We start from the raw sequence: 144179 nt of genomic DNA on the forward strand, positions 1-144179 counted from the left end.
GGGTGCCTGTGGTCTGCTGGGGACTGTCCCCAGCAGACCACAGGCACCGGGACCCAAGCGGCAGCAGCGGGCGGTTCCTGCGCTTCTGAGGCTTTGCCAGAGCAAAGCCTCAGAAGCGCGGGAACCCCCGCTCCTGCCGCATGAGACCCGGTGCCTGTGGTCTGCTGGGGACGGTCCCCAGCAGACCACAGGCACCCTGACTGAAGCCGCAGCCGCGGGGGGGTCCCGCGCCTCTGAGGCTTTGCCAGCGCAAAGCCTCAGAGGCGCGGGGAACCGCCGCTGCTGCCGCTCCAGTCTGGATGCCTGTGGTCTGCTGGGGACCGTCCCCAGCAGACCACAGGCACCCGGACTGAAGCCGCAGCCGCGGGGGGGGTCCCGCGCCTCTGAGGCTTTGCCAGCGCAAAGCCTCAGAGGCGCGGGGAACCGCCGCTGCTGCCGCTTTGACTGAAGTGGCAGCAGCGGCGGTTCCCCGCGCCTCTGAGGCTTTGCGCTGGCAAAGCCTCAGAGGCGCGGGACCCCCCCGCGGCTGCGGCTTCAGTCCGGGTGCCTGTGGTCTGCTGGGGACCGTCCCCAGCAGACCACAGGCACCGGGTCTCATGCGGCAGCAGCGGGGGTTCCCGCGCTTCTGAGGCTTTGCTCTGGCAAAGCCTCAGAAGCGCAGGAACCCGCCCGCTGCTGCCGCTTGGGTCCCGGTGCCTGTGGTCTGCTGGGGACGGTCCCCAGCAGACCACAGGCATCGGCACCCAAGTGGCAGCAGCAGCGGTTCCCGCGCTTCTGAGGCTTTGCCCTGGCAAAGCCTCAGAAGCGCGGGAACCCGCCCGGTGCCCCTGGTCTGCTGGAGACGGTCTCCAGCAGACCAGGGGCACCGGAGCAGCTTACGAACGGGGCTTTCTCGCCCCGACTTCCGGGGCGAGAAAGCTCCGTTCGTAAGTGCGGATCCGACATAAGTCGGATCCGCGTAAGTCGGGGACTGCCTGTATTTTCACAACTCCCCTTTATTTTGTCAGGTGGGACCATTCACAATGGATAAATTCTGGCCTAATCTCTTTTACTAAATCTGAAAAGTATTTCAGCCTTAGAATAGAACCTCAGCAAAAGTAACAATATTACCCAAACTAAGCTTGTCAATAATTAAAACGAGGGAGGCCAAGAAATCCAAAAAGTTCCAAATAAAATAAGGGAAATGGTTCTTTGGCTAGATCAGTTTGGCATTTTTCAGCACTATTTTTTCAGCTCATTTTTAAAAGCATTGTTGATGCAAGATTGTTATGGATAGGAGGAGTGCCAACCAGGAGGAGTGCTGACTAAAGGGTTTTCTTAGTTGCTCTATAAAACCTAACAATCAAGTATGCTTTATCTTTTTATTTTGTTAATAAAATCCCCCTTTTTAAGGTGATGATTTGATTCTTGGGTCCTGTAAGGTAACTGGAGGTTTATGTGTGTGTGTGTGTGTGTCTGCCTATCCTAGGAGATCAGCTAACAAAGACACAGTTTGTTTTCTGTAGCAAAATGCAGGACTATGTAGCACTTTAAAGACTAACAAGATGGTTAGTCTTTAAAGTGCTACATAGTCCTGCATTTTGCTTCAGCTACAGCAGACTAACACGGCTACATTTCTATTACTATTTGTTTTCTGTGTTTTCTTTTGTTTCTTTTTTCAAGCATTCTTGTGGCAGAAGAACTTGGGGTACCTCTGGGGAAGAAATTCAAGTATTTCTTCCTGTTTTTTCAGGTTTTAAATCACTTGATGGTGACAGACTATCTTCCAGAGTCTGTGCATCTGTGACTCTGATCAAACCTTCGGATCGCTACCCCTTCCTGCTTCTCCAATAGGAACTAGTGATATGGCCAAGAATGATCTTGAGCGATCACTGCAGATTATGTAGCACTAGGAAGAAGGTTCAAGGAATTTGAAGTGCAAATGGTGTTCTCATCCATCCTCCATGTTAAAGGAAAAGGTCCAGATAGGGATCGTTGAATTGAGGAAGTAAATGTGTGGTTGAACAAGTGGTGTCAGAGGGAGGGCTTTGGTTTATTCAACCATGGGACTCTGTTCCGGGCACAAGGATTATTGGGAAGAGATGGGATCCACCTAACAAAAAGAGGAAAGAGCATCTTCACAAGCAGGCATGTAAACCTAGTGAGGAGGGCTTTAAACTAGGTTCGCTGGGGGATGGTGACCAAAGCCCTGAGGAAAGTGGAGAAGTCAGATACCGGGAAGAAACATAAGGAGGAACGAGCAACAAAGGAAGACCCCTGATTCAAATGAAGAAGGTAGGGCAATCAAATGGATATCTACAGTGTTTCTACACAAATGCAAGAAGCCTGGGAAACAAACAGAAAGAATTACAAGCCCTGGCACAGTCAAAGAACAATAATTTGATTGGAATAATGGAAACTTGGTGGGATAACTCACATGACTGGAGCACTGTCATACAAGGATATAAACTGTTCAGGAAGAACAGGCGGGAGGGAAAAGGAGAAGGAGTTGCATTGTATGTAAGAGAGCAGTATGATTGCTCAGGGCTCCAGTATATAGAGGAAAGAAAGCCTGTTGAGAGTCTATGGATTAAGCTTAGAGGTTGAAGCAACACAGCTGATGTTGTGATTGGTGTCTACTATAGACCACCGGATCAATAGTAGACGATGTTAGACGATGTGTTAGACGATGCTTTCTTCAGACAACTGAGAGAAGCTTCCAGATCACAGGCCTGGTTTTCATGGGGGACTTTAATCACCCTGGCATCTGTTGGGAGACCAATACAGCAGTACACAGACAATCCGGGAAGTTTTTGGAGAATGCTGGGGATAACTTCTTGGTACAAATGGTGAAGGAACTGACCAGGGGCCATGCATAGCCTGACCTGCTGCTCACAAACAGGGAGGAACTAGTAGGGGAAGTAGAAGTGGGTGACAACCTGGGAAGCAGTGATCATGATATGGTAGATTTCAGGATCCGGAAGAAAGGAGAGTATAACAATACACACCCTGGACTTCAGAAGAGTGGACTTTGACTCTCTCAGAGACCTGATGGGCAGGATTCCCTGGGATTTTAACATGATTGGCAAGGAGTTCAGGACAGCTGGCTGTATTTTAAAGAAGCCTTATTGAAGGCACAGGAACAAACCATCCTGATGCACAGTAAGAAAAGCAAATATGGTAGGTGACCAGATTGGCTTACCGGAGAAATCCTTGGTGAGCTTAAACACAAAAAGGAAGCTTACAAGAAGTGGGAACTTGGACAAATGACTAGGGAGGAGTATAAATATATTGCTCGAGAATGCAGGGGAGTTATCAGGAAGGCAAAAGCACAATTGGAATAGCAGCTAGTAAGGCACGTGAAGGGTAACAAGAAAGGTTTCTACAGGCATGTTAGCTATAAGAGGGTGATCAGAGAGTGTGTGGGGCCCTTACTGGATGAGGGAGGTAACCTAGTGACAGATGATGTGGAAAAAGCTGAAGTACTCAATGATTTCTTTGCCTCTGTCTTCACAGACAACGTCAGCTCCCAGACTAATGCACTGGGCAATGCAGTTTGGGAATGAGGTGGACAGCCCTTGATGGGGAAAGAACAAGTTAGGAACTATTTAGAAAAACTAAACATACACAAATCCAGGGGTCCAGATTTAATGCATCCAAGGGTACTGAGGGAGTTGGCAAATGTCACTGCAGAGCCTTTGGCCATTATCTTTGAAAACTCGTGGAGATCAGGAGAGATCCCGGATGACTGGAAAAAGGCAAATGCAGTGTCCATCTTTAAAAAAAGGGAAGAAGGATAATCCAGGGAACTACAGACCAGTCAGCCTTACCTCAGTCCCCAAAAATACCATGTAGGGGATCCTCAATGAATCCATATTGAAGCACTTGGAAGAGGGGAAAGTGATCAGGAATTGTCAACATGGATTCACCACGGGCAAGTCATGCCTGATAAATCTGATTAGCTTCTATGATGAGGTAACTGGCTCTGTGAATATGGGAAAGTCAGTGGATGTGATATACCTTGACTTTAGCAAAGCTTTTGATACGATATCCCACAATATTCTTGCCAGCAAGTTAAGGGAGTATGGATTGGATAAATGGACTGTAAGATGGATAGAAAGCTGGCTAGACTGTTGGGCCCAACAGGTAGTGATCAATGGCTCAATGTCAGTTTGGTGGTTGATTTCTAGTGGTGTGCCCTGAGTATCTGTTCTAGGACTGGTTTTGTTCAACATCTTGATTAATGACCTGGATGAGGGATTGGACTGCACCCTTAGCAAGTTTGCAGATGACACTAAGTTAAGGGGAGAGGTAGATAAACTGAAGGGCAGAGATCGGGTCCAGAGTGACTTAGATTAGAGGATTGGGTCAAAAGAAATGTGATGAGGTTCAACAAGGACAAGTATAGAGTCCTGCACTTGGGACAGAAGAATCCCAAGCATTGTTACAGGCTGGGGACTGAATGACTAAGTAGCAGTTCTGCAGAAAAGGACCTGGGGATTACAGTGGATGAGAAGCTGGATATGAGTCAACAGTGTGTCCTTATAGCCACGAACACTAATGGCACATTAGGTTGCATTAAGAGGAGCATTGCCAGCAAACCTAGAGAAGTGATAATTCCCCTTTACTCGGTTCTGGTGAGGCCACATCTGGAGTATTGTGTCCAGAGCTGGGCCTCCCACTATAGAAAGGATGTGGATGCATTGGAGAGGGTCCAGCAGAGGGCAACCAAAATGATTAGAGGGCTGGAACACATGACCTAAGAGGAGAGACTGAGGGATTTGGGTTTGTTTATTCTGCAGAAGAGAAGACTGAGGGGGGTCTGATAGCAGCCTTCAACTTCCTGAAGGGAGGTTCCAAAGAGATTGGAAAAAGGCTGTTCACAGTAGTGACGGATGGCAGAACAAGGAGCAATGGTCTCAAGTTACAGTGGGGGAGATCTAGGTTGGAAATTAGGAAAAACTATTTCACTAGGAGAGTGTTAAAGCACTGGAATGGGTTACCTAGGAAGGTGGTGGAATCTCCATCCCTAGAGATTTTTAAGTCTCGGCTTGAGAAAGCCCTGGCTGGGATGGTTTAGTTGGGATTGGTTCTATCTTTGGCAGGGGGCTGGACTTGATGACCTCCTGAGGTCTCTTTCAGCTCTATGAGTCTATGGTTTTTTTCTGTTATTTTTTTATTTTTATTTTGTAAGTAGAGGCAAGGTATTTAAGGTCTTTTGCGGACTCCCACCGGACGCCCACCTTCTGTATTTGGAGTGTTTTCAAAGATATACATTAAACCTCTCACATGTATGTAGAACAGAGGATCTCAAGAAAAGGAAAAAAATATTTAATGCTCCCACCCATTGCTTCTTTTGAGGCGTCTTCCAACCACAGTTAGATTTTTTTTTGACTGACTTCTTAGGGTGTCTACACAGAAGGGGTTAACTTGAAATAAGCTAGGCAAATTGAGCTATGTCAATTGTGAAGCTTATTTAGAAATAGCGAGAGAGTCTACACAGCACTTATTTTGAAATAGAGCACTCTTCCTCCAACTTCCCTTACTCCTCATACAATGAGGGTTACAGGAGTCGGAGTAAGAAGTCCTCCAGCTGGACAGTATTTCAACATTATTTCGACATAACTGCCTGCAGTGTAGATGCAGACTAAGTTATTTCCAAATAACTTTAGTTATTTTGAAATAATATTATTGCGTAGACATACTCTGAGAGAACTATTAATTTCAGCTTCTCTCTATTCATTCACAATAAGTAAATAATAAAAACTTCCATGCACCGTTAACATAAGTTACAAATATAATCACAAAGAATAAGGCATTTCCACTCAGTTCCAAACCAGAAAAACCCCCCATCCCAAACAGTAACATCTCTCATCCAGGGACTCCAACCATTTTCATGTCCTTGCCTCCCAGATGTCAAGTTAAATAGTTGGGCCTTTTTTTTTTTTGCCCTGAAATGCAACAAATTCATGCTAATTCACACCCATAAGGGGAGCAAATTCACTTACTGAATTTATCCAGCTGGTGTCTTTGAAACTGAGGAAACTCACTTCAAACATCCTTTTTGAAGGCAGCAATGGCTGTTTTATACTAGTGAAAGGGGTGGTCTATCAAGTAGATAGGCTCCAAACCATCTCAGATTTTATAGGTCAAAATCAAATTTATATCTACCCCAAAAAAATCAATTCAACCTATAAAACAGCTCCAATTTCGAGGTTGATTTAAGATGTAGAGTTAATTACTCTAGACAAGGGCTGAAGTGGCAAACACATGGTCAACTATAGGAAGGTCCCTACCTGCAAAAAAAAAAAAAATTAGACACTCCCAGCAAATAAAAGATTAAAACAAAAGAACTATTTGTTCATCTAGCATCCAAAAATGTCCCCTAACTATACCATCCTCCTAGCTGAAGAACAATTTTCATGGGAAGTAATTTCAGCTGGGGCAGAGGATGACTATGATAAGGAATGACTAGTTTATGTAAATGGTTGTCCAGAATATTTTTTTAGCTTTGTCTGTCCTGGGGAAATGCTTTGTTAGAAAACATCAACTCACACTACACTAAACAGGATATTGTCCTCATGATAGGTAAGAACAATCATGTCTACAAACATCTTAGCTGGTTGTGGTTAAGCCCAGGAATGATCAGAACAGTTGTCAAAAGGTGCTTGCCCCACCTACTTGAGGTGTTAACATGATGCTTTTCCCCACTGTAGATATCACTTCAAGGCTAGGAAATGGCTCTATTATTATACAGTTTCCAAGTCTCATTGCTAACCTTTGGCTCAAGAGCTGACCCTTTTTATGTTCACTGGCATATTTTTTTCCCCATAAATACAAGTAATTGGAGAAGTTGAAAGATGAACATATTCTCTGAGTTGTGGTAGTAAAAACAATATGGAAGTTTGACCTTTCCAGGATCCTGTATCACATTAGCCGTAGCCTAATAATTCACATGCATGGGATATATTTCAAGTTTATAATATTACTAGACTCATGGATGGTGGGTAAAGGTAGGGCTGGGGGAGGCAAACCCTCAACATCACCCCAACACAACCCCTTCTGTCTAGGCCCCGCTCCCAGCACCATGGGGAGGGAGGAGATATGTGGCCGCAGCCTCCCTGGCCCCGGAGCTGTGGAGAGGGAGGAGGGAGCATGGCCCCAGCCTCCCCACCCCTGTAGCACTAGGGAGGCTGAGTCCGTGCACCCTCCTCCCTCCTCTGCCCCAGAGACCAGGGAAGGAGGAGAGTGCATTGCCACAGCCTCCCTGGCCTTGGAGGATGGAGAGGAAAGGCACTGGGGGCAGCAACACTCACCCCCAGTATGCCTACAATAGGTGTTCTGGGGCCAGTATGGGCAGGGCCATGCCTGGCATTGTGGGAAGTCAGTGCCTTCCCCCACCTGATACCCACTGCCCCTGCTAGACTGATCAGGTGAGAGGTATTTCCTTGTTTGTTTATATATTTTTTTATATTTCCCCAAGTAAGACGGTTAGGTGATCTCTGCTTGTTAGTGATCTCTGCTTGTCATTTTAAAATCATCAGAGTGAATTTCAGTTCTGTTCTGGTCTTCAGCAATGATGAGAACCATCAATATCACAGACAACTGCATCCCAAGAGAGTGACACCACATGCCAATTGGAAGCAAGAAGGTGCCAACATATTTTTCCACTTTGGGACACATGGGCAGGAAAATGGATTGAAGCAGCAAAGTGAGGTCTCTCAACAAGGAACTGCTGAGAGGCATGTTCAAGTATTATCCTTTGCTCACACATTCTGCCTCTGTCTCAGCCTCCCTCACCCCAATCCCTGCTTGTTAGACTGATAAGAAAGAACTGGTCATTTGGAAGCTGCAGAGGGAATTTTGTTTTAATCACAGCCAAGTGGCTTCGAGCAAGCTCTAATATTATAGTAAGCCCAAGGACTTGTGATTTTTTTTTTGGTAGAAATACAATAATTCCGTAAATCCACGGTTGGAAGTATTCCCAGGTTTTTGACAGAAAGGAAACAAAAGTGAACATACATAGCTTCTTTTGAAGTGCCATCTCATTAAATTAAAATCTGGCCTCTTCCCCCTACCTCCCAACAAGTCAATTCTGAACTCTCTTCTCTCCAATTTATAACATTTAATCTAGAGGCCAAATTTAGGGCTGTGCCAGGGAGGCAGCTGTACTCTAAGCAGAAGGTGGGCAGTTTTCCACCACTACCATCGCTCTTTATACTTCAGAGGACAGCTTTAGTTAATCCAGGGGGTCCAGAGGCACTCTGCCATCTAAGGCTGAAGTGGCAATATGCTAAATAAACACATACCAGTTGCTTGGAACAAACCAGAGGCAGAGTTCCAAAGGCAGATGACTAAGGATTTGTCTGCATTTGAGTTGGGAGGTGTCATTATACCTCATGTATATATACTTGTGCTAGTACTTCTTGAGCTAGCATTGAAAAATAATAGCATATCCACAGCTGTGTACGTGGTGGGTGGCTTGGGCTAGCCTCCTGGGTAGGGGGCTGAAGTCTGGTGGAGTTGTACTTGTGTTACTCTTATAACAATTTTATACGACTGGGTTCACACTTGGGGCAGCTAGCCCAAGGTCATCACCCATATCTCTGTGGACACACACAGCTATTGTCAGCTGTTATCTCAGCCACAGCTAATGTAGGTGTGTCTAATGAGACCTATGTTACTACATAATTAAGCACTTCTGAAAATTGTACCTCATAAACTCAGTGCGGAAAGGGCACATTTTTCTGTGTCTCATGCACTTGTTTGCTATAAAGTATATGATATTGTAAAATGTAAAATATTAATGTTGAAGTTCTACAAATGGAAAAACATATACAATATATGACCTTGCACGGGGTTAGCAGGTGCTCAGCACCATCCAGGATTTTTCCCACTGAGAAAGGTGTTATAATTATAATGTGAGGAATACTAGGTAAGAAAATCTTTGCTCATCACTGACTTGAGCTAATCTTTTCATCCAGGGAGAAGCAGCCAGTAAAACCAGATTCTAATCTCACATGTTAACTCTCTCTCCAAAGTCCTGTAAAGCAATGAAATCGTAACTAGTGTGGGTAGCCTCTGGTTACCCAGAGAAGACATGGCAGGCATCTGGGATTAACTTCAAAATACATATTATGAGGGAAAACAGAGGAGGAGATATTTAAAGAATCATCTACAATCTTGAGCTAGACTGCTTCTGAGGCCAGGTCCTGCATTGAGGGTACTATTATGCTATATTGTCTCAAAGAGAGCACACAAAGAAGCAGAAAATCTCTTGCAACAGAGCTGTGCCTAGGGGAGTACTGAAAATGGCACTCTCTCTTTAAGAGATACAGCATACTTCCCCCTACACAGTGGGGGGAAGGCAGAACCTGCTTTTGAGTGCTCCTGGAAGAGTAACTGAGGAGTATTTCCCACGCTTCACTGCATGCAGGGATTGCAAATCTGTCTCAAATGTGTGCCACAAAGGGGGAAAATTCATCCCCTTTCCTACTCCATCCTGCATATGTGCAAAGTATGCTATCCTGAATGAAATCCATGGATAATTAAATCTGTAAAACAACAGTTGATTTTTCAAACCTTTACTATAACGTATTTCTATTAAAGCAAAGATCCTATATACATAATCTCTGTTTGAGCTACAGTGCTACTGCATGACCTGATAGAATGGAGCTATATTTTATTGTGGTTGGGGGGAGGAAGGGTAGAACCAAGACATAAAAATAACTTTGCAGGGAATGTGACAGATCTGCACCAGGCAGGAGAGCTTTCAGAACATGAAACATGCTGGCTAGTTAGATTCCTTCTTAACTCCCACATCACTCAGAAAGACACAGCTGCTTCTGCTTCAATCTACAGTTGACAATTGCTGGGAAGGCAAATCTCCGGCTTCTCCAGAGGACCAAAAAAGGGCTGTTGTCAGTGTTTTACTACCAATAATTTAAGCCTTCTGGGGAAATGCATCTTTCTAGTTGACTGTACATTTCTGTGAAACTCAAGCTGTGGTGAGATGTTGCTAAAGAAACAAATTGATATTTTAGCCTATATCCTTAGCTCGTGTAAATCAGTATAATTCCATTACCCACAGGTAAGGGAATTATAATTTACACCAGCAGAGCAATTGGCCTCATGATAAAATGAACTACAACTCAAATTTGGATCATGGTAAAATGATTTAGAAATGCCTGTGAGGCAAGCTGCTACTTAACAGGAATATGGAAGACGACTCAGGCCCAAAATGTATGTGTGTGTTTGGGGGGGGGGGGGGGGGGTGGGAGGGGAGGAGGGAAGAGGGGAAAACTGCTATGTAACAGGATCCCAATAAGGACAGTTGGAGCCAAGAATCAGAAAAGGGTTAAACCTGGAGCAGGGAGTAAGAGAGGAGTTAATATTCAGGTTCCAGGCCCGTGTTGATACTAAGGATCAGAATCTGAGTCAAGTTTCAGGTTTTGACTCAGGAAGCAAAGTTCAAATCAAGCCAAAATCAAAGCCAGGAATTCAGGAACAATCATGGCAATTACCATGCTGTTACCTACATGCCTCCCTGAGTGCATCGTGGGTTTAAATAGGGCAAGGAACTAATTAGGAACCACAAGGCTGTGGTTTCTCAAATCACTGAGACAGAATTGCTCATGATTGTGTCCAGGTTATGGGAAGAGGAGCACAAGATGGTTATAAGTTACTACTGAGTGGCAGGTAGAAGATGTTGCATAAAAAAGCCTCTGCCTGAGCTTACTTGATTTATATACATGGATTTTCTGAAACTACACCAAACTGTAGGGTCTAAGGTTTTAAACTGCAACTCATTGTGATCTTTGTCAAACTTTGTAATCTGTGTAACTCAGAAATTTACTGTAAACTGCCACTTTGTAAACTTTGTAACTCTCAGCCACCTTGCCTGTAACTTTCCCTAAGCTGCATTCTCCCCTGGGTGAATGGAAAGAGAGTGTGAGTGTGAGAGTGTGTTTGAAGAAGACTGGGAACAATGGAGCACATTTCAATGTGTCATCGCAGTATGGGCATGCTCTCTGCTGGATAAAGGGAAGTCTGGGCATGCTCTCTGCTGGATAAAGGGAAGTCTGGGCATGCTCCCTGATGAGGTGAAAGAGGCACAGGAGCCATTCAGACACTATATAAAGAGAAGGATCACACGTGAGACTCTCTTTTTCCTTCCCCTGATCTTGAGAACTCCTGATCTCCCCCTCCAGTGTCTCTCCTCCTGACCAGCTTCCCCAGCTATGATGAGCAGACAGACGCTCCAGGATCCACATGCCTTGGCTCCTTCTGCAACCCATATATCTGTAAAAGCGGCTAGGAGTCCTGTGGCACCTTATAGACTAACTGAAGTGTAGGAGCATAAGCTTTCATGGGCAAAGACCCACTTTTTTGACCATGAAAGTTTATGCTCCTACACTTCAGTTAGTCTATAAGGTGCCACAGGACTCCTCGCCGCTTTTGCAGATTCAGACTAACATGGCTACCCCTCTGATACTTGACACCATATATTTGTGTAAGTGTGTGAGTGCCTGAGGCAGGAATGAATGGGTGTGAATGAATGGAAGAGTGTGTGCCTGCTTTCTTGTCTGTGTGTGAGAGAGAGAGAGTTCTATCTTCTTTAGTTTAAACCTTTGGTGGCTGCTCTCTCCTCTTTAGTTTTACCTAGTGGAAATAAACCCATACTAGTGTAACCCTGGGTGGTCTCCAGTGAGAATATTTTTTGGGGGTAACAGAAGATGCCAGCTGCTTAATAGCTCTGCTGGCCTGGGTTCTCAGCTTATACCCATTTGAGAATCTGTACATAACATCTATGTCAGTTTTATGCCAAATCCTGCTGCTCCTTCTAAAAAGTCAACTGCAAAACTTTCTTTGAATCCAGTGAGAGCAAGTGTAAGACATTAGTTATTGATCCTATAATAAACAGACTTCAGAACTACTAGTGTTAGTAAAAATTTGCAGGATGAGGCCCTTTGTGAAAAATACTTATTGCTATACCAATGTCTTTCAGGAATTATATATATATTCTATGGCATTCATATATTATGTATTCATTCTCTATTCTGAGAATATATGAGGCAACATTTACAGTCTGAAAATCAAGAAACTAGATCATTGGTTTTCAACCACAGTTATGCATATCCCTGTGGTTTCACAGAGGTCTTCCAGGAGATCTCTCAATGTATCAAGCTATTTGCCCAATTTTACAACAGGCTACATAAAAAACACTAGCAAAGTTAGTACAAACTAAAATTTCATACAAACAAAATGAGGAAGTCAGCAATTTTTCCATAATAGTGTGGCTATGACACTTTTGTATTTTTATGTCTGATTTTATATGCAAGCGGATTCTAAGTGAAGTGAAACTTAGGGTTTACAAGACAAATCTGACTTCTGTAAAGGATACCATGGTCTGGAAAGATTGAGAACCACTGCACGAAATCACTAGCATTTTACGACTATTTCACTCACAATTTATCACCAACTCTATTTTGTAGGCAGCTAAGGATAAATGGAGAATATGGGCCTAACTTTTAAAGATGTCCTCCATAATGATTTAATGTTGTGCCTGAAAATAAACCAAAATGTGGGCACAAATAGTCATTAGAAAATCCACTGGCCATTTATAGAGGTAAAAATGGAAGCCACAGTGTGGCACATCTCATAAAGTGAGCATTTACATACAGTTTATTTACTTAAAGAGATTCTAAAAGTTATGCAGATGAACAGAGCTTTATATACTACAGTTTCATATTACCAATTGGACATGGTCCTGAGAGATGCTAAGCAGATATTGTTAACTCCAATTCCATTTGTAGTCAATGAAGATATTTGCTGTACAGGAATATAGGATTGGGCTGATTAAGTAAATGAGATGAAACAACTACACTTTGTTTAACTTTGCCATTAATGTGGTTAAACTTTTTAAAATTTATACTTACCTTTCTCCTTCTCCTTTTATTGAATTTGTAAATGTATGAACCCTAGGCCCTCTGCCTGATATCACATAAGAAATATCAAACGTGAGTTCCAATACCTTTATATGCTTCCACTGCAGAAATTATTGTTTCTAAATAAATTGTCATTTAACATCTGTTATTAATCTATATCCATATTTATTGTCTCATAACAATGTCATTGCAGATAAAAGCTGAGCAGATGAGCAGCATGAACTGTCAATTCTAAAAATGGGCAGTATTTATATAAATATTAGCTTCTCTAATTCTCTGTCCTTTTAATTGTGACTATTAACAGCCATCCCAGGTTAATGTAGACAAGATGTCTAACTTCTGGTCCCATATAACTTATACTACTTTTCATATGAAATAATATTTGTAATTCATACCAGTCTCATATTTCTGAAAGCGTTCAAGCTTGTGTCCAGACACAGGAGGAATTGTGTGCTAGTAACCTCAAGAAAAGGCTTCTTAGGCAAAACCAGGCAATCTATGGGGCCTACCCTTGTCCCAAAGCTACCATGACCCCGTGTCATTACCCTTACCTCCCTTAGGGTATGTCTACACTTGCCCCCTACTTTGAAGTAGGGAGGCAAATGAAGCATACTGAAGTTGCAAATCAAGCCCGGGATTTAAATATCCCACGCTTGATTTTCATGTTCCCGGCCGGTCGCCATTTTAGAAATTCACTAGCCCGGAATAAATGCCCGCGTCTACACACGGCAGTGAAACGGAAGTCCGATTTAAAGCCCTAACTCGAATTAGCTGGTATTCCTCCTGCAATGAGGTTTACCGATTAATTTGAATTAGGGGCATTAAATCAGACTCCTGTTTCACTGCCTCATGTAGATGCGGGCAGTTACTCCGGGCTAGTGAATTTCTAAAATGGCAACAGTCCGGGAACATGAAAATCAAGCGTGGGATATTTAAATCCCCGGCTTGATTTGCAACTTCAGTATGCTTCATTTGCCTGCCTACTTCAAAGTAGGGGGCAAGTGCAGACATACTCTTAGGTGTCAGTCTTCAGAGTTAAGATGAATGGGGCAGTTGGCACTTCTTGAAGTTATTGTTCAGGCTCCCTGCAGATTCAGGTAATCATGGGTTTAACTTAAATCACCTCTTCAAGCTTTTCTTTGCAATCATAAAGATTAGATACAATTTTTAAAAGTGAAAGCTGAAATTGTGGCTTGATCAGGAAATTCCACAATACCCATGTGAAGTAAATATTGTTAACCTAGTTATAATTATGAGGAAACTGAGGCACAGAAAGGTGATGGTCCTGTGCTGGCTAGAAGAGTGCTCCAAAAAAAAGAAGACTCTGCTTATAAGTTCATGAGTTGCAGTAGATTCTGTACACTCTCCTGACCATATCACAAACAATTCTTATCATATATTCAGAAATAATACTTGACTTGTCCAATTGACTTGACCAAGCAGCCCAACTTGATAAGAAAAAGAAATGTGAAAACTTAGAGCCAATGTTTTGTCATCATATGAACAGGGGAAAATCTTGTACACAATTTCATGGAAATTTGGAAAGATTGCTCCAAATCTGTAAATCTTTTACTCACATGAATGTAGGCAAATTCAGATGAAAACTGTAAGTCTGCATAAACACCACATTCTGCATTTTGCCCAGTGGTTTCTTTTTTTAATGGAGCAGTTGTATAAAATTAAGCATATTTTCCCATAACCAACCCTATAAATGTACTGATCAAACCAAAGCATAAATATAAGTTTCAGAGCACAAGTAGTATAAACAATCCAGACACCAGTGAAGATACTGCAGAAAGCTTGAAAGCTCATTGCCATTTGCCCATTAGTCTTAAGATAAAAAGCAAGCCAGAAAGCTGCTGAGAAACATATTACGCTGAGCCAGCCAGTGCTCTGTCAGCATGGAAACTAACAGATCTAATCCCTCCATTGCTGAAATGAGATAACATAGCGTTCAGAATGAGATCATTGTGTCAGTGTTGTTCTGTATATGATTTCCTTCATGTGCACAGAGAGAGGAGACAGAGTGTACAGATTGGGAGATAGTTAATTTAAATTACCTTTCTAATCAGCAAAATTGCTAAAAGTATCATATTATTTCCTACTGGGATGTCCTTTCCCAGCTTTTACTTAGAATTACTTTATATAAATCTGTTCTTCCAAGACAAGGGAAAAATTTGACTAAATACCCCAACAGAATAAAAACAGGAGCATGTCCTCCTGTATCTGTCTCGTCTCCCTGCTTCCAAGATTTTATAAATAAAACTGCTTTGTTTCTAGAGCAGTGCGAGGATGAAAAGCAGCAACACATATGTTTTGTTTTCAACTTAAGCTGTTTTAGGGGGAAGGAAGGTGTCTGGTTTTATCTTAAAGTGAGATCAGTTGGCTGGAAGGAGCAACTCTGATTTCAGAACAAAAGGAAAGCAGCACATTTAAGCATTTAATTTAGTTTGACCCTGAGCTACTTTTTCCTTGTATTTAGACTGTATGTCCCACCTCTTTGTAAATCTGCCTATTTCCATCTCTGGCGCACAACCAGAATTCATCCTTCCCTTGATCCTATCTTGGCTGAATCCTTAATCCCATTTTATTTTAACTTTGCAGTTCCCTCTTTTGTGGTCTTCTGATGTGATGCCTATTACCAGAGGGGACTTAAACAAAACCTGAGTAAATGGCCCCAAGGCCAGTGTACAGCAGTGCAGCCACTACAAATACATATCATTTCCATTCTCCTCTTAAATTGTCCTATTAGCCACTCTTTTTTCATGTTCCATGCATCCCTGCTTATGCGGCTCTAAAACCAGCCATTATTAAGGTCTGCTCCACAATGTACGTGGAAAACAGAGCATCCCAAAGTGGTTTCTCCACGACCTGTCTTGTTGCTGTGTGAAACTTCTGAAGTTCTTCTGCTTCCATGTATCTCCACACTTGGGATGGGGGGTCGGAGGCTCACAGGAGTTTGTTAAATTTTTAGGGAACTGGAATTCAGGAAATCTGTTCATATGCTCCCATAATTTGTTACTTTCACTGAGTTCCTTTCCATTTCTGAATCAAATCTACATACCCTTCCTATTTAAATTCTCTTTGACTTGCTGCTGCTGTGGCCACTCATTCTACTGGTGATTCTTCTAGTCTTGTATATGTCTCTGTGTACATTTTTTGGAATGAGAAGGAGTTCTCCCAATGGGTGAGAGTTCTCCCTTAAGGGTAAAACAGTATACACATACACATCAAATTGTAGAACATTGTTCTTCCTGCTTGGTGTTAATGAAGTTAGTTGAAGAGTGTCTCTGCACATGTATTTTCACATTGCTGCTTTCCACCAAGAAAATAGAAAATTATTATACTGACTCTCTGCTGTTTGGTGTCACTCATCACGATTCCAATGTTTTTTGACCTCACCAGTCATAGCCACCAATAAATTGTCTTCCTTCTCCAAACCTTACTGTAAAACCATCCTATTCACTTTATTGTATGGTTGCAATAAACCACACCATTCCCATCAGAACTTTTATTTGCACATTTACTCTTTTTAAATGTTAACTCTCTTAGTTTATGTTCTATCACTTCCCAGTACATTTCTCCTTTCTGCAGGTCTCTATGTGCAATGTTATAATGAGATATCTTTGTGTGATGAGGATTAACATGAACAAAATTGAATTAAAAAAGAAAAAGGAGAGAAAAATCAGCTAAGAAAAATGATAGTATATGTTTTTATAGAGTCTGTGTCTTACATAATGCTTGATTACTTCATACTTATTCCTTCTGAAGTTATTTTATAATAAATTGCAACTTCGGTAATAACTTATTTTATTTTTACTCAGAGATGTTTATGCTACATTTCTGTTCTATAATGCCTTGATTCTTACCACAGTTACCCACCCTGGAACTACATAAAGTAAGGTGGTACTCACCATGACCAACAATGGCATAAGCAGGCCATTTCTGATCTGGAAAATTGGCAAAGGCATGGCCTGCTTAAAAGAGTGGAGGAGCTTGTGGTATCAGGTCTGCACAGAGTAAGCTGATGCACATTGATAGGAAAATATTTTAGTAAATAAACATGATAAGCAGCACTCTGTCCTTCAACATTTAGTTATATATCAGTAAAAAACAATTTCATGGTTCAGTCCTGATTCCCACAATTCCTTCCCACTTTGCAAAAGGAAAGCAAGATTGGGCTCTAAATTATTATCTGTATTAAATGTACATATATTTAAGTGCTGAGTAATACACTTTATGATGGTTCTTTGACCGCTAGAAAGTGGCACTGGGCACCAGGGGATGGATCACTCAGTAAATTGCCCTGTTCTGGCCACTCCATCTGAAGCATATGGTACCAGCCACTGTCGGAAGACAGAATACTGGGCTAGATGGACCACTGGTCTCACCCACTATGTCCATTCTTATGTTATAATATATAAAATGTTAATATAATTATTTAAGCATATTTTATAGCATTTATAGGACCAAAGTTGAGTTATACATTTGAGATTGATCAAAACTGAAATACATGCCTCCAGCTGCTTCCTAGTAGTGCTGGTAGATTGGTTACCCAACCATGCAATTAACTGTACAAATCCACATCAAAATGTTTGGAGCTTGAATTAATTATCTGAACATGACTCACTGAGATTAGAACAAGTATTGTCTCTTCAACATTTAGTATGGCTGCCAGAGAATAAAGGAGTGAATTAAGAAAACATTAGAAGGAAAGGAATTAAAAGGAGAACTGACAGAAGAAGGGAAGAGGTACTTAATGATGCCGTGTACTTTCTCCTCTGTAATTGCCTGTTCTCGAGCTCTCACACCTTACTAAACTACTGGTATCTAGTGAGTTTTTCAAATGGGCCATAAATAGAACACACATGCAGTTTAAAATACTTGATACTTACACATTTCATTGTACTTTTTATTATTCAGCTTGTTAGCAGATGCCCTGTTTTCGGAAGATTGTTACAGTTTTTGTGGAGATAGAATAGAAATGGTGTCAGATTCTCTCTCACTGTCTTCTTGTTCAGACATCAGAGGTGTAAATTAGAGAAGTAGAGGTAAATAGTAGATGTACTAAGTACTTTCCACTTATTTTAACATCTACAGAGTATTTAAAAGTAGGTCTTCTGACATCAGAAATAGAAGCAAATCTGGCCCCACTGAAGTCAATTGTTTTGTTACAGACTTTAATTAGTTCTAAAATTTCACCCAATGAGGGCTAGGATAGGGATCCAAGTATCACAGTGGGTCCTTATTTCTATATACGACACTTAGGTTGAGTCTACACTACAGCAGAAGGTTGAATTAAGATATACAACTCCAGCTATGTTAATTACGTAGCTGGAGTTGATATATATTTGTGATGGATAGGAGGAATGCCGACAAGAACCCAGTGACTAAGTGGTTAAACTTAGGTAGCTAGCAAGGTTGTGGCACGGAGCCAGAAGAACCAATAGGGATAGTGTGTTGAAATTTGAATTGTACAAGTTACCTTGCCTGTTTTCTTTGTGTGGGAGAGTTAAGCCAGGACTGGAGAGACACAGGATGATTTAAACCCCAGCAGGACTACCATGTCTCCAAAGAATTCGGGGAATGAAAGTGGACTGAACCAGGAAAGGATCATGAGTAAATAAAGAGGAAAAGTGTATCTAGTCATGATCAGGGTATTTTCTTTATTTTTGTGGTTTGATTTGAACTGCTCTGTGTAAATCTATGCCTCCCCTCCCAATTCACTATCTAAGGCTATGTCTACACTAGCCCCCTACTTCGATATAGGGAGGCTAATGTAGGCATTTGAAGTTGCAAAAGAAGCCCAGGATTTAAATATCCCTGGGCTTTATTTGCATGTTCCCGTCCGGTCGTCAGCTGAGGAGTCCCCAGGTTCAGCAGAAATGCCACACAGAGACCAGGATCAAGCGGGGAGTCTCCAGCTGTCCTGGACTTTGCATGGCATTTCAAAGCAGCAGCACATCATGGACCCCAGGCTCCAGGAGGGCGCTTTCACTTTGAAATGCACAAGAGCTCCCCCTGGGGACTCAGCCTGGAGTCAGTGGAATTTCTCATTGGCCCCGGGCTGCATGTGGAGTTCCACATTCCTCCTTTGAAATGTACAAGAGCCCCAGAAATTCCATCAACTACTTGACTAATAAATTACTTAATATTTGACATTCTTACTCTGCACTTATCCTTATTGAACCTCATCAGATTTCTTTTGGCCCAATCCTCCAATTTGTCTAAGTCACTCTGGACCCTATCCCTATATTCCAGTATATCTACCTCTCCCCTGGCTTAGTGTCATGAATGAATTTTCTGAGTTTTCATCCCAGCTCATTTCTTCTTCCCTTTCTACTACTCATCTGATGCTATTTACATAGGCACATTGTTACCAAACTTTAACTTCTCTTGCAGGGTGGTTACTTGAAACATAAAGCAACATAAAATACATAATGGCATATTCCTCCAGTGGTTCCACGGTGAGAGTAAACGACAGAGAGATCTGTAAGAGTAGCTACCATTAAATGCTCACAGGGATAATGGCAGTTACTCTTGATGAAAACAACAGATTTCACAAGTAGCTCCCACAGAAGTGATGGCCTGAAAAAAGAGAGAGAGAGAGAGAGAGAGAGAATTTACTTTGTCTCTGTTTAGTAAAGAAACGATTTTAGAACCTCAGTTGACAATATGGATCCATCCAATAACCAACATCGTCATAACTCACTAAGCCTGAGATTAATTTTATAAAGACAGCCCTATCAGCTCCAGATCTATAGCCTCACATCCACTTTATTCTTACAATAGTTTTTTAAATGATTTTTTTCTGTGTGGCTCCTTAGATGATAAACTCTATTTACTGGACAGCATCTCATAAGTTATTTCAGATAATTTCAATATAAACCCAGGCTGAATGCCAATTTATGCTGCTTTAAAAGGCCATCCACTTTTATTCAAGTTCCATTTCCTATTCCTGCAGCATATCCTATCTCCCATCCATAAACAGATGCCTTAAAGGCATCCCAAATGCAACATGGTGAATGAGTTGAGCTGGAATTACACTCAGCAAACTGAATGATTCTTTTGCCCACATACTCATAAAAATCCATCAACAGAGAATTATATTTTCATCTTCTTGTTGGAGAAATTTCTACACCCAAAAGCAATTGTCGGCTACCCAGTCAAAGCATACACAATGTTCCATACTGAATGTTTCATGTCTCAAAATGGCTGTAATGAGTTAAGTATGTTCTGAGTTTCCAACACAGAACTGAACCCATTGATAGCTAAAGACATATTTCTAAATTTAAAAAATAAGAAACATCCTGGCTTTCTTCGCCTTTCCTAACCAGCCTCCTTAAGAAGTCAGGATTAAGGGGTGAGACCTAGGGACAATTTATTGTAACAGACAAAAAAAATCTTGACTAGGATTTAGTTGTACTGTCAAAGGTGAAATGTATTTAGCTAAGAGACTCTGACCTCAGGTCAGAGAGGGAAAGGACTATTAACCAGTTCACTCCTCTAGAAAGGTTTATTAATTACCATTATTCACCAAAGAATCACCAATCTGCAATTTCTCTTTTTTATAGGGATTTTATCATCAGATTTTCCAAATGAATAATACCCAATACTCATTTCAATACACCAAAATTGAAATAAAATTCAAATTAAATATACTCTTTTCCGCCAGCCATGTTTAAATTATAATTTAATTGTATGTATATACACATTGAAACAGAAATTATTTTAGTAATATACAAACTGAGAAGATCCCAAAGTGTTCAGACAATTGGCCTTAGGAGTCTGAAAGCCTACTGAATTGCCAATGATAACAGACCAAATAAATGGAAGAGTCTATGTCATAATGCTTCCTGAGAGGTTTCAAATAGACACTTTACTCTCTCTATCCTTTTAGCAATGTCCTGAAAAGTGTCTGGAACATTGTGTTTTGTCTTTGCTATATACAATAATAAAAAAACAGGGTGAGATTATGGCTTTTTAGCCAAGGTAAGGATGAGCCATTTCGGAGCAGTGTCTCTCTACCACTGTACCACTGTGGACTTCATATGCAGCTCTCTGTGTTATGTGGGCTGCATCCAAACAATAGATACACTACCTGTATGGCCCTGAGGATGTCACATAGGCCACAGCTTTGTGCTAATCAGGCTACAAGTGGCCCAGATCAGGCTATAAGTGGTCCATGGGCCACAGGTTGAAAACTACTGCCCCGGAGGAATTCTGAATTGGCCAAAAATTATCTTGTGGCCCCATCACCTCTGTCACTATTGGAAATTATGTGGAATGTGCTCCTTTTTGCACCCAGAGAGCTGCTTTGGCCAGTGTAGAATTAGGAGGCAGAATTTGGACCTTATTAAATTCTCCTCAGGTCCTTACTGAGTCCTTCAGAACACTAATGACAACTGTGCTAGCCCAGAGCACTGTCCACACTCACCAGGTAGCCTGTACCTCACTCCTGCACAGATGTACAAAGAAAGGCCTGGGTATATTGCAAAGGCCAAGACTATAACTGGGTTCAAAAAAGATAAATTCATGGAGTATAGGTCCATCAATTCTTATGTTTATGCACCTACACAAAGCCAGGAACTTCCAGCCCATTTTCCTGGTCCCTATCCAACTACACTTGCATGCAATGGGAGTCATCAGATATGATTGGTTGAGATTTGCATCCAGATTTAAATAAACAAATTCATTTTAAATATCATAAGTAGGTTTGAAGTAAGCATGGGATTTTAAATAAGACAGCAATATGGAAAAAAATGAGCTCTTTGTCAGTTAGGCACAGTAATCTTCAGACCAATGTTCAACAATGAAACAAATTTCTGCACTAGAACTATATTCTGTACACACTTTGATTTTGAATAAAACAATCTCCAGTGAACCATGAAAATCATGAAGTGGGTGGGAACTGGGTGAGCTCATTGCTCGTCAGCATTGCCTAAATGCCTACGTCAAACCATTTTGTCTTTTAGAGAAGTTATAGAAAGGTATTTTTCACCTGCTAAATATTAAATCTTGCAGATTTCATCCCAGCTTTTACTTGGCTGATGTTTGCAAATTAAAGAAAGATCATGAACTGCAGAATTAAAATGAAGGAAGCAGTCAAATTATGAGAGAGATCTATCAAAATATTGGGATGAGAATAACATCTACTATGTTTAAAATTGCCGTATACAGTCAGAATCTCAGCAAATAAGATTTTAGTTTTATGGAGCTATGCTGACTTCTCCTAGAGTATGTCTACACCACAGTGCTATTTCGGGATACTTCTGGTATCCCAAAATAGCATTTTCCAAGTCTTGACAGCGTGCCTGTTATTTTGAAATGTAATTGAAATAACGGACACGCTATTCCTATGTTCCGGAAACCTCATTCCACAAGGATTAAGGGACTTCTTGGAATAACACTCTATTTTGAAATAAACTTGAAATAAGGTATGCAATCTGCATAGTTCCTGACCAGCTGATCCCACACTATTGAGTTTGATCTCACCTGTCACACTTTTCAATCTCATTTTTAATATATGATTTGGCAGGTTTTTGACAATGAGTTGATTCAATGGCCTTTCAAAAGTGTAATCCTCCAGGGCATCATTTATAAAAAATGTATAAAGAGAACTAAAAACTTGTATTAAATGTCTTATATAGGGGCCACAGCATATTTTCATTGTTACTTAATACCTTTATACTTTTTCACTCAGTCTTAGAATCACTTATTTAAAATATTGCTGATTACATTCTGTTTTATTACAAAAATTAATCTGATGTTTTACTGAAACCATAACTCTACTCTGAAGGAAAGCTCGGAGTTTAAATAAATAATATTTATATTATGAATATAATTATATATTATAAATTAAATTTATATTATATTTGATAAATATAATAAGATTTAACCAGTCTTCTCGCAAGAAAGCATTTCCTAATCTTTTTCATTTATTGAATTTATATAGTTCACTTTTTATACTTGCTTTAAGAGAAAACTAGCCAACCTTTCTAAAGTAATTCTAATTCTGATCTCCCCTGGACAATTATAAATTAAGTGTTCTTCATTTTATACCATCTGTTGAGCAAATTGGGTTAATGAAGCTGTCCCTTCTGAATCTTCTGAATTTGAAAAAAAAAATGAATAGAATCTGCCGTTTTTGACCTCTTTATGCCTGATTGGCTGTGAAGTGCACAATAAGCAATCGCTGGGCAGTGTTATTTCCTACCCAGCTCAGTGCAAAAAGCTCTGATAAATAGCAACAATAAAGTCTTCAAGCATTACAATCAATATTTAATGGAATAATGTAAATCCAGCCCATGTATGACTTGGAATTGTGTTCTCTTGCAAAGAGCAAAGATTGATGCACAGTAGCTGAAGTGAGTCTTTTTTTTTTCTTCCTCTGAAGTCAGAGCTATAAGGAAGACACAATAATGTGCTAAAGTTGCTTTGCTTGTATTGTGGAGCTATTGCTTTTTTTTTTCCATCTCAGTTTGAAAGGAGCCAGAGAGACATTGTGGTTCCCAGGGCTCTGTAAAAAACAAGTTAATGGTATTCTCAGTCTTTAGACACATTTACACATTCTCCATCTGCTTGGGAGGAAAAAAAGCAGATTTCAATAACAAAAATTGTACAGATCTGCCTTGAGGCAACAGAAAATGCATGTGATAAGGGAATTGCCATGAAGCGCAAAGGAGTATTTAGGTCTTAGTGCTTATTGACTGGAGACTGTAAAGGAGATGTGAAGGATGTGTGAAAAATCCTAAATAAAGGAGTTAGAATAACATATAATATGGATAAGAAAATGTGGTTGAAAGGGCCACAACTGTCACACAAAAGAACACTGTGAATGGAGGAGGGGAAGAGGAGCTATGTATGACAAGAATGAAGATAAGCAATATTCTTTATCCAGACCCTGATTCAAGAGACATGCAGTACTCTGAGCTTCAATCATCTGAGTACATCAATTCAAACAAAGTTTAAAATGCACAAATCTTTCTTTCCTCTTCTCCTTTTTCTTAGAATCTCTCTCAATAGAGGTACCCTGTGATGAGGTCAGGCCCACAGTCAGTTTGAAATAGTGAAGAGCGGAAATATGCAGACTTCGGAACTGTGAAAACCAAAATACTGCAAATATGTCATGTTGTTAATATTCCAGGATCGTAACTGAATTGTAACCCTGTTTAATATTTGGTAATTGTTCACAAATATTGCATTAGGAGAGTACATGGTATTTAGTCGCAAACTAAAGCAATATTATAGCAGACAAGAAGAACACACATTTTAACTAAGGTTAACCACATTTTTCATTCCATGTAATTTTCTCAAGGCAAATTCTTTGCATCCAGAAATGTTCCATGACTGGTCTCAGACCAAAGCTTTCTGGAAAGTCTGAACACAATTAATCTTGCCATTTTTAATTATTCATTCCTCATGGGGAAAGGATGGGAATGAAACACTCTTTTTTACAAATAATCTTATTTTTATACACACTCGTTATTCAAACAAAATTAGAAACATCTCTTTTCTCTTGCTTTGTTAACCCAAACTTCAAGCCTAGCTTGAAAAATGAATTGGCCAGAAGTTTTAAAGTTATGAATATTTAAAGTTGCCAGGCTTGCATATATCTTTTTTCTTCTGTCTTTGTGGCACTTGTGTCAGAATTATCCCATTTCAGAAAACACTAATGGCATAAGCACCCAGAAACTTTAAAACTACTGGACCTATTTTCTTTGATTTTTAGGGGTAAACAACATGTACAAAAAGCCAAGTTTGAAGAAAAATGGTCCTTTGCCTGCAGCTCAAGAGTAAGAATGGCTGAAATCAGCACATGCATCCTGATCAGAGATAACCTTAACAAGTGATTCCTGGATTTCAGGTTAGCAAGGCTGGAACGTTACAGATGCCATCTTACCAACAGTTTAAAAAAAAACCTTCAGTCCTACTAAACACTTCCCCCATGAAATTCCCTTGTCTCTGTGTCCCTCCTTTATCTTTAGGAACAGTTTTAGGCCATATTTAGCAGGTTTTCTCCCACTGAAAAATCATAGACTCTGAGGTGAAAACTTTTTGAGCGAGCCCCCTTGTTAAACCTTTGGCTGTATGTCATTGCATGGCACATTCTGGCATCCTCAGATGGAAGATGGTACAAAATGATGGGGGGGGGTGACGTAGTGGGGGTACCTGGCTGGTTTCTATGCTGCTGGCTCTGGGGTAACCCCCACTGGCTGCCGTGGGTACCAGGACCCAGCAAAACAGGATGAGTCACTATGCAAACCAGTATGGCCAGACACCCCCCATGGAGAGGAACAAAGGAAGGTGGAATGCTGCCCTGGCTAGTTAGTTAGTGTGGCTGGCTGGAAGCATGGAGGAGACAGCCTAGGGAAAGGGGCTGGAGTTTAGGGGCCCAGTCTCCCCCATCTCAAGGGGGCCTGAGGCATCCTAGCCCAGCTCTGTGACCAGACTACATCTGTGCTGTGCTGTATCCTGGAGAGGCAATAAACTTCCTCTATTCCACCGGCTGGTGCAGACTGTTTGGGCCATTTCAGGGTGCAGGAGACGGGGGACCCCCAATGCGCCGTCACGGGGGGGGGGGGGGGAAGCAGTTTTGCTGCTTCCTAGCCCCATGTGGTTCTATGAACACATTTTAGTTATGACACCAGCCCTCAACATCACCTCTGCTATTCCAGTCCTTCAGTAGAACCTGGCTATGTCTATATCACAGAGCCTATGCAGGCACGGGTATGTTGGCATAGCCCTGCCTGCATAGCCCCCTAATGAGGATGCAGCCTACCCCAATAGAAGGCACTTTTATTTCAACATACGAACACCATCTCCGCAAACAAAGTAGTTGCACTGTTAGAAGCATTCTTCAGCTGATAAACATGTCTACACTCAGGATTTTGCTAGCAGAGCTACACCATTCAGAGGGTATGGAATTTTTGCATCTATGACTGGCATAACTATATCACCATAACTTTAAACTGTAGGCCAAGTCCCTCTCAATGAGGTCAAATGATGTTTAGACAAATGTAAGTTAAAATGGAACCACCAAACTCATTTTAATTCATGGCCAGTTTCTCTGGTAACAATTTAAGATTTGAATATAGATCCCCAATGTTTTCTAAGGCTCCGGCTCCTGGTATTTCATTTAAAAAAAGGAGTTACGAATGTAACAAAATTACCAATTTAGATATTCAGGATGCATCTTCAAAATGGCACAAGTAACTAATGCTGCATTCAAAAAGTATTAGTAGTTTTGTATCTGTACTGTAAAATAGCACTAGAAGATGCTTAATATGAAAAGCACGGGGTGGAATTCACACCACGTGGAGGATAACTTCAAGACCCTTGTTGCAATTTAAGCCCCACAGTGGAACTGCTTAGCAGTTCTGCCTCCTGAATAGAGGGAAATCTGAACATCTCCCCCCGGCACACAGCAGGAAGGGGCACCACACTCTCCCACACAGAAGAGAGTGCAGAAGGCTATGCTGGGGACAGACTAGGGTAGGGGAAGGTCAGAGGAGGGATCGCAGAACCAGGCTTGTGCAATACCCGTGAAATCCACCCCCACCCTGAGGTCAGTACTATATCCAACTGGCCCATAAGCGGAAATATCCTGGCCCTGATTTGGGGGTTGGATTTCAGCTCCTCAACTTCTCCACCACACCTCCTGAATAGCTGAGCTTTACACAGATAGAATGAATTTCACCCCAAAGTAGTAAAAGGCATTTTCAACCTACAGAAGTCTGATCTCTGCTTTGAGTCTGGTGTAAGAAAAATATGGCTCAACCAAAGTTGGGCAGGAAATAAAGTTCTTAACAGTAAACTCAAGCCAGACCCAGTCTATGGCTCAAAAATACCTTAACGTGCTATGTAGGGTCAATGTGACCACCACAAAGTAAAGCCAAAATATTTTCACCAGCTTGACTATTTCCTTCTTAAGAAAAATAATGAAAAAGGTCTCTTTCAAGCTGTTTTAATCCCACCGTATGATTCAACAAAAGGAGTTGACACATGGCATCCTCCAGTCTGACCTAATTTAACAAAGGGTCATCCCATGAGACAACCTTTTAGTGACTGAGGATGAGGCATGAGCAAGGGATGAGAACTGAAATTCAGCCATATGCTGTAACATATGTACAATCAGCTTACATCGCACTAAATTTATGTCAACATGGGCCCCTCCACTTTAAATATATCACTAGAAATCCTTCCCTTGGTTATACTCCTGCTAACTTCATTGGACTTCAAATAGAGATAGTTGAGGGAAGAATTTGGGCCATACAATCATCCCACATATAATCTGCAACATGTGCACCAAAAAAATGTATTTTGAATATACAGTCAGACCATTTCCTATTATAAATGACATATAGTATAATGTCATGTATTATAAATGTACCAGATTAAGTACCTTGAATTTTTCTTTTCATGTATAATATTAATTATCCACTTTATTATGATTGATCCATTGTATTATGGTACTGTCCAGATTTCAATTCAGGACTGCAGACATATTGTGCTAAATATTGTGCAAATGGTAGGATGGCACTGTCCCTGCCCTAAAGAATTTACAATAGAAGGTCTTGATCCTGCAAAGTCTTTTGCACAAGCTTAACTGTAAGCACAAGCAGGCCCATGACTTCATTGGGGGGTACTTATATGCTTAAAATTAAGTATGTAAGCCCCCAAGTTGTGTGTTTATCATTAATTGCCTTTCACATTTCTAAGCACATTTCTAAGCACAAATGAGGCATCTTTTCTTACATATTTAGAAATCAAAGGAAATTACACAGGTTATAGGAATCCTGTTTATTGGAACAGTTTCAGAAACCTCCTTTTACCTTTAAATAAGTCATACTCAGAACCATGTGAAGAGCAAATACATCGGGAATGACACCAAAAAAATGGATTCTGGAAACTTATTTTTAATCTATCCAGCCAAGTAGTAATTTCTAACATCAAATTCCATTCTGTGAGCCAGTCTCTGGTGTCGAGGAGATTATGTTCCAATAGAGAGGCAGGTTTAAATGAGTTTATTTTTCATACTTAGGAGGACCATTCCTCCTAATCACGAAAACAACCAATATGAAGGTGTCAGATGGAGATTGTGTGGGCTAGCAGAAAGCAGATGGCTGCTTTGAAACACCTTCTGAAACTCCCCTATTGGCTGCTTTCCTTGACAGCATCACACACTGCCGTCCTTGAGCACAGATTCTATTTTCAGTTATACCAATATCAATGTGGAATACTTTCACTGAAGTAAATCCTAGTGGTAGGGCACATATACACCCTCAGGAAAAAGAGCAAAATCTGACTCTCGTTGTGTAAATTACACCAACTCTCACTGATGTATTAAGGTACAGTTTACGTCTCTCTTTATGTCACACTGATTTTGGCACAGCACTTATAACAAAAAGGGAATATTATATGGGCTTTTGCCCTGCTCCTTTTGTAGCCCCCAGCCCTGGCAGATGCTCCTTCCAGAGCTGAAGCCTCAAGATGACTTCTCCTCCTGACTGGGCAGAAGTCCCATCCCATCACTCCAGTGCAAGGCACAAAGGTCCGGAGCTCCCCCCTCCATCTTACTGGGTATTTGGGAGGAGGTTCTGTGAGCCACACTTTAACAGCAGAAGAACCACACATGACGCATGGGCCATAGTTTACCACCCCTGTAATATTAACTATATATGTTCCTCATATTTGTGGACCTGCTCACAACTACATGTCTCTGTCAAGGAAAAAGCATGACAAAGATCACTGTAGATGCAGCTCACAAAAAGGTACAGAATTCAAAGTCCTCTACATGTAAAAGCTAATGGATGAGTAGCAGGGTAGTTTGAATAACTGAATATAAGATTGGGAGTCCTGTGTGTTAATCCTGATTTCATGTGGAGCTCCGAGGTTTTCCAAGGTCTCTGACTCAGCTTCCCCATTTTAAAAATAGGATTAATATTTCCTTGCCAATCCCACAGAGGTTTTGTGAGGTGCCATTTAAGTGCTAACTATTATTACTAAAGACTTAAGATAGGATACTGTAATATATTTGAATGGGAGGGTCATTACCTTCACATAAATTCAATGTAGCGTAAACTGACTGTCCGTATGCTATAGCATATGGCAGAATTCCAGTACCTCTATCTTATTTGCTGTCCTCCGAGTCAGCAAATGGCAGTTGCGCAGGGGGATGCTGTGTGAAATTAGGTCAGAGACTGGGTGACTCTGAGTCTGTTCCAATGCTGATTAATATGAGGCACAAATGACAAATCAAGATGGACTGAAATTTCCCTTTCATCCTCCAGGGGGGAAATTGCTACTATTTATACAATAGTCACACAGCACAATATATTTTCAATTAGGGCCAAATTTGTTACATTTGTGTTAAATGGACTCAGATAGAAGAAAAAGATCGCATTTTCTGGCTTTCGTGAAGCTAACAGAAATAAAAGGATTTTTCTCCAAAACTAATCATTAAGCAATGAAAACAATTGGGCCATTAACCTTAAAGCCTCTTATTTTATAGTTTTTGTTAAAATCCTTTCAGGAACTGGGGTGTTGATGGCACGTTTTTAAATCTTAGAACCAAAAATTTACTTCTTGATTACACAATATGTTTTGGTGAAAGAACCTTTGTATCTGGTTTGGCAATTCCTACAACATACCAAATCTGACTCTCGACCCATTTTAAAGAAAATCTGGAAGTACGTGATGTTTCCTATCCTGCACTTATGTACCACTGTATACTCTGCAATTACATAAATTTAGTAAAATTATTGCTATGTCATTAAGAAAAATATTTGAGACTGGAGATACTATGAGAATAAAGGAGAGTACATTTTAATTTTCTAGTGATGAATTATCTGCACGTTGTCACATCAGTATCATATACTTTCATACTTGTCATAAACAGTTAGTGATAAAATCTGGCTTGTATTTTTATACAAAGTGCGAGCGGTACTCTGAGAGACCTGAAGTACATTGAGAGACCTAACTTGGACAGCTTTGAGCCTTGATTTACACACAGTATGCAGCTTCAGACACACACACAAATACATTGCCATGGAAGCTGCAAATTCAATAGACTACTCTCTTGCCAGATGTCAGATCTATAATTGATGATGCATATTTCATGGAGAATAATGGAGGTTTGGTCAAAGTAATGATAGGATACAGATCCTTCAGAACAGGCAAACTACACAGTCCACAATTCAATGGATTTAGAGTGTGGAACAAAGGTGGTTTAAAGCTCACCTTTATACTCCTGATCAAAGTGCTGTACAGGCTAACCCTTTGCACTGAGGTACAGCAGTCAAGGGGCAGCAGAGAAATTTACACCAGATAGTAAAAGGCACAGCGAGTCACAAGCACAGCCAAAGATTGCCATAGCACAGAGCATTTTGATCAGACCTGTCTTCCTCTTATTTTCCCTGTTACACCTACATGAGCTTGATGGCACAAAAGGAATGATCTGGTTAAGCCAAAACAAAATACAGGACTATGTAGCACTTTAAAGACTAACAAGATGGTTTATTAGACGATGAGCTTTCGTGGGCCAGACCCACTTCCTCAGATCAAATAGTGGAAGAAAATAGTCACAGCCATATATACCAAAGGATACAATAAAAAAAAGTGAACACATATGAAAAGGACAAATCACATTTCAGAACAGAAGGGAGATGCGAGGGGAGGGGAGGGAAAGGTAAATGTCTGTGAGCTAAATGATATTAGAGGTGATAATTGGGGAAGCTATCTTTGTAATGGGTAAGATAGTTAGTGTTTTTGTTGAGACCAACTGTGACGGACCCAGTGGGGTCCGCACTGGGAGCAGGGGTGGCCCCCCCTCCCAAGCGGGAAGCGGCAGCCGCGGACGGCCGAAAGCCACTCGGCGCGGAGCCACCAGCCCCGCTGCAGCAGAAAGCGGGGGCGGGCACGCACCGGGGGAAGCGGGGGAAGCCCCGGGCAGCCACGAAACGCCCAGTTAGGGCGCCCCGGTTTGCGTCCCGGGGCGGAGCCACGGGCACGCTCCGGCGGGAGCCGGTCCGGAGAGCCCCGGAGGGGGCGGGGCTTGCGCCCCTGACGTCACCCGCCCGCGCCCATAACAGGGGCAGGGAGACGCTCCGAGGCGGGGGAGCGAGAGGGCAGCCATCCTGGCTTCCCGGCACCCCAAGCACCTGGCCTTCCGGGCTACGAGAGGAGACGACGCCGGCAGCTGGCGACTCGCCCTGGGACGGGCACGGTGGCTGCGACGGGGTAAGTGATTTACCCTCGCGCCGGCCCGGGGGGCCGGCGGCTGGGGAGTGGAAGGAGCCCGAGGCGGGACCATTTTGGCGCCCGTGGGCAGGCGAGTTTCAGGCGGCTGCCCCGCCTGCCGTGGGGGGATCGCTCTAAAAGCACCCACCCCACTTAGGGCCTCGGGCTGGGACCTGGTGGTGAGGGTCCCCCACTCCCCACACTCCGACCTCAGCGCAGGTCCTCAAGGCGGCAATAGCCGAACACTACCCAATCTCCCCCCGCCGAGAGGGACCGAGAGGAAGGGACCAGGACTAGAGGGACGGCTCCAGAGCCCCGGCCGGGCTCCGGCTGGGGGCCACCCGGGACGGTACCGGACCGGGTCCACCGAGCCCCCTCGTCCCCATACAGGGCGAGGGGTGATCGCACCCGGGACCAGACTCACTCACGGACCCCGTAGGATGGGATAACTGAACTCTCAAAGGCGGTGGGTTTGCGGAGCCCCACCCCACTCCGCCGGCCCCAGCCTGGGTCGCGAGCGGGAGCCATGGGGTGTGGAGCTCGCACCTTAAAACCCGCCACACCAACACGTAGAGTGTCGGATTTTAGCATGAATGACAGTTCAGAGGATTCCCTTTCAAGTGCAGATTTAAAAGGCTTCTGGAGCAGGATGCAGGTAATTAAGTCGTTGAGACAGTGTCCTTTCTGGTTGAAATGGCAAGAAACTGTTTTTTCTTTGTGATCCTGTCTAATATCTGTTTTGTGGGCATTGATCCTTTGGCAAAGTGTCTGAGACCTTTATCCAATGTACAAAGCAGACGGACACTTTTGGCACATGATAGCATAAATTTCTGGATGCGCAGGAATATGTGTTCTTGATCTTATAACTCACTTGGTTAGGCCCAATAATGGTATTAGCAGAGTGAATGTGGCCAAAGCTGGCAACGGGGTTTGTTGCAAGGGAAGGTACCAGGGTTGGTATTAGTGTGGTATGTCCTGTGGTTGTTGGTAAGAATCATCTTGAGGTTAGGTGGTTGTCTATAGGAGACTATGGGTCTGTCTCCCAGAGCCTCTTTGAGTATGGTATCCTGTTCCAGTATAGGCTGTAGTTTATTGATAATGTGTTGGACAGGTTTAAGTTGGGGGCTGTAGGTGATGACAAGTGGTGTTCTATTGTTGGTTTTCTTGGGTCTGTCTTGTAGTAGATGGTTTCTAGGTATTCGTCTGGCTCTTTCTATTTGCTTTTTTATTTCTCCGGGTGGGTAGGTTGAGATTTATAAATGCTTGGTAGAGATCCTGAAGTTTCTGGTCTCTGTCAGTGGGATTAGAGCAGATGCAGTTGTATCGAAGGGCTTGGCTATAGATGATGGATCGTATGGTGTGTGCTGGATGGGAGCTGGAAGCATGTAGGTAACTGTATGAGTCAGTGGGTTTTTTGTAGAGGGTGGTGTCTAATTTTCCATTGTTGATTTGTACTGTGGTGTCCAGGAAATGTATCTCTTGTGTAGAATGGTCCAGACTGAGGTTAATGGTGGGGTGTAGCAGGACATTACAAAGCATCCACAGTGAACCAGAAGAAATGGCTCATAAAGAACAAATCAAATAACAAAACTAACATTTGGTGGAAAAATGTGTCCAAACCACATCTCATATGCTTCAAAGAACTGTCCAGGAATTGATCAATTAAATACAACTCAGCTAGAAGCTCAAGAGACTATAAATAAAGGGATCACTATGATCTAGTCTAGAAACCACAAAACTTCACCCAGTAATTCCTCCATCAAACCCAATAACTTATGGCTGAACAACAACATGACTTCTAGAAAAAAAGATGTCCAGTCTTCATTTCAAACAATGATTTACCAATATTTGTTAAAATATGAAACAACTAGAATTTTTCTCCCAAAGTTTCCAGACATTGAAGCCAAGATAAACTTTTTTGAAATGCAGAATGTTTCATTGGCCCTTTTTCTTCATTTGTGTTTACATCACTACTTTTCAGCCAGAACCAGGACTGACGTATTGTGAAGAGGACTATCACCAGGCTGTTTTCAACTTGGAACCAATAGTTCAGTCTGGTGATGGGCTGCCACCATGGTTGGAGGTTTGTTAAGTTTCCATCCCAACTGTGTGAACCTCCTGGGTTTGCACAAATAAGCTGGAAAACTTGAGAGAACAATCTCCGGGTATGTCTAAGCTACATGGCTCCGTCGGTGAGCCATGTAGATTAGTGAACTCAAAAAAGGGAAATGAAGCAGCGATTTAAATAATCGCCCCTTCATTTACATCAAAATGGCTGCTGCACTGTGCCGATCAGCTGTTTGGTGGCACAGCGCGGTAGTCTGGACGCTCTGCGGTCGACAAGGGAAGCCCCGATAAACCTCATTCCACGAGGCATAACGGGGCGGTCACAGTGGGAATGAAACCTCATCTACATGGCTCCGTCGACCTTAATTTAAACGGGTGACTAAAAGGGGGAAAGGTGACCAGTGCTCTATCTAGAACACTCAAATCCTAAATGTTACAGAATCTAATGAGATAAAATGTTTTCTGATTGGCAACAGTCAGAAAGTGACATATGCAGACTGGCAGTTAGCTACCCAATGATTTCTTGTGTTCCATTTCCCAGAGAGCTTATTGAAAGCAGAACCATTGATTTTGGCTTTTTGTGCTGAATGTGCCAGAGTGAGCTTTAAAAAAGTGTGGGGTTAAGACAATAAGAATACGATTGTATAGCACAGTATTTAAATGCCACAAATAGTTGCCTCAACTGAGACAGAAATGATGCGGAAATGTCATGTCTGAAAGTCACCATGGGGAGTCTCTCTGGCTCTCTGTGTCTTTTTGATGTGATGGAAGCAGCAGGAAATATACTCTCTGATTTAGTGTTTGACAGTCTGGTGTCTCTGTCGATGGATCCAAGGCAGTAACTGGAGTTCTATTTCTGGAAAAAATGTAAGGTTTATTTGAAAAACAGCCAATATAAGCTGGGTCCAATTCTTCAGTTGATTCAGAAAATAGAGGGTAATAACTCTGAGGCTGAATTTTGATAACTACTCCTTTTTTGGTGCATGTATGTAGGAGTGGTAATCTAAATTCCTTTTGGCTACCCCACAGAGTCAGTGAACATCCAACTCAAAAGCAAACAATATAGGTGCTTCCTTTGCTAGGCTTCCATTAACACTCACAGCTAAGGTAAAAAAGAAATCTTTATTAGAACTGGCACAAAGGCCTTGAGCACAAAGGTACTTAGGCTCCTAAGACCCAGTTTTAGGCTTCATGGAAACCCATAAAACTCCCACTCAAGTGCTGCCTAAGCCTGTAGGCACCTACATTTTTGCTGTAAAAATTCTTTAGGTGTTCAACTTTTAGCTACTGGATATGCACAATGCTGCTCTACTCTGGACACCTCTCTCCTGTCTAAGCCTCAGCGCAATCCACAAACCATAGAAGATAAATATTTGTCCACAGAACTTGAGTGTGAGGCCTCAATCCTATGTGTGCGTTCAGTGGCCACCTACCCTAGAACTCCCATTCAAAATCTGTCCAGAGAAAGAGTAGGTAGTGGTAAAAGAGTAATTGGAGCAGGGAGTCTGGAGGTTGGATGACTCATCTCCAAGGTGCACTAACCAAAGTCATTCCTCTGCATATTGTCTCTCTAGCCCAATAACCCAAAGTATTTATATTTAGTGGAAATGTTTCAGCAGGAGAGGTTGCAGGAGCCCCAAATCAAAATATCGCATAACGCAGTGGTCAGAATTTCTCCTCAGTGGTGTGGGACATGCCTGTTCAAATCCTTCCCTCCTGCTCCCATCATGCAGAAAGCAGAATTGAACTTAGATCTCACACATCATGCACGAGTCTTCTAACCACTAGGGTAAAACATACACAGCAGACACCACTACCACCTCTAGCTGTTTTGTATGGAATGAGGCAAGAAACTAACTCATTTTCCTCACTCCAAGAGAGGGTTCCCAGCTTTAGATAACAAGGAAAGCCAGGCACCTTCCTGTGGACTGGTATTAGGAATCTCTCTATGTTAGGGGCCAGAGCTTCAGAAAGCCCCATCCTCAGCATCTCCCATTAGTTAGGCACTGTAATGTTCATTGGCACAGAATCTTGAAACTTTTGGTCCTTCAAATCCATTTCTCTTCTGACAACAAGCCTTCTTTGTCACACTTTGCAGAACCCCCACCCCAAAGTGATTGTCAGAATGTGGTTATGAGCAATGTTATTTTATATTCCACCACTGCACTATCCATTTGGCAGGGGGTTACACTAGTGTGGTAATCAATAGGAGAATGGCTCTTGTCAAAGCTGTGCAGCCAGAGAGCCCAGAAGAGTATTGTGAACAAGCCCACCCTGTGATCTGATGCTCCAGCACACTCACAACTGGACTGCCTCAGAATTGGTAATATTGCAAGCCTACAACACTACCTCCCTCCTAGGCAAACTCCTCCCAACTCAGGAAAGAACCAATTGGAAACTGCAAACTTCACCTCACAGAGTAAGTTAGGCCTCTAGCACCTCTTACAGGTTTCAGTGGGAATGTATAATGTTGCCCTTAATTTGGTTAATAGATTTGATCTTGAACGACATCAGAGATGAAAGTAAAGGGAATGTGCCCCAGTGTGCCACTCCAGCAAGAGCCAGTCTGGGGCAGGCTCTTTAAAAAGGCAGGCAGGGAGACAGCTGGCAGCAAGAGGGGCCGGCTGTTCCTGCCATGGTGAGGGTAGGAGGGGAGGTAGAATTGGCTTTGGGCAGCAGCTCAATCCCAGCCAGGTAAATTAATCCTATTCCAGGACCCTCACACCCTCTGTCCCCTACCTGCAGTGCCCTGCCCTGACTCCCCATCCCAGTTCCCTGCCCTGAGCCCCTCATACATCCCCCCCATCCCAATTCCCTGCCCTGAGCTCCTCATACATTCCAACCCCGACTCCTGTACCCTCCACATCTGCAGCCCCCTACACAGACTCCTGCACCCCCTCCAACACCCTAATCCTCCATTCTAAGCCCCCCGGACTCCATCCCACACTTAAATTTCTTTCAGGTACTGATGTATCACAACACTCCCTCCCACCCTGAGATGCCTCTCCATCCCCAAAGGAGGGGTGGCTTGTGATAGGACAGTACCTGTAAGAGATTTAAATTACTTTCACCCCTGCATGACACGAACCTAAGCTAGTAAACAAAATAATTTTAGTTATTGGATATAATAATATTCCCTTAGCGTATGGTAACTGCACAGTCTAGCTATATGCATCCTTTCATTCTGCAATGGCCATGAGTGCAACATTCTATAGTCCTGCCGGAAGAGAGACCAAAGAGGGATCTTGCTGTACGCCTCTTTACATATCAATAGCCGGAATGCTACTGCAGCTCAGAGTTACTTCACAGCAATTCTGGTGTCTGGGAAAATAAAAAGGTCTGGGTATGCTTGTCTGTAGACTGAGCTATTTACCACAAGCAATTGGCAACATATACTGAAGGATGTATTTAAGCACATGGATGGGTGTAGCTTATGATTCACTAGTCACACATCTCAGTTTCAAGTTTCTGGGTTGTTTGTCACCCACAACATATTTTCATGACTGATGCGTGGAAAGTATGCTCTTGCTCTGTATTTTAACATCAACCAGAATGTCATGCTGTCTTAATGAACTCTGGAGACCAGATCCTGCTTCCACTGACTCCCATGGTGCAGAACCAGACCTTTCATCTTTTAACTGATTTTCTGTCTTGTGCTATGTTCTCTTAATGTGTCTTTTATACAATCTGAAGATTCTTTGTTGTTGACATATCTACCCAAAGGAGGTTACTGACAGGACTAACTCCAGACCGTATTCTGTTATTTAATAGCTTAAAGGCTTTTCTTTAAATACCTTTCGGGTCTCTTCAGCTTTGGAGTCCCTCCTCACTGGCTGCCATGTTAAGAGCAGGAACCTCATTAGTCATTCTTTAAGCTGGCTGCAAAAAAAATCAAAATGTAGTTAATGATATTCAGTCTGTTAGAGGTGACTATTGTTTATTTCCTTCCTGGATCCCACTCTACAAACCCTGGATAGTCTCCCTCTCTAAACTGTGGCTACCTTATTCTGCCAAGATCTCTGTTTTTACCATTTGTCATTTTATATTTCCAGTGGGCCCTTCCTGTCTAGGTCAAGGCAAAACTATGGATGTTTGTTTAATTCTAAAGAGTTACTCTGGATTTTATTTTTCAATTAAAAAAGAAAATAATATGCTTCTTTTACAATTAAAAGTTTTAATTTTCTAGCTTTAAACTAGCAAGCAGTTTCCATGGCTAAAGGCTACTTTACTCCTTTGACGTTGGCTAGTGAGGATCCTTGGAACACAAATATAAGGAATGAGCCAATATTTTGCCTGCCTGTCTGCTTTTGAGGGTCTCTCAGTGCTGGCAAAACAGAAGGGTAATAGGAATTAGAAGGAAGGAAAAAACAGCAATAAATATATAAATCACAAAAGGAAGGAAATCTATTTGGTCCTTGGCTGAAAAGACTCCACTCAACTAATCCATGCTGAGTGTAATCCAATGCTCCTTTATATAATCCTGTACTCGTGCAAGAAAATTAAAGTTTAATGCAATAACAGCTGACATTTTTGTTGCCCAGAAACCGATTAAAGAATGGTTAGAATCATACTAATCCAATTTTTCTCTTTAAAAAAAATATTCTTTGACATTTTGATTATTTAATCCATAGCATCAGTTTTTGATTATTAAACATATATTACCAACATAAACAAGATTTTTTTGACGGGGTGGGAGAGGACAATGACCACCAAGAGATGATATATGTGGAAATGGTACATTTTGAAGCTCTTTCAAAGTCCATACATTTTTCATAAGCTCTTTGGCCATAATCAATCTGTGTCCCAGGGATTTTAAAAATAAGCATAAAGGCAAAAAGGCATAAAGGCACTATCATCAGTCATAACTGGTCTATTGCATCCCACCGGCTATTACGTCTGTTTGTTTCTGTGTAATATATTTGAGTTCTGCCAGCAATGGGACCAATTGGAGGTCTCTGTTAAAGACAAACAACACTGATAAACGGGAACATAGTTGTGGGTATTCTCCATCCCTATTATCCTACCCATAAAATAAAACCCTCTCAAATAAAAAAGAAAACCAAAACTGGTTTTCTTTGGCCCATATTCAAATAAATTAATATGGGAAGCATCCCCTAATAATTATACAACATGGTGGTACAACATGACTGCAGACTGAACAGGAGTTCATGCAGAAGCAATAATGGAAGTTGTGAAGTTATTGTTTCCTGTGGAGTCATAGGTACCAAAACACTAAGATGGGATGGTAGGTTTCTGAAGTGGCTTCTTAGGGTGCATAATTTTTGTCTCATTTTACCCTTCCTCCAGATTTTGCTGGAGTCCCTCAGCAGAGCTCGTTTTCATGCACATGCACATATTCCACATCTCAGTTTTACAGGGTCAGCATATTAACATAACCACAGGGTTCACCGAACCACGGCGAGCCCCGCTCGCCAGCCACGCTGTCCGGTGATCTGCGCATGTGCAGATCGCCTGAACCCGGCTCTTCCGGGTTGCAATCTACCCACCACGAGCGACTAGATTGCATTATTTGTCGAGCCCTGAACATAGGCATTGTCCTCCCAGGATGCGCAACCTGACCTAACCGAAGATTCCAAGGGTTGCAGCCTTCCTGGAGAGGCTGCCATGGAGAAGTGAGGAAGCCTAGATGCTTTGGATACAATGTGGGGACTCTCTATGAATAGCCTCATCTTTGGTACATATTCCAGGATCCTCACATTTGGGTATCCAAGAAACCTGTTTGTTCCACAGAGTTAATTCCACAGGAATAATTCAGAGGAAACCATATCAGAGAGACTTCACAGTTGCTTGTCAGGGAACGTGCTGAGGTAAAAAGAGGTGTATAGTCAGGGCTTCTCTGTGGCTCAGTGATATCAAGTTGCCTCATTGGATCCCCGTGACGGTTGGTAGCTGGTGTATGTTAGAAGGCTGATCTGCCATGTGTGAGAGCATTGGCCCAGTACACAGACCAGCATCAGTGAAGTAATAAGGTGGCTGATGGTCACTTTCATAGAAACACAGGGTTGGAAAAGACCTCAGGAGGTCATTGAGTCCAAACCCATGCTAAAAGCAGGACCAATCCCAAATAATCCTCCGAGCCAGGGCTCTGTCAAGCCCGTGCTTAAAAACCACTAGGGATGGAGATTCTACCATCTCCCTAAGTAACCCATTCCAGTGCTTCACCACCCTCGCAGTAAAACAGTTTTTTTCTTTTCATACCAATCCATTCTCCCACCCAGGGCCTGCTTTAGGAAGTGCGGGGCCCAATTCAAACAATTTCAACCGGGCCTCACAGCAATTTTGGTAGAGCAAAAAAAAAAAAAAAAAAACCACACCACACACACCACAGCACAAAAAAATCCCCTGCGCACACGCACACACACCTTGCACAAAACTCACACCGATGCACACCTCCTCCGAGGCCAGCAGATTTGTATAATTTTTGGTGGTGCCCCATTAGCAACACCCTCTGACCCCCATTAGCCAGGCCTCTGGAGGAAACACTCTCGGGGCAAGATGGACACATGACCAGAAGTAAAAGGTGTCATGTCACTCCTCTTGAAGGACTTTTCCCATCATCCTCCTACCAACAGGGATTAGTTTGGCCCCCACAAAACCCCCTCATGCAACTATCCTGCAGTTGCATTAACCCAATGTGTGTGACATTAACTCGGGGGCAGAGAGACTGGGGGAAGTGTTCCCTCTAAGGCTATGTCTACCCTCGCGGCTTCTTACACAAGTACAGCCATTCTTGTGCAAGAACCCACAGAGTAGCCACACTGCCTGCCTGCTCTTGCACAAGGAAATTTACAGTATGTACAGTGGTAAGAGAGGGTGTCTTAGAAAAGGGCATAGCTCTTGTGCAACAGATGTAAGCTCTCTTGCCCAAGAGGGCAGTGTGGATGCTCAGCAGGGATTTCTTGTGCAAGAAACCCCTATGGCTAAAATGGCCATTGGAGTTTTCTTGCACAAGCGAGCATCCACACTGCCGTGGATGCTCGTGCACAAAAGCACAGCTCACACGTGGCAGTGTGGACGTGTTCTTGCACAAGAAGCCATCAGTGTAGACATAGCCTAAGAGTTTCCTCCCATGAGCAGAATGGATTTTGTATTGTGCACCTGTACTGAGTTCATGTGGCTTGTTTGGATGTGCCACCAGAGGCGTAGCGAGGGTGTTATGCGCCATGGGGCAAAGGAAAAATGTGCACCCCCACACTCCCGCCGCCATGTGGCATGGCCCCAAACCTGGTGCACAGCTGAGGGGAACTTGTACCGCATCTCCTTCCCCACCCCCTACAGTTTGAGGCCAGGCTCCCACATGCACTAACCCTCCAATGGAGATGGAGGAGGGTCGGGCTTGGACCAGAGAGGCAGGGAGGAGGCTCCAGCTGCCAACTGCAGAAGGAGTAGGAGCATGTGAGCTGAAGGGATAACAGGGGAAGCAGAATGGGATTAAATTGGAGCCTCCCTAGTATGGTGCCCAGCGGCAACTGACCCTCCGGCCTCCTAATTATGCCACTGTCCCCCTCCTCCCCCCCCTCCCCCCGCAGATCTATCATCTTATGCATGTGCAAGATCTATGAGAGGAGTCCCATGAATCTGCTGTTAGTATCTGCCAGTTTCTGGGTGGTGTCTCAATGCTGCCACATTCACCTCCCAAGAGGGGGCTTCCCAAAGCAGGCCCTTGCTGCTGACCCCCAAGATATTCACAGGTCCAGTTTCCTTTCAATGGGCCCATTTCCCAGGGCTCATTGATCTTGGATCTGGCTTCCATCCCCTCTCCAACCTTTGCAACTGCCCAGAGGTGCTCACCTTCCGCCTTATACATTCCCACCTCATTCACCCCACAGGGACAGTCTCTGCCTCACTTGTCCTAGGGCAGGGGTGTCCAAACTTTTTTCAAAGAGGGCCAGATTTGATGAAGTGAACATGCGTGAGGGCCGACCATTTTGCCTGACATTCTTTGAACCATTAAAATTAAATGCAAATTAACTATTTTATGCAAAGTTTATTGCAAACGGCATACTTTTCATTTCGTCACATGGATGACAAATCTAAACAGGTGTTAAATCACTCTGCCTTTCATATCTGAAGGCCAGATGAAAAAAAAATCCAGGAAGCTGAAATATGTGTCAGGAACATTGTAAAGTACATTACATATTATTGGTAATAAAGGTTGTCTGTCAACTTTTAAGTTAAAAAAATATGAACAGGAACATAACACCAAGTATATATGTTGTGTCCAAATCTATTTATAACTGATTTAGACCAACTGACATTAACTGAGATTTTACAATGTATTCATCTCAATACATATGGATTCGTTGGGGGCCATAAAAGATAGATATTGCCAAATTACCTGTGGGGCCGTATTAAACCGGAACACGGGCCGCAATTGGCCCGCGGGCCGGACTTTGGACATGCCTGTCCTAGGGACTATTCTACCAAGAAGTAATACAAAATTTCCATGTAAAAGGACTCAATACAAAGCTAAAAACTTCAATGAAAGAATGATTAATACAAAGACATGTATTATCTGCTGCAGGGAGACACCTCTGCCTGCCTCCACCCCTCTCCTCCCAGAGTCTACAGCCCCATTGCAAGGCGGGGGAGGGGAAGAAAAGAGGCTGAGGCCCATCCAATGGGACTGAAGCAGTCATGAGCAAGCCATGCCCTGGACCCATTCTCCTGGCCATTGCTGGTGCTGTGTTGCTTCGGGCACACTGAAATGCAGTCACCTCTAGGGTGGGCTGGACAGCTGTTTAACACCTTTCATGTAGGGGCCAGTGCCGGCTGCCTTCCTGCAGAGCCCCCATCAGAACTACTGTGGCCTCCTGGTTTAGGAAAAGAATAAACAGGAGGATTAATGAGGCAGGGAATGAGCCATCTACATTAGGCCCAGGCTGGAGTATCATGTCCAGGTCTAGGTGCCACATTTCAGGAAACGTGGAGAAACTGGAGAAAGTCCAGAGAAGATCAACACAAATGATGAAAGGTCTAGAGAACATGAAGTATGAGGCAAGGCTGAAGGAATTGGCCTTGTTTACCTTGGAAAAGAGAAGACCGAAAAGGGAAACGAGAGCAGCTTTCAAGTATCTAAAAGAGTATTATAAAGAAGAGGAAGAAAAATTGTTCTGCTTAGCCTCTGAGGTTAGGATGAGAAGCAATGGGCTTACATTGCAGCAAGGGAGGCTTAGGTTGGACATTAGGAAAAATTTCCTGCCTATCAGGGTGGTTAAACACTGGAATAAATTGCCTAGGGAGATTGCGGATTCTCCATCATTGGATATATTTAAGACCAGGTTAGACAGACACCTATCAGGGATGAACTACGGCAACTCAACTTTAGAAGCCTCAGGGGCCACACTGATACTTACAGAACATGCTGAGGGCCTCAACTTAAGTGTGGTTGCATATGCAAGCAAATATTTACAAATAGCTTCTCTCACACTGACAGGCATGAATACAAAGATTAAGGCAAGACTACACAACACACAGGCCCCATTTAAGTCAGTTCTGCTGATATTAATAAAATTCAATATTTACCTGATTTCTACCCATGTGACAGCACTTTTCATGAGCAATGACAGTCTAAGAATTTAACTACTAAAACACATATCAACAGAAGATCATTACACTGACTACTTTTTTGTTTTGGTTCCCACTCACCGGCCACATGTTGATCCCCGCATAAACCCAAACTGCACCGCAGGGTGCAAACAAACTGGCAGTGGGCAGCATACCAAGTTATTAATAAATATTTTTAAACCTTTACCTTTTCTCTCTGCTGCCATGTCTCCTCTCCTTGCTCCATCATCTCCCCTGGTGCCTGCTGCCCCCCAACTCCTCACCCTCCTCTGCTGTCCTGACTCCGGCCCTTCTCACTCCCCTTAGCCCTCCTGCATCTTGCCCCCCCTCCATCAGCCCTTCACTCCCCCCTGTGCTCACTCCTCCAGTAGCCCAATTCTGATCAAGTGAGCTACCCCTCGTCATCCCCTCTTCCAACACCTCCCTCTACACACCTGCCCTGCCTCTCTCCTCTGGTGCTGGTCCTTCCCCTGCAGGTGTCTGCCCTTCTTCTTCACCCCCAGAATACCCTGGCACCTGAACCTTCCCTTAGCCCTGCACCCTCCTGGTGCCTCCCTCTTCCCTTACTGCCGATGCCCCCTTTTTCCCTGATGCCCACCCCCTCACCACTGTCTGCCCCGTTCCCCTCCTGCCCCTCTGTGCCCTCACACATGCCTTGCTCCATCCCCACCTTTCTTATGCCCACCCCTTCTTTCAAGCCTTCTTCCAGCACCTCCCCTTTCCCCTTTAGTCCCCAATGCCCTTCCCCTCTCCTCTTCTCTCTCCCAGCATCACCCTGTCTCCCCTCCCACTGACACCTTCCCTCCTGCCCTTTCCCTCATTGGCCCCCTGCCATTTGTCTCTCCTCCACCCTGTCTCTTGGTGCCTTCCCCTTTCTTCCTCCTCCCTCTCTGCACAAGCCCCTCCTCCACCTCCCTCCCCTTCCACACAAGTCCTTCCCCCTCAGCACAAGTCCTTTCCCTAACTTCTGCCTTCCACTTTGCGGGGCCGGAGTCTGCACTCAGGCCCCGGAGTCCGAACCCGGAGCCAGCCATGCCCCGCAATGTGGCTCCGAGAAGTTTTAAAATGCTGGGCCAAGACATCACGTCACACCCTGGTGTACTCCCCGCCCACCTGCAATGCCACACACGGTAGCAGCAGCCGGCGAGGGGGAGCCGCGCTGAGAGCCACGAACGGCAGGGATGCTCCAGGGCCGAGGGGGATGCTCTGGGGGCAGGGTAGGAGGATGCGCGGGGGGCGGGGCTTGCTCCAGGCAGAGCCGGGGGAGAGACCCAGCTCCACATATTGCTGGAGCAGGGCTCCTGGCTCTGAATAGTAACTCGCAGCCCATGGCCCAGCACACTTCCGGGTTCAGGGGTGCGGGGCCCCCTTAGGCGAGGGGCCCAGTTCGGCTGAATTGGTCTAATTGGCTTAAGACCGGCTCTGCTCCCACCTAAATTTCACAGTGCTTTTGAAGTTCTGAGCCTCCCTGTCTTCTTTGGTTTCTCACTGTCTGTTGCTTCTACCTTTTTTTCAACAGGGCACAGCTCTTTATTTCAGCATGTGACATATTGGTTCATATTATGGACTTGTTACAAACTGCCCACAGAGTATAAATGAAGTCACCAAGCCACTGTTATGAGGAAAGATCTATACTAATAATGTAATAGTTTGTTGCAATATATTTAAGAAATTGGACATTTCTTAAAAAAATCGGGATCTCACAGATTTATTTCCCCCCTTTCAGTCTCCTTGACCTTACCTAATCCATCAGAATACCATTCCACCAAGAGCTTTTTTTACCTTGTTTAAAAAACTGTAATCTGTTCTGATTATTTGGACTCTGCTAGCAATAGCAAGACTTAGTCATTTGAGTGCCACTGAATATGTAAGTTAGTTCATTACTGGTTGTGCTGGCTTCCTGTGAAAGCTGGAAAAAGTATTACATGTAGTTATAGAGGGTGGCCTGCTTATTTTTTTTAAAATCCCTTTGCAGTCTGCCAAGCTTAAACAGCAAATGTCATCACCATGAATGCAGTAGCTGAAACCAACAGGTGGGGGTAATAAACCCTGACATTTCCAGCAAGTTTAATTGTACTTGGTGTGATGGGATACCTTTCAGTATAAACATGGTTTTACTTGATGTCAGTAACAAGGCCATGGACCTAGTTTTCTACTATGTAGCCACATGTAGGTGAGAACTTTACACCATGGATCACTGTACTTTATGACCTTTCAGGGAATGAAACCTCTGATCTATATCATTCTTATCTTTGCTGGTTCAGCTGCTGGGTGGTGACAACTTGCTAGACTCCATGTCGGATCCAACAGTGATTTACTGTGTATTAGAATTAAAGCGTTTGCATGATATTCCTGTCCACCCAACCCTAAAGGGCTTTGGTAGTGGTATTAAGGCTCTCTGGAGGAAATTGCAACATCCAGGGATTTGTTATGAGCTTATTGCTGCCTAGTGCCAAGGCAGTTCATAAATCTAAGTACAACATGACAACAACATGACTGGCTTTGAGGTTTTTTCCTTTTGGCCCTTCCTTATAATGATTTCGTAAGCTGTCTTTCTGACTATCCCATTATGATGCACAAAAACCTCTGACAACAGGAAACAGCTCCAATTCTAGCTAGTCACTTAAAAAAACCACAAATATTATAGTTATACAAAATATAATTAAGAGAAATACTAAAACGAGACACAGGTTATTGGCCTGTTGCAAATACACAGAAAATATGGTTAGTTGTCTTATTCTACATCTATGCTAATGTAACTGTGAGCAAAATTTCATTCATATCATGTTTTTCTTTCCTCTTTTAAATAAAATACATGGTTCATCGTAAAATGAGAGCAGATCTAAGTGAGGGCAATCTTACTAGAACTGTTAAATAACTGTAGATTTGCTCTCTTGTACATAATTATTAACACCAGATTTAATTATTATTAAAAGGAAAATTCATTCTGAAATGATTTATAGATTCCAAGGCTAGCATTGTGATCATCCGGTCTGACCTCCTCTATAATACAGGTCACAGAACATCCCTCCAAATAATTCTTAGGGCATATCTTTTTGAACAGTGTCAGATCCTTGGCAAAATTGTTCCATTGGTTAATGGCTCTCACTATTACAAATGTATGCCTTCTTTCCTGTCTGATTTTGTCTAGCTTTAACTTCCACCCATTGGATCATGTTACACCTTTCTGCACGTAAAAACAATCAGGAGTCCTGTGGTAGCTGATGAAGGGACTTTTTACCCAGGAAAACTTATGCTCAAATAAATCTGTTAGGGTACGTGTACACTAGCCCCCTAGTTTGCTAGGGAGGCTAATGATGGCAACCGAAGTTGCTAATGAAGTGCGGGATTTAAATATCCCATGCTTGATTAGCATAATCCCAGCCGGTAGCCATTTTGGAAACTGACTAGCCCGAAGTAACTCCCCACATCTATACGTGGCAGAAAAGCGGGATTCCGAGATAAATCCCTTAGTTCGTATTAACTGTTAAACCTCATTCCACGAGGAGTGAGTAAACACTATAATCTTTATCAACTGTAAATAAGTTCTTGACACTTTAGGGGAAACACCAGTAAGGAATTACTTGTTTATAACTGAAGATAAGATGAACTCAGGAAACCCCACTATTTCCCAGATACATTTGCTTTTTCCCCTGTGCCACTCCAAGCAGCATTAGAGCAGAATGAAGAGGTACTGTGAGGTAGCAGAGGGTTAATTACATGCTCAGAAATAGATGTCAGTGTTACTGGCAAGGCTCCAAAAAGTCTTGTTTTCAACAGTAGCTTCCCTGGGACCAAACGTCTTAAGGAGAAAATACAAAGACTTTTGAGACAGATTCGCAACTGATGTAAACTTATCTAACTCAGGTGATTTCAATGGTATTATATCAGTTTATATCAGATGAGAATTTGCCCCTCTGAATTTGGCAGTTTCAGGTAACATGAATTTCTCTGCCTGTTCAGATTTGAGATATTGCCATAAGGAAGCTGTGTTTGTATTTCTTTTTTGCTCAGACTTGGTTGTCTCTGGAAACATTATTTGGATTTACCTTTTTATGTGTGCTTTATTTCACGATAAAGTTATAGATGTGTGTAGCTGATGAGAAGTTTGCAGCCAGCCCATAATTAATCAACTTATTAAATTCCCTCATGCTTATTACTTTTTTGCAACTTGGTTGATCAGGTGAAAGTCTCCTAAGTGGCTCACCTATGTACAATTAATGCCTCTTTTCTTCTAGCTTTAAATCTCCTGCCAAGATAGGAATGCAGCTCCTCCTAAAGTAAGATGACACACGATACCTTTCCCAGACCTATGGAAGAGCTCTGTTTGGCTCAAGAGCTCATCTCTCTCATCAGCAGAAGTTGATCCAATAAAATATATTACCTCACCCATCTTTTCTCTGTAATATCCTGGGTCCGACCCAACTACAACAACACAGCATAAGTCAGTTCGGGACATTCTGTTTAATGAATGCTCAACTAAACCATTAATTAATGTGAAGTTAGTCATTCTAACAGGGCTGGCCCACAACATTTTGGCACCTGAGGTGGGGAGCTCAAATGACGTTCCCATGTCCCCTCGCTTGGTCCAAAACTTGGAAAGGTCTCAATTCTCTGGGTTCTAGTGGCGCCCACCCACAGTCTGGTACCTGAGATGGCCGCCTCAGTTCGCCTCATGGTAAGGACAATCCTGCATTCTAATAAAAAACTAAAGGTGAAATTCTGACCCCTTTGATATGAATGGCAAAACTCCCATTGACTTCATTGGGGCCACCATTTCACCTTCAGTTTCTGAACCCTATAGTTGTGAAGAAAAAACCTTGAAAATGTGAACCAAGGGTAAACTGAGGCAGATGTTTTCCTGAGGCTATGTCTGCACTACAGAGAGTATAGTAGCATACCTACAGTGCCACAGCTACATCATTGTAAACACTTGGGCTGTGTCTAGACTGGCCAGTTTTTCCGGAAAATCAGCCGCTTTTCCGGAAAAACTTGCTAGCTGTCTACATTGGCCACCTGAATTTCCGCAAAAGCACTGACTTCCTACTGTAAGAAATCAGTGCTTCTTGCGGAAATACAATGCTGCTCCCATTCAGGCAAAAGTCCTGAAAAAGGGCCAGTGTAGACAGCTCAGATTTGTTTTCCGCAATAAAGCCCCGATCGTGAAAATGGCAATCGGGGCTTTTTTTACGAAAAAGCGAGTCTAGATTGGCACGGACGCTTTTCCACAAAAAGTGCTTTTGCGGAAGAGCGTCCGTGCCAATATAGACGCTCTTTTCCGCAAATTCTTTGAACGGAAAATCATGCCAGTCTAGACGTAGCCATAGCGTATATGTAGGCTATGGACAAAAGAGTTTTTTTGTCACTGGAGATGCACCATATCCTTATTCGACACCTCAGTAACGGTAGTTAGATTGATGGAAGCATTTTCCCTACACTCGGGGTTAGGTCATCATAGCTATAGTTCTCAGTGGGTTGGGTTTCCTGAACATTGTAGTTATGTCAACCTATATATTAAGTGGAAGTCAGGCCTGAGTCTAGAGGCAGTCTAAAACTATAGATCTGAGAGGTTTGAACAGCTCCCTTCATACCAGTGGGTAGCAACTGTGAATTTTATCAGTTTAATTGTCAACTAATTCAACTAGTGTGCTTATCCTACAATCCCAAAGTACTTCCCACAACTCTCCAGGTTCCAAAAACCTCAGCTATCTTCTACCGAGCTGTCAAAACTGCCAGCTTCCCACCTCTCCAACAATTTGGGATGTAATTTTGTGCTGTCATCTTAAAAATCTGCAGAGTATTAAAAACTGAAGATGGAATAGGGTGAGGAACATTGTTAAATGAACTTAATTTCCCATACAAATAAACAGGAGCTGCTGTAATTATTACTGGATTTATTTTTATATTTAATTCATTAAAATTAATGAGGAAGCATGTGTAATCAGGAGGATTTACTGCCACGGTGTCCTCACAGGTCTCTGGCTCTGTTGATGATAACCAGAAGGCTGCTTGCATGTGTGCTCAATGATGTGGGCCCAATGAGCATCGCAGACCCAAGAGATCCCACCAAAGATGACAAATCAGATAAGGATCGAAGGTGCCCAGACAGGTTTATTGTTAAGCGAAATACAGTAATAGTAGTCAGGAGACTCTACTGAACCACTACATACATGCACTTACAACAATGGCCTCAATTCAACCAGTGGGAAACTCCCACTGCCCCTCTGGATGGACAAAAACTGTCTCCCCTCCCCACAAGACACCACTTTATATACAGGTACTAACAAATTACACATCCCTGCTGACTTAGTCAGTTTACCACCCTCTGACCTTTCTTAGATAACACCCATCGCCCTGTACTTCATGGTTTGATTAGATCATTTCTATCCATCATGCTGTCATTTTAGAACTTCCTAAACCTGGGTCAATATCTGTGGGGAGTGGATACCAAGGTCTTTCATAATGAGCTAGTGGTACCATGTGTTTTCCACTTATGACCAGTACCAATTACTGTGCTACACCTGGGCTTATTACCAATTAGTGTTTTGCTCTCTCAGCCCTGTTTGTGTCAAGTTCTAGCCTGCCTCCTGCTCACATCTTAGCTTTGCTTTTTTGTTAACCATGTTTTGCCCATTGTTAGCTAGGCCTCAGGCCTCTAATCAGGCCTGTGCTACATGGGCTTATGTTTTAGGCCTTCATCTTACTACCGCATGAGCTAAAGGACAGGGCACCAGACTAGGAAGCGGGTGACCTATTTTCTATTCCCAATTCTATCACTGTAGTGTGATCTTGAGCAAGTCACTTCACCTCTCTGTTTCTGTTTTCTCTCCTTCCCTTTCTCCCCTTCCCCATTGGTCTGTTTTTGTCTATTTAAGTTATACACACTTTGAGGACAGGGACAATCTTGTGTTGCATGTTTATATAGTGCCCAGCATAGTTAGTTCATAACTTCTGTGAGGAGAGTAAGGTAATAGTGTAATCCTCATTAATAAAATATTCAATTCTGTAATTTAAATGAAGCTGGCACACCAAAATGTCATGGTCAGGATCCTCACCATAATACATTGGGTGTAGACTGTAGTAGATTCCATTAGCTGGAATTCTGTGTGGAAAACAAAAACTGACATGTTTCAAGTTTCTTGGCAGTACAAAATGTATTGGTATGGCCTACATTTTGCAACTGTACAGCAACAGGCACAATACAAGAGTATCCTTTCTCTTCTATTCAATATAGGTTCTTTAAACATCACTAATGACCATAAGCAAAATGCAGGACAATGTAGCACTTTAAAGACTAACAAGATGGTTTATTAGATGATGAGCTTTCGTGGGCCAGACCCACTTCCTCAGATCAAATAGTGGAAGAAAGTAGTCACAACCATATATACCAAAGGATACAATTTAAAAAAAATGAACAAATATGAAAAGGACAAATCACATTGCAGAACAGAAGGAGGATGCGGGGGGGGTGGGAAGGGGGAGGAAGGAAGGTAAGTGTCTGTGAATTGCTGATATTAAAGGTAGGGAGAGTGGGATGTTTGTGAGTTAATGGTATTACAGGTGATAATTGGGGAAACTGTCTTGATAATGGGTGAGAAAGTTCAAAGACTTGTTAAGTCCCTGGTGGTAAATGACCATAGTGATGGTTTCAGTGAATTGGGAGTGGAGTGGGTGGCTGATTTCATACCAAGGTTTGTACATTCCTGAAGGCAGTGCACCATATTTGTAGTGAACACAATGACCCACTCATCTGCCACTTTGAGGACCCTCCAACTTCCTAGTATGTCAAATGCCACAAAAGGGATTGTCTTTAGAGTAGTGGTTTCATTGCAACACAGGACACACACAATCCGTGCTATTAGAAATCCCAGGTGGTAAAACTGAAGCATAACATTTAACAGAAAATGACAGATTAAACTGCCACCCCTGTTCTCACAAGATGTTGCAGCTCTGAAAAATAAAAGCTTCAACCAGCCCTTCCAATCTGAGGCACACAATGGAACACACTGTTTGACACTGGAGACTACGAGAGCGTGGCAGCACCTGCTGTTCAGAACTACTCAAGCACTCTGTTAAATTGCCTGTTTCTCAACGGTATTTTTTTTTTCACCCACTAATCCCATGCCAGAAATTCATTTTAACTATCTAGAAGGTAAAATATTACCTGGCAAGGGACATGGAAAATAAATAGGAACATTGTTTTACATGCAGTATAGATGTAGCAGTGTCAGTCCCAGGATATGAGAGAGAGAGAGAAGATGGGTGAGGTAATATCTTTGACTGGACCAACTTCTGTTGGTGAGCTAGACATTGTTTTACATGTATTTTGTGCTGCATTCCATATACTCTAGTTGCATTGCACTCTCCTCTTTGATTTACAGTTATAATACCAACATTCCCAACTCATTCTGAAAATTCTACTCAGTTATTTCTTAGTGGTTACCTTGAATCTTTTTGTAGGATTATCCCTGTGTACTGGAATGGGTCTGATAATTCTATCATATATAGACATACACCAAATATTTTCACCCCTTATATCAAGAGTATTTTAAAGGAGGATAAGAGAATATATTAGTCTGGTGTATATTTTCACTAGGTCTAGATCAGACATACTAACACAGTCAAACCAATATGAATATCTGCCCTTTTAGATATTTAGCAATGTTATGAAAAGTGCGCTTTGAAAGATCTCCTACTAAACAATGCTTTTAAATTACATTGGCCTCCTTTTCCTCAGAGTTAAAGCATATGATCAGTTCCACTATTGGTGCAAAAGAGGTGTTCCCTTTGACATACATCCTCTATTTGATTGGGAAATTAAAAGGAATCGAAGGGTTCCCAATTCCCATTGAATTTTCATTGAATGGTTTCTTTGAAAATCCAAGTCTTTATCTACCAGTACATAGCAAAGGTAATGGCAAAATGAATTTCCCTACACACTTGGCTTAATAATACTCCTTAATCTTAAACTAGAGACACCATTTTTAAGAGTTAGAGGATTAGTTTAGGCCTGGTCTACACTCAGACTACTTTGACAGTATAGCTATACCTATATATTGGAAAACGTCCCTAGTGTAGATACAACCAATACCAACAAAACACTTTTTTTGGTCAGCATAGTTTATTCCAGTCCTCCTCACATCATCCCCCAACAAAATAATTAGTTTCTAGGCCAATTCAGCTCTTATTTTCTTTATTGAGATTGTCAACAGCCATGCCAGTTGAGATGAGGCTGATAATGATCCATTATAAACTGAACTAAAACCATTATAAGCCACCCACAAGCCATTGGATCAGTGTTTCTTAAACTTTTAAAGACCGAGAAACACCAAACAATAATTTTTTTTTATGGAGAACACCAAAGATTTTTATTGTCGAGAGAAAAAAAAAGCCCCCAGGGAAAAGTTGTTGATAAAAATAAAAGGAGGCTTGCCCCTTTAAAGGTGGCCATTTTGAAATCTGTTCTCTCCGCGGCACACCTCCGACTGCCTTGCAGCACATCAGTGTGCCACGGAACACACTTTAAGAAATGCTGCATTAGATGATGACAGCATTTGGTCTACTACCAATCTGGTACACGTACAGTGGGCGACTTAAAAATTAAAGAGTTTGCATCTTATTATCAGCCCACCGAATCTTCCAAATTCCTATGTTCACAGTTTATACATCAACCACTACATTTTGATCTATTCCAAAATATGGCAAAAGGTCAAATGCTTACAGGAAGGCTGAGCTCTGAATACAAAATATGTGTACAGTTACTGCAGTAGACACACACAAATAACTGAACTCACTCCAACCCTCTCCCACCAGTCTTATCTTACATTTACTTTTGACTTCTCTCTCTCTCTCTCTTTTTTTTTAAACCATTTACACACACATGTGCACTCTAATCACCCAAAAGTAAAAACCACAGGCCAATGGGGACAGTAATTTCCCCTCCAAACAAGAATTTGGCCCAAGGTACCTGAAAAATACTTGGTTTTGGTTAAAAAGAAACCCTGCTATGCTGGGGCAGAGCACCCTGAACCCCACAGAAAGAATATTCAAATCAAATGTAGTCAGTCCAGTTTAACCCAACATTGTGCATAGAAACCCTTGATCATTAGCTATAAATACAGGCAGTCCCCGGGTTACGTACAAGATAGGGACTGTAGGTTTGTTCTTAAGTTGAATCTGTATGTAAGTCGGAACTGGCATCCAGATTCAGCCGCTGCTGAAACTGATCAGTTTCAACAGCGGCTGAATCTGGACACCAGTTCCGACTTACATACAGATTCAACTTAAGAACCCCAGGCATCCCCAAGTCAGCTGCTGCTGAAACTGATCAGCAGCTGATTCCAGGAAGCCCAGGGCAGACCAACTCTGCCTCGGGCTTCCTGTAGTCAGCCGCTGGTCAGTTTCAGCAGCGGCTGACTTGGGGACGCCTGGGGCAGAGCAGCTCGGGTGCTGCTGGGTTGGTCCAGTAGCGCAGCCGCTCCTCAGCGCTACTGGACCAACCCAGCAGCACCCCAGCTGCTCTGCCCCAGGCATCCTGATTCAGCCGCTGCCGGGTTGGTCCAGTAGCGTCAAGGAGCGGTGCTGCGGGACCAACTGGCAGCGCCCCACCTGCTCTACCACAGGCCCCGGGCTTTGCTCCGCATCTCCCTGGTCTGCTGGGGGGCACTAGCTGCGTCCCCCCCCAGCAGACCAGGGAGATGCTGAGCAAAGCGGCGGAGGACCCGGGGCCGGACCCGCGGCGCTTCCAGATCAGCTGGAAGCGCCGTGGGTCTGGCCCCGGGTCCTCCGCCGCTTTGCTCCACGTCTCCCTGGTCTGCTGGCTCCCCCAGCAGACCAGGGAGACGGGGAGCAGCTTTTCTCGCCCCGGAGGAGGCAGGCGGCGGGACCAGGCGTCCCGCCGCTCCAATCCTCCGGGGCGAGAAAATCCCTGTTCGTAACTGCGGATCTGACATAAGTCGGATCCGCGTAACTCGGGGACTGCCTGTACTTATGTCAACTTTCCATATTGGTGTTAACAATTTGTTTATAGATCCTTTGAAATAAGTCCCCCTCCAGTTATGGGATTGTCATAAGACATTTTAAATTAAGGGCCTGATTCATGGAAATCACAAGGAGTTTTGTCATTGGGCCCAATGGAAACAGGATAGGACCCAAACCTGTTACAGTAATAGACATGTCTCTGCATTGGTTTCTTTGTGTGCAATATGCATTGTTATTAATGGCCCTTTTAAAGCCTGATTGATAGGTCAGAACATGCCTCGCTTGTTACCACATAAATGAGCCACAAAGCTGATAGAATTCCAAAGAAAACAATCTCTTATTGAAAATCTGCTTAACAGGGCACTATTTAGAACAGCTCTGTGTAGCAAGCCTCTCTTCACAGAAGCAAGGACAAAGAGACAAAGAAATTACAAGTCCATAGATCTCAGGCAAAAGCCATCACTAGCCCATCTCAAAGATGGACTCTGACCAGTAAGCAATAAGATGATAGAGTAAGCATGTTAACAGTATGTATGATGGGCATGAGAATAGAAGCTGAGTGCTATCATATCACTTAAAATGTATTATTAATCAAGGACATGTACCCTGCTTCACCTGGCAGCAGCATACTTCTAGAAAATGAAAAAATTACCCCAAAATTCTCTGAATCAACTAATAATAGCTTCATAGATTCCAAAGACAGAAGAGATCAGTGAGATCATCTAGTCCACCTTCCTTTATAACATAGCTTATAAAATTTCCCCACAATAATTACAAGAACATGTATTTCAGAAAAAACATCCAATCTTAATTTCAAAATGACCAGTGATGGCAAATCCACCTTGGTAAATTGTTCCAATGATTAATTACTCTGACCATTAAAAATGCATACCTTATTTCCACTCTGAAATTGTCTAACTTCAGCTCCCAGCTATTGAATCATGTCATATCTCTCTGCTGGATTGAAGAGCCCATTGTTAACTATTCAGTCACCATGCTTATAGTTAGCTCTTATATAGCACTTTCTATCAGTAGATCTCAAAGTGCTTTTACAAGAGAGGTCATTATCCTTATCTTTGCTTTACAGAGGAGGAGGCACTGAAAGCTGCTATTTTTTTGCCCATGATCATCAGACAGCCCACTTAGAAATAGAATCAGGTCTCCCAGTTCCCAGGATATTCCCTACACCATCCTGTCTCCCTTAGTCACACCCTTAATTATATTAATGCAATCCTGTAAATTTCACTGGTGCTGTATGGTTATCACTATTGGCCTACTATAACCCAGGACACAAAATTCATCTGTGTGAGGCAAAGAAAAGACACAGTGCAGTTACGTTATGAGTATGTATGGCTCAGTGTGATTTTGTACAAGTGCAGGTGAAACACTACAGCAATCAGTAATCAAGCTAGTTTATTATGGAAGGGAAAAAAAACGTGCTGCTGATTTAATAATGGAAACTGACAGCCCTGCTGCATTTCTAGGAATTTCTCACTTATTCTGTGCCTCCCTTACACATTTTATTTTGTAATAGTAGTGAAAAGCATATCACCACTTGGCTATTTTCAAAGTACTTTGGTAATCCTCACCCCACCACAGTCATCTGAGGAAATAATTTCTAACTATCATTTTAGGAATGCAGATATAGAGGCAGAGAGATTTAGCAATTTGCTCTTCTCTAGAAGGAGTTGCTGCCTGAGCTGGTATTAGAATTTAAGTATGGGATTCTCAAAAGCACTCGTCATTGACCTAATATGCTTCCACTGAAGTCTGGGTGAAACTCCTGCTGAAATCAGTAGAAGCAGTGTCAGGGCAATGCCAAGTACTTTTGAACAATCTCACTCCCAGGGTTGTTGGCTCAGAGTCCTGTTCTCCAACCACTAAAACACCTCTCAGCAATTCTAGTTAGCACCAGTATTCAATGAGTATCTAAGCCAGGGCAGAGAGAGAGTACAACAAAAGAAGAGTGGCTGGACAACACCCAAACATTCTTGGGCTTTGAATTCCCACAGATTTCCTAAACTCATAGCATACAATCAGAGCCATAAGATATTGAAAGGGCTTGTTAACTTATCTTATTGATCATCATGCCAATGTTTGCACTGTAGATTTTCAGATAATTTATTCAAGCCCAATAATAAATGACTGGACTAAAGGAATATGTCCCGGGGAGACTAATTCATAGTCTAATGAGCTATGATAGGAAAATATGCTTAAAAATTGAAGATATCATTAAATAATGGGTAAAAATGGGAAGGCTAGAGGCACGAGAGAATAAGATGATTCATAGGAAATACATGTTAGAATGTGTAAACGCATTTCAGATATAGGGAACAATCTGTCCTGTTGTTAATTCTGTTTAAGTTACTGGAATAAAGCTAAGTTTTTTCTAGGTTATGAATTCTCCATTGTAGTAGTTCTAAGAAGAACAAATTCTGGTTGTGACATAGCCTTAAGCTGCCTTCTGTCGTGAAATGCTGTATAATGCACGTAAATACTAACACACATTACACCAACAAATACAAGATGATTAAATCATGGGCAAAATCCTGTAGTTTTTATTTAGGCAAAACACTATTGAAATTAAACTGTACCTGAGTAAAGATTACAGGATTTGCCCCTCTCTTCAAAGAACAGTCAGAGCAAATAAGCTTGATGATATTTTCTTCACTCCAGTGGAAGTGCTTGTGTGAGAGCAGAATTATCCTAGGACCAAATACTATCATAGACATCCCACTAAGCAAAACGCAGTCAGATACTGCAAGCTCCTGAGATGGTTTTAGAAGATTTTTGGATTTATTGGCCCATTCCTATCCTCATGATAGTGAGAATGGAGCCCCAAAGATCTGCTGCTCAACAGTGCATGCAGTTACACATCCTCTCTGCAATGAGTCTTTGCCTTGTCCCAGTGTACAGCAGACTCCTACCTATTAAGCTCCCATTGTGGCCACATAGGAGTGGCAGGACCTTAGGGCTACATAGTTAATTCTAGACAAAGTAATAAGCATGCTATCAGTCTAGCACTGCATCCATTGTTCTCTGTATTAACATCAAACTGCGATGTTCTTTTAGAAAGATGGATATTATCATAAGTTCTCCAGATATAAAACTATCTAATCAAGTGGGAAATGTATTTAGCAGTTTATAAAAAGATAGCGTACTGTATAAGACACATAAGAGTTGAGATTTATTAAGTAATATTATTCTCATGATTATAATGCTGTATTATTCTTATATTGTCAGACAATCTGCAGAAATTTATTCTGCTTCAGGCAATTCTTACCCTTGCTATACAACTGTTGTTATGTACGTTTTTCTCATTATGATAAGTACTTTGATCTCTCAGCAAACATTCAGCATTTTATAAACTGCAACATAAAACTCACATAAAGTGATGACTAAAAAAGATCATAACAATCACAACTGCACTTCTCAGATAACCCTAAACTACACAATGGAAAAATAAGGCGGGTGGAGAGGGGAAAGAGAAAAATTCTTTTATTGTCAGTAGTGTTTTACAATCTTTTAAGTATCAGATTATTTTCTCCTTCAATAAAGTTCCTTTAAGATCAAATTTTGCAGACATCAGAAACTTGGGTCAACTAAGATAGCTCCTTTCATAATGAAAAGCACCTTGTTTAATTTAGAACTGCTCTTTCAAGGGGCATTAACTGTGATCCACTTTAATGAGAGTGTATTTAGCTAATTGTAGGATATGAATTTATAAAGCCTTTATTTTATATGCCTTTTACATAACAAAACTTATACACTGAAGAGGTTATCAGTTTAAAATACACAATTTATTGTGAGCTATAGGGTGGGTCTTTTCTATTAATACAGTAGATGTGTCTTTTCACAGATCAGAGTCCCACGTTGTGGCCAAGTCTTGGATGTGTGAGGTCCTTTAAATAATTAGAAAGCAGTCCAATAGTGCAGTCATTCATGCTTTCATTCATTTTCTTTCCCTTTCTGAGAAAGGGTAAAAGCATTATTTCCCATGGCAACATATGAAAATTAGATTTGCCTAGTTTAGGCAAGAATCCCAGAATTAAAGCAGTTTTCTAAAAAAAAAAATTAAACTTATGGCAAGGTGGACTATCATGCAAAAGACCCATGCTGGGAAAAATATGTGACCTCTCAGGATTTACAGGCTAGTGAGGGCTGGGCTTATTCAACTGCCACTAGAAATAAAGTGAATCACTATGGTGCCTCTGCAGACAGTAATTTATAAAGCCGGAAGGTCTCTCTTCTCACCCATGTAACTTCAGAAGAAGGCGATTTCTTTTCTATTTTGTTCTGTGATGTTTGGTATTTAAATTATGCCTTTTCCTGCCCCAGTTGGTGTTAGCAGCCTGCTTGTACCCAACTGCAGTGCAAAATAGGTGAAGTGATAAAACCCTTATAGTTCTTTGCTTTGAGAGGTGATTTTATCCCACCTTGGATATATTGATTTCTTTCCTGCCTGCTCTTTACCATTTTATATTATTCCCCCTCCACCTCCCACACACATTCTATACTGTTTCTCATTTATTGTCTTTCCCTGGGCCTTTGCATAGAAAAGCAATTCTGTCTGAACCACGGTGTAGTAATTTTACCTACAGAGGGCACTAATACTAGACAGAGGGTGGCAGAGAACATGTGTGACAATTTGCCTGGCATTGAGGTAACCAGATACCAAATAGAGCACTTATCACAAGAGATGAGTCTACACCACACCATTCAGACCAGAACTATCACATGGTTGAGAGGTGCTCAGGTCCGAAGTTTTTGGTTCCATCCCATATTTGCTGAATAAGGTCTATTACTTCAATCATTTCTCCCTAACTACAGAAGGTAAAGGAACAAGAGGAAAAAAGAGAAATGCCCATAGGGTGACTAAATAGCAAGTGTAAAAAACTGAGATGGGAGAATAGGTAGCCTATATAAGACAAAACCCCTAATATTGGGTCATATGGTCACCCTAAATGCCCATGACATCAAGACTTCTGGGCTAAACATGAGAGTGTGAAACACATTATGATAACATGTAAAACTGGCAGGTAAAGCACAAAATCTGCCCTGAAACTTATATTGATTTCAATGGGTATCTAAGAGCACATTCTCACCGTTAATATTTAAATATGGGCAGAAGAGGAAAAAAAAACATTGACTTGGCAACCTTCTGTCAAACCATTTAAAGACTTATTTAGGATAAACTGCCACATGCAGTGGTCAGCTCAAAAACATGCTGATTGCCTTATGTAAATGAATACAATTACCTCTGTATTTGTGGGTAACTCATTGTTTCTCTAAAAAAAACCAGTCAGGAGGATTGTATAAGGAATGTTGAAAATACTGAGAATCTTATTAATTTAACAAAGGACAAAACTTTGTTAGTTTTTTAAGGGCAAGTATTATAGAATAAGTAATTAAAAGTTAACGTTTGTCCAGTGTTACCACTCAGTATAGATCTCCTATCTCCTACAGAAACATTCTTTGGTAATCACAGGCTAGGTCTAGACTGCAAAGAAAAGTCAGAAAAAGATACGCAAATTGTGAATCACAATTTGCATATCTTTTTCTGCTTTTTGGGGGGGGGGGGGGGGAAGAAGAGGCTTTTCTGAAATTTGACCTGTCCACACGGGGCCATATTTCAGAAAAAGCTCATCTTTCAGAACATCCCTTCTTCCTCATACAAATGAGGATTACAGAGATGGCAAAAGAACACATCTCCTTTTTTGGAAATTGTTCTGAAAAAGCAGATGTATTCCTTGGATGTGGCATAGCTTTTCCGAGATACCTCCTGTATCCCAGAAAAGCTCTGCAGTGTAGACATAACCTCAGATGCCATTGTATGCTGTTCGCAAATGCTTACTTTTTAATGGCAACCACTGTAATACATTCTCTTAATAAATGCTGATGTGATATTTTCAGAGATTACATTCAATATATTTCCATTATATAAATACATAGGAATAGGATACGGCAGAGATAGATGAATAATATTCAGTGTGATGGATGTGATTCTATGTAGTGTGCTAAATCACAAGGTCTTTCCCCAGCTCCAGAATCTCTGTATATATTATCATAATCCTCTTACTGTACATGCCATTGATGTTATCTTCATTCTCTGTAATCTTTCAGAAGACCTGCTGTGACCTCAGTTATGTTGTTGGTTTAAGTAAGACTCTACTAAAAATGCTCCCATTTGTCACCTTTAAAAAGTCAGCTTTTGCCAACAGATACTAAAATTCTTTCTAACAACCGAGAAAAAATGTGAGATTTCAGATACCACTAACAATAGTTGGCAAATACTGATTTCCTACTGGCAACCATTCTGAATTATCTGATAGAAAGCTTGAGTTTTAATGATTGTTTATTAAGCACTTTAAGTATCTTGGATTGAAGGTACTATATATTCAGTAACCAGTTCTGTGATGTGTTTATATAATTGCTACACTTCAGTTGTAGATGCCTCCTCTCTAATAAGAGAGTGATTAAACTAAAAATGGACATAGTCAATTCAGGAAGCTTCAGGGTTTTCTAAAAATACCTGTGAATAAACAGGGTGGCTGTGTCTAGACTGGCCAGTTTTTCCGGAAAAACTTGCCAGGTGTCTACACCGGCCGCTTGAATTTCCGCAAAAGCACTGACTATCTCATGTAAGATTGTCAGTGTTCTTGCGGAAATACTATGCTGCTCCTGTTTGGGCAAAGGTCCTTTTGCGCAAAACTTTTGCGCAAAAGGGCCAGTGTAGACAGCCCAGATTTGTTTTCCGCAAAAAAGCCTCGATCGCAAAAATGGCGATCAGGGCTTTTTTTTGTGGAAAAGCGCGTCTAGATTGGCACGGATGCTTTTCCGCAAAAAGTGCTTTTGTGGAAAAGCATCCGTGCCAATCTAAACACTCTGTTCCGAAAATGCTTTTAACAGAAAACTTTTCCATTAAAAGCATTTCCGGAAAATCATGCCAGTCTAGACGTAGCCGGTATGTGTAAGTAACATTTATAATTAATTTAAGAAAAGCTTATTATATTGAACCTAGTGAAAATACACTTTCTATTTATTTATATGACACCAACAGCAGACAATAAGCACATGTTTATTCCCAGTGCCCTCTCCATATATTGCACTGAGATTTGGAAAGACCATCTCGTGACCCACTCATGAAAAGGGCCCATGGGTGTCATGAGCAGTCATGGTGGTTTTTGACAAAATAGCCCAATTCTAGTGGACAGAGGACCATCTCATTTAATGTAGTCTACAAACTAGATAGCAATACAGTAACATTGTATCACAGCTGGATGCAAATTGGTGCTTTAGAAGTGGAAAAAGTTGGAGTAATCAAGGAAGCAAGCTACATGCCACACACCAGTTTGGCACCATTTTCCCACAAGTCATTTCCCAAATTATCAATTCCTGAATGTAGTACTAGCAATAGCAATAGAGCCTCCATTTTCCCCTGACATCAGTCTGGCTTCAGAAGGGATACCAGAGAAAGTGAATATGGGCAGTCTAAGTCCTTGTCAGCACAGCTACAGCTTTCTGGCTCATCACATGCAAAGTAGTATAAAAGGAAAACATGAAACATCTTTCCTTAGATACATAATCCCTACTGCTTTATGCACTATTGTAGGACCACAGAACCTGCAGTAATGCTAAAGAAGGATGATGTCACCTATATCTATTTATATTTCTAGCTTATACTTGATAACCTCTACATTAGAGCCAGATCCTAGACTCCTTATCTGGCTGGTTAGCCCAAAGCAGTGAGAAAGTTGCCCTAAGAGTCTAGCTAATTATTTCATTAGCATAGGAAAATTTAAGTTGCAGAAAGTCAGGGTAACTAGTTTTGTACCATCCACTGCTAACGCCCCTTCTGTGGCATAGAGACATCTTGAGATCAGGCCAAAAATCAGAAGTCATGGCTCTTTACAGCTGTCTAATGTAATTTAGGACCCAAGAGTGGGGGGGATCAGTTGGTCCCAGTGTTGGGGAAAATCCCGTGATAATAAGAACAGTTTCATCAGACCAGCTGGTCTGGTCTGTAATTTGTAAATGCAATTGTGATGTGTAGAACCATCTCTGGACCTAAGCAGTCATTATTAGGCTCCTTGAGGGTTAAACAATAAAGGTGCACCATGTTCAACAACAATCTTGAAGTTAATTTCCTATGCTCCACTTCAGTAGAATTTGATCTTTGGTATGCAAATTTTAACTGTAGACAGACATATACATTGACATAAATCAGACTTCAGCACCTAAACTGGTAAGAATAACAGAACATAATATCAAACAGATTTAGACACTCCTGGGTAATCCTCCAGGCTTGTCCAAGCTGAAAAGCCATACCCAAACTATATCAGAAACAGCCACAAATATAGCAAACAAATTCTTGGGACTGAGTAGACATCAACCATTTTAATTCATGCAGGGGATGGGTATATGGTTAGGCCTCAGTAGGAGTATTTTGTCCAGTTCTGGGCACCCCATTTCAAGAAAGATGTGGAGAAATTGGAGAGGGTCCAGAGAAGAGCAACAAGAATGGTTAAAGGTCTAGAGAACATGACCTATGAAGGAAGGCTGAAAGAATTGGGTTTAATTTGGAAAAGAGAAGACTGAGGGGGGACATGATAGGAGTTTTCAGGTATCTAAAAGGGTGTCATAAGGAGGAGGGAGAAAACTTGTTCATCTTGGCCTCTGAGGATAGAACAAGAAGCAATGGGCTTAAACTGCAGCAAGGGAGGTTTAGGTTGGACATTGGGAAAAAGTTCCTAACTGTCAGGGTAGTCAAACACTGAAATAAAATTGCCCAGGGAGGTTGTGGAATCTCTCTACCTCTGGAGATATTTAAGAGTAGGTTAGATAAATGTCTATCAGGGATGGTCTAGACAGTACTTGGTCCTGCCGTGAGGGCAGGGGACTGGACTCGATGACCTCTCGAGGTCCCTTCCAGTCCTAGTATTCTATGATTTTGTTTTACAATCTATCTTCTCTAATAAGGTGGTATGTCCCTCCCCGCCACAGTAAAGTAATGGAAAATTGACATTTTAGGGTGATAAATTGCCCAGAGATATGACCCACAGACACAAACAATCAACAAATGCTGTCAGCATTGGCTTGCATTTGAAACTTGGTGGGGCTCCTCTCTGAACCCTGAATGGAAACATTATTTTTCCTCCAGTAGAAGCCATCATCACTCTTTCACCAAAAGGAAGGTCACACCATCTTTCACAAAAGATTTGCCTGCTTGTAATTACTGCCTGCAGTGTACAGACAAACACAATCTTTTAAAATGCTAACTGTGTTATACTTATACCCCAGGGACTGAATGGTACAAATGTAATGTGGCCTAACCAGTTTGTCTTAGCAAGACCTTACAGTGCTGATTTGAAACAGCTGAATTAAATCAACAGTTACCTTGAGCCAGAGGCCTTTGGAGAGCAATTAGAGTCAAAGCTTGGGTTTTGAACCCAATATGCTCTGTCAGTCTCAATGATTTGTGTTTGTTGTACTCAGCCTCATTTCCTGCATGAAATACGAGGCTGTATAAAGAGGAAAAATTCCCAAGATTAAAAAATATTTGACCTCAGTGCATTTGCAAGCATGAAAGTACACATGTCTAAATGACCATTTTGGTTTGTAGTACAAAGTTCTATTGATGTTGGCAGGCTGAGCTTCCCTGTCTCAAAGCCACATGAATGGTTTCAAGTTTCAGCCAAAAAATGTTTTCCACATGCTTTAGTGTGGGCCAATTTACACAGCAGATTTTGTGGAGACTGTGGCCAAGTGCTTCATAAAGAGCTGCCTTCTTTGGGATCAGGGAAACCACAACAGACACATTGCTAATACAATCTAATTATCTGCTTGAATATTTTTCCAGATGCATTCAATGTCTAAAAATACTGCAATAAAAAAGGTATTATTAGGCTTCTTGGACTAAAGCAGTGGCATAAAGAACCTGTTTGTCTAGAGAGAAAGTTATAACAATGTAGTTCTACAACTGTGCTTAAATCAAACAAAACAGAACACCCTGAGGGTAAGCTATTTGATGCTTCATGTTTGAATTATCCTCTGAACTGAAGACATGACTGAAAGGAGTGACTCCTTTCCATTGAAGAGATGCAGCTCATAATTGTAAGTTAACGTCCCTCATTTGCAGCCTATAATTTGATTTTGGGTTGGTCAATTTAATGTATAGTGAAGAAACTTACTTTATTTATCTGCTTATTTACTGGAACAAGTTGAAACATAGGCTACATCTACACTGAAGAGTTTTTTGCGCAAAAACTTGTTGAGTGTCCACACCAAGTGCATTCTTGCACAAGAAAAAGTACAGTAAATCGTAAGAACACAGGGCTTTTTGCACAAGAGTTATTCCTCTTTCTATGAGGAATAAGCCTTTTGAGCAAGAGCTCTTGCACAAGAAACCCCTATGGGTAAAATAGCCATCAGAGCTTTCTTGCGCAAGAGAGCATCCACACTACCATGGATGCTCTTGGGCAAAAGCACATCTCTTACGCAAAAAGCACATGGCAGTGTGGACACACTCTTGCACAAGAACTTACTGCGCAAGAACTCCTGTGCAAAAAGTTCTTGCAGAAGAAGCCTGCAGTGTAGATGTAGCCATAAGGTATCAGAGTTGCATACATGCTAGCTATATCTACAGAGCCCTCGTTTTGGGCAAAAAATATGCAAAGGAGGCAATGCATGGATTATTGCTGTGCCTCATTTGCATAATTAATCAGGCTCCATTTTTCCACATTTTTTTCTGGAAGAACGGCTCTTGCACAAGAGGAGGGTTTTGCACAAAAAGCCTCTTGTGCAAAAATGAGCCTAATTAATTATGCAAATGAGGTGTGGTGATATTCCACGCTTCACCTCATTTGCATGTTTCTGGTGCAAAACAGGTGCACTGTAGACATAGCTTTAATGTCTTGTGGTGTGAAAAGGTGTGGTGTGAGTCGAATTCCTTCGTATCACTGAAACAGATCGTTCATTGCCACAAATCCCAGGCCTATGTGCAAACAGGAAGTGATTGGTTTTCATGAAGTTTTCCTTGATTGCTTATTTTATTCCAGTGGGAACAGATTTTCCCCTCTTAGTTTGCATTTTTTTTTAAATCATCTAATTTGGGGTATTTTATTAATTTGGGATCTGGCCACTCTGTGGGACTTTGGGGCCTATTTTTTCATGTGGGTCAAGATATTCAAATGAAAAGATTGAACTAAAATCTATTGAAGCTGAGATTGCTAATGCTAGAGTTTTCCCATTATGCACTGCATAATTTACATTTCCATATAAATTCCTGATCTTGCTGATTGTTTTTAGAATCCTGTCTCTTAAAAGAAGATGCACATTTAAGGAGGGACGTACATAAGTGGACTTCAATGAAGGAGAATATCTGCCAGTATAAATATAACAAGAGGATTTTTAATTCCTAAAAGAGATTATAAAGATATAAATAAAATCAATGCTTTAAACTATTAAACTTTTCCTCGAGCACTAAGGATAAATATCTACAACATACTGGGGAAAAAAGTAAGTTAGAGCAGTGTCTTGCCATTGCTATTTTAGCTATTCTCAATCACAACCACAAAACCAATATGAATAATATTCCTCATTTCCATCCTGCACCGCTAGGGTGGGCAGTGGTGCCAAGGTAGCAGGGTTTCTAACAGGCTGGAGCTGAAGCTCTGGCTGCTGCAGCTGAAGCGAATAGGGGAAGAATGCTGAAAACATCATGAGAGATAATAACCAAGCAGGATCTCCAGGGATATTTTTGGCATTTTGGTGTCCCCACTGAATTATTGGAGTTATTTCCATACAAGGATGTTTGGTCAGAATAGGATTTATCTGAGCTTGTGGTTATACATGAAGTCTCAAAAACGTGTATTATAGACCACATATGCCAGTCTTGTGACTTGGCTTATGGAACAAGGAGTGGTAATTGTGGGATAGGGAGATCAGTCCAGAAATATAGCTGTATAGGCGATCCTAGTGGCTTAGATTTGGCTTTAGTTTTCTGTTTAAAATGAAAACAAACACCATCACACCACCAACCCTCTCTGACCACACCAATTCACCACAGCTCAATGTGCTTACCCTTAATTTTACAGAGCAAATTTATGGTTTTGCATAATGATTCCAGGAAGCTTTGGAAATAGTATAATATTATATCTACATTAGACTCTCAGATTTATGGTCAGAACAGACCATAATGATCATTTAGTCTGACCTCCTGCACATAGGCGCCGACTTTGTGGGTGCTCCGGGGCTAAAGCATCCACAGAGAAAAATTAGTGGATGCAGAGCACCCACTAGCACCAAGTTCCCCTCTATTCCTCCCCCCACGCCTCTCTCATGCCGGCAGCCCTACATTTACCAACTCCTCTTCTTCCTTCCCAGCACTTCCAGAGCATTACAAACAGCTGATGCACAGCAAGCTCTGGGAGGGGGAGACAGAGGGACGAGTGGGGAAAAGGCATATTCAGGGGAAGAGATGAGGAAGAGGCAGAGTGGCGGGGTTTGGGGGAAGGGATGAACTTGTGAAACAACATAAATCATGAGAGAAAATGGGAGGTACATGTGTGCCTGATGCAAGCCCAGTGAATTCTACAGGAGTCTTATCATCCATTTCAGCGGGCTTTGGAACAAGCCGAATTCAAAATGAGCCTGCAGAGAGTATTACCAATGACTGCAGTTAGCAGACCACCCACCCTGATAGTATATTTGGTCCACAAGTCCCTTTCTCTCCCTGTCCAGCAAAATTCCCACTGAGAAGTCACACTATTCACAAATCTCACAGTAGCTGATCAACAATAAGAGTAATGCTGACACCACACACCTATATGAATCATAGCCGTTTTCCTGCTGTATGCCTACAAGTACACTGAGAGTACTCTTTGCCTCTCTTTTGGCAATTGTAAATTCTATAGGGCAGGGACCATCTGTGTTGGATATCATGTAACACACCTATCCCATTCTTGGGAGTTTAATAATTGTGCCAAAAAACAGCAAAGACCATTGGCAGTATGTGAAACAGAGATCTTTCAAAATGGAAGATATTACAGCAGTTATTTCTAAAATACAGTCCATATAAAAGGGAGAAAGGGAATGATGACAGACTTTAAGGTGGGGAAGATCAAAAGTGATGCTGAGCTATGGAGCCAAACTAAACAACTTTGCTTGTCCCCTTGAAGGATTTAAGAAATTTGTTTCCACCGCTGAACAGAGCATGGGATTACCACTTCAAATCACAAGATCTGTGTTGAGAAGGCGACACTATATCAGAGATAATAAAACAAATAAAGTGGAAGAGGAACAAGAAAGCAAGAGTGAAAAAAATGCAAAGGGAAGCAATCCCTTTGCTGTCTCCCTCCCTCCCTCCCTCCCTCCCTCCCTCCCTCCCTCCCTCCCTCCCTCCCTCCCTCCCTCCCTCCCTCCCTCCCTCCCTCCCTCCCTCCCTCCCTCCCTCCCTCCCTCCCTCCCTCCCTCCCTCCCTTCCTTCCTTCCTTCCTTCCTTCCTTCCTCTTCCTTCCTTCCTTCCTTCCTTCCTTCCTTCCTTCCTTCCTTCCTTCCTTCCTTCCTTCCTTCCTTCCTTCCTTCCTTCCTTCCTTCCTTCCTTCCTTCCTTCCTTCCTTCCTTCCTTCCTTCCTTCCTTCCTTCCTTCCTTCCTTCCTTCCTTCCTTCCTTCCTTCCTTCCTTCCTTCCTTCCTTCCTTCCTTCCTTCCTTCCTTCCTTCCTTCCTTCCTTCCTTCCTTCCTTCCTTCCTTCCTTCCTTCCTTCCTTCCTTCCTTCCTTCCTTCCTTCCTTCCTCCTTCCTTCCTTCCTTCCTTCCTTCCTTCCTTCCTTCCTTCCTTCCTTCCTTCCTTCCTTCCTTCCTTCCTTCCTTCCTTCCTTCCTTCCTTCCTTCCTTCCTTCCTTCCTTCCTTCCTTCCTTCCTTCCTTCCTTCCTTCCTTCCTTCCTTCCTTCCTTCCTTCCTTCCTTCCTTCCTTCCTTCCTTCCTTCCTTCCTTCCTTCCTTCCTTCCTTCCTTCCTTCCTTCCTTCCTTCCTTCCTTCCTTCCTTCCTTCCTTCCTTCCTTCCTTCCTTCCTTCCTTCCTTCCTTCCTTCCTTCCTTCCTTCCTTCCTTCCTTCCTTCCTTCCTTCCTTCCTTCCTTCCTTCCTTCCTTCCTTCCTTCCTTCCTTCCTTCCTTCCTTCCTTCCTTCCTTCCTTCCTTCCTTCCTTCCTTCCTTCCTTCCTTCCTTCCTTCCTTCCTAGCACACCATCTCATTTCAAGGACAACACATGGGGGTTGGTGGTGAGAGAGAGAATTCACTTTTCTGTAAAGGTTCCATGAAGGTGACATCTTCCAAAAACAGAAGACGAGAGACAAACAGAAAAAGACCAGCCTGGATAGGCAAGGAACCATTTCGGTATCTCTTCTAGCTACAGTGTCCAAAGCAATTTAGGACCCAGTTCTGACTGCAGCCTTTAGATATCTTAATATAAATATTTACCATTATTAACAAATGACAGTAGATCCCTCTTGGTAGCTTGTCCTTTCTGTCTTCCTCACTATTCAACTTTTTCTTCCTTCCATTTTTACCTTCTCCACGTTATCTCTTTCCTCCCTGAGCTTTACCCTGATCTCTTCCATTCTCTTGTTCTTTGCCTTTTCTGTGTCTCCCTTCTGTTTTCCATTTTCAAACATTTCAGCTGTGACACAGGCCAATAACTTCCCACTCCATGGCATGGATTTAGGAGGGGAACAAGCTAATGCACAGTAGCAGAGGCCATGGCTATAAAGGAGTTTGATACTAAAGATATAGTACCACAATTGCATTTGTGCTAATTACCAGAAGAGGAAATACAATACAGCACACAGAAAATTGACTACAATTGGCAGTCTTCTAAGTGAATTCCAACTAATAGAATATGAGTCAAAATAACTTTTCCTATATCGACACCAAGAATATTCTGCTTAACTTCAGTTGTAATGATTTTTTGTTGTGTAATAATCTCAAATTTCTACTGAAACTGTAAAGTTCCCATGAAACACAATTCCAGGATGCAACAGTATGATTATGACAGTACTTCTGGGTATTATGTACAGCTGTGGGAATTTATTAGATTAGTGCTTTCCATAGAAAAAGGAACATATACACAAGAAATGTGTTAAAATAGATGTGTCATTTTTTTATTATTGATTTTTTGACCTGCAAAAAACAGCCTTTTGTATTTATGGAAAACAGAATAATTCAAGGTAATGAAAAATGTTTACCCCTCTCCAAAAACCCTGCAGATCTCTTAACTTTTCACACCAGTTTTTGCTAAGCAGTGGAAATGTTTCACTCTACATTGGTATCATTGTGGGTGCTGTTGCACACAATACCAAAGTCCACAATGGTACTTGAAGATCAATGGAAAAAACATAAGAACAAAGAACACCATTTAAAGAGATCCCCATGCTGGTATCTCTTAGAATTGCCTTTTAAACACTAGGATGTCAGCCTCTTTATAAAGAAGGTTTGACGTGATTCACACAACTCTTGCAAATTGTCAAAGAGGCGGACACGTACTTTAAATCACAACTGAGAAAAGGCAGAAAAGTCCTCAGATTCTTCAAGATTTTTCTGAGGCAGAACTTGCTGACCTGGGTACACAATTTCACACACATTATGCTTTATGGAGTGGATAATTCCAGTAATAACACATATTGCTACTTGGAATTCACACCCCCAAAAGGTAACAAATTGACAGTGTCTTCTTGAACCTCAGCAGAAAAGAGCTCTGTGTAAGCTTGTCTTTTACCTATCGAAGTTGGTCCAATAAAAAGATATTACCTCATCCACGTTCTCTCTCTCAATACATTCGTCATTTCACTCAAGAGCAGGCCTATGGGTAATCATTTAATCAAAACCACTGCTGTGATTGCTACTTGTTCAGAAAATTATAAAGCTGCAGCAGCTTCAAAGCTAGGATTACAAAGATTAAACGGGCACTGCTTTTTGCTAAGTGTTCGGTAAGAATGAATTACAGTATCCTTAAATTTGAAGGAAAATTATTCATTTGGCCAAACCAGCATTTCCTCTCCTCATACTTACAGTAAATTATGCAATTGAAAATTCATGGAAGACACACACACCAGAGACCATTTAATTATAATCCTAGTGTAGAAGATGCTTCAGCCTAGCTTTATGGCTTGGGCCTTTCTGTTTAAGATACAAAAGGCTAATTATAAAACGTTTCTTTTAAAAAATGAAAACATTCCCCAAAAAATCACCACCATGATTTCCCATAAAATAATCAACTAAAAATCTAGGTGATGATGATTCAGGAGACATTTTGAACAAAACATGGGGTTAAGGAGGCAATTGAATACAATTGCAATTACCATATGAAGCTGGTAGTGACCTTTTCTTTGCAGATATAGATACACAAAATTATGCTATTCTTATTGTCCTATTCTTATTGTCTAGATGCCTCTTTCACCCTCCCCAAAAGACTGACGTTTTGAAAACAACATGTCTAAAATTAGAGGTTATTAAAAGAGATGGGGTAGGTAGGAGCGCGCACACACACACACACACACACACACACACACACACGGAATGCCCTGTGAATTTAACAAGCACTGCCTGCAAAAAAAAAAGAAGGCGGAACTGGGCTCATGGCTCTCACGCATGCTAGGGAACAAAATAATAAAATTACAGAAAGTGCTGCAAGAAACTGATTTTATTTCAGTATCCTAGAGACAGTCTCTAAATTTAAATTTGATTGGAAATCCAGAACCCAACAGAATTTAGTAGGATTAATACTATACTTATTTATCCAAGTGAGGAGCCCTGAGAAATATCAAAGTGATGGTAAAGACTTTTTATTTGTATTATCTGTTTTAACATTCTATGTATTACCTAGAAACTCAATCATTAACAAGGTCACATCATGCCAGCAAGCTCCCATAGTCCTTCATAACGCTGTGTCTACACCTCCCATATATATTTAAACCGAAGTCCAGACAAAATATTAAAATAACACACATCATGAACAGCTCAAAAATGAAAGGGCTTTAGCAGCACTCCCACTGGACTCAAAGCTGTCTTTACTCACATGGCTCTGCAGTTCCCTCCTCTGGTACTATGTTGCCTTCTTCCAGAATCCTGCCCTGTGCCCTTAGCAAGCTAATCTTCCATTATGCATGGTTAACTGTAACTCTTTCCTTAAACTGGCTGATGCAGCTACTAAATGCATGCCTTGACACCCTTCTTCATTCAAAAAACTTCCCAACAACCCTCTCCTTCTATTCCTGTATTTTTTTTTTCAAATAAATCATTGAAGAAACAGCTTATCTTTCTATTATTTTTATGCTAAAACTAATTTTGACACCTTCCCCAAACTGTGTTATGCTAAGCAATGTTCATCAGTTAATATGGCTCATTTATCCTGCCCTTTCTCTACTTCTAATTATTGTCTAGTCTTTATTTTTGAGAGACTGATATTGCTAGATGATGGAAAACACTAAGGGTGGTCTACACCTCACCCATATTTCAAGATAACTAGCGTTATTTCAAAATAATGAAGCAAGCAACTACACAGCCATTCCATTATTTTGAAATAATTTTGAAATAACAGACAGCTTATTCCAAAATCTGTAAACCTCATTCTATGAGGAATAACACCTATTCTGAAATAGTGATTTCGAAATAAGGCACATGTAAACACTCCACTGCCGCTATTTCAAAATAGCCCCTCACCAGGGCCATTCTAGGTTATTCCTCCCCAGAGCCTCCAGGGGCTCTAAATCAAGATAGCATGTCTACATTAAGGAAACCTGCCTCGGACTAATTTTGAGACTTCTCTGCAGTGTAGCCATGCTATTTCAAAGTAAGCTATTCCGTAATAACTATTCAGGAACAGTTTATTTCGAAATAAGCGTGCAGTGTAGACGTACCCTAACAGAAAATGCAGTAGGATTGCAAGTGGTATTGTGTATGGAGCACTGCTGAGACAAAACTACAGATGCTACTATGTAGCAGAGACAGTTGAAGGAAGTTGAGTAAGGCCCACTGTATACTAGAAAAGGTTTGCTGTTACAACTATAGCTCTTGAATAGTATTTGTATTCAGTGTTTCTCAGAGTACTTATAATTTCTGCTGTATTTATCCTCAATGTCCCTGTGAGGTGGACAATACTATTATACACATTTTACAAATGGCCAACTGAGGCAAAGAAGCTAAATGACATGCTCACAGTAACACAAGAAATCTGTGGAAGAACAGAGAATTAAAACAGAGTCTCCCAAATCTTAGACTAGCCCTTGCCCATGGGCCATCCTTTCTCTACAGGAGACATAGTGGCAAATCCTCCTAGCATAAAGGTAGGTTATACCGGTAATAGTCTGTTTTTGTTGATATAGCTTGTACCATTTGGGTGACCAAAATAAGCTCTTCTACCAAGTGTACTTTAATGCCAGTATAAATGTGCCCTCTCTACAGTGTTTGTCTGAACCCTAATTATCATTGCTGTACAGCACAGGTTCCTAGAGTAGAACTAGGCTAACTTTATAAATTGGCTTGCAAAGATTTATAGCCTTCATTAATACGAACGCCACACTGTTTGCCCCATTAAGTTTCAATAAATCCCATCTTTCTTATGCCCATCCTATACATCCAGGTTTCAAGGACTGAAGTTCTAGTCCAAGATGACTATGAGTTGTAACACAATATACGTTTAGGTAAAGTATCCATGAATTTCAGAATATGACTCTTGCTTTAAATTCATGGTTACATTTTCTTGTAACACAAAAGTTCAAGTATAACTAGCTCAGGATTACAATACAGAGGGAAACTAGTGAATTTGCCTTTATCCTAAAAGCCCATAAGGAGGCTTCAACATCAAAAGAACTGCCTAAGTTGATCTGATGCTTGTCATCAACATTTCTCCAAAGGATCAAACTAATTTAAAGTGGGTAAAATAACACTGACCTCTAATACTTCTTAATCTCTTTGATTTTCCTCATACACATTAAGGAGTTTACATATAAAATAACATAAAAATATGCATGTTTTAAGCCCATTTCTATTCTTCATTTTTAATAGCTAGGGGGAAATGAAATATTATACTGTAAGCCACTAGCTAAAGATAAAAAAGTTTTTAAAATTCTATACTTGTTTCTACAGGAAATGAAGGGAGGAATGGATATCTGCAGCCAGAAATGTTTATGTGAAAATACACATTAAACATCACCCACAAAATTTGCTCTCATATGTAAAAGTGCAAAAGGTCTAAATGATCATTATATTAGTATTACTATAATTTTACCCCAATGTAATGTTGTTGATTTCAATGATACACTAGCTGCAAAAAATGCAATGGTGAGCAATATGTCCAGTTGCATTAATTTTCCAGCTAGTATCATGCACAAATAGCTGTTTGTACATGCAGATACCAGTATTGTGCATCTAACTGAACACACTGCATATGCACTTACTTGGGTACACATGCACACATCTGAACGAGTTCATCAGTACCAACTTTTCTATTACTTTCAATAACCAGTATATTCAATATGCCACATATTCATACAATACTGTGGACATGGTGGATAATTACCAAATAAAAAGAGCCCTAGTGTCATCTCTAAAAATTGGGAGTGAATAAATTATTGTCATTTAAAAATTGGAATAGAACAACACTTAAACAAGAAAGGCAATTTATTCTCTAGACTGTCTGATTTCAAGAGACCAATGTTAACTGAAATGGGAACATTTTTAGTGAAAAGTGCAAAAATTGGCCTTCCTCATTCAAGTGTCTGGAACTGGAATAGGTAATTCCCCAGCAATACTAAAGTGAGATGCATGAACATACTCCATGTATGACTAGGAAAAGAGACAAGTTTCCATAGCAAACAACTTTAATAACAAGATCATACTGGGCCAGGTATATCTTACTGCAGCTTTGTAACATGATTTACTATCCTGCTATTCAGTTTTAACTACCAGAAGTTTTCTCGGCTCCCCCTTTCTCCCCTCCCCTGTTCAAATTAAGACACCAATTAGCACTATCTTTAAGTAATTCTCCGACTGAGTAGAGTGGCAGCTGAAGAGGGCCAACTGCTACTCCCCCATCTCAGCTGTCCCCAGTGGAAGTTAAAGCAGCAGAAGCTGTCTCTAGCCTGTACCTTTGCTGTAATATCCATCCTGAACTATTATGGAGAGTCAGCTGTTTCACCACATTCCCTGATACCCTGCCCACAGAATGCCCTTCTCTCCACAGGCCATCTCCAGCTATTACAAAGCCACTTTGCATTGCTTATGTGGCACAATGTGTCTTTAGGAAACCAGAGAATTCAGTCCTAAAATGATATAGTCAGCTCCCAGTGCATCGATTCAGTTTCTCTAGTACATTGTAAGTGGGCCAGATGGAACACATCCCACCACACTGCACTTCTTAAAAAAAACAACTCTCACCTTGGCCAGCTCAGCAGCTCTTCCTCTTTCCTCTTGCCCCTGTCTCTCTGGAACCAAAGGTTCAAATCCAGTAGCATCCAATCAACCCTTGATCTTCTGACAGATTATAAATTGGATTTTAGGAAGTTTCCTCTGTGCTGTCCTTGGAAGAGAGTTTAAACACTGAGGTCTCACTTGCTCTGCAGGGCATTAAATTTCTCATGGCGCTTTTCCAAAAAGGAAGAGTGCTTACATTTCTTGTAAATGAATTACATTCTCTTTAACTACAACTTAACTTGGAAGAGAGATTATTTATATTCTGTTCTAAAACACTGTGTGGTGTTGCTGTGCTGTTAAAGATTTACCACATTTTCCTCCATTTTCCAAACCATTGCCTTTCATTGGTGGATGAAATTATCTCTGTGTGCACTCAATGTTTCAGTTTATAAGGTTTGTAAAGTGCTTTGGGATCTTTTATGATGAAAAGTTCATGTAAACGTAAGATCATTATCAAGGCCAAATCCATGTGAGTGGAATGCCAGAAGTATTTCAACAGCAAGCAAGCTCTTCCACTCCCTGTTGTCTTAACCATCACATAATGTTCTCTAATTTCAAGTATGAACACTTAGTTTCTTGCCAAGCATGAACACTCCTTTGACAACCCGTAGGCTATCTTTTATTGTAAGGGTATATGTTAATATGGATTTATATTTTTAAGTCTTTTTAGTCATTAAACACCATCAACTACTCTCAGAGTGTGTCCTGCAATCCTCACTCAGGCAAAACTTTCTCCAAAGTCCCAAAAACTTCCTCTAAAATTGGTACTGTTTCATATTGTCACTAGCAATCCTAACAAAAAGGCAATAAACTCTAGGCATATAGTAAGACCTACTCTCTGACCCCTCGGCACCATCCATTGCCATATATTCCTTGTATGGCAATGGATGAATAGAATAGAGAGATGCAACTAGCATATTAGACTTCTGTATTAGACATGGCCGGTCTGCAGACCTTCTCAGAAGGTATGTCTAGATTGCACCCCTCTGTCGGCAGAGGGATGCAAATTAGGCAGGTCCACACTGCAAATGAGGCAGGGATTTAAATATCCTGTGCCTAATCTGCATAACAATGGCCACCACGTTTTGCTGACTCAGCACTTTGTCAGCAAAAAGCGGCCGTTTAGAGGAGGATCGGTCAAGAAAGCAAGCCTTTTTCAACAGATCCTGTAAACCTCCTTGCAAGAGGTTTAAATCCTTGCCTCATTTGCAATGTCGACCTGCCTAATCTGCATCCCTCTGCCAACAGAGGGATGTAGTCTAGACATACCCAGAATGACACAACAGAGATAGGTTTCCAGATGGAAGTAAGGTTAGCTTAATTAGGATACACATACCACCACCTATTGGCTGAATAGTAAAACAATTCAGCGTTCTATTTCACCCATTTAGGTCATGTTTCAGGCTCACTGAGGGAGTGTTGGAATGAAGTCTGTGCTGCTCTACTGGTTTGTGGATAAAGAAATTCAGGCCTGGACTGCTGGGTCTGAATTGCTAGAGTACAACAGAAAGATAACTCCAGCACACTCTGGCTTTATCCCTTATCTCCTGGTCAGTTCAGGAAAGCCCCCCTGTGCCTAGTAGAAAGAATGGAGGGGGACGTAGAGCCAGCCGCAGAGTATTCTTCCATATTGCCAGTCTGCAGATTCCCACAGAATGGCACAAGGGGATGGACCCAGAGCCCAGATGCTGGCCCTCAGTCTTCAGAGTTATCACTTAAAGAAAGAAAATAGTTATCAAAGCCATCGGTGAAAGCCCTTATCATCCTTGCTTTTGCATCTATGGGGGAAATATACACTGACTTTCTAGTATGACCAATAATACAAGTATTTAGCACTTCATTTCCCAAGTCTCAACCTGTTCCCACTACTTAACCCAGCTGAAAATCATCAACACAAACTGATTCTTCAGATAAAGTGACCGTGCAGATTATTACTCTTTCAAAGGAAAAGTTGCAATTAATGAATAGCTATTTTCAAAATCATTTAATGGCATAACTCACGTTAGGAGAGAATTATGTCAATAGAAATATGCATTCTGTAACAAACATTAACTTTTGTTGACCGTAAAAGAGCACCAGTTTTTTTCAGTTACTTAGGTTTAATAACTTCTTTAGGAGCATATTGTACGCTAATTTAGCACTCAAAAGAAATGTAGTATACACACTCCTTATTGCCCAAAAGGCAAATCTTTATTAGTACGGTTCAATGGGTAGATTATTTACGTAATGAGTGCCAAATCAGTATCCGGCATGAAAACTATATTAAAACAGACTTCACTCTTCTATAAGAGAGAGCAGGAAACATAAAAGGCTTACCACTGGTGCAAGGCTGCAGCAGGAATCTCAAGTCTTGTCTCCAATGCAGCTACAACATCAGGCTGACTTACTTCCAATTGTCTGTATTGATAGCGTGTGTCCATCTGTTTTCTGGCCTTGAAGTTTTCTTCATACTTGCAGATGCCTCAATGGTTTCAAACATACAGGGCCAATTGGGCTGCTCCATCACGGGAGTACAGTTTGCACCTCCGAAAACCAGGTCTGTCAACATCCGTGGTCAGGGAGGACCACAAATGTCCCTGGACCAGAGATCCGTCAGAGCCTAGTGGTAGGAGGGCCAGCATCCAGAAGCAGCTCTGAGGCTGGATGCCGCAACAGCTCCTGGTACCCCATGGCAGCAGGGGTGGGGCCAGAGCTGGCAATAGGCCATGTCAGCCTGATGCAGCAGGGCCAGAACTGGCGGCAGCAGGGCTGGAGCCTTCAGCAACTTGCTGAAGCCTCTGGCAGCCCAAAACAGCATGGCTGGAGCCTAAAGCAGCCCAGCAGGAAGTGCAGCCAGGACAAGGGGCCGGTGGCAGTAGAGCTGGCAGCCCAGCTGAGGCCAATGGTAGTGGGGGCTAGAGGCAGGGGAACCAGTTGGGGCAATAGAGCCAGCAGCACTGAGGGGTGGCAGGCTCTGGGGCCAGTAACAGGAGACCTCCTCCAGTCTGGCAAATTCACTTTTTCAGGACTGGTCAGGTCCCAAGGGTGCCAAGACCAGGGAGTTCCAACCTGCACTGGATTGGAGGGAATGGGTACAGGAAGCCTACCCTATCCCAAGCCCACCATCACTCCATACATGAGTCAAAGACAATACTGGCATAGAGTTCCTTAGTTATTGGGCTGTGGAGTTACCAGGAGTGCCACACAGCACTACACACATCAAATGTCGTGTCCAGAACTCCTTACATACTCCAGTATCCATATTCACAGGTCAGCAGTTGTCAGACGAAGCACACACTACTCCTTCCAAAGGCAAGTGACGTTTTCAAATCATTTTGATCAGTTATTAAAGCTTTACATACCCAAATCCTCCATCATCAAGATGGCAATTTTGCCCCTAAAAACAAGTAAATTCATTGGAAAGTTGTACATTCTCCAAGTTGTATATTATTTACTATTGCATTTCCTTTTGACTTTAGTGGCGAATATGTTAATCCCGTTCAATGTTTTGAAACCATAAAGGTTAGAAGCAAACAAGACAAGAATGAGAAGCATCAGTCCTCTCTATGGCAAGAAACACATGTGGTTCATTAGAAAGACAGATGTGCAATTCATATTCAAGGGACTTCCCATTGATTAATCTGCCAGTCATTTACAGCATTATTAATGCCAGATGCCAATCATTACTGAATATGCACATCCCTAGGCTATTGGTGCATGGGTCAACAGAATGAGAAAATGAACAATTCTTTGAAAGGGGGAATAGATATTCCATGTTTGCATAATCTAATCTCCCCTTCTCTTCCTCCAGTGGAGACAGACAGAGGCAGATACCCCTTATGCCCAAACAAGAATCCAGATTCAGATGTTCAAACTCCAGGGGAGGGGAAAAGGGCACGAAAGTCACAAAATGCCAACTCCTGTTTTGTTTTTTAAAATGTATTACTGTATGGGGAGGGGGATGAGTGTTGGAGTAAAACCAAAAAAGCAAACATTAAGTTCTCTCTCACACAAATTTCTAGTAGTCATTTTTATAGGCTACAACTATGGTCATTATTGTTCCCCATCCATCTTATAATTTCATCTAAATCGAGCAATAAAAATTTTATAGTGCATCCCTAATTGTGCACCAGACTGGAACTGTTCATACAAATTCCAAGCAATTATCATGCTTTCTGGGAAACTTTGGCAGCAAACACTGGATTAAATGCTTGTAACAGCAAGCCAGATGGGAAACCTAGATAAAGAAAATCTTATGGAACTCAATTCCTTTCCCAAAACTATGGTATTATTTAAATTAACCTGGGATTGGAACACGTTCACAGCATATTCAAGGCAAGGTCATTTAGGTTCAATAATAGTCATAAGTATGCCAAATATTCCCTGCACACACAGAAAAAAAGTTATATATGGTATACAAAATGAACATAGATATAAATAGAAACACTTCCATGCACGAGTTTATAATAAAAATGTATAAGTTAATTAACGACAACTGCTATTAACCGCCTCCTCCCCTCGCCACCCTCCACCCCCAGTAAAAAATCCTGCCAGGAAAATGAAAAGTACTAGAGCAGAGGATTAATTTTTTAACTGTTTAATAAAAGAAAAATCGTCTCATGGACTTTCCTTGCTTCCTATCTCCTAATCATGCGTGATCCTCAATTATTACATTCTATACACCATCAGGAAAACTTTCTGCACAAATTACTGTCCCTGGTCTATTATACAAAGACCACTTTTTTAAGGCCATGATCCAGCAAATAACTTAAGCCCATCTCTATTCATCAGAGTTTGATTTCTATTGATGAAACCATGGAAGCAAGGAGACACACATTTCAGATTACAGTTAAAAGAGAGGCTCAAACTTTCAACTATTAACCAAATAAAACCATTCTCCAAACTACACAGCAGAGCCATTCCAGGTGGACATCAACTGCTGGAGATTCTAGTGATGGGTTCAAGGGCAATATATTTTATGGCTCTAGGCCTTCTGGGACTCTAGCAGGAAGCAATAATTCCAAACCCATTTTTCCCATCCTTACTGTAAATAGAAGAGAGGAGATGAGGGTAGTTCCAGACTGTGCAGGATATGGAGGCATTACCCCCATACAAAGTCATGCTCAGGGTTCCATGCTGAAGTACCCACTTTCTTAACCCACTACTTGCACTGGAAGGCACCACAGAGGATGGCAGTAGCAAACCTGAACATCTGTATCCCGCTGGAGATTCTTGTTGATCGATCCATGGAAATATACTTACAATTTTAATCGGAAGTCACTGTGCTCTTTTTGTGGTAATATACTTACTAATCTCCCATTTCACTGTCTTCCATACCTGGTCAATCTCATCTTTATAGCTCCTCTAATTATTAGAATAAATAGGCTAGTCAGCATGCTCTCAGCCATCTTACTGGCCAAACTTCTTAGGTCATCATTCCATCCTTTTATCCACCCACCCCCATTCAATGGTTGCTTGCTTTATCCTTTCAGGTACAGTGAATTGATGGGCAGAATGTTTGTCCCTCATTTTTATAGTTTCAATCCCTCTCTTGAAAAACATTTCTAGCTTGGTATCAGGAGACAAAACATCTCTGGGGAAGGATGTTCCCTGCACTTGTTTGAACGTCCTTTGTTTCCCCTCCTGCTTGATGACTGAAATGTAAAGTAAGCAGAGCACGCACTCCTTTGTTTGCCAACATCAGTTTGAAACATGTATTAATAACGCCATACCGTGGAAACTTAAAACTTCACATACAATGTTTCCACACACATTTTATTAGGACACCAATGAGTAGCAAATTATGAGTTTTCAAATGATACCTTACAAGACATATATTGGACAAAATTTATTACAATAGCATGTAAAGTGTGAATACAGAAGAGATGCATTCTGTCACAAATGGTTTTCTGGAATATACCTTGAGGCCCTTTAAATATGACCAGCAACAATCTGGTTCAAGCACTGGGGGATCCCACTGCCTATGCACTGAAAACAAAGCCTGCTAATCAACCTGCAATTCTCAATGACATCAGCCATAGGTGCACTATCTCAGCGTAACCGCCAGTTCACAGATGGGTGCCAGTCCATGAACCGCTAGCTGCCAGGCCATGGTGGCCCTGGGGGCTGGGGCTAATGTACACCAACCAATGCCTCCCCTTCTGCCGTGACTGTTGGGAGAGGCATGTCCTGCCCCACCTCTCAGCCAACCAGCAGGGGTGGGGTCTCCTCCTGGATGTGGAAGGGCAGTTCGCTGTGTGGCAGGAGGGCTGCACAGAACCTGGCACAGAAACCTTAGAGCAGCTGCGACTCAGGCAGCAGCACTCAGCTGGTGGCTGGCAGGCAGCACAGGGCTAGGTGAGGGGGACACAACAGGTACCGGGGGTGTCTGTGGGAGAGGGCTCTAAGAGTTGGGGGGCTGGCACTGGGAGGCTCTGGGAATGAAACTAATACTGTGGGGCTCTAGGGGCAGGGCTAGAACTGAGGAGCTCTAAGGTGTGAGGGACTCTAAGAGGCAGGGAGCTGACACTGGGCGGCAGTGGGGCATCTGTGGTGGGGAGCTGGCACTGGGGGCTCTGAGGACAGGAGGCTGGCACTGGGAGTATTGGGTGCAGGGAACTCTGAGGTCAGTTGCTGGCTCTGGGGGGGTAAGTGGAGGAGTGGGAGGCTCTAGGGGTTAGGGTTGGCACTGGGGAGTCCAGGGTTTACCCCAACCCCCAGAGTTGCCGCAAACGGCTGGCTTAAGCTGCAGTAGCCCTCTGCCACATGGCAATTGCCGCAGCTGAAGCCAGCTGTTCACAGAAGCTCTGGGGGCCGGGTCTTTTGGTAGACCAGTAACATTTTATTTGTATATTTGCATATTTATTATTTGAATAATAAATATGCAAATAAACTGTTGCCAGACTGCCAAAAGTTTGTGAATGGGTTTGCCAATCGGGGGTATAAAAAAGGTTGGAAACCACTGCACTAACTATACCACAAATTAAAGTGTGTGAGATTCTGGGAAAGGACATATGTGGGGTAGGCCCTGGTATACCTTGAAATCCATTAACTCTGAAAATCTGCTGTGGAAGTTCAGAACACATCTGGCACAAAAAAGTTTGCCATCAGTGCAAGTGTGGTCAATATCCAAGATTTTACATGTCTTGGAGCCTCACTGTTTGACTCTCTTTTGTTTTTTGATACACGTTCCTGTCATTGATCCACTTGTAAGCACCACAGTATGGATAACCTAAACTTTAGAGTCTGCTAATCAGGCAATCTGTACCACTACTGTGCAGTCACTCCAGTAGCAAATCTGCTCATTCTAGCACATTAGTATCCCAAATAGTTACCGCCACTAGAATACAGAAAAATCCCAGAAAAGTGATGTGTTTGGTAATGCCTTTTATGTTCCATTCCCACATCTCTGAGCACACAAACGCTGTCCTTGGAAGTATAAGCTGAATCCCAAGCCACTTGCCACTAAATGGACCTGCAACTCAGCATCCAACAAGATAACCCCTGATAGTCTCACAAGAATACGTTCCAAACCTTTAGATCCTCTCTCATCTCCCTACTCATCATAATGAAGTGAGGCCTAGAAGCACCTGTCATGACTTCTGCCAGAAATGCAATGAAGCACAACCAGGAGCCTCCATCCTGCAAACAAAATGTAGATGGCCTATGATGTCCTGTCATTGGTCTGAGACAAATTTTCTTGGCTACCATCACAGCAGAAAACACACTAAATTCTTCAAAAGAGGGACAAGAAACACCTACCAGTGTATCTCTAGCATACCAGTAATTAAGGTCCTCTGAAGGGACTCGCAGGTTACTGGTCATAATCTAAAATGTGGACATTTGTTTGTTCCTGCTTGCTCTACAAAAGGAAAGTCAACCAGAAAGCAGGTAACCCTGCAAAGTCCAGATTCCCTGATCACTGCCCATTCTAACATTGAACAAAATTTTTCAAAAGCCGCACAGAAGCTAAAGCATCCTTCATGGCACCTTTTTGTCAAAATAAAATTACCTTTGAATTGAAACCCAACAGGCTGAAGTTAGAGGCATGCGCAGGACACAATCTGAAGAGCAACTCTTGTGAAGATGAAAGCTCCTTTTCCACATTCCCTCAGGAAGAGGACTGGTCCCACTGTCTCTTTACCTTTTAATACTGCAAAAGTGGCGAGGAGTCCTGTGGCACCTTATAGACTAACCGGTGCCACGGGACTCCTCGACACTTTTGCAGTTTCAGACTAACACAGCTCCCCCTCTTTTAATAGTGGAGATGAACGTAGGAGATAGCTGTGTAGAGAGTCTCTGGGTTAAGCTAAAAGGGGTAAAAAACGAGGGTGATATCATGCTAGGAGTCTACTACAGGCCACCTAGCCAGGTGGAAGAGGTGGATGAGGCCTTTTTTAAACAATTAACAAAACTATCCAAAGCCCAAGATTTGGTGGTGATGGGGACTTCAACTATCCAGACATATGTTGGGAAACTAACACAGCGAGGCACAGGCTATCCAATAAGTTTCTGGACTGCATTGGAGACAACTTTCTGTTTCAGAAGGTTGAAAAAGCTACCAGAGGAGAAGCTGTTCTGGATTTGGTTTTAACAAATAGGGAGGAACTAGTTGAGAACTTGAAAGTGGAAGACAGTATAGGGGACAGTGATCACGAAATAATAGAGTTCATGATCTTAAGGAAAGGTAGAAGGGAGACCAGCACAATTGAGGTAATGGATTTCAGGAAGGCAGATTTTGATAAGCTCAGAGAACTTGTAGGTAAGGTCCCATGGGAAGCAAGACTGAAGGGAAAAACAACTGAGGAGAGTTGGAAGTATTTCAAAGGGACGTTGTTAAGGGCCCAAAAGCAAACAATTCCGCTGTGTAGGAAAGATAGAAAATATGGGAAAAGACCAGCTTGGCTTAACAAGGAGATCTTGCATGATCTCAAAATAAAAAAGGAGTCATATAAAAAATGGAAACTAGGACAACTAACAAAGGATGAATATAGGCAAGCAACACGGGAATGCAGGGGCAAGATTAGAAAGGCAAAGGCACAAAATGAGATCAAACTAGCTACAGGCATAAAGGGAAACAAGAAGACATTTTATAAATACATTAAAAGCAAGAGGAAGACCAAGGACAGGGTAGGCCCACTGCTTAGTGAGGAGGGAGAAGCAGTAACAGGGAACTTGGAAATGGCGGAGATGCTCAATGACTTCTTTGTTTCGGTCTTCACTGAGAAGTCTGGAGGTGTGCCTAACGTAGTGAATACAAGCAGAGAAAGGGTAAGTTTAGAAGATAGGATACACAAAGAACAAGTTAAAAATCACTTAGGAAAGTTAGATGTCAGCAAGTCACCAGGTCCTGATGAAATGCATCCCAGGATACTCAAGGAGCTGATAGAGGAGGTATCTGAGCCTTTAGCTATGATCTTTGAAAAATCATGGAAGACAGGGGAGATTCCAGAAGACTGGAAAAGGGCAAATATTGTGCCCATCTATAAAAAGGGGAATAAGAACAACCCAGGAAACTACAGACCGGTCAGTTTAACGTCTGTCCCAGGGAAGATAATGGAGCAGGTAATTAAGGAAATCATATGCAAACACTTGGAAGGTAATAAAGTGATAGGGAATAGCCAGCATGGGTTTGTGAAGAACAAGTCATGCCAAACTAATCTGATAGCTTTCTTTGATAAGATAACAAGCCTTGTGGATAAGGGAGAAGCGGTGGATGTCATATACCTAGACTTTAGTAAGGCATTTGATACGGTCTCGCATGATATTCTTATTGATAAACTAGGCAAATATAACTTAGATAGGGCCACGATAAGGTGGGTGCATAAGTGGCTGGATAACCGTAGTCAGAGAGTTCTTGTTAACGGTTCTAAATCCTGCTGGAAAGGGATAACAAGTGGAGTTCCTCAAGGGTCTGTTTTGGGACCCGTACTGTTCAATATCTTCATCAATGATGTAGATATTGGGATAGAGAGTACGCATATTAAGTTTGCAGATGATACCAAACTGGGTGGGGTTGCGACTTCTTTGGAGGATAGGGACATAATTCAAAATGACCTTAGCAAGTTAGAGAAATGGTCAGAGGTAAACAGGATGAGGTTTAATAAAGAGAAATGCAAAGTGCTCCACTTAGGAAGGAACAATAAGTTCCATACATACAAGATGGGAAGCGACTGTCTAGGAAGGAGCATGGCGGAAAGGGATCTAGGGGTCATAGTGGACCACAAGTTGAATATGAGTCAACAGTGTGATGCTGTTGCAAAAAAAGCAAATATGATTCTAGATTGTATCAACAGGTGTGTTGTAAGCAAAACTCGTGAAGTCATTCTGCCGCTCTACTCTGCACTAGTTAGGCCTCAGCTGGAGTACTGTGTCCAGTTCTGGGCACCACATTTCAAGAAAGATGTGGAGAAATTGGAAAGGGTACAGAGAAGAGCGACAAGAATGATTAAAGGTTTAGAGAACATGACCTATGAAGCCAGGCTTCATGAACTGGGCTTGTTTAGTTTGGAAAAAAGAAGATTAAGGGGGGACACGATAGCGGTTTTCAAATATCTAAAAGGGTGTCACAAGGAGGAAGGCGAAAATTTGTTCCTCTTGGTTTCTGAGGACAGGACAAGGAGTAATGGGCTTAAAGTGCAGCAGGGGAGGTTTAGATTGGACATTAGGAAAAAATTCCTACCTGTCAGGGTGGTCAAATATTGGAATAAATTGCCAAGGGAGGTGGTGGAATCTCCCTCTCTGGAGATATTTAAGAACAGGTTAGATAGACATGTGTCAGGGATGGTGTAGACGGAGCTTGATCCTGCCTTGAGGGCGGGGGGCTGGACTCGATGACCTCTCGAGGTCCCTTCCAGTCCTATTATTCTATGATTCTATGATACTCCCCTAGAACCTCCATTCCACTAAGTATTTAAGCATGTGCTTACGTCCGTCCCCAGTGCTTAATCCATGTCACGGCTGAGCCTCAGCACCTCTAGGTTTGGCAGTCCATAGCCCTGGCACCTCTGGACTTGCCACATCAATTGTGAATGTAAAAAAAATTGCTTGAGCTCCAGCATCTCTAGCACTGTCCATCCCTATTCAGCAAAGAATGTGCCTATGCATAAAAAGCCAATGGGACTGAAATATTTGGTTGACTAGGGCTGGACAGAAGCACCTGTTTAAAGTCAAGCATATCCTAAATGCTTTGCTAAATCATGCCTCCAGAAGAATCTAGGAAACCAGGAATTTGATGTAACTGTAAGAGCTACTGTAGACCTTTAAGAGGTCAAAAAGTTAGAGAGAAGACCTCACCTAGCTTTGTACAGAAAGCTACATTACTAGTGACAGGTAGAAGTCTGAAAGTCCAAACTGCAATCGCCACAAACTTTAAAAAGAAATATCCTTACTACACTGTCTTTCATGAGGATAACAGGGAAAATTACAATTAAAGAACATATTTGAGTGTATCTTTGAACTATACCTAGTGGTTGCAAATGCTAATGACGACCTCGGAAATTTCAGATAGCGGGCAAGCTGTCAGCAGAAATGTCTTTCTACCTTTGGCTTTTCATTTTAGGATTACACAGATTCAAAAGGCAGCTCACGCTCACTATACCCAGCTAAAAGGGTGGAATGAATTTGTTATCTGCAGAGCAGGATAGATAATAAATATCAGAATAACTTGGACATATTCATGTACATTGAAAAACATAGTGTCAAATTCTGCCCTGATTAGCACTAAACAATCTAATTGAACTTGGTGCTGGTTTATGTCAGCCAGAATGTAGCTACTAGTTAACAGAGATGTGTGAATTTCTCATTAAAATGTCACCATTTCACTGTACACAATTTCAACAATCATTTATGCAAAATGTAACTAAATGGCTATTTTTGAACTGACAACTTTCCAATTTAGAACTTTTCATTTTCTAGCCACCTTTTCCTTAAGAACATGCCCTGTTAATACCTTAGTCTGAGTTCAGTTACAATCATTAAATAAAAAAAACATTTATAAACCGAATTAGATGACCTTAAATGCTGAAGAAACCCCTATTTTGGCACCTCCAAGTGCCCTTTTCTTCTTTTGCACAGCATGATGCTTAACATCCCCTCTTTCTTTCCATCCCCACCAAACATGTATTTCATCCTTCAGAGAATCTGATTTTTTCAGTGCTGAATAAAAGTGTCAAGGGAAAAAATAAAGCAAAGGCCACTTTTGTGATCCAACATTCTTGGCATATGCTAATCCTGCATGACCCACACCAGCAAATGAGAGTTTCCTTACCAATTCTTTGTGAGGAACAAACTAGTGCATCTATCAGGTAGAGGAGTGAGTCCATCTGCCACAGTGGAAACAAGTTATTTTAATAGTGCTAATGTTGAACATTCAGAAGGTTTGGCTCAAGTTCAACAGGGGAGGGGGGGAGAAAGGACAATTACTTTATTGCTCTGTTTTACTTGTATGCAAAGGAAGTTGTTTCAGTATGAACAATTTATTTTTAATTTCAAATGACTAACTAAATATTTGAAGTCTGGTTTGATAGCATTTGTTTGTGTTTGCACAGGCAGTCATCTCATCAGGAAAAGCATATGCAATTTTTATCAAATTCAGTGCCACATATCGTTACTGCCATTGAGTTGCTATATCACTATTCTAATACTGCTATTTTAGATCTATCACTGCTATTACCCTAGTGCCTAAACCTAGTAAGTATTCTCCATATTAATGAATAAGATACTGATTTTTTCCTGGTGTCCTGTTATGTTCTCCTCTTTAGTACAATCAAATGGGAAATTTTACAAGTGCATTTATGTCATCGACTTTCCCACTGACTTATAAATACAAGATCTAATGTTGATTGGCGTGGGATACAGGCACAAATGTTCCCTCTCTATGCCTACAGCTAATGTTCTGATACTCTATTTCAGAACCAAAAAATTCTTAGAAGCAAAAAATAAAGTGATACATTTTGCCCAGCCCACACTGTTACTTGGTTTATAGATATATGCAAAGAGGTATTTCACAGCCAGAAGAACTTGGCATATTTTAGTCTTTCATATTAGGTCTTATATGACGTTTATTTCAGGTACAGTGACAATAAAGAACCATTTCCTCTTTGACTAACCTTCACACAATGATCTCAGCAAGATTAGAGAACAAGGTGTTCTCTGGCATTAGTTACCTTAATCCCTGTCTGACTCTCTCAATCCAGATTGATCTGACATTGAAACTACCACAGGAGATATCCAAAGAGAGTTTGCCTTTCAGCATCTGGCCCAGCCTCACTAAATTAGACTTGCTCTCTGGGTGTCAGCCCAGGCCAACCTACCTGATCTGGGCATGGCATTCCCTCTGTCCCTGCAATGCAGTGCTGCTCTCAAGTTTAGTCTTCCGCTCCCAGAGTTCTTTCATGGATATCCCAGAAGATTTCTTCAGCTGCTGCATTTCTTTCCTGTTGGAAAGCCAGTATTGATCTTCCCTTCTTTCAATGCTTTTTTTTTTTTTGCGCCAGCTTTGAAATGTAAAGTAATTGTGTATAAGAGCCTGAGCTACAGAGACCACTTCTCCCTATTGGACCTGCTTGTCTGCAGCACTTAACTAACTGCCCCAGAAGTGACGCTCCCTAAAGCTAGATCAAGGGTGTTCTGAGCCTTGCCTTTGGTAATCAAGCTACCATCTGGCCACATTCCGGAAGTGATGTAAAATGTACTTTTGCTCTTAATGACAAGAATTTTATCATCATCATGTAACTCAGTGGAGTTATAGATGCCTGGGTTTAATTTTGGGAAACATTATTGGTTGCATGCTAAGCATTGTAAAGTGAAGCAAATATCAGAGTCACGTTCTGTATAAACACTCTTAGTCAATTAAAAGTATAACACTACCACAATAAATTTATACAAGGTTGGAAAATGCTATATGTAGCTCCTAGACTAGAATAAAAACACTTAAGTACTTAAGGCGCTGCTCTTTTTACTGTGTCATGAGCATGTTGTTGATACATGACTTTTCCAAAGGCCACAGGGCAAAGGGCCATATCATTTTAAGTTGCAGAATTAGACTTTCAAGCGAGCTACAGATAAAGTTGCTGATTTACGAAAGCTTTTATCAGTCTCATGATGGATTTTACAGAAGTGGAACACTATATGACCCATGTGATTTGTTTTCATTTTCAAAGGTGGAAAGGCTTTAAATGTAAAAATGGAACTTTTTCTTCTCGTGCCAAATGTAAACAATTTAACATCCATTTCCCATCCAGAGACTTTACCAGTTCAAAAGACTTTATATGAATCTTATCTGTATTATATTTCCTGCTGATTGGCAGCGCTTCACGCTTCAGTTTAAAAGCCAAAAATGTGTTGGCTCTGAGTAGCAACAGGAAACGAATAACAAAGAATACTGGGAAATAAACGTAATGAGTAGTTATGAAGTGCTGAAAACTATACTTATTGTTCCTCATTTCTTTAGGGTTTGGGTGCTGCCATATTGAGTTATGTCTGGAAAGTATTTTATAGAAAAAGCATAACAAAAGCTTTAGACTATTTTGTCAACAAGAAAACAGTTTACATTATCTTCAAAGCTTTCATCTATTCCTGATTTGACTGGTTCCATACTCCTTAATGCTGGGAGCGAGCTTTGCTCTGGGTGAGGTTTACACTGAGTGTAGTAATTCACTATAAAAGATGATAAGCTCATAGAAGATCATGTATCTGCTATTCATGGCTGGCCAAGTGATTCAGCAGGAATCATGCCAAGTCCTCTAAAGACTAGTATGTGGTGGCTGTTAGGGTTGGATGCCAAGCTGATATACTTATTCACAACAGACAATGTGGGTGGGAAAAAAAAGAAACTTGCCCATTTCATGGAGCCATAATGAGATTTCTTTGAAGAATGGTCTCAAAGCCACAAGTGAGTCCAGACATTTAACAGGTCCGACTATTTTGAAGGCAGAAGAAAGGAACAAAAAAAGAAACTTGCATTGACATTATGAAAAGAGGGAGAAGCTGGTGAGTACTTAATTCCCAGTGCAGCACTTGGCACTGCAGCAGTTGTGGGAGGCAGGAGTTGCTCTGCAGTTCCCCCTTCAGGGGATATTTCAGCCATTGTCTGCCCTGCCTTAGTCTGCCTGTTTGGAGCAGGTTATAGCCTGTGCCATAAACTCTGCCTCTGATCAAGCAATAAAACAGCAACTCAGGACTCAGCTGCCTGTGCTTTTGCCTTTCAGACACAGGCACATAGTGTGAGGCCCTTACCTGGGAAAGCCCTGAGGCACTCTCCTACAGCACCACCCCAGTCAAAACCGGGCAAGCTTGCTTAACTGTCCACTAGTTCCTGACTGGTAAGTTTGTTTTCTCCTGCTCCTTCCATACCTATGGTTACCCAATCAGAATAGATTTTCCCTGGGTTAGAAGTGTCAAGCTGCTGATGCCTTCAGCAGGTAGCACAAAGATCTAATTATCCTCATCACAGTCCCCTACTGAGACAAGGCAGGTGAGGAAATATCTTCTATTGGTCCCACTTCTGCTGATGGAAGAAACAAGTTTCTGAGCTCCATGGAGCTCTTCTTCGGGTCAGAAAACTCATGGAAGAAGTAATAACCCAGACATAAAAAGTTAGGAGATTAGAACATGTTGCAAAACTGCTTCTAGGCTTATGTAGGCTGTGCCACAACTATACAGAGTGCTTTACAAAACAAAGAATAATAAAATGCAAAAGAGAGCAAACCCTGCTCCCCAAAAAACATACAAAGTAAAGGCAGAATGGATAAAATGCAGAGAACAAAGAAAGAACAGTATAGACTTTAAAGCTGGCATACTCTATGGATCAGTGCCCGGTGAAATTACGGATGTCTTTTGAACCCAAACCTGAGGACATGCACTTCTTTGTGTCTCGTAATCCCATTAGGTGTTATGTATTTCTGCCCACTGGTTTTACAGATAAGGAATTTAGGATTCCACACTATACCATCAAAAGATTTTGGTATAGGTATTCCCTATCTTTCTATAATAAGATTAAGACAACATTAGGAGTCAGAAAGGCATGCTAACTCACAAAATAAAACTGAATACTATTTTTTGATAAACATACCCATGCACAGTGTTCCACACTACTCTATGTCTGGCTCAGGCATTTCCCTGAGATGCAGAATCAGACATGACAGCAGGCCACTATGAATTGCTGATGCCCTTCTACTTGGAGGAGTCACAATTTGAGGGCCCTCAGCTGCTATCTATCACTTATCTATGGATAGAGACAACAGACCCACCAATAAGTCTTTTTATATCACTGTATGCTTTTGGATCTATTGATCTCACCTGATTTCTCTTGGTCCCTTAAGATGGGAATTTTTTTTTCTTTTCCAGGGTATTTACTCAGTCCCAGTATCAGGAATCAAGTTTAAATTAGCACTGAATTTAAACTAAATGTATGTAATTGCAACAGTCTTTCTGTAAAGGTGTCAAAACACATTGTCCAAGCTATGCCAGGCCCGAGGGTGACTCATTAATGACAAAACATTTTTGACAATTACACCAGTTTTCTAATGAAGACAAGTCCTTAAACCAAGTATTAAATATACTAGAGTTTTATAACAAATATAATTCCGATCCACCAGAAAGTCATATGTGATTAAAACATCTGTAATTCCTCCAGAATGTCTTTTCCTATGTTTGTTCAGAACATAGCACAATTAGGCACCAATGTGAGTTGAACACCTGAATGCCACTGTAATTTTACTAATTAATAAGTACAATATTATAGTACCTTTCAACTGAAGATTTCAAAGTGCTTCACAAACATCAGCTGGCCACATCTGACAAAAATTCTGATAGCTAGGTAATGAGTATATAGGGATAATTTCCTTCCCCCCAAATTGCAACAAACTCTGAAATAGAACATAGTAGTTGTTTAACTGTGCATTGCAAAACTGAGCATTTTAAGATTTAGGGGGGAAAGTGTATTAATTTAAATAAAGGAAATTAGAAATACAGGTACACAGAAATTAATTATCCAAACTGGAACATGGCCAGAGTACTAACCTATCCTGCTGACAGCCCCATAAGAAGTCAGGGGATCTGTCTTCTCTGAAGGCTGACATCTCCAACAGGGAAATACAGCTAGGCCTGATGGATTATTTCTTGATTCCAGGAGAAAAGTGACTTCTACCAATCACTAACAACACTTCCTGTAACCTAGCAATTTACTTGCTGGCCTTCACACTCCTCCCCCAAATACTAAGATAGTCAGGTCCTGTTTTGCATGTGAAGGCTGACAGAATCATAGCACAAACTGATGAGCAAGCTGTAAGATGTTACACTGGTTATATTAACTAGTTTTCCTTTATCCTTCTCATGGATACAGAAAAAAAAGGATGTTGTAATACCTGCAATTTTGGGGGTTTGGTCCAGTTACTCTAATCCAGTAATTTTCTTCACAGCCACAAATTACTAGCCGCTTTGGCTTTGCACCCTACTAGGAAAAGTCCAATTACCCTTTTCTTAATTAAATCTTACCTGACTACATGCAGTGAAAAGAGAGTGGTGCTTCTTGAGCAGAATGAGGGTTCCATGCCATTAATCAATGTTTCATTTCTTCCTAACTTTTTTGTTTCCTAGATGAGACCCCGTGTCAGGTGCCAAATTGAAGAAGCCTGTGTATCTTTAATAGGCTGTGCTGCTAAAAAAAAGCCTATTTTGTTGTGAAAAGTAATAATTCATTGAGAGAATCCCCCCCCCCCCAAGAATATCATTTGTACAGTGGTATAGGAATGGCACTTTTAAAGAATTAGAATGAATACAGGCTAAGGGCTAAATTGTACCTTTATATTCAAAAGTTGCACTAAGGACTTACAGAGCTCAAATGGCCTCAGACATTCTGACTGTACAGGACAGAGATAGGGGGAATGACTTGTGGCAGAACAACATGGGGAGAACTCACTCCACAATGGAACTTACCACATTTTTTTTAAAAGGTGCAACATGTACATGCAATAGCCTTTAAGGCTCAAGAAGGTGACCTGCGGTAGAGGGGGAGAAGTGATTTTTCTCAGCTAATGAATTAACATCCCTCTATCACCTTCCCCATTCATGAGATTTAAAAGGAAAAATAGCTAGAACTCTTTTCATTTGCATTTAGGGTTTTGAGATGTTAGGGGTCAAGTTCCAAACTTTTATTTGTAACCATGAGAACTAGAAACTTAGGGTCTTGTGTAATTACATCATTTCTGGAGTTGACACTACGTGAAATAAAGGTACATATCCTGAGAGTTGGCAACACTGGGATCATTGCATCTTCTGCATGAGTTTTATGTAATCTACATGAAATAAAATTAATATTTTATTTAAATTGTTCTTCGGCACAAACAACCTTCTCATAGACAAATATCTAGTGTGGTTTTGGAATACGCAGCTGTGCCTCCTGCTGGTCTCATGACTGGGTGGACTTTTTCTGAACACACACACTGACTGTAATGTAACTTCTTGAGTTTGAGAGAGGCCAAGCTAAATTTAAAGAAGTAAACACAGCAAATAAGACATCCTATGTAGTCTTCGCTAATGTGTGATAGGCTATGTCTTATCTATAATGACATCACATGGTTATGCTTGTTTTAGAAAAACCCAAAATAAGTTTATTTTCTCTGGATGGCTCTTTTTACACAACTCTCTCTTTAATAAGTGTAGTTTTATTTTCATCTTTCCAACTCTAGAAAAACCTTCTGTTTTGTTTTTTTGTTTTGGGGTTTTTTTTTTTTTGTTTGTTTTTATGTGTTTGCTGTGTGCACACAAATAAGTTTTCTCTACACCCCAAGTCACTTCACTTTCTGAAAGAATTGAACAGGATCCCGCAAAAGAAACAACTGCTCTGGACTCTATCAAGAGCCATTTTCAATGGCTAGTGTGTTCCACTGGAGGAAGCTGAGTGACCTCACCCAGCCCTGTAACTGAACTTCAGGCAATTTTGTATTCTCATGCTCAATTCTAGTAAACAGAGATTTAGCTTGATAAGCCCCTGTAGTCACAGGACAAACACAACACACATATGCAATGCTCCTGAAGAGTTACACAGAAGCCAGTAGATAACCTCCAACTATGCTCAATAGTTTCACAAATGAAATCAATACAGATGTGAAGGTTAAAATTCAGCTTTATAGCTACTTGATTTCTATCAGAATTGGGGAGGCTAATTACAAAACATTGCACTGCCACATAAGAAAACAAAAAGCATTTACTTTATATGAAAGGTTTACGTCCTCTTTAGTTCTCAGACACTATTATAGCAGTAAAAGGGTGCTCTTAAATCATACTTAATTGAAAAATAAAATGACGTTAGTTGTGAACAATGGAAGCTACAGGTTGAACCTCTCCACTCTGGCAACATCCATAGTCCAGCACAATTTTAGTTAGTTGGATGTACACTTATCATGGGTGGGATCAAGTTTCTCCACAATCCCATAAAGTTTGTTTAACAGTGTTTCTCAAAGTGGTTCATGAAACCACTCTAAGAAGCCTGCTAACTGGCCACTCCGGTGTGTTTATTTACTATAACTAAACTTCAGGCCAGAATACATCAAATAAAATAATGTGTCTTGAGGACACTATGGATACATCTAGACTGCATTGCTCTTTCGGGATACCGGAAGTATCCTGAAATAACAACGCCACATCTTAAAAATGCCGAAATAGCAGGCATACTATTCTGGCATCTCTGTAACCCTCGTTCCACAGGGGTTAAGGAATTTGTCAGAATAGTGCCTTATTTTGAAATTTGGCACCATGTAGACAGCGCCAAATTTCAAAATAAGCTGTTTCGATTTAGACTCGGAATAAGCTACCAGTTTGCCTAGCGCACATTTAGTTACTTATTCCAACAGGAGGGTGCTGTCTAGACCCACCCTAATGTACAACCAGAAGAGAACTGGCATAAGAAAATCTTTCTTTTGTAATAAATACAATTTGAAGGGGAAAATAAAACTTACACAAAGAAAGAGATGAGCCTGACATGAAACTACTTGTGTTGATGATTACACACCAGGCCATGGGGGCAGAATCCTTATTGTTAATTATTCTGTAGGCACTCTGGAAGTGTTCATCCTAGAAAGATTTATGGAGGTCCTTACAGAAAGTTTTTTTTAAAGGAAGTACACACAAGCATCTGTCTCTCAGACTATTTGTTTATTTAGAAAGAATGAATAGAGAATTAAAAGAGTGACATTAATTATCTTAAATTTCTAAATTCTAAACTCCATTTGTAATTTTTGTCTTTCCTTTATTATTTTTCCAGGTCCCACCATTTTAATTTTATTTTTTCTGCATGAGTACAGGCAGTCCCTGAGTTACGCGGATCCGACTTACGAACGGGGCCGTTCCTCTCCCTGGTCTCCAGCAGACCAGGGAGAGGAAGCAAAGCGGCGGAACACGTGGGCGGCGGACAGGGCTGTCCGCTGCCCACGCGCTCCGCGGCTTGGCTCTGCTTTGCTCTGCTTTGCCCCCCCCCCCTCCGTCCCCCCGGTCTACAGACCAGGGGGACGGGGGGGGGGGGGACAAAGCAGAGCCAAGCCGCGGAGCGCCCGGCCAGCTGACAGCCCAGACGCGTCTGGGCTGTCAGCTGACCGCGCGTTCCGCGGCTTGACTCTGCTTTGCTCTGCTTTGCCCCCCACCCCCCGTCCCCCTGGTCTGCAGACCAGGGGGACGGGGGACAAAGCAGAGCAAAGCCGCGGAGCACGCGGGCAGCAGGACAGCCATGGCGCGTCTGGGCTGTCCCGCTGCCCCCGTGCTCCGTGGCTTTGCTCCGGACACCTGTGGTACAGCAGCTGGGGCGCTGCCAGTTGGTCCCGTAGCACCGCTCTGGGCGCTACTAGACCAACCGGGCAGCACCCCAGCTGTTCTGCCCCAGGCATCCTGATTCAGCCACTGCTGGTCAGATTCAGCAGCGGCTGAATCAGGACGCCTGGGGCAGAGCAGCTTGGGTGCTGCTGGGTTGGTCCAGTAGCGCCGAGGAGCAGCGGCGCTACTGGACCAACCCAGCAGCACCCCAGCTGCTCTGCCCCAGGCGTCCCAAAGTCAGCCGCTGCTGAAACTGACCAGTGGCTTCCTGGAATCAGCCGCTGATCAGTTTCAGCAGCAGCTGACTTGGGGATGCCTGGGGTTCTTAAGTTGAATCTGTATGTAAGTCAGAACTGGCGTCCAGATTCAGCCGCCGTTGAAACTGATCAGTTTCAGCAGCGGCTGAATCTGGACGCCAGTTCCGACTTACATACAGATTCAACTTAAGAACAAACCTACAGTCCCTATCTTGTACGTAACCCGGGGACTGCCTGTAGTGAACAATAGGTATCTTTTTCCATTGGCTTTGAGTCCTGATTTAAACTTGGAGCTCAGTTACAACAGTACTCAGGACCTTGTCTATAAAACACTTAACTCAATGTTCCCCAAGTCAGAAATCAACAAGGAAGGGAGGATTCAAAATATACAATATAGATATTTTACTTTTATGAATCTGAAGTTGTACTGATATAGAAGAGAGGGTATGGAAAGAGTGACAGTAAAAAGCTCAAACTTCTGCAGGCCATTTCATAAATATTTACAATCCCCCTTTCCCTGACACACACACAGCACAAGATATGAATAATCCAGACATTTCAGGAAAGCCATTATTTCTGCCCACTATTTAATTTTATTTCATATCTCAGAATTGTTTAGATATATGTGGAATAGATACTAAGAGCTACTACCCACATTACACCGTACCCCATTATGCATTCCATTCTTTGCAGGATTTTATTTCATGAAAATATATTACAGGGAAGAGAGCCTTTAGGGTACAGTATATTTCAAAACACAATTAAAATAAACTCTTCAAGTGGAAATGTAAAATGTATTTGTATTCTATTAAAGCCTTTGGCCTTATCAACTGCAGCACACTATATAACAAGGTCATTAGTAACAAGTCACATACAATGGAGAACATACATCAGCACCAGAAAAACAAACATCAGCCCAAAACATCACAATAACTTCCTGTACCTGCTCTTGTTTGTTCACTGAGCTCTCAAACATTGTGAGTCGCTGAAATACATAAAAGCGTAACAGCTTGAGTCAATATTTGCCAACCAAAGTGAGCGATTTTATTTAGCACGATGACTGGACCTCTTGAACAAATACATCTTCTTGTACACAGCATAACAACTGCAGTCCAGCCTGCAAAACAACCAAAGCCCTATGGAATGTGGAATTTGTTGGGGGAAAAGCTCAATAGAAATTGACTGAAGTCAAGCTTCCACATACAAATATTACATGTTCACTCTTCAACAAAATCAGGATGATGGTATAGTAAACATGTGGTATAGAAATTGCTATTGTTTTTGTGGAGGTTCCTTTTGACTTTGGATTTCAGGGAATGTAATCCCCCAAGGTCCTACAAATATAAAACCTTATTAGGTAAGGTTTTGTTTTGACTATGTTCTCCCATTCTCCTAAACCCCAAAGAGGAACCTGTTGTATGGATAGTCTGAGTGATTAATAAAGACGATCGTGAGATTAGGAATAGGTTTCATCAAAGGGGAATTATACATGGAAATCAATAAGAGCATTTGGAAATATACCTTTTTGCCCACAAAAGTGTTTCCCAAAGGGCCAATAACAGTTATTAACCTGGATTTTTTTTTTAAGTAAAGCAACTGTGCTATAGTAGAGTAGTTGGTAAGTGCTCTCTTCTCTCAACTGCACCAACTGGCAGCGCAGAAGAAAACAGCTTAATGGACTATTTTCTATTTATACATGATCTGTATATTGGTATTTCTCACTGCCTGAGAATGTAGGAGGATCTCCTCCCATCCTGTCTCCAAGGACAGTCCCCAGAGGAAAAAAAACTGCTTTTACATTCTCTTTCACAATCACAGATAGTAGCTTGCTGTTTGGCTATAAATATATATATACATATGCTAGATAAAGTGCAAGTATGGAGTAACTCAGTAACATGAAAACCTACAAGCCTCAACCCTGTAATACAGCAGCTTATGCAAACTAACTGAGGCTTAAGGCCTAACAACTTGTTATAGGCAATTAACCACAGTAAGTGACTGTACATTACAAGAAAAACCTAAAAAAATCAACAAATAGTCTAGTAGCACCTTAAAGACTAACAAAACATATAGATGCTATCATGAGCTTTTTTGGGCACAACCCACTTCTTCAGATGATTGGAGTATTAGAAGTCCAAGAATAAATAAGGGAAGTGGGGGGAAGAAGGAAAAAAGAGAAAAAAGAGAAAAAAGGAGGGGGGAAGAGAGAGACTGTGAATAGATGGTTCAAATAGTTACAACAGGCTGATAAGAACAATTAGCACCTCCACTAGTTGGTTGGTTAAGTCATTAGGATGTGGAAGGTAGTGTGCGAGTCAGCCAATGTCCCGGTTCACACCATTTGCCTAAGAATTAAACTTGTAAATGAAGTTAAGTTTCAATCCTTCCCTGTGTATTTGGCTTGTGGAATTAGCCTGAAACAACACGGTGACTTGGAGATCCATTAACGAGTATCCAGGCAGATTAGACAGAGCGCTGTATGGAGTAATTGTTGCTCAACAGCTGACACGTCACCACTGAAGATTGATTTGTACTAGCTTTGGATTTTTATACGTTAGAAGCATCAGCAGATGTTCAACCAAAATAATACCATGAAACTAATTCACATATGTGCTAATAAGCTTGAGGTAAATGACTTGACAGAGATGAACACCCCAACTTTAATAAGGAAAGGAAACAGGGATGAAATCCCTATTGTTTATGTACAAGGTATATTATTAAAGTTGGTACTCTGTCAACGTACCCCAGGGTGATGTTCTGGAACCTTCCAGTCCACAAACTACTCATCTCACCTATTGTGGGGCTCTTGCAAAGGATGATGTGGGCATGCAAGAGCTGGATGCCCTAAATTATTGTGATGTTTAGTGTTTGTGATATTGCTGATTGTACAGATAAAACTATAACATGTTCAGAAAATCCTTGCTAAGTCCTCATCTCTCCCATGCACGCTGGGGTTCTTAATCTTACACTAAATACTGTGGCCAATCTAGAGACAATTGAACTCTGCCAAAAAAAAATTGGGAACTCTAGATAATAATAAATAATAAAAAAATAATGTCTAGATTAGGCAACAAATTTACAGGTTGGCTTAAGACACAGAAACTAAACACTGCATGGCCAGGATCCCACATCCTGGAGTCATTTGATGGTTACATCCAAATCTTAGCTTTCATTTTAGTCTTAGATTCTTGGTTCTGAAGAAAAGCTTGAAACATTAAACAAGTGATACTGACGCAGTGAAGCTTGTTAAGCTCTGCAGACATCTTTAAACAGCAGTTCTCATGTGGCTAAGTCTCAATGGCCCATCAATACCAAGAACAATTGATCTGGGAGACCCACTGCTCCAGCAGAGAATCATGTGTGTGATAGGAGGAGAAGGATGCAACAGGCCCAACCCTTCCATACCCCTGACCAGATTTACTCCAAAAGGATGAAGCAAGCACTGGGGGGCCCCACGTCTGCCTCTCTGGGCAGGAGAGAGCAAAGGAAACATCTGCTACCACCTCTGCTGCTCCCAAGAGGAAGAAAGGCCTTACTGCTGCTGGAGAAAGAAGTGGTGCTCATGTGGCCTTTCCGCCCTCTCTGGGATGGAAGTTCCCTTCATTTAGCAAAACTCTAGGTAGAGCGTGGGCCAAAGGTACAGGCCAAAGAATGCTGGGTGGTGCCTCAGAAGACCCTCCCCCAAAAGAATTCCATTAATATTTGTGGGAATTTTGCCTGAGCCAAAGGTGGACTAAGCAAAAAAAGGCATAAGTTCTTCAGGCTTCGAGCCATGTACAATACCAAAACTGGAATCACCTCTGTTTCTAAAGGGATAGCAGTGGCCATCACACAAATGGCTGCTGCTTCAGCATACTGATCACCTTCAAAAATTGAATTAGAACAAACAACAAATATATAATGCCCCTATTCTAGAAGAGGCATGGAAATAGAAGGGGTTTTTTAGCATTATGCACTAGTTAAGCAAATACTCCTTTCAGAATCTAGAATATCAGAAATGTTTTTCATGACCACAGCACATTCCATGCATTTGCCAGAACAAACATGACATCATAATCCTCAGGTGTGTTGTCAATAGAGATCTATTTGCTTAAAGTATATATAATTTCATGCACCTTTTTGCGAAATCAAAGATCCAAATGCAAAATCCAGCACTCATGCACAACACTCACATTTGTACCATTCAAAGAAACCTGCAGTCTTAAAGAACTAGCTGCTTATGCTCAGCTTTTTAATCTCTGATTGATACTCTGAATAATATTTTTCATTTAGAAATCAACCCTAGTTTAATTACATAGAAGTTACCAATAGAAATGGAGAATACTTTTATTTCAGAATTCCCTGTAAGAGAAAACACAACTGAATGGAAAGAGATTATACAAAATATGAGGGGATTTCACCATGGAATGCCTCTGTGAAGGGGCAGACATGTGACACAGTTTTTCAACTCATCTAGGCTATGGGTTGTCCTGACTGAAAAGCCAACTGTTGAGTGTTATATATACACAATATTTCATTTCCCGACACATCATTTTGTATTATGTTGCATGCTGCTGCTTGAACTGTAAAATGTGGCAATATATATTTGTCTTGTATAATGTTGTATAGTAAAAAGGGGACATTCATTTAATCCCCAATCTGCATATCTATAATGCAAAGACTATACTAGCCCATGTGTTTGAGTAAGAATACTGGTCTTCTTCAGAAACACGTGAACCATGTCTTCATGCATTAGTGTTACAATTTTTACCCTGTGCACAACTTATTTGCCCATTCCTGGATGATACAAACATATTAAACATACCTGTAGATACCTATAGATTTGAGAGGAATTTTATGACTGAAGCATAAAATTGAGTCAGAGACCTTGGGGATTTTCCTATCTTTGTCATATATTTAGTGCACAACATTAGATGACTCACTCAGTGCTTCCATGCCTCATTTTTTAAAATCTGTATAATGGGTATACTATTATTTCACTATTTCATAGCGATATTGTCAGATTAATTAATATTTGTGACGTGCTTTAAGAACATCAGATGGAAACCATTAGAACCGTAAAATGAATTATTTATTTTGCTGTATTCAATTAGTTAAACTAACAGACAATAATTCCAGTCAAATATTACAAAAATACTTGCAATTATAGGCACCTAACTGCTCCTGCAAAAACATGTATGCTTATCAAGCAACTCAATATATAAGCATTTGCTAATACAACTATATATCAATTTCCTGATTTGTGGATGTGACTGAATTGGGCAGGTGAACTTTTGTAGGCAAAGTTTATGCATCTGCAATTGAAAATGTGGGAGATGCAGCTGACTAAATAGTGTAGAATCAATACTTTCTGTCCTAAATTGTTTATGCCTCATAATATACAAGCTAATCTCAGCCATATATCTAGTGAAGCAATTGCCAAGGATTATGCATACAGTGGACAAGATATGTACAGTATGAGTTATGCCCTAACTCTATTCACCCCAGAACTTGAATTTAGATGCAGAGTTATACTAACATAAACAGAGCAGTATATAGTATCAGTTGTGGTGCTCCTGGAGTCCACAGATTTATATCAATATTTTCCCTTGTGGGTGAAGTACTTAACCCTTAGAACAATGGATTTTTCCACTCTGACAGCCAAATGATGTCTTAGAGTAACACCTATTTCATATTCTCTATATAACCAATCTCTGAAGGGCAAAAATGGAATTGTGCTCTTTAAACATTATAACATATCCATGCGATCACATGGCACATTGCAATCTAAAAGGTTGATTACCTCTAGAAAGGTCTGTGTGACATAGTAGCAGAAGGATAAACAGATGTATTCAACTTTGTCAGCAGGAATAGAACTTACTGCTGCCTTCAAGATCCAAAGATTTAAGGGCACTCTCTTTCCTTATACAAAATGCTTCCATTCTTATTTTTAAGATCAACCAAATACATTCTATATGAAGAAGTCACAGTGGTGCAGATTATCTGTTCAAGAAATTTCTTGTTTGTGAGGTGCCTGATCTGTTCCTGTGAAGAAGGGGCATTTTATGCTCCCCACACATTAAGCAACAGTCCCAATTTCAGTAAGAACAAGACTCAAGAACTCAGCATGGACTAAATTACTATTAATGCAAGATTCTCTGTATAAATCAGTGTATTTACTTGTATTATCATAGCACATGGTAATCCATTAGCTGCTGTGAAGAATCACTGATTTACATTGGCAAAGCATCTGGCTTTAAGTTTTCATCCTATTTAACTTTGTTCTCTTCTATCCTCTTCCATGTTAAAAAACACCAAGTGTCTGCCAGTTATCAGAATGGACACTCACTGAGGCCTTAGTTCAGCAAAGTCCTTGTGCACATATCTGAACCTGAGAATAATACCAATGTCAAAGGACTTACTCGCATGATTAAATCAAAAATTCAGATTCAGACTTAAGGGATCATCATGATGATTTTGTTTTATCTCCTGGATATTAGAGGCCGCAAAACATCTCACACACCTTCCCGTAATAGGCTTCTAATTTCTGGCTGAGTGACTGAAGTCCCCAGTCATGATTTAAAGACTTCAAATTCCAGAGACTCTACCAGTTACACTAGCTTAATTTTGAAAGTTACCTATGGCCTATACTGCAGAGGAAGGCAAAAAAATAAAAAAAATAAAAAACACCTCCAATCCTGAGGGTCTCTGCCAAACTGGCCTGAAGAATTCCTTCCTGACCCTACATATGGCAATAAGCTAGATGCTAAGCATGTGGGCAAGACCCATCAGCTGGACACCTAGGAAAGAATTGTCTGTAGCAACTCAGAGACCTCCCCCATATATTGTCCCATCACCAACCACAGCAGATATTTGTTGCCAGCAGTTGCAGTTTAGTTATGTGCCACTGTAGACAGTCTCCTTATACCATCTCCTTCATAAACTTATCAAGCTCAGTCTCAAAATCATTTATATTTTTACCCCCACTGCCCACCTTGGAAGTCTGTTTCAGAACATCACTCCTCTCATGGTTAGAAACCTTTGTCTAATTTCAAGCTTGCACCTGTCGATGGCCAATTTATATCCATTTATTCTTGTGTCTGCAATGGCACTTAACTTATTTAACTCCCCTCCCTCCCTGATACTTATCCCTCTGATGTGTTAAACAGAGCAATCAAATCTTTCTCCAGGCTTTTGTTGATTAGTCTAAACCAGTGTTTCCCAATTTTATTTGGCCACAACACCCTTTTAAACTTGAAAGAATTTTGCAGAATCCCTAATAACAGTCTAATATATGGAGCTGAAGAAGTATACCACAAATAAGTAAGGATAATGATAAACAAACGCTAAACATGGTCATGAGATCAATATTTAGTTTAATTGCACATATTTAAAAACAAATCATATAACATTACTTTTTTTTTTTAAATCATAAAATGTTATTGTAATGGAATTTTCTTGTGGAACCCTTATTTTCACTTCACGGAACCTTGGGGTTCCACAGAACACCATTTGAGGAACACTGGTCTAAACAAGCCAAGCTCTTTGAATCTCCTCTCATAAGGTAGGATTCCTCAGATCATCCTACTAGCCCTTTTCTGCACCTGATCCCATTTGAAAAGTCTTCTTTAAACACGGGAGACCAGTATTTCAAATGAGGTCTCACCAGTGTTTTGTATAATGGTACTAACACTTCTTTGTTTCTACTGGAAACAGCTCTCCTGACGTACCCTTGAATTGCATAAGTCTTTTTCCTTGCCTCAACACATTGGAGGCTCAACGGCTACATCTAGACTTTTCTAGAGGTATCCCAGAAAAGCAATGCTGCATCCAAGGAAAACATCTGCTTTTTCAGAAAAATTTTCGAAAAAGCAGACACGCTCTTTCTCCGTCTCTGTAAACTTCATTTTACGAGGAATAAAGGAAAATGCCAAATTTCAGAAAAGCCTCTTTTGACTGTAAAGCAGAAAAAGAGATGCAATTTGAGTCCCACAAATTGCATTTCCTTTTCTGACTTACCATTGCAGTGTAGACCAAAGCCATAGTCATCCTGTGATCAACAAATATACTGAGGTCTTTCTCCTTCTGTCATTTCCAACTGATATACACCCAACTTATAGCAAAAGTTCTTGTTGGTAGTCCCTTAATGCATGACCTTGCACTTGGTATTATTAAATGCTATCCCTTTGCTCATAAAGTGGAGTAATAGATCATCTTGTCTATTCTCCTTTGTATTGCCAATACTCCCAACTTTGTGGGATGAAAAAATTTTATCAGCAGACTCTCACTTTTTGTGCAAAGGTCAGATAAGATCAGTCCCAATCCCAAATGCTTATTAGGACTTGGGGGAAGGAGGCTACATTTGAAAAACTCACTGCCTTGCTCAAAACGTACAACTTCATTACCTTACTCAAGCAACAACATCCAGTGTATGATTGTATTAAACAATTCTCTCTTTACTGCTGCTGGTCTATTCTTAGTTTAAACAATTGCACACAAATATCCTTACATACAAACAGGATTTGTCATACTTTGTGCCAAATTTGTTTCCTACTGTGACTCCCTTGAAGTGAATTTGTTTGGCCCAATGTGTGTGAAGAGATATTTCCAAGTGATATTTTCTTTTGTTTAAAATGCACTTATTATTTCACTGATAACTTTATCATCAAAAGTTTCACTCTATTCAGATCCTTTTATTTCTCCACTTTCCTTAATTTTCCATGCCTATCATCTCAAGCTATTTCAAGTCCTACAGAGCAGCACGAGTAAAGGAATATATTATATATGCTGGGTGATTCTGATATAACATTTATCTTCATAATCAAAGAGAGATGGAATAACTCAGGAGAGGCACAACAGTTACTGCTGTTCATGAGTTATCCCTCTTCTCTGCATTCATGAAGACAAAGGGCAAAAGAGAGATCAAGTATGATTTGCTGTATTGTTTATACAAAATATTCATTTTTTGTTTCAGTACTATGAAGGAGCTCAAGGCTGTGGATAAATATAATTCCATAGAATCATGATCTGGCAAATAAGTACTTATTGTAGAAGGCTACACAGATAGATTCCTATTTAAAATTGGAATGGGGAAATGTTCAAGATATGAATTCATTATAAACATACAAATACAACAACCTCTTTGGAGATATCACAGTAAAGATTATTGCAACAAGCATTTCCTTTCCAGTTTTAAATTGTTACCATATGAAGGGAAAGTAGGGAAAATTATCTTTGGGACAACTGACCTAAAGTACATATGAGGATGGCTGAAATAATTCAAATAAAGTAACTAAAACTGGTTGTATAGTAAAGGAACTATTTTGTACATTTATTTAATTGTCCAAGTCCAAAGGCAAATTTGATATTTTTGACATTTTCTTGCTCGTGAGTATTCAGATAATTGATAGGTATTTGAAACAATTCTGGTAAACTCAAAAGTTTTCATATATTTTAGCATAAATGATTAATAGTAATAAAACAGGGATAGATTTTATATTTAAATAGATTTATAAATATATAAAAGTTTAATACATGTGAAAGTTTTAACAAACGGTTAATCAATTGTTACATACTATTGCATTCTGACATGTCAATTGGCTGTTTATTACTATGACATAACCATCTGTAACACTTTTTACTTATGTGCAGGTATAACAGTCTACTTACGTCTGCAACATGATCATGTTAATAATGAATCCATGGGTAAGCTTTTTATAAATGTACCTTTAATAAAAAATGTGACCAAAATTTTGTTTTGTGCCATTTAAAGATAACATTACCCATTCAAACAGCGGAAACAATCCCATGTGACCTGTTTGACCAACCACACAATAGAAACAATATCAAAAAGGCAAAATGGATAGTTTATAATTCACAGATTCCAGGTCTCACTGTGATAATCTAATCTGACCTTTCATATACAACACTGGCTATAGAACTTCCCCAAAATAATTCCGAGATCACATCTTTCAGAAAAACATACAATCTAGATTTTTAAAACTGTCAGTCATGGAGACTCCACTATGACGCATGGTCAATTGTTCCAATGATTACTTACTCTCCCTGTTAAAAAATTGTAACATTTCCAGTCTGAAATTGCCTATCCTCATCTGCCAGCCATTGGACCATGTTACACCTTCTCTGCTAGACTGAAGAGCCCATTATTAAATACTGGTTCCACATGTAGATAGAATCAAGGAGCCAAATATGGTAAGCTTAACAAAACATTTAATAGATGATTTGATCGTGACAAGGCATATTTTCTAATCTTATGATCATTCTAGTAGCTCTTCTTTGAATCGTCCCCAAGTTACCAACATTTTTCTTGAATTATGGACATCTGAAATGGACACAATATGCCAGCAGCAGTCACATTAGTGCCAAATATAGAAATAAAATAACCTCTCTGCTCCTATTTGAATCTTTCCTATTTATGCATCCGAGGATTGCATTAGACTTTTTGGCACAGTGTCACCCTGGGAGTTAATATTCAGCTGATTATCTACCATGACCCCCACATTTTATTCAGACATTTCCTCGCAAGATAGAATCCTCCATCCCATAAATATGGCCCCCATTCTTTGTTCCTAGATGAACACATTTAAATTTAGCACATATTGTTGCTCAAACGCAGTTTACAAAGCAATGCCAGTTGCTCTTATCAAGGCTGTTCCCCACTCTGGCACAACAAATGCAGAAGTGGGGCACACAAAAGCACCCCAAAATCTTGCTTCTATAGGCTTTGGTACAAAATCTTCCCCAAAAAATCCTAATACCCAGACTTTGGGGAATCTGCTACCACCACCCAAGTAATTCCACAAAAAATCAGGGAAAAAATAACTTGGGAAATATCTTCTGTAAGGTAAAACCCTCCCCTGCCCCAACCTCCATTTTGCTTGGAGTTGGGAAAAACAGAGTGGACCCACAGACAGACATTCCAGGACACAAAAATCAACCAATACCCATTAATTTTAAAAAAAGAAAAGGAACTTTTATTATCAAAACAAAACTACAATTGCAAGCATAATAAAGTGGCTAGATGGGCAGAGCCACCAATTGATAAAGATACTCAGGAAAACCCCCCTGGGTGAACTTAATTACAAAGAGAAAAAAAACACTTGACAAGCTCAGACATTATTTCCAAATTCCCAAACCAGGAAAACAAGAAATCCTCACAGACTAGCTAAACTTTTCCCTACCTACATCTTATCAGAAGTCCATCTTTGGAGAGAGAAGTGTCTCCCATCTCCCTTAACCTTGGAAGAAAACTGCCTTGCTTTTCAGACAAAGAAGGAAAAGATAAAGACTCCTTTGTCCCAGTTTGAAATGCCTACCTGCATTGTTACTGGTTGACCAGATACCTAGCTAGGGATAGAGTTAACCCCCTAGTCATCTGATGCTGGTCAGCACTCCTGATTATAACATTTCTGCATCAGAGACCTGTCCTATTCACTGCTTATCACTTCTTTAAGCTGTGTCCTATGTAAGCTTTATATGTGATGCTTTTAGATTTTCTTCTACATCATTAATAAAAATGTTTTTAGCCAATCCCTGAGGGACTGAGCTAGAAATGCATTGTTCAATGAGAATTCCTTATTTAAAATTATGTTTTAAGATTTATCACTAAACCAGTTTTCAATCCGTTTAATGTGTACAAGGTTAATTTTATATCTTTCAAGTTTTTTAATCAAACTGTCATGTGGTGCCAAGTCAAACGTAAGTCAAGTCACAAAAGTCTGAGTCCATTACAATCAGCAGCATTACATTTATCAACTAAACTTGCACACACATTAAAAAAAGATACCGTGAAGTTTGGCATGATCTATTTTCCACAAACCCTTGTTGATTGGCATTAATTATAGTACCTTCCTTCAAATTGTCATTAACTGAGTCCCATATCCATTGCTCCTGTACATTGACAAGAATCAATATCTGACTGACAGGTCCATAATTATCTATATCACCTATTTACTATTTTAAAATGTTGGCACAGCATTAGCTTTCTTTCAGTATGTTTGAACTTCCCAAGTCAGTGTTCCAATATTTAATAAAAATCAAATTAAAGTTCCAGTGACCACATCCTAGAATACTCAAAAATGGAGAAGGTTTATGAGCCATTGGCTATCATCCTGGAAAAATCATGGAAGTTGTGAGAGAGTCCAGAAGTCTGGAAAAGGGCAAATATAGTGCCCATCTATAAAAAAGGAAATAAGAACAACCCAGATAACTATAGACTGGTCACTTTAACTTTTGTGCCAGGAAAGATAATGGAACAAATAATTAAGGAATTCATATGCAAACATCTGGAAGATTACAGATGGGTAGCAGCCAGCATGGATTTGTAAAGAACAAATTATCTCAAACCAATCTGATAGCTTTCTTTGATACAATAACAAGTCTTTTGGATAAGGGGGGAAGGTATACCTAGACTTTAGGTCTCACGTGACCTTCTTATCAATAAACTAGAGAAATACAATCTAGATGGGGCTACTGTAAGGAGGATGCATAACTGGCTGAATAACCATTCTCAGAGAGTAGTTATTAACGATTCACAGTCATGCTGGAAGGGCATAACAAGTGGGATTCTGCAGGGGACAGTTTTGGGACTGGTTCTGTTCAATATCTTCATCAATGATTAAGATATTGGCCTAGAGAGTACGTTTATTTAGTTTGCAGATCATACCAAGCTGGGAGGGGTTGCAAGTGCTTTGGAAGATAGGGTCAAAATTCAATATGATCTGGACAAACTAGAGAAATGATCTGAGGTAAACAGGATGAAGTTTAATCAGGACAAATGCCAAGTGCTCCACATAGGAAGGAACGATCAGTACTGTAGAAAGGAATCTAGGGGCCATAGTAGACCACAAACTAAATATGAGTCAACAATGTGACAGTGTTGCAAAAAAAGCAAACATGACTTTGGGATGCATTAACAGGAGAGTTGTGAGCAAGACACAAAAAGTCATTCTTCCACTCTATTCTGTACTGATTAGGCCTCAAGAAAGATGTGGAAAAATTTGAGAAGGTCCAGAGAAGAACAAAAATGATTAAAGGTCTAAAAGATATGGCCTGAGGGAAGACTAAAAGAATTTGACTTGTTTAGTTTGGAAAAGAGAAGACTGAGAGGGGACATGATAACAGTTTTCAAGTACCCAAAAGGGGTGAGGGAGAAAAATTGTTCTCCTTGACATCTCCTGATGATAGGACAAGAAGCAATGAGCATCTCCTGTCAGGGAGGTTAAACATTAGAATAAATTGACTAGGGAGGTTATAAAATCTCCATCACCAGAGATATTTAAGAGCAGTGTAAATATGCATTTATCAAGGATGGTCTACATGGTTCTTGGTCCTGTTGTGAAGGCAGGGGACTAGACTGGATGACCCCTTTCAATTCTAATATTCTAAGAGTCTGTGATCAGTCAATACTTTTAAAACTCTTGGATGCAACTTGTCTGGACCTTCCGATTTAAAAATGTTTAAGTTCAGCAACTGCTATTGAGCATATTCCTGAGGCACTAGTGGAACGGAAAGAGCGTTATTATATATGACTACAACTGCACAAAATCAAACATCCCTGCCCCTATCCTCCCATTCACCAAGCCCCTAACCCTTCTCCAAGCCCTTGCTCCCTACTCTCTTTCCTCCCCCCCTCCCCTCCCGCAACTCACTTTCATTGGCCTAGGGCAGGGAGATGGGGTACAGGACAGAGGTGAAGTTTCCGGGGGAGGAGTGGTTCTGGGTAGCTCTAGGAATGAGGGGTTTTGGAAAGAGCAGGGTGCTCCACAGATGAGAGGCTTGGAGTGCAGGAGGAGACTCCAGGCTGGAGCAGAAAGTTCAGTTTTGTGCAATTAGAAAGTTGGCAACCATACCTGCCTTTCTTTCCAATGCTGCTCCTCACAATTGACACAAATCAGGCCTTGCTGGCTGATTGGTTAATAGGCAGGCAAGCAAACATCATGGAGAAAAAAAAAAGCATAGCAATGGAAGAGTCTCAAAGACTGTGTCTAGACTACAAAGTTCTATCAGAAAAAGACAGTCAAATTGCAAACAGCAATTTGCATATCTTTTTCCGCTTTTCTCCCAAAAGAGGCTTTTCTGACAATTGGCCTGTCTATACTGGGCCAAATGTCGGAAAAAAGCCTCTTTTGGAACATCCCTTCTTCCTCATAGAGCAAGGTTTACAGGGATGCCAAAAAGTGTCTGCTTTTCCACATTTTTTTTGGGGGGGGGGGGGGGGAAGCAGACACGTTCCTTGGACATGGCAGAGCTTTTCTGGGATATCTCTGGTATCCCAGAAAAACTCTGCAGTCTAGACGTACCCAAAATGTTTAAAGAATGAAATGTCTTATAGGAGTTAAGATAGCTGAATCTTATCCAAACCTCATGAGACTACAAAATGTGGCTGGAAATTCCACAAGATCTTCCTTTTCTTTCATTACCTTTTGACATTTCTGTTTCTAGTGTCCGATGAAGACTAGAAGTGCGGAGAGACACAAAAACGAAAACCAATGGGAAGAAAAGATATCTATCCTGACCATAGGCCTCTAGGTACATGGGAGGCCAGGGATGTCCACACACTGCCCTTGTGTCCACAAGTGTTTTCCCCACAGCTCCCATTGGTTAAAGTTCCTGACCAATGGGAGCCACAGAGCTGGCACTCAGGGCAGGTACAATGCACAGAGCCTTCCTAGCCTCTCATGTGCCAAGGGGCTATAGGGACCTGGAAGCCACTTCCAGGAGCCATAAGAAGGTAGTGCAAGTAGGGAACCTGCCTTAACTTCTGGCCCCCACTCTGCTGCTAACTGGACTCTTACTGGCCCAGATGGCCATGATGACCTGAGCCACTAGGGACCCTTTTCGACTGGGTGATCTAGTAAAACACCAGACATCTGACAAGTCTAATTTTAGGAAGGTGAATTTGAAAGCATCAGCAGGAAGCAGATGCAGGTGAGCAGGAAAACCCAGAATAGTGGCTTGCCAGCTGTCATGCACTTAGAAGCTGTGCCAGCCAGCTGAAGGTAGGAACTGCGGTGGAGTGCCAGCTTTGCATGCTGAAGGAGAGGCATGCCAGCTGGCAAAGAAAACAGGAGGGAAGAGTTGGGCCTCTCGGGCAGGATGATAGACAGACAGGAGGAAGAACTGAAGAGTCAGCCAAGAAGAGCTGTTTCTGAGGCTCCACTGTAGTGGTGAATCAAAACAAAAGGGTGAAGAATAATAAATGGGAGGCATGCAAAATTTTCGGTCCTAGTTGGTTGATTTGTCTCTGCCTGCTTGGCAGCATTGCATAAAGAGACAGCTTTATCTCTCTGCCTCACACACACTAATGTCACGAACAAGCATATCCATGACATAGCCTCAATGTATTATCTTACCTAGCCTATCCCTCAAACCCTCCCTCAGGCTTTATTTATTTATTTGGTGCTGCCTGAGAATGGCTGAGTGACTGAAGCTTCCAATTTTGATTCCCTTCAATCAGAGGTTCAAATCTCAGCAGGGTTGGCACAGCCTTTTGTCCCTCTAAGGCAGATTAGGTTCTGTGCAGTTTGTGTGAGGGTCTTCCAGAAAAGAACTTTAAAAAAAAATCACAATTCTGTTTGCTGTGAATAACCATTCAAGACCCTCTGTCAACTTTTGTGGCATTCCATATATCCATTCATCCAAGTGCTGATATGGCCCTCCCCATCGAAGAATCCAGTCCCACAGGCACACCTGGAGGGAGGAGGTAAAGAAGGATGTTGCTTCAGGGCTTGGTGATTTAAAAGGGCTTGTTGCTCGGGGCCCTTTAAATTGCTGCTGGAGCCTCACATGGTGCAGTCATGGTGGCACTGAGGGCTGGCTGCCCCCTAGCACTGCCCCTTCTGCCTAAAGCCCCCCCTTTCTGGGGCGGGGAGGGACAGAGCCAAGCTCCCACCATATTGCCCAAGGTCCAGTGAAGTCTGCTGCCAGCCCTATCCAGGCCTTTCAGACTTCTTGAGACAAAGTATTCCATCTTGAACCAAAATGCCTTCCAAAGTAATTTTGATCACCTTTCCACAGTTTACAAACATACACAAAACTCTTTGAGTTTAGTAAGAGAACTGTTACCCAGCATTGCCATGAAGCTTATTCCTGTGACCCTAGGATGAGTGCCTTAACCATGGGGGTTGGGAACCTAGGGTTAGGAGAGGCGAGACCCCAGCTCTGCTGCTCGAGGTGCCCATGGGAGCCAAGAACCCTCGACTTTAGAGGTAGACCTCCAACCCAACTCTTCCCCTCCCCCCAAGGAGGTAGCAGATGGCCTCAGCCTTCTCTGCCCCCACCAGAGCACAGGTGAAGGTGGGCAGAACTCAGCCCTTCTGCCCTTGGAGCATGGAGAAGGTGGGCAGCCCAGCCTTCCTGGCCCCAGAGCAAGGAGTGGGTGGGTGGTTCCAGTCTCAGTGCCACTGAAGCTCAGGCAGCTCCAGGAGACTGGAGGGAGCCATGCTGAATCAGGGTGGGAAGTAGGGGGCCACCTGGGGGCAGCAGTGATGTTGTGGTTGGTGTCTACTACAGGCCACCAAATCAGGTGGATGAGTTAGATGAGGCTTTCTTTTGACAACTGAGAGAAGCTTCCAGATCGCAGGCCCTGGTTCTCATGGGGGACTTTAATCACCCTGACATCTGTTGGGAAACCAATACGGCAGTACAGAGTCCATCCAGGAAGTTTTTGGAGAATGTTGGGGATAACTTCTTGGCACAAGTGCTGAAGGATCCGACCAGGGACCGTGTGCAGCTTGACCTTCTGCTCACAAACAGGGAGGAACTAACAGAGGAAGTAGAGGTGGGTGACAACCTGGGAAGCAGTGATCATGAGATGGTAGATTTCAGGATCCTGACCAAAGGAAAAAAAGAGTAGTAAAATACATACCTTGGACTTCAAAAAAGCAGATTTTGACTCCCTTAGAGATCTGATGGGCAGAATCCCCTGGGATGCTAACATGAAGGGGAAAGGAGTCCAGGACAGCTGGCAGTATTTTAAAGAAGCCTTATTGAAGGCACAGAAAGAAACCATCCCGATGCATAGCAAGAGAGGCAAACATGACAGGAGACTGGCTTGGCTTACAGGGGAAATCCTTGGTGAACTTAAGCACAAAAAGGAAGCTTACAAAAAGTGGAAACTTGGACAAATGACCAGGAAGAGGTTTAAATGTATAGCTCGAGAATGCCAGGGGGTTATCAGGAAGTCGAAAGTGCAAGTGGAATTGCAACTGGCAAAGGATGTGAAGGATAGCAAGAAGGGTTTCTACAGGCATGTTAACAAGAAGAAGGTGATCAGAGAGGGTGTGGGGCCCCTACTGAATGAAGGAGGTAACCTAGTGACAGATGATGTGGGGAAAGCTGAAGTACTCAATGCTTTCTTTGCCTCTGTATTCACGGACAAGGTCGGCTCCCGGACTAATGCGTTAAGTGACGCAAGGTGGGATGAAGATCAACAGCCCTTGATGGGTAAAGAACAGGTTAGGAACTATTTAGAAAAGCTAAACATACACAAATCCATGGGTCCGGACTTAATGCATCCAAGGGTACTGAGGGAGTTGGCAAATGTCATTGAGGAGCCTTTGGCCATTATCTTTGAAAAGTTATGGTGATCAGGAGAGATCCCGGATGATTGGAAAAAGGCAAATGTAGTGCCCATCTTCAAAAAAGGGAAGAAGGACGATCCAGGGAACTATAGGCTAGTCAGTCTTACCTCGGTTCCTGGAAAAATCATGTAAGGGATCCTTAAGGAAACCATTTTGAGGCACTTGGAAGAGAGGAAAGTGATTAGGAATAGTCAGCATGGATTCATAAAGGCCAAGTCTTGCCTGACCAATCTGATTAGCTTCTATGATGAGGTAACTGGCTTTGTGGACATGGGAAATTCAGTGGATGTGATATACCTTGACGTTAGCAAGGCTTTTGATACGGTCTCCCACAATATTCTTGCCAGCAAGTTAAGGGAATATGGATTGGATAAATGGACAGTAAGATGGATAGAAAGCTGGCTAGAAAGCCGGGCCCAGCGGGTAGTGATCAACGGCTCGATGTCAGTTTCTAGCAGAGTGCCCCAAGGTTCGTTTCTAGGACCGGTTTTGTTCAATATCTCTATTAATGACCTGGATGAGGGGATGGATTGCATCCTCAGCAAGTTTGCAGATGACACTAAGGTAGGGGGAGAGATAGATATGCTTGAGGGCAAATATAGGATCAAGAGTGACTTAGACAAATTGGAGGATTGGGCCACAAGAAATATGATGAGGTCCAACAAGGACAAGTGCAGAGTCCTTCACTTGGGACGGAAGAATCCCAAGCATTGTTACAGGCTGGGGACCAACCAGCTAAGTAGTAGTTCTGCAGATAAGGACCTGGGGGTTACAGTGGATAAGAAGCTGGATATGAGTCAACAGTGTTCCCTTGTAGCCAAGAAGGCTAATGGCATATTAGGTTGCATTAAGAGGAGCATTGCCAGCAGATTCAGAGATGTCATCATTCCCCTTTATTGGGCTCTGGTGAGGCCACATCTGGAGTATTGTGTCCAGTTCTGGGCCCCCCCACTACAAAAAGGATGTGGACGCATTGGAAAGAGTCCAGCAGAGTGTGACCAAAATGATTAGGGGACTGGAGCATATGACTTATGAGGAGAGGTTGAGGGAGTTGGGTCTGTTTAGTCTGCAGAAGCGAAGCGTGATGGGGGAATTTGATAGCAGCCTTCAACTTCCTGAAAGGAGTTTCCAAAGAGGATGGAGAAAGGCTGTTCTCAGTGGTGGCAGATGGCAGAACAAGGAGCAATGGTCTTAAGTTACGGTGGGAGAGGTCCAGGTTGGATATTAGGAAAAACTATTTCACTAGGAGAGTGGTGAAGCACTGGAATGGCTTACCTAGGGAAGTAGTGGAGTCTCCATCCCTAGAGATGTTTAAGTCTTGGCTTGACAAAGCCCAGGCTGTGTTGATTTAGTTGGGATTGGTCCTGCCTAGAGCAGGGGGCTGGACTTGATGACCTTCTGAGGTCTTTTCCAGCTCTATGAAGCCATGTCTGGCAGTTTGGAAGGCATTACCTCTCTCTGCCTCTTATATTCACCAGCCAAGGCCTTAACTCTCAATGCATCTTGTTTAAATTGACCATTTGTTTTCTAACGTGGCTGTCTTTATAGCTATAGTGGGCAAGATTTGCAAAAATATCCAGCTCTGGTCTAAAACGCTGATTCCTTCAAATGGCTTTGAGGATTCTAGACCTCATCTTTAGTAAATATCAGTTGAACAATACCAAGTTTCTATTTAAAAAAAATATTTTCTTTAGGCGGAAATAGTAAATTTGTTTCAGACTCCAAATGTATTATATTGATTTCACACTGTTTTATTCAAACCAATAGGGCCCAACTCTCTATGAACTCTCCAGGCAGACTCTATTTGACTTCATAAAATATCCTCCATTCAGTCAGTCAAATTGAATTTATAACAAAGGCCTAGTAAACATTTTGACTGTTATAATGTTGATAATGCAATGTTTTCCCTAAATATTATCCAATTACAATAAGCATACTCTTTTTTTTTTTGCATAGTCCTTAATAAACCTTCCTGTGCCAAATGAAAATAAAGGATTTATAGTACCCCATCTTTTAATTTTACTCACCACTTAGAGAGTTATTTTTACAGCTGGCATTTCAAATATATTAGTAGAATTTATCACTCAAAGGCTTATACAAGGACTAAATTACACTAATGAATTGACTATGAATTTGAAGCCTAACATGAGGCCAAATATTTTCTGGCTCCATTTCTATATCTCAGCAAACTGCTTAATTTTCTCCCTACTTATCCATTACTGCTAAATTGTCTTGCTATTATTGTACAAAATTGCAGCAAAGCTGGCTTGCCCTAAGGCCTAGACTGAACGAAGTGGAATGAGGATGCTTGCCATAAGACTGGCAAGGTCTGAAATCTGTCATCTACTAATTTTGTCGAGCTGAAAGAGCAAGTGGAAGATAATATTCAACCCCATCTTCTTCAATTTTATTCAACAGCCAGTAAGTTATTCTTACAGCTGGCATTTCAATTGTGTTAACAGAATTTATTACTCAAAGGCTCATGCAAGGGCTAAGTTACATTAACAAACTGAGTATGCATTTGAAGTCTCACATAAGGCCAAATATGTTCTGGCTTCATTTTTTGTTTGTTTGCTTGGTATCTCAGCAAACTGCTTCATTTTTGTCCTACTTGCCCGTTATTGCAAAATTCTATTGTAGCAACGGCACTAGCAATGCTACAGTTAAGAGTCTGTGAGCATTTCTATGATATGCTTTTGCTGTTTAGGTGTTTTACAGTCCTCCCCCCAAAATCACCAGAATTTCTAAGTTTCTTCTCTGGAACGATCTTTTCCCCCACAAATTTATGTAAGTCAAATTTGTTCACTTGTAAATGAAGCAAAACTGAAATAGATTCCTTGATTACAGGTAATTTTGGGGTGCTCTTTCAACACAAACATAGCTCTACAAGCAAAATAAATGTACAGTTCATTAGTTCGTAATGCACATATGCCAATTAGGTATTTTTATATTGACCCATTGAGTCAAACCCCTTAGTTCTCATTCAGCTCTTATATAGACAGACTTTTACTGAAGTAAATGAAAATCCTAAATGAGGAAGGAAATGATGCGTTATTGTTATTTTAAAATAAATTACTGCACATACAATTTTTTCACTACTTCTTAAAATACCTTGAACACCCGTTATGAAAACAACAGTGCATTATGACAAAATTTGTCATTGGCTATCAACCTTTCCATTCTTCTACTGTCTTTGCCTTTTCCTCCTGATTAGAAAATCCTCCTGATTAGAAATTATACAGTTAGGCTATGTCTAGACTGCAGGCTTCTTTTGGATCTTCTGAAAAAACTTCTTCCAAAAAAGAGCACCCACGCACAAAAGCACATCGAAAAAGTGATCTGCTTTTTTGAAAGATAGCGTCCACACTCAGAAGCAACTGGTGACCTAAAGCCCTGCCTGAATTGGTTTTGGGAGGCCTTTTGTGCGAGATGCTAGATGCTCAATCAATCTAGATGCTCTCTTTCGATGCACTTTTGTGTGTGGACATGCTCTTTCAGAAGAAGCATGTAGTCTAGACGTAGCCTCAGTGACAACCACCTGCTGTTCTTGGTCAATCTTCCTAATGGACTTAGAAGTTTAAGTGAGAGTCTAGCCTGCATGTTAACGGCAGAGTTCTATTTTTTATCAAGTTGTTGTTGTTGTTAAATGTTTAAATGGAGTCCATATTCCAGTTTGGGGTCCGAATGCAAACACTCAGGCATAGTCCCTGTCCTATAGTGAATTGGAATTGTGCAAATGAATGTAAAACAAATCAATTCAGTACTTCTAAGCATTCTTTTTATTTATTACATTAGAACACCAGAGATTCTTCAGTCAGAAGGACAGACTCACAGTTTTGAGGGAGTAATTTCTCCCTTCTATAGCAGTCTCTAGAAGGAGGACAATCTGGACCTTAATTTCCATTTGAAATGGGACAGGTAAAATAACATTTTGCTAATCCAGACACTGGTAGTTTATAAAGTGGTGGTTGTGGACTTTGGGGCAAGTGGGATATGACCCTTTGTTCCCCTTTCCCTTCCCTCTTGCATCAGAGGGAAGCACCACTTCTCCCCCTCATCCCTGTCCATGGACCACCTGCCCTTCCCTCACTGCATACATGGAAGCTGGTCATATCAGGGCACAGCCAAAGTATATGAGACTGGTTGAACTCTGCCAGCAGAAGTGCCAGTCTGGTACTGTGTGCTTCAGGTGTGCTGAGGAGGAGAGGTGCCCCAGGCATAACGTGCTTACTTGTGGGTTTGACCTAATTTCTCCCATACACTTCCTAACGTAGGTGGTGTGACTAGTGACATAGAAATCTGTGTGTGCTTTTGTATACTCCTGTAGGTTCGGTGCCCCAACACACACAGTTTTTACACATGGCCATGAAGTCATTTATGTCATGCAGTCAGTTACACTAGTTCAACTCCCTGGTGCTTTCTTACATGACCATGTATAAAACATGCTATGATGCAACCCCTTTGAAAGAGCAGATCAAGAACCAGATAAAGATTTTGTTTGCCATCTGTGTGGACTCCCTCAGTCACAGTCAATTGATTCCAAGCTCTGGGTTTAAGGATAAAAGAAAACATGGGGTAGGGACTATCATGCTATTGCTCATTCAATTTTTAAAAGATTTGCAGGTGCTAGTAAATCACCCACCATCTAACAATTTATAAATATTAAAATAGCACATTCACAGCAAGTATGAAATAGCACACCCTAATACCAACGGCAAGTGAGGCCAAGGAAAATTACCATTGGTACAGCCCATCACTTATATTGTGAAATATATTATGCTGCATTAGATCACAACAATGAATATATCTCATTCAGAACCACTTTGTAAGTGGAAGCTATCAATGATAAACTATTCTTTTGCATTGTCCATTTGCCCTCACTTTAAATATATACAAACTAACTAAACAAATAAAACCCAATGCCAAATAAGGACGCGCTGGATGTGTCTCACAGGCCCTTTCTCTATCTGAAAGAGTACTTGAAGATGTTAAAATAAATGAAGTATATGGAAAACATAACTGCTTATTTACTGACAAGTGAAAAACAACTGCAGATATAAACCCTAGTGACAGTGTCTTGCCACAGACTTTAACATACAAGTAGGCTTGCTAGAATTGTAGTTTTATTTTGGTGGATATTATTAATGTTTATTTTAGGCATTTTTCTATTTTTATCAATTTAAATTTTCTACAGTTGCATAAAATTATGCATTTTAAGCATATTTTTATTTAATTTGATTTTTGCAGCTGCTGGAAATTAGGGGATGAACTTAGTAAACATCAATATTCAAAGAGTTAAAGTTTTATACCTATCAAAACTGAAATTCTCAACATCACATGTCAAAATAGACATAGTAAGTATCCTTAAATAAAACTCAAGTTCTTAAACAGCTTTTTCTCACTTTGCCTTGTGTAAATTTCTGTTTAGAAATTACAGTGAAAAGTGTGTGTGCGCGCACACAGTGAAGTTGACATTTACAGATGACAATCTGATCATTCCAAATCTATGGAAAAGTCTTCAAAACTACTTAGGAACACGGGCAAGGAAAGTATTTAGGCAGACTCCTGCTGCGTTTGTGGCTTTTCGCTTAGCAACAGCAAGTCAAAGGCAAAAGGTTTTCTGTACTTCTTTTCTAAAGATTGTGGTTTAGTGGCAGCCAACCCTTAAAAGAAAAACCTTGAAAGCTACTTTGTTGGTTGCTTACAATATTGAGAGTCAGATCCAGCTGTAGCAATGTAGGAAAGATATTTACTGAAACAATGGGAGGTGGAGTTCCATCACTGTAACAAATGTATTTGTCCAAAAGATGATAGCTAGGTCAACAGAATTCTCTTTTCAAACTAAGGGTGCCTATACCTATCAGTCAGCTAACGGTTTCTCTCAAAAGGTGAATCTGACACATTGCTAAGTTTTGTAGCTTGGTCAACCTAACTTTGTAATGTAGACCAGCCCTGAGTTAATGCTCTTTAATAGCTCGTACCTGTGCATAGAATCATACAATCATAGAACTGGAAGGGACCTCGAGAGGCCATCAAGTCCAGTCCCCTGCCCTCATGGCAGGACCAAATACTGTCTAGACCATCCCTGATAGACATTTATCTACCCTACTCTTAAATATCTCCAGTGAAGGAGATTCCACAACCTCCCTGGGCAATTTATTCTAGTGTTTAACCTCCCTGACAGGAAGTTTTTCCTAATGTCCAACCTAAATCTCCCTTGTTGCAATTTAAGCCCATTGCTTCTTGTCCTATTATCAGAGGCCAAGGAGAACAATTTTTCTCCCTCCTTCTTGTAATACCCTTTTAGATAATTGAAAACCGCTCTCAAGTCCCCCCTCACAGTCTTCTCCTTTGTAAGCTAAACAAGCCCAATTCTTTCAGTCTTTCCTCATAGGTCATGTATTCTAGACTTTTAATCATTTTTGTTGTTCTTCTCTGGATCATGTCTAATTTCTCCACGTTTCTTGAAATGTGATGCCCAGAACTGGACACAATACTCCAACTGAAGCCTAATCAGCACAGAGTAGAGCGGAAGAATGACTTCTCATGTCTTGCTCACAACACTCCTGTTAATGCATCTCCGAGCATAAATGTGCTCTTCTTAGTAAGTATTCATAATTGGAGGTTGGAGAGTCAGGCTACAGCCTGAGCCCAGATACCTGCACCACAATTAACTAGACCCTTAGCCTGAGCTCCACAAGGCTGAGTCAGCTGGCATGGGCCACCTGCAGGTGTCTAACTGCAGCATAGAAACAGCCATGGAAACAATGCCAACTGAGCATTCAAAAAATGTCTCCAGCCTGTTAGCACACAATTCACTTATCACAGAGCAATGTAAGCCCTGTTAAAGCCCTTCTTACCAAGCATTATCTGGTAGAGAACCACGATACCTATAATGACCTATGACCAGTGAGAGCCTGACTCTGATATCATGTCAGTTGTAATTGAAGGTAGTGGCATTAAACTGAAATCAGATCAGAATCAGGCCTAAAAGAGAAGATTTCTATTCCATGGCTAGCTTTTAGCTTAGTTACAACCTTGTAAACATAGTCACATCACCAGCTGCACTGGAGTGATTCCAGACTTATACTAGCATAACTTAGAGTAGGCTGTATCCAAATACCTTTTAGTTCTGTTTTGCACACTTCTTTTTAAGACAGTAAACCTTCATTCAATGAGCAATGCTTCCTGTATCCTCAGTGGAGATTTTCCCCATTGCATCACAATTCATTCTGGGAAAAACCTTGGAAAATATTGCTATTGATTCATCAGTGTAAGGTATTATTCCAAGGCATCTTTAAAGTTCATCTGCAATCCTTCCCCCACCCAGAAAGAACTTTTATGAACATGAAAAAGTAATTCTGCCAGCTCCTTCTTAATTTTCTTGTGATTACTGGTACATTAGCATTGGTTCAGTATGAATTGCTTTTGACATCTCTGAATTAAAGAATTATTATTTCATGTTTACTGTTAGATTGCTGCAGTATAGTTAGCAACAGCATCCTGCAGAAATTCGTGTAGTTTATCTGAGAATGTTTCTTTTCCCAGCACTTAGGAACAATGGGACTCCAATCTCAGATGAAACGTGTAATACAGAAAAAACTCCAAGTAATATGATAACTCTGTATCTGCAAAGAGCTCCCATTAATTCCAACATTAATGGAAACCTAAATTATCAAAGCTATTAAAACATACTTCAACTAATTATTATTTCACATGTTCAGGGTTGCATAACTCAGGACGCATCACCTCCTTTTACTGTTTACAGAACATGGGGATTGTGGACATCAGAGCTTTCAATTTCAATCCCAGACTTTTTTAGGGTCCAAATGGTCTCATGAAAATCAATGGCAAGAAATTCAAATGACTATAAAGTGAGCAGGATTTAAGCCTTTACAGTATTTTGGGGCCAATGGAGAACCCAGGATTTATTTTTAAGCCCTTCACGAGGTATTGAAAGGATGAATAAAATGTAGTTCCCTTATGTCAGAGGTCAGATTTGTTCTAAAAGGGTTTGTGTGCACCTGCATGTGCTAGAGTAGCTAGGTAACTCTATTTGAAGTTCTTTCATTGACGTGGCGTGTAACCAAAGAACAATATGGAACAGAGAGGTTAAGTGGCCTGTTCTCGAAGTTATATAATAAGGATTACCTAAGTAAACAAGGGATTATAAGGAGTCTTTAATTAATGAGCTGTGAACTCTTTTGAGGAAAGATGCCATGGTCCCTGTACTCTGAACTGTGACTTTGCAAAAATGACATCTTGTTCATCAGATTTGTTCCTTGTAAATATTCAGGGTCATGTCTCCTGACTTTAGTGACAAAGTAAGTTTTTATTGGTTTTTATACCAATGTAACTCACACATTCTCCAAGAGAGAGAGAGCATTGTACAGGTTGGACCTCCCTGGTCCGGCACTCCCAGATGAGGGATTTTTCCGGCCCAGGGACGGTCTTTTCATCTCCTCTGTTGCCACCTCCCGACCAGGTTTCCTGGGTCCCCCACAGCGCAGCTGAGTGCACGCCAGCTACATGTCTCCCTTCTCCCCCACCCCCCGCCAGTGCAGCCCAGCTGAGCCGCACGCTGTCTCCCGCTGCCCCCACCCCCCTGCATCCCAACTGAGCCACATGCTGGCTCTTGGCTTCCCCCTCATAGCCCAACTGAGCCGCATGCCAGCTCCCAAGCTGCACCCCCCTGCAGCATGCTGGGACTCTCTGATCTGGGAACATCTGTGGTTGAAGAGAACCACAGGTGTTGCCGGACCAGAAAATCCCAGATTTTAGAGGTGCAACCTGTATTGCAGTCTATTCTGTACTTCACTAGCAGATTGGAATTTTGTAAACAAAGCCCCAACTGAGCTGCTCCTCTGGCCTTTATACCAGGCCTGCAGTTGGAGCATGCCCAGCAGGACTGTGGGGCTGGGACTCTCTCAGCCCAGCAGACCTGGTTAGCCTCCCCTCAACCAGTGTGGGGTTGGGATGCCATGTCACAGTCAGATTGACCCTTCTGTGGTTTTCTCATAAAAAGAAAGCCCCAGAAAGATGATGTTTGATCAAATCAAACATTTAGAATGTGAATTCCAAAAGTAATGTGCCTCCATTTGTACATATGCTTAGCATCTAGTCTACCTGTTAGAAGGTTTTAATTTGTAATTGCTTATGCATGCAAAACTAGCCTTTGAAATATACTAGAAACTAGCTTTTAATTCAGTGACATTTATGCACGAATCCGTATGAGGTTAGCAATAACAATCCAAAACATTATATTATGAATATAAAAAAGCTATGAGGGAGATAACTGACCTAACAAGAAGTATTGAAGATGAAGTCCACAAACAGGTTCCTTATCTTTGTATTGAAGAGGGATGAAAAATTACTTACAGGGCTCACCAACCATGTCATCAAAAGTACGATAAACCCACTGGATCCTGAATCACACCCAGAAATGCTTAACACCACATCTGTTGGACTGCCTTTAACATCAGCTGTACAAGAGTCTCTGCTTACAATAGCAGGTGTCAGAGATGAACAAACAGAGAGATATAAGAGGTATCCTTGATTCTGATGGGACTTGTAACTTCTCTAGCCCAGTCAATAAATATGGCATCAAAATATTTGCTGACATGATCAAAAAGACTAACTTTAGGTCTGGGAAGGGAGGGACTATGACAGCAGCTATCAGACTAGATTGGGGGGGGGGTTCTGTTTTTAACAAGATGCAGAGGTGACATTTCAATGGCAACTTTTCTCATTAACTAAAGAAGACTTGTGTCTATGTCTCTATTCTATCTTGATGGAACAATGAGAACAGACACTGCTAAATTAGAATATCAGCTGGGAGCTAAAGGTGGAAGAATCCATGAGTTAAAAGCAGCTACAATGACACCACTGTGTATGTCTGAAAGACCATGGCTATCATACAAATGATGGCAGAAGACAAACCCCACACATTTGGCTTCTGAGCATGTGAAGTAGATCCTGAAAGAATCTGACAATACTAATTCTGTAATCAAAGTCTTTGAAAGGTATGACAACAGTAACTCCATGAAAACTGCAGAAATAGTGCCAGACAGTGCCTAAGTTTGGATGCAAAAAAACACCAGGTGGTTGGCAGATGCCCTGTGCCTCCATAGAAAACATTTCTAAACATGGCACCCAAAAGCAGTCACCTAAAATTCCACTGTAATGATATGGTTCAGAATGCACCTGAGAGGGAAGGAGCACATCCAATACAAATACTCATTCTTGCGGTAGGCTTTTCCAGGGTTGAAGTAGCAAAGTCCCGACACCTGTACAGTATTCAAGAGGAAACCATCACAAGTGTGTTTTTGCATGTGTTGTGCGCCAATATGGTATTTATATTCTCTTAATGTTAAAGGAACCACAGCAATTAAGTCACTTGGAACAGATGTTTTGGTCCTTGCTGTTTTCCAAAAATGGAACATGTCAATAGCACATGGATGGAAAGAGGCACCATCACCAGCACAACTAACAAGTTTCACTTCATGCCTGTGCATGCAATTTATGACACACTCACTCCTGACTTCTGCAGCACAGTTCCTGCTGCATATGCATTCACAAGACATGACTGTGTCCCCCCTCGTTGGTACAAGGGGAAAAAACCTGTATTTAATGTTGTCAAAACAAAGAGCTCTTACCACTTCAGAGATCTTGCCAAACTGGAAGAGAATGACCAACAAACTGCAGTTTCTGTAGCAAGGAATTTGCTAGCAGAACTGTATGACCACAATCAACAGAAAAGGAGACCCATAGGAACCCGAATTGCTTGCATCCCAATCTGGCAATCAAAAAGAACAAGGTACTGGCCAAACTCCTACCACACAAGGATAGTTTTGAAGTGCATGTCAAGAGCACGTTGGCAAACAAAGATTTGGATGTTGTTACACATAGGTTAATCAGATATCAGATCACCATTGCAAGACAAATGGAAAATGCCAGAGGTTAGGATAAAATATTTCCTTTTTTTGTCAAAGGTTCAATGGTGTCTGAGCTCCTACAGGATTTTATTTGTGCAAGTCTTAGAAGGGGCCACTGTACAAACAACCATCTCTATAGCCAGAACAATTTTCCCTGCACAGAACTGTACATTTGTCAAAGCAATAAAGACTGCAGAAATTCAGAGATCATAGTGATGAACAAGATGGCGACAATGATCTTGACTAGAAATGCTATTACTTTTCAATGGTAGCTGTACAGATTATTAGGTGTTTTGCCTCCTAGATTGTTGTTGTGATGCTTTGAGTGCCTAAAGAAATCCAATTTTATGCCTTGAAATAATACACAGAGTACTAAACAAACAAATTAATGCAGATATTTCAGCGGTAATTTTAATATGTCAATCGTGTCATTGTTTATCCCAGTTTCCGTGCTAATGGCACCACCTGACAGCACGACATCATACCTCATCTTAGAGTAGACATAATAAGCTTTCATATGATATATACTGTTCCTGTAGCTAGAAGGCACAGTCAGCCAAAGCAAGGGTGTCTCCCATTCACCTAAAACATGACAAAAGGCTTCTTCCCCACTCACCCACCTTTCTTCTTTTTTTCCTAAAGAAACATCTGGGAGGGAAAAAAGTTTCTCTCAGAATGGTCAGCTTCTATTTACAATAAAATAAATATTTAAGCTTCAAATCATTAGTAACTCTGTGCTTGCTATTCTTCAAAATAATCTGGAGCTTTTTCAGTTTCTCTCTAGTCAAAAATACATATCTGAAAGGTACAATGCAAAGGGTGCTGACAGCTACTGTTAAAATGAAATCTGAGCTGTTATTAGCATGAGACTGTTTTTCCCTGTGCATAAGATAATGTTTCCACAAATCTGAAATATTATTTTCCTTCCTAAAGGAATAATAATATTTTCCTTCCCAAAGGTTCTACCCCCACTTCTACCTGTTCTACCACTAGTGCCATTGGCTAAAAAGAGAGCTAGGATTGAAGTACTTATGAAAAGAGTGTTTTTATGAGGATCTTTAATACTTGATAGCCTTGTTAGAGCAACCTCATGAGAGGGATCTGTCTAATGAAATTGTGTGCACACGCGCGCATGCGTGTGTGTGAAAAAAGGCATTTCAGTTCTCAATAAACTGTTTACTGTTCAAACATTAAATAAATGTAGACCTGTTTTAATCAGCTGAGCAAATATTTAATGTACACTCCAATGTAAGAGCTACGTTTAAAAATATCCTCTGTGTTACTAAGACATAAGGAATTTATGGAAACTAGTGACCTGCAAGGTAAAACAAACATTGTCAAAACAAAACGTTCACACACAAAAGGGAAAATAATGTTTTGTCAATTTCTACCAGAAGTGATCTATATTGTTGACATACATCATTAGAATTTGAAACTCTTAAAGTTCATAGGAGGATTGAATTAGCAAAAATGCTTCAAATTTCAAGAACGCATAACTGGTATGTAAAAATAGGATTAGTTTCTAATAAACTGCCACAAGATGGTAATGCATAGTAATGATAATATTATGTCCATAGTAAGGTTTTTCAGTAGAATAAAGGTTTGTTGGCTCTCCCAATTCCAAACACTGAAGGTCATTCATTGCAGGAGTAGCTAGATTTTTGTCTATAGCCATTAGAAAAAAAATCTGACAGGAAATTGCAACTTCTTTGAAAACACATGTCCATGAATAGTTTATATATAAATACTGTACAATGCTGGCAGAAAGGGCACATTTTCATAGAGATAATCTCTTAAAACCATATACACATGTTTTACCTTGCCTCACTTTTTTCCACGTGATTTGCAACTGTTTTTGGAGACTTCTCAAAAGAACTCTCAGCAGAATGCTACCGAAATGAAGGATTATGCAATGAGGAAGAGTTTTATGCTCCCATTGACCTGGCAGCTGGATATTCAGACACACTACAAGTTTAACACATGTACTCTGTACTGGCATGTGATTTAAAAATAAAAACCAACCAATAAACAGGAAAAGCAGTTCTGTTGTGAGTATACACTTCTTTCACCAAAGACCCTCTGCATCATCCAGAGATACATTCAGCGAATATGATTCTATCATGTAAATTGGAGATTACCCCCTTTGAGCCAATGAAGGAGTATGTGTTGGCTTTATTGTACTCAAATGCTACACAGATGAGCAATTTTTACACATTTAATGATAACTCCACAGATGAGAGGGGGAGACAGAAAGTGATCTACCTCACCAGTAGTGAAGGAAGCATCAGAGCACTCAACACCTTGCAAGACTGGAATTAACGTTAGAGCCAGTGCTTTTTTTGTGACGGTACTGCCTGATACGCAGTACCGGCACCTTCAGTCGGAGCTCAATAACTTTTCCCCTGGAGTACAAAAAAAAGCACTGATTAGAACTGACCTTTAAAGGAATAATATAATTGAACCTATCTTTTCAAAGGTGTCTACTTGCTGAGTGCCTCCATTTTGGAGTGCCCAAATTCAGACAGGACAAGATAGGAGTCCAAAACAGAAAACACACATGCTCAACCCACTGCCCCTTTTGTATTCCTGGCCAGAGACTATTTTTTTCTAAGCTTTTTGTTCAGTTGGGTTTAATATTTTTTTTGTTTTGTTTTGTTTTTGACAGAACTCTGTGTAAAATGAGATCCTACAAGCACTCTTATGCCAGAACTCCCATTTTTCCGGTGGCAGAATCACATGCTCCTCCTTTTAGTCCTTTTTCCAGTACCATAAATGTTTCTCAAGTGCCAGCCAGAAAGATTTCAAGTAAGTTTGATTCTATTTTCTCAGGAGATGGAAAAATGATGTAAGCTAAAGATTTCTGGTCTCAAATTTAAATCTTATTTCTAGCCTTACCATTGCAACTAATGAGAATAAATGTCTCCTTCTGTTTATCTTCAATTATAACATTTTTCAACCACCACATAAATGTGTAGAAGGTACAAATAAATAACTTGTTCATAAATTGGATATATCTATTCAAATAGCAAAGAAATTATAAGTTGAAAAATACTGTTCACCAAAGACACTTTCCTTTGTAATCAAAGCCATAGTGCTTATTGCAGTGGTACCCAATGCAGTGCCTGCGGGCTCCATGGTGCCCACCGGGCCATTTCTGTACACCCGCTGAGTGATCAGGGCTGGCCCCGCCCCCGGGAGCGTGGCACAGGGGCGGTGGCAGCGCTGGGCGTGCAGCACTTGGGCAGCCCCAGCCCCAGAGGCGCGGTGCATGGGCATCCCCACTCCTGGGCATGCGGCACAGAAGCAGCGCTGGCCTCAGGCGCGTGGCACACGTGCGCTGCTGGTTCCTGGGTGCGCAACACAGGAGCGGCGCCGGCCACGGGCATGCAGCACATGGGGTGTTCCGGCCCCAGATGCGCGGCATATGGGCGACTCCGCCCCTGGGTGCACAGCACAGGAGCAGCGCCAGCCCCAGGCGCATGGCAAATGGGCAGCTCCACCCCAGGCGTACAGCACAAGAGTGGTGCCGGCCCCGGGAGTGCGGCGCATGGGTGGTTCTGCCCCCGGGCATGTGCACAGCCCCACCCCCAGGCACGTATGTGGCCCTGCCCCCAGGTGCCCGGCATGTGAGTGGTCCCCGCAGCCTCACAAGGTTGGGGACCACTGGCTTATTGCAATCCTCACCCTAACTTCCTTTCCCAAGTGTCATATGATCAATGGAACTACAATCAGAGGACCTATGGTCCCTGGACAGACTATTATTTTAAAAAAACACCAGGAAAACAGGGAACATGGGACCTTAGGCTAAAAGAAATTCAGCCATCAACAAAACAGAACACACAGTTTAATAAAGTTCAACTTGCTCATCTTAATCTGCATTCAGCTTCACTCTTTGCAAATGAAATGCCTAGCTTTTGGGGGGGGGGGGGCAGGAGAGGGGAGATGTAAGACCTTTATAGTATCAGGCACAAATAATTGAACATGCTTAAAAGGTAAGCAAATGAATAATCCTATCCATTTCATTGGTTTTTCTCATGTGCTACAGTGCTTGTGCTGAACATGGGGCCTAACAGAATGCACCGTCCTTGCACTTTTATGAAAGTCTCTCAAACGCTAATGAAACTATTGCAGAATACAAAACTCCTCTTCTTCATAATACACTGGTTTTTCATTTGGCTTTGATCACTGTGGTAAGATAGCACTTATGTCAGCAAATAGCTGGCTTGGTAAGAGATGCACAGAAGTAACAAATATACCTGCCTTTGTTCTTGTTTCCCTTAGGAAATGATCAACATAAAATTGAACTTTACAAAACTCAAATCTTTCATTACAGAGCATAGTTTAGGACCCTTTCTGCAGCAATTTTATATTTCCTAGTATATGTTTTTATAACAGAGCACATTGTTATGTTTTGAAAATTTTTTCCCATTTAAAATAAAAGCAATGCAAGTACATAGAAGTGCTTGTATGTTTCCAGTCCAGGCACATGTCTCCTTAAAAATACACCAAATTATTCCCCAAAAGCCAATGTGTACGTAGTCAGCCATATATATTCAAAGCACACCCCGCTGTCCCCATGGGCTAGCAGTTAAAACTGCACTGCCTAGAAGTTCATGGGTACTGCTGGTACATAGCTGCTCGCTCCATTTGCCCTCTCTGTGTAAAGAGTAGAAATCATGTGAAAAATAAGATCTCAGTGAGTAAGAGGCAGGCTATTACACAAACAAAATATGCACATCTTTTTTCTTTACAAAGACTGCTGGGGAACCTTATTTGAGTGACCACAGGACAGGAAGCGTGTGCTTTCAAAATTACATATAATGCCAATGTTGGGGGGAATAGGAGTATAAGAGTAAGTACACTCAGCTTTGGCCCAGATTATAGTAGGTGTGTCAGACTGCATTCTGCATTTCTTACCATAATAAAGTGACCTATCACTCTGAGGTGCCTTTTCTCAATTTTTCGGTTCTTGTTAAGCTTAAAATTGCAGATAGCAGTTCTGTTTGCTTTCAGATTATGTTAAACAGATGTAAGCTAGTCTATAATATCCATTCACATATAGCTGAATATGAGGCAATAGTGTGAATGTAGTGTTATAGTGCCAAAATGAAAGAAAAAATGTTCTGTGATATAGAATAATAGAATCATAGAATGCTAGAACTGGAAGGGACCTTGAGAGATCATCAAGTCCAGATCCTGCCCTTATGGAAGAACCAAGCACCATCTAGTTTATCCCTGACAGATGCTCTTAAATATCTCCAGAGATAGAGATTCTGCAATCTCCATAGGCAGTTTTTTCCAGTGCTTAACCACCAGGACTATTAGGAAGTTTTTCCATCCTAAACCTCCCTTGCTGCAGTTTAAGCCCGTTGCTTCTTGTCCTATACTCAGAAGCCAAAGAGAACAATTTTTCTCCCTCCCCTCAGTCTTCTCTTTTCTAAACTAAACAAGCCCAGTTCTTTCAGCCTTTCCTCATAACTCATGTTTTCTAGACCTTTAATCATTTTTATTGCTCCTCTCTGGATCTTCTCTTGATTTTCTTGAAATGTAGTACCCAGAACTGGACACAATACCCCAATTGAAGCCTAATCAGCACAGAGTAGAATGGAATAATGACTTCTCGTGTCTTGCTCACAACACCTCTGTGAATGCATCCCAGAATCATGTTTGCTTTTTTTGAAACATTGTCACACTGTTGACTTATATTTAGCTTTTGGTCCACTATGACCCCTAGATCTCTTTCTGCAGCACTCCTTCCTAGACAGTCACTTCCCATTCTGTATGTGCAAAATGGATTGTTCCTTCCCAACTAGAATACTTTGCATTTCTCCTTATTAAACTTCCTCCTATTTACCTCAGACCATTGTCCAGATCACTGTGAATTATGATCCTGTCCTCCAAAGCACGTACATCCTCTCCTACCTTAGTATTATCTACAAACTTTATAAACTTATTCTTTATGCCATCACCTAAATTGTTGATGAAGATATTGAACAGAACCAGTCCCAAAACAAAGCCCTGTGGAATCCCACCCATTATGCCCTTCCAGCATGATTGTGATACATTAAATGCTGTTCTTTCACATCTGCCCTTATACTGTAATATTTTAAAACACTTTTGTAAACTGAATTAAACAGTTCTCCATATTAAAATAAAGTTTACATTTTTGTAGGCCACATGAGAAGTGAGCTAGGCTGCAAGTTCAGATTTCAGTGACCCAATAGGAATCACTTAATATTTATGATTCCTTTTGTGTTTCCAAACTGGGTCAGAGCATATCCACACAAAAATATTTACTAGCTGGTAAAATAAAAACATTATTAGTATTTCCTAGCTATTAAACATTGAGATTTGCAGAGAAAAGTACTGACAAAAACCAACATTTGTAACAAACTCAACTGTCTGGACGCAAAGTATGAATTCAGTTTGAACTTGGATTCCTATGGGACTTTTTGTTTTCACTATGTACTGTACCTGTAAATCCTAATACAGGCACCTTAGAGAGCCCATAATTCTCTGGCTCTAGTCCTGATTCAAGCAAAACAATGTGGGTAACCAATGCAGAATTAGGTCCCAAATGTACAAAGTCATGTACAGTGATAGCTATCTACAAGTGAATTATTTCCTGCAAAGAAGCATGATGCTAAGTGGTTAACACCAAAATTACCCAAAATGCAAGCCTGAAGTTAGAAGCCTTAGAAAGAGTCCTGGTTTTCTCAAGTACTGAGCCCCCAGCCACTCCCACTGAAGTTAATGGGAGCTTGTGTGTTCACAGCACATTTGAAATATTCACCTTACTTGTGTTGAAGCATCTGATCAAATTATTGGAAAGTGAGAGCACAAGGGGTTGAAAAAAAAATTGAACATGAGCTAGTTCCACATTTCCCTCTATTGTAGGCCTGGCCCAAGAAAGATGTGGACAAATTGGAGGGAGTCCAGAGGAGAACCACAAAAATGATAAAAGGTTTGGAAAACCTGGCCTATGAGAAAAGGTTTTTTAAAAAACTGAACATGTTTAGTCTAAAGGAGAGACATCTGAAAGGAGGACAATCTTCAAATACGTTTAAATAGTGTTTCAAAGAGGATGCTGATCAGTTGTTGTCAATGTCTATTTCCTGTTCTAACTTCAATAATTAGTTTAATCTGCAGAAATCTGCTCACTCCCACAAGCATGCTCCTGCTCCTCCCTCCTGGAGCATCCTGTACGCTGCAAAACAGATGATTGTGGCAGGTGGGAGGCACAGATAGAGAGGGGGAGGAGTTAATCAGTGAGATCATTGGCAGGTGAGAGGCATTGGGGGTGGGGGAGGATGAGAAAGAAGGGAGTTTGACTGCTAGTAGGTGCTGAGCACCTGCTAATCTTTCTCCATGGATGCTCCAGGGCTGGAGCACCCATGGAGTCAGCACCTATGCCCAGCAGACCAGTGGCAGAGCTGGAAGTAGCTTCTGAGTTCAACCCATCTGTTCCTTAGCTCATACAACATCTATGAAATTTTCAAATACTGATAACTAAAGCTAAGATCCTATGTTCAAACATAGGCACCTACATAGATGACCTAATTAACACAAGTGCTGAGCATATGGCACCCTCTATCACAGCCAATGAGAGTCTTGCCATTGACTTCAACAGGAGCAAGCTGGATGCTTATGTCTCTAAGGGTATGTCTGCACTATCACCCCAGTTCGAAATAGGGTGGTTAATGTAGGCAACCGAAGTTGCAAATGAAGCCCGCGATTTGAATTTCCCGGGCTTCATTTGCATCTTGCCAGGCGCCGCCATTTTTAAATCCCCGCTAGTTTGGACTCCGTGCCCGCGACTACATGCAGCACAGAGTAGGTAGTTCAGATTAGGCTTCCTATTCCGAACTACCATTACTCCTTGTGGAACAAGGTGTACCGATAGTTCATAAGTCAAGTAAACAATAACTGATATGTGTGAGTACATTAAAAACACCTGTCATATATTTAGAAGCTATGGTATTTCTTCAGGGTTATATGTAGATCTGAAGCTTTATTTAAAACAGATGGTGTTCTATGCAGAACAAATCAATATGCCTTTTCTCCCCTTGGACATGTTTCCCAAATTCTGTTCTCAAGTGCATCTGTGCTATCCCGCTATTTTAACAGGGTTTCTCCCAGTATGGCTATCTTTATTTTGCCAAACACAGTAGTATACAGGCACAGAGAGCATAATTTCATTTATACACATAATTTCACTTATACAAGCTTACTTAATAAAAATGGCTCAGTAATTGGCTTGCTAATTTTCTACCTAGTTGGGGAACTATTGATTAACCCAGAACAAAATGGCATTCCTTAACATATACCACATACCTTTTTTACAGACATACACTATATATTAATCACTAACAGGCATGTTGTCATTTAAAAATTAGCCCTCAGAATTCTGAAAATCATAAGGTAGTTCAGGCACAGGCCTACACTTCCGCCACTGAATAACAACCCCCTGGCTCCAATTTATGTCCTCAAATACATGCACATATCTACCACTGAAATCCATGAAACAATGTATGTATCTCGGGATAAAATTTGGTCCATGGCATCTGGTTATTACAGCATACAAAGATCAGATGAACTTTTGTGAGATTTTTGGAAGTACCATTGCACAATGGAGTAGAGCAAGGCTAAAAACGATTCTTTGCTTTGGTGAGTCCATTTCTAATATTCTTTTCAACTCGTTGAAAAACATGTTCTGCATTGCAAATTCATTGTTTTCCACAACCAAATATCAACGGTGAAACCCTGCTAAGATTTCAGATATGATCTCCATTTTATTTTAGGTGTATAAGACAACCTCAGTTGAATTTTACTATAGAAATAGTTTCCGCTCTGCAGATTCACCCTCTGGTGGTAAAAAATAATATTCAACAGGTATACACTGCCATCTAAAGGCCAGAATTTATGCTCTACACCTAAATTCTTCCTCTTTCTACTGAAGCTTCTCAGTGTCAATATTTAAAACCTGCTAAGCCAGCAAGTTAAAATATTGCAAGCAGATACAGAGAAACATGTATCAACTCACACTTGAAGGATTCAGACAGAAAGCTCATACACATTCAGGCTCTAAAGATAACTTATTAGTGGCAGCTCTAATTATGGTACTGAGATACAGATATTTGACAAAATGATTTCACTGAACTTCAACTAACCAACCTGAACCTAAAGCAAGCATTTTAAAACAACTGAGTATGATCAGATATATTACTGAAACTCCAATGAAAGTGTAATATACAGAGTTGTTGACTCGAGTCCCACAACTTGAACTCAAGTCCGACTTCAGTCGCCTAGGTAACTCGACTTGAGAATCGACTTGGGTTCATTGTTTGTGACTTGAGACTCGACTTGAGACTTGCTAATTTTGTTAAATCGACTTGGTGAAAAAACTGTCCGAAAATGCCGATATTGATGGCTTGTACAAAGTGACTTGACATTTTTAAAATTAAGACTTGAGACTTGACTTGGGACTTGACACAAAAGTGACTTTAGGGACTCGAGACTCTACTTGAGACTTGAACTGTAGTGACTTGAGACTCGACTTGGGCTTGACAATGACGACTTGCAGACAACACTGGCAATATATGATCAAACTCAGAACTGTCACTAAGGGTACATCTAGACCACAATGCTATTTCGGGATACTGGAGTATCCTGAAATAGCAATCCTGCATCTTCACAGCAAGCCCATTATTTCGGACATTCTCATTCTACGAGGAGTAAGGGATGTTTCAGAACAGTGCTTTATTTTGAAATTTGGTGCTGTGTAGACAGCACCAAATGATGAAATAAGCTATTTAAAAATAGCATTGAAATAAGATATGCAATTTGCATAGCTCAAATTGTAGATCTTATTTCAAGTTGCAGTGCAGTATAGACGCACCCTGAGGTAGCAACATTAGCATAAAGGTTACAATTCATATATCACAATACAACACTGGGATTGTGCATTCTACATAAGAAAGAATTTGTTATTCCAGGAGATTAAAGAAAATAGGGTATGTCTAGACTACCCCCCTAGTTCGAACTAGGGGGGTAATGTATGCATACCGAACTTGCTAATGAAGCCCAGGATTTGAATTTCCCGGGCTTCATTAGCATAAAGCCGGCGCCGCCATTTTTAAAAGCCGGTTAGTGCGAACCCCGTGCCACGCGGCTACACGCGGCACGGACTAGTTCGGATTAGGCTTCAAATTCAAATCCCGGGCTTCATTAGCAAGTTCGGTATGCATACATTACCCCCCTAGTTCGAACTAGGGGGGTAGTGTAGACATACCCATAGAGATTGCCTTGCCCATCTGTTAGCAAATGTGATGATTTTTTAATAAATAATTATTAGGAGGATAGTGATTATTTTTTTGTTAAAATTGTGGTTCTTATTACCTCTAGCTGTGGCTTTACCTTCAGCTGTATGGGACTTTTACATCGATGCCTGTGCCACTGGATGCTGGCAAGGATGGAAACTGCAGTATATTGAAGCATACTGTGGAATTTTCAGTGCCTGGCAGCAGGGTCCACATGGCAATCTTGTGCACAGAATACCAGGGAGCTGCAGATTTACATGCCAGGTGTCAGTGCTCTGAGTCTCCATGTAGACAAGAAAAGGGTGGGATGGACATCCTGTTCTGATAAACTCACACCACCTCTCCCTCAAAGAAATCCTAGGACACTTTACCTAGGGATATCTTCTTTGTGGGGAGAAAAACCACAGTGTCTGTCATTACTCACTCTCTCCCAATGCTTTGGAAATAGCTAGCTAACCCCACCCCAACTCTATAAGATCTCAGCCACTATATCCATCTTTAGCCTTCAGGTTGGCAAGGTAAGGGAATAGGTTTCTTTATGAACACTTACAAATGACTCAGAGCACACCTTCTGTAGCACATCAGCCATGGAGCAAGAAAGAGGCTTTTAAGAAGCAGCAGGGAGAGCAGAGGAGTGTTTCCCTATCAGGCTGCAACTGAATGTGTCTGAATATAGTCTAGCAGCTCACATGTTCCGTTGATACTGATGTGTAGGGTAGCAGTGAGTGTTAGTTTTAGATTTAGGTTTCTTTGGAACATGAATTTACACAAACTCAAACCCTGAAAGTTCAGAGTTGGGAACTCATTAGTAGGGTCACGTTAACAGCTTGGCAAGAGCCCATGTTTTAGTCACTTGAGTCAAAACAAATATATATCTCATGCCAAGACCGGTTGTCCCAATTGGTCACATCTCAATAGCAAATATGAGGACAGACAAGAATCACACAATTGAATTCTATGGGTTCTTTCTATTTGGCCCACAGGCCAGACTTACAACACATCCGAACTACTCTAGTTGTGCAAAATAAAACACTGCAATACTCACTGACAGTTCAAATCCCTTTTCTGGAATGCAACAGAGTTACAAAGTGGGAGAACATTCTGAGAACACCTGAGTTACAGTTACCATTACAAAATAAAGGTTACAGTTTAAAAATAGAGTTCAGGCCCTAAGCTGCTCACACTAGAGCTTCAATGCCACACCAAAGTCAACTAGCCTTGAATCAGCAGTCCCTAGAGGGGAGTAACCAACACAGCCTGCAGACAGGGAAATAATGAGACACCCACAGAAAACATCTCTGAACTGAATAGAGCATCCCGCAGGTGAAAAGGTGAATGATCCATGAGTTATATGCAGCATTTGGCCCATCCGTCTTGGTGTTCTGTAGACTACTCAGGCATCAATTCTATTTGTACAATAATATATACAGTGAAACTTGTCTTAAGCAGTCAAGAGGTTACCACAGAAACAGAACTATGCCATGCTTGAGTAGCTTATAAGACAACTGTATTTAGGAAATCTCACCGCCCATAAGTCTATGAGTAGGACAGTTATTTTTAATGTTTTTATATAAATATATGGCAGCCATCTAGCTGATCTTAAAGCACTTCTCATTATGAAAATGACATGTTAGAACAACCAAGGGCATAAATAAAGTCCTCTTTTTTGTTAAATATGAGTATTTCCAGCTCTTTCATGTAAGAGTTTTGCATCATTAAGCCACTAACCTGATGCAGCTGATTGAGGTAATTCACATTTTTGCAGTGGTTGGTTGGTTGGCTGGTTTCTAGCAGTTAAGTCTGGCTCCTGCTTCCTCATCTTTCATTCCATACAAAATCATGTATCAAACAAACAAAAGAGGAGGGCATATTACAAGGTTGGCAGCAAGGGGTTAGATGGGAGGGTCATTACCGGCATTTTCATTTTCAGAAGCTATTTTCCCCTTGATAGTCTTTTCTGCCAATTTCCCACCATCACTTACTGTACCTTTGCCACCCAGAGCATGGACTCATCAAGTATTGTACTCTTACTGAAATCAGGAGGGTAGATGATGTACCATCATTACTATTGCTTATTGGGCTAGATTTCTAGCTGCTTCAAGTCAGGTAAGTCAATGGAGCTACGTACATCAAGTGAGGGTATGACCCATTATTTCTGAATACAAGACATTTGATTCATCATCCATTTCTTTCTGTATTTTATTCCAGCTCCCACTTCCTTCATATCTAGTAAAATTATGAGTTCAGTTCAAAGCATATGCTCATAACACCAGTATTAGGCACCATTTGGATTCTGTACCAAAGATACTGTTTTTATTGAACTCTCCTGCGCTGCCCCCCATGAAAGTTTCTGCTGTGTAATTTCTTCCTTCAATCAAATCTTCAGAACCTTGCAGGAAACAGGCTCACTTTAAAAATCTCAAATTCCACTGAGCAAATCCGAGAGCTAAAGCATCTCATAAGTGCACTAAAATATACCTTGTTCCAAGAAGAGGGCAGATAGAATATGAAATAATGGTTGTGAACTTTTTACGTTAGATGTGTGTATGTTTTTCTGTACAGAAAGAGATATGCTGTAATCTCTTAGGACGGAAACTAAATTGCACACTAACTTTCCAATCATCAAAAGGCATTTATGAGCATCCATCTTTATATCCCAACATATTTGATTTACTACACAGATATTTATTAACCTACTAACACTGTGCTTTGTGATTGTTATTCGTTAGCCTATAGCTATAGTTTTGTGAGCATTACTGCAGAGATACAAAACAGTTCAGCATCTTTTAGCTTCAGGGGCAGCTTTTGTACTTGTTTACAAAATATTAACATTCTTTTGGGAAGAAGTATCTTTTCTTCTCACTTTTCACCTACAACGTCAGAAATATCAGCAGTGATTTTTGGAGGACATAGTGGAAAACATCTGATATGCTGTATAACAAAAGCCTCAATCCTATGAAAGCGTAATGACTTATTTCTCAAAAGAGAATGAAGAAAGGGAGGAAACATATTGTTCCTCTTCTTTAAAAAGCCTTGAAAGATGTTCAAAAATATTTTATGAGGTCACACTAAAAAAAGAGTAATTGGAAGAAAAATTCTGCTTGTCTAAGCGAAGAGCACATTTGTAGCGGTAGGGTAAATGTTTTATCGATTGAGAAACTGGGAAGCTCAAGTCATTACTCACCATAGGCTAAAGAATAATTGCTAATGCTCTGGCGGAAAGATTAAAACCAGTTTCTGGAAGTATTTCTTACAGTGATCAATGGTGTATCATCCCAGGCCATTGGATCTTCAATAACATTTTTCCCTTTTGGGATACAATCAATTTTTATAATATGATTCATTTGCCAGTGGGCATACTTTCTTCATACGATGAAAAGGCACTTATGCACCTTATATTGTGGAAAAGTAATCTTATATGGCAAGAGGCCCTGGCTGTGATATAAAAGATTCACCTGCATTCATCTCTATTTTTAAGTGGGTTTGGGAAACAGTTGTGAGGAATGACTGCTGGCTGTTGTATTGTTTTCAGTGTGGTTTTCCCCACCTCAGTACATTTTAAGAGCTCTCTAATAAGTCTTATTGGTTATTATCTGACCTGGAGGTGTCTCGGGTAATTCCTTCCTCCATCGATAATTACCATGATAATCCAGGTCACGGTTATAATTAGAGCCAATAGGTTAGTTTTACGCATTTGAAAGGGCATCTAATGCCTTGCTTTAATAGTCCAAATGGTGTTCACTTCTGCTGTTTCAATCGCCCTCCTTTTTAACAAATAACTGCTTCAATCATGCCAAAGAATCAGACTGCAAAGGCTTTCCTACCCACCAAAAACATTTCTCACCCTTCAACCTCTGTCACCAGCAGACAACTGTCTAGATCAGCAATGGGCAACCTAAACTAGGGAGCAGGCTGCATGGGGGACCCTCCTTCATCTCAGTGGGCCACCAAGATGATTTCTCGGGATAGAGTAGATTTTCTAACTATATTTGCATACCTAGATTTTGCAGGGTGTGCTGATTGAACTGTAGCTGTGCTTTGATTGGATGCAGAGGGAGCACACGGCTCAGTCAATGGTGTGTATAATCAGCACACACCTCACTTCAGGTGCCCTTGCTTTATGTATGTGTCACTTTAGTAAGACCAGTATGCAGATAGAAGCCAGCAGAATCTGGCAAACCTACGCATGGACAACTGTTAACAGACTGTCTCGCTTGACACACATAGAACCCTATGGGTTACATGCAGACATGGGCCATAGGTTGCCCACCACTGGTGTAGATTGATAAATCAGACCAATGAATAAACAGACTTATTCATGACTCTGATTCTAAATGGGAAACTCCTCACAATGGAATAACTAGGATAGTTCTGAGGCCGAGAGGGGTAAATGAATACACTCAGAACTGTCTCGCAGCTTTGTTCAACTCAAATATAACACTGCACAAGTTTTTAAATAATTTTCCCATTTTAACATTCTCTCTGGATTTATTGGTTCCTGCTAGAACTATCAACTGAACTTTGTAGATGCAAGAAGCACCAATAAGTGTAGATAAAATTCATAAAAGCAAACAAACTTTTCCTATTAGAGCTTCTTGAGATGTAAGAACTGCCAGCAGAAGCTGAATAAAGTTTGCTAAGTGGCAAGATGGAGGTTCACATTTAAATATGAAGTAGAATCATGGTCCACAGGAGTCTGTGCCTCCCCTGGAACTGCCATTGCTGCCAGACATCCAGTTGCTGGTTTGGCAGGGGAAGTTTTTGCTTTGTTATGCCCTATACAGGTTCTGGGGTAGCTGAAGAAGCGGTATCTGCTATTCAGCTTCCTGGATTTATCAGTCATCTCTCTGAAATCCAGCAAGATGATGGAGGAACCCAGGAATCTGAATAGCAGGTACTGCCTTCTCAGCCACCCTGGAATCTGCGTGGGGCATATCAAAAGCTCAGGTTCTTCTCTGAGAAGAGATGCTCTCCTGCTACTGCTTTTCCTGGGCAATTCGGGGACTGGGAGGCCAATGGAAGTTGTGGAGCTGGAGTTCAAGGTGAGGGCACCATGTGAAGGAGCCCCCCTGGCCTTTCCTGCCCTTAGGACATGCCAGACACTTCCAGGGATTGATTAGGGAGCTGCCACCCAGCACCAGTGAGGGTCCTGGGTCCCACTAGCAACCAGCGACTGGGAGCATATTGTATACATCATGAACAGGTCACGGGCCACGCATTTGTGTTTACTGCCCGTGACCTGTCCATGTCTTTTGCTAAAGATATCCGTGACTAACATGTTGTCTTAATTTTTAAGGCCCAGCTTAACAAAGCCCTGGCTGCAATGATTTTGTTGGGGTTGGTCCTGAAGTTAGCAGAGAGTTGGATTAGATGACCTCCTGAGGTCTCTTCCAATGAAAGCTGTTACTCCTCCCTCACAGGTACACAGGGCCAGGAATTAGATGGAGCCTTCTTTCCTCCCCCTCAACATGCTACTCAGCAGAACAGAAGCTGCATGGAGATGGAAGTAATCCTCTAGATAGCCAAGTTTACCACCCACCTACTCTCACACTGAGAACAATGTGGGGGTGGGGGAAAACAGGAACTAAATTTTGATAGACACAAATCCATCTCTCCTGTGTTCCTAGGATAGTGCTGCTATGCATTGTGTCACATGTGGAATACATTCTCCTGACACAATATATCCCAAGTTAAGTATGCAACCTGTAGAGGAAGCTGCTGCTTGGGATATCCATGGCCATACCATCCTGAACTTCCTAAAAAACATCAAGAAGGAAATTTGGCATTACAGCCTTAATAAAAAATTCTGCTCTCAATAGCCACAAGACTAGCTTAAAAATACTTATTAGGTATGTGGCATTCCTTATAGTCAAAGACCTCTTGTGGAGCAAATGTTGTGAGCGGTTATTAATAAAGATAGGACCTCATCTGTTAATCAGTATAAAGTGATTTAGAAACCTCATAGGAAAGTCATGAGGTGTAAGAGTGAAAGAGAAGCAATAGATGTACTTGCAGGACTACAGACAGTCCAGTCCTAATAAGACTGTAGTAACTACTACTCAGTACCCCTCTTCCCAAAAATTTTCAGGATTTAAAAGCAAACACAGTTCAGATATTTTTCCTCCAATTCACAAGGTTAGACCTTTATAAGGCAGAAAGTATTTCTATGAACAGACTGTCAAATGTATCTGAAAGTTTGGGTCTGGTTCTGATCGCATCTGAGCGCCCACAATGCCCAGTAATGTCAATCAAGTCAGAGTGAATTGTAGACTGAGGGGCTGTGTCAGGCCTACAGCTTGCATTTATAATGGACATGCCTAAGCCCCCTGCTTCCGGTGGCCATCTTGTTAAAATCTTTAAAAAAGGGACTTCGTTTGCAAAAGTGACCAGATGGTAGCTGAGTACAAGACAAGAGACACCAAAGAGTCCTTAGGTGAAATGGTCCTGTTGAAGCCAAAGAGACTTTTGCTACAGACTTCAATGAAGCCAGGATTTCTCCTCCCATCTTGATAATTTTCTAGCAATTAATGAGTTTTATTAGTCCTACACATAACACATGTACACATGTGATATTAAGTCAGAGCCAAGTCCTATAATAAGCACCATGTAGGTGGACCCCCCCTACATTTAACTCATCCCCAATTTAATTCCACTCTATGTTGAACCTTTTCTGTTACAATTTGTATCTGAATTTTTATTTGGCAGCAAAAGATTGAGTAACCTTTGTATTTTTTTCCAGAGAGATTGATGAAAAAGCAATGGAAAATGGAATGGAGCTGCACATCTAGTCATAGGGGCAGAGAACCTGGTCCCTTGCCCATTGTACCCATACTGCAACCAATGTGTTGAACTGGAAGGGAAAAGAGTGTTTTTCTTCTTTAAATAGTAAGTGGGAAAGAAGGGGTAAGATCAGCATGAGCTTCATGAGCCAGATGCTTGAGAAGCGGATCTATCTCAACAGGAGAAAAACAGGGCACCAAAGAAAATAGAGACTTATTAGGCAATTCTTGCATGGCCTCTCTAATTTTTTGTCAACCAAGGAAGCTCTCCACATAAGTGTAATAAGCAATTAACTATGGGCCAAGTAATATCTTCTGTAGGACCAAGTTCTTCTGGTGAAACAAACAAGCTTTTGAGTGGCACAGAGTTCTTCTTCGAGTCTGGGAAAGGTGCTTCCAGACCTGAAGAAGAGCTCTGGGTGACTCGAAAACTTGTCTCTCACCTCCAGAAGTTGGTCCAAAAGAACATATGACCTCATGCACCTTGTCCCTCTAATATTCTTGGACCTATGCAGCTACAATCAACACTGCATACAATAATTAACTTTTATTTTGGTAAAAAATATGCAAATTTTTCCCTAAATAACAGTACCCACTTCATTATAATGAAGGCCCTACATGAATATCCCATGATATAAAATTTGAGCAGCAGTATGGACACCAATTATTATTTGCATGATTTTACAAAACAATCAATAGAACCTAGGATCTCCAGAGTCTATTAAACAATAATGAGTGTTTTGTGTGTGCCAGCAATTAATTATAATATATTAATCTATGCTCCAATTCAGTAACTATTTATGCTAGCACAAGCCTGCCACAATATAACATAAAAATTACTTATGACATTTACTACTAAGAAAAAAAACACTCAGTTAATTCATTGCTATTAATTTTTGTATTTTATGTTATTTAGAACTGTACTCAGTTGTTTGCTTTGCTGACAATGGCAATTTAAGATTTAAAGGACCTTTTATTTTCTAAATTTTGTCATATGCCTTTTCTTTATTCATCATGTTTCACTGGTATTCCACGGCTAGTAAAGGTGGTAGTTTTTTTCTGAAAGCTGCTGGTAAGAATTCTGTATCTTCCATTCTGTTATATGGCACAGGTAGCTTCTGTTTGAAGGTGGAGCTCTGAGGGCAGTGGTATAAATTAACCAGGAATGTTTGCCAGCATAAAGTCAGACCAGCTCCCTGAGATGTGGGAAATTAGTCAGGGATCTGGAATGTAGTGACACAATCAGTTCTCAGCTTAATGTATGGGATAAGGCGACATAAGCGTAGTACAGTGCCAAAAATGGACCTATTTGCAGCTGCTCATTGAAGAAGATCCTTTCCCTGCATGGTTGTGCTATAAACTCACAATGCTCATCCCTGACCTATTCCTCTGAAGGTTCAGAAATCTGAAGATTATATGCAAATTGCTTCCATGCCCTAATTTACATATATGTGATTATCTCTGATTTTTTTTTTTTACATATAACATATGTCCCAGTTACCAAAACTGAAAACTGCCAGGGCTGTAGGACAGAACAAGCTCTAGGAATAAAGTAATTGCTATGCTCCTGTCTGTCTATGACATCTTCCTAGGCTGGCTGGATGGCGTTCAGGTAACTCTGGTGCTTCTTGAGTCTTACTGTTCCTTGTGCAATCCTCCCGGGTTAGGTGAAGAGTAATTTAATTGCTTCTTATCGAGGAATACTCTGGTGGGGCTGTTGCCCTTTGCCGGCTGTTAAACTCTGACTACTCTCTGCTTTTTCCACAGTGCTCCCTGAATAGGGAAACTCTGGCCCTGGTTCTTCAAGCTCCTCTCAAACTTTTATGGCCAGGGAATGATGGTCAGAGCACTGCCCAGTGCTGCTCTAGCCATAAAGTCCAGAATGGATTGGAAGACTATGATCAAAGTAGACTAGTCTACATCTTCCGGTGCCAGCTACACAATCTTCCTTTGGCCCTGAATCTGAAATCCCTACTCCAACACCCAGTCTTTACACCTCAGCTTTACACACACACCCCTCTACCCAGATCGCAATTACTAAATCCCCTACTAAACATTCATGGAAGAAATCCATTTTTACATGAAAAAAATAAAGTCTCGTTTTTGAGCCCCCCTACAACTTTCCATAAAGACAGAGAGATCTCATTTGCTCAGTTATTGTGTACCTGGCTTATTAGGCTCTTGGACCAACTCCAAGTTTTCATATGAACTACAGACTGTTTCAGGCTTGCTTCAAACCAGAAAATACAGCTAGGAAGAGATTTGTAAATCAACACAAAGTGATGCTTAACAATAACTACTGTCTGGTGAACTACTGTTATCAGAAATGACAGTGTTGTCAGGATGGTTCTACAAGTGACAAGGATACTTGAGGGGATGAGGTCTTATTCCAGGGAAGTCTCATTTTATCCCAATGAAATCATGCATAAGTATATGAGTAGTTTATGATGAAGGCGATTCCATTAATTTACCAGTACAAGAACGAGGGTAGGGACTTCTACCAAAAAGGCACATTCTAGACAAACTGAATATAGAGTTTCCTTTTCCTAAGTGAGCAAATTCCCACAAATATTTTGATGAAATACAATTGGTGTCTGCTAAGCTTGCACCTCCTCTGTTTCTGCTTTGCACAAAAATTGTCCCTAAGTTAGATTTATCGGCAAGAATATTTACAGGCACATTTTAAACATATATTCAGGAATATTTGTGGAAAGCATATTCTGAATAGGTATGTTAAATATTGGTTAATTGAATAGTCGAATTTGAGTTACCTCATGAATTCTTATTGGTTAGTTGACTATTCTTTACTTCCCAGGGGCAGGGCCAGCAATCAGTGCACTCCAGCCTCACTTCCAGGGAGCACACTGCTACACCACACTGCTGCCTCTGATACACGGTAGGGATTTCTGATGCCTCTGACTTCAGGGTAGGGTGCTGCTGATACAGAGGCAGCAGCACAGGGTGCCAGGCGGGAGTTAGTCTGCGAGGGGAGAGAGTTTAAAAACCAGCTCCCCTCACAGACCGGCTGCCTGTCGCCCTGTGCTGCTGCCTCTGATAAAGAGGCTGCAGTACAGGATGGCAGCAGCCTCTGTCTAGGGGGGCAGGTCTGAGCTCCCGGAACCAGCGCAAGCCAGAACTGAGCCAGGTTGCCTGGCTCCTAATAAATTTTAAATGCAGAGCTGCAGTGGGGGTAGGTTCTGGACCCGGCATGAGCCAGGACTGAGCCTGGCTTCTGGCCAGCCTGCTAAAAACTTTAC

The 144179-nt window shown here is 41.3% G+C and overlaps 1 long non-coding RNA gene across 1 annotated transcript; it reads right to left on the reverse strand.

Moving 5' to 3' along the window:
- Positions 1 to 16800: 16800 nt before the first annotated feature.
- On the reverse strand, positions 16801 to 87894 carry LOC106732011 (uncharacterized). The gene is made up of 3 exons (XR_012904713.1): positions 87560 to 87894; positions 37028 to 37112; positions 16801 to 19514 (listed from the first exon to the last, which is right to left on the reverse strand). It is a non-coding gene; the product is annotated as an uncharacterized LOC106732011 (long non-coding RNA).
- Positions 87895 to 144179: the final 56285 nt, after the last annotated feature.

Source organism: Pelodiscus sinensis, chromosome 6 (genome assembly GCF_049634645.1).
Source record: "Pelodiscus sinensis isolate JC-2024 chromosome 6, ASM4963464v1, whole genome shotgun sequence".
Lineage (NCBI taxonomy): Eukaryota > Metazoa > Chordata > Testudines > Trionychidae > Pelodiscus > Pelodiscus sinensis.